The sequence below is a fragment of the Cydia amplana genome, chromosome 27 (genome assembly GCF_948474715.1).
Source record: "Cydia amplana chromosome 27, ilCydAmpl1.1, whole genome shotgun sequence".
NCBI classification, from domain to species: domain Eukaryota; kingdom Metazoa; phylum Arthropoda; class Insecta; order Lepidoptera; family Tortricidae; genus Cydia; species Cydia amplana.
The window spans coordinates 7,751,322-7,895,500 of record NC_086095.1 but is presented as its reverse complement, the minus strand read 5'-3'; the positions used below and the strand labels follow the sequence as shown (position 1 = coordinate 7,895,500).

The following is a 144,179-nucleotide window of genomic DNA, read 5'->3' as shown; positions in this document are numbered from 1 at the left end:
AACGGACCGGACCACCTAACACACAACTAAGGTAAACATTTATAGACCGCGGGCCAGGAGCATATATCGTCAGTCATCGCCTCCCGGCTGTTACTTTGTCAGATGATAGTTTAGATTTCATGAACTAAAAAAATAGTCAGCCGGTTATATCGCTGTGGAAAGACCGTCAGTTGATGACATGAACATGTAAAACAATTTTTTTTTATTCATCGCCTCTCGAAATGATATTGTGTCAGATGATAGTTTAGATATTTTAGATAAAATGCTACATGCAAAGTTTCATGACTTTGTTATTACTAATCATAAAAAGGTAATAAAGCGCTTATTTTTTACATGTTCATGCGACCAGCTGACGTTCTTCAAGACTTGCCGTGCTAACGTCTTGTAGCATTTATTCTAGATGGGATGCAGTATAGTATAGGTAGTATGGGAGAACAAAAGTATACCGTCGGCAAAACGCAGGTTTGTAAGCTTAATTACTACTTAAGTATTAATTTTCACAAATTTCTACTAAAGGTATCGCGAGAGGTCTACCTACAGCCACTAGTTTTAAATAAGCATAATATACTTACTGAACTACCTTCGTTTCGTTTTCGGCATTCCGCAAGTGCCCGGTGACCATATATTATACATACCTAGATGTAATAAGCCCTTATCATATTAATTGGACTTACGCGTGTCCATATTACATGGTTCTGTATGCAAAATGGACCAACCTGCAAATAAATAAACAAATCTGTATTGTGAAAATCAGTGGTGGTAGGTAGGTACATATAATTGTAGATTATTGAGGCCGCCACGGGCAACACATGATGCAAACATCCATAATCCAGACAAATCGAGACATATCTCACGGTATCTCACCAGGGGGGTTGGGGGTGTCAAAAAATCCTCAAAAACCCCTAGCGTAGTTCATGGACGCCCCCTGAGGGGGCGTGTGCCGGCCTGGGGGCTTACCAAGATGACAATCGTAATAGAATAGAATAGAATTTAGTTTTTATTCGTAAACACATAAATCAGAAACAGAAAGCGAAACGAAAAGCTATTGTCTTCTCTATCACTCTTCCATTTATAATCCATATTAGTGCTGTAAAGTACCGTATTTACCTCAGTAAATCATACGATATAATGTCATTCCAGCGGTTCGCCAACACAAGCATTACGCGGTACGACTGGCTCTGCTCGCAGTCTGACATCGACTGCCTCTAACTGTCAGTGACCCACCATTGACGTCATCGTGACATAAGCGCTCGAGACGTCTATAAGTACCTACACTACAAGTGCGATAGAGACAGATTCCTCCAGATTCTTCCAGATCCCTTTGTTTGACATAATATTTCATATACTTGGTCAACCAGATCTTGACAGTAGAAAAAGGCAGCAAATTTGAAAAATGTAGGCGCGAAGGGATATCGTCCCATAGAAAATTAGAATTTCGCACCTTTTTTTACTGACAAGATTTGGTTGACCAGCTATATTTCATATTTCTTTATTCATAAAATTACAAACTTTATATGTCAAAAATTAATACTTAGGTATAATTAGTCAATTTCAATTCATTAATATAATATTCATCAGTTACAGTAAAATAAAACACTATTATAATAATCAAGACAATTCAAATAGATAAAAAATTACATTACAATTAAATCATTATTATTATATTCTGACATGTCATAAAAGGCATTTCTAGGGAGCCATTTTTTTAACTGAGAGTAGAATGTCAGGTCATTTTCAATATTTTTAATTAATGAGTCATAATGTAATGAATGTAATGATTGTTAGATACTAATTCTGAAACCGTTAATTTTTCAGGATTTGCATAAGGTTATTTGTATATACAAGATTTTATCCCAATCCTGACAAGTTACGCGTTACTGGGAAAAGCCAAATGAGCACTAACGAAAATACGAACAAACAATACACTATAAAAAAATGGTTGTCTGTAAAGTCGGTTTACGAACGATAATTTTGCGAGATAATCTCATAAGAAAACAATATCTGGGTGACCGAGCTTCGCTCGGAAAACATATAAAAACTCGAAAATGCGCGTTTTCCCAGAGATAAGACCTAGCCAGATCGATTTTTCGCCCCCGAAAACCCCCGTACAGCAAATTTCATCGAAATCGTTAGAGCCGTTTCCGAGATCCCCGAAATATATATATATATAAATAAATAAATAAATAAATAAATAAACATGAATTGCTCGTTTAAAGGTATTAGATTAGATAGATTAGATAGATAGATTTATGAAAAATTGCATACTTTTATACGTTACCATGGAGATCTGTCCACAACGACACTTTTTCGTGCATGCTACCGGTGTTCATCGATTTATAAGACGTTATCTTGTCAAAAAAAAAATGTATTCATAGAAACAGCATTTTTTCACATCGGCACAACCTCCGCCAAACTGCTGTATAACAGTTCAAATCGTATAACTTAAAACTTTATAGGAAAGAATAGAGACACAGATAGGTAGCGTTTCGTTTATCTGCTACCGTTTGTCACCTTGTCTAGGCCCCCAGTCCAGTCCATACACAGACAACAGGTTCAATGTACTTACTGTCGCCTGGAAAAAGGAAAACATTCATAAATTAACATAGAAAACATAATACATAACTAACTGCGACTTGTTTGTCGACAAACATCATACACTTTCACTTTATAAACATATTTAACGTTTTTATGAATCAACATAGTCGATCATCATCACTATATATATAGCGTAATTATTGTCATATTCGTCATATACTTAGTTTTATTACTTTAGCTTTACTATAACATAAAGTGTCATTCTATGGAACTTGCTAATTTATGTAAACAAACCGCCATAAGTATTAAAATTGTCTCTGAACTGAATGTCAATTTACTAGTGACTTTTGTTTACATAGTTAGGTCACAGACCTAGAATCCGCGCTCGCGCTTGACAGACAGCTTAAGTGTGCGAAAGGGAAGCCATCACGTATATGAACATCCCATGAGTGCGAAAGAGTCAGACTACCAATGAGAAAACGTAACCACTTTTGAGTTTGACGACGGCCGCTGACGGCCAAGAGCGTATTACGGTAATTTTCAAATTGAAAAATATACACGGATTAGGACGAAAAGTATTAAATAAAGTAATTCAGTGAAGATGGTGTCTTGTAGTGTGCCGGGTTGCAGTGTCACAGGGCCAAATAATGCAAGCAAATACTCATTTCAGAGGATTTATGATATTCCGAGCGAAATTTTCATAACGATATTTTGTCAAATTAACAGCGTAAAAAGTGTAAGAAGCCGGTTTATACAGTTAATTATAAGTTTTTCTTCCTTTGTGTGCTAATATTTTATCATATTAGTCTATAATTTAAAATATTTTATGTAAAAACATAATCTGTTACTTTACGCTAGGGCTTGACAAAATATTCATATGACAGTATCGATAACTTGTCGGTATATTAGTAGCTATGTAATTATTTCTTCACAAGACATCATTAAGATATTAGCTTTTATAACCGACTTGAAATAATAACAAATGTTATACCTTTTTGAAGGTGCTCATGTTTAGCAATAAATTTAATCTTCACTTTTCAACATAGTAAGAGTTACATTAAGATAAATCTGCAAGGATTTTGATAGCACACGCAGTGCAAGTGTTATTTACTTATACGTCTTAATGTCGTAGAATATTAACGTTTAAATAAACACATTTGAACAAGTAGTCGATAAAGCAATCAAACATCGACAGATTATTAATATGTTGTAACTTGACATCACTATTTTTGATCTCACATAGACAATTTACGCACACACTTGCATTTCATTTTTGGTCACACTTTTGAAGATTGACAGTTGTTCTTGTTCATCTAATTCTATGAGTTAGGTAGCAAGTTGTATAGAATGACACTTTATTTAATTTTACAGCGCATCTGCGCGCCTAGCTGTAATGCCGTAATATTATGAATAAATATCAATATCAATAATATATAGGTACCTACCAAGCAAGTCTAAATTCATATCCGGTCTGAATTCGATACCAAACGAAGGTAGAAGAAAAATGAGGATGAGGAGGATGGGGATGAGGGGGGGGGGAAGGGGAGACTCCATCAAGCTGTGAGGGCTCCGGGAGATGGAGGCCGATGGAGATAGATCACCCGAGCTGCAGAACCAAGTGGTCACGATCCTCGGTCATGAGACTTGTGGCGTCTCCTCCAGCTGTCACTGTCGACGACTTGCCACATAATCCTAACAGATGGCGTTAGTGAGGTAGAAACCTCAGAGACTTGTAATTGTGGCATTCTATTTCTATGAGAAACCTACATCGCACTTACGGAGTTTCAAATGTCACTTCTATATATACTCCTTCTGACTATCTCTCAGTGGACTTCGGTCCCCAGGCATAACACCCGCCTGGAGAGAGTACTCTCTATTGTCCCTCTCTCCCTACCTTCCCATAAGACTCATGAGGGACCGACAAAGACGAGAGAGGGTAGAAGTTGCGAAAAGTTTCCAAAAATTCGCAAATGTTCTCGGAAAATTTTTTCGTAATTTCAGTATTTTGGAAACTGTCAGACTAGACGGGACATGAGTAAATAGGGGAGTAGAAATTATCTTCATATCCCACTCTGAAAATACTGAAAATGGCTCATTGTCCGTCTTTTTCTTAACACCACGTTGGTGGCCAACAAGCATACGGCCTGCCTGATGGTAAGCGGTCACTGTAGTCTATGAACGCTTGCAAGTTACTTAAAAGTAAATTCCATCCAAACAACATGAGGAAACATTTCAAAATTTGCATCAAATCAAATTGCCACTCTTGTGGATAAAATGCAACTTTCTCATCAGTTATTGGAGAATAAGGAGAGCCTTTAGAAGCTAGTGCCATGAAAACTTTTAAAATTCTTTTTAAAGGTCTCTCTCTCGAAAATTGGTCAATGTTCTTTGGATCAAATTGAGCGTTGCGAAGGTTCCAATAGATTTTGCCACCGAGTACTTAAACACAACATTTTTCACCAACGCGAGGAAAATACTAACTGTCAAACAAACCTCAAATAAAATCCAAATGAACGTTATTAAATATTAACAAGCTTTATGTAACTATGTAATGGAATCTTGCAAGTTTTTGATCCACTTCCCGGTTTCCGATTGAGCTGAAATTTTTCATACACATGTAAGTCGGGTGACAATGCAATATTATGGTACCATCGAGCTGATCTGATGATGGAGACAGGAGGTGGCCATAGGAACTCTGTGATGAACTGATGAAAACAACGCAACCTAATTGTGTTAGGGGTTTTTAGAATTGTCTCGATGAGTATTAGTTGTCTGTCGTAAGAAAAGTACAGTCAGCGATAAAAGCTTGTACCAAAAATGAAATTTTTGACAAAAACTTATTTATCATTCAAAATCATAATTTAAAAGTCAATTCTACGAGCCAACGTAAGGAAACAATAAAAAATTTGCAAAACAAATTCTTTTGCGACTTGCGGATATGCAACTCTCTCGTCCGTTTTTGAACAATCAAGAGAGCCTTTACGAGCTTGTGTATGGAAAAGCAATATGTATTCTTAATGGGTGTCATTCTGAATCCCTAACAACGTTTGTCCTAAAGTCACTTGCCCTAACTGGTTTGTCCTAATGGGCACATGCCCTAACGATCAATTGTCATAACGATTATTTTCCATAATGTAAGGTTCTGAAAAATGGTTAGGTTTTAGAACTTGCTGCCACAAAAGTGGGTTAGGTTAGGGTTAGAACTGCGACCCTCGCAAAAAAGAAAATTAACTTAATAACATTAGGATAAGCAATCAATAATTAGGGAAACCAAAATTAGGGATTTTAGTGTTAGGACAATTGATCATATGACAAACAATATTAGGGAATGCAAAGATAGGAGAAAAGACTTTAGGGATTCAGATATAGATCCTTCTTAATTTATATGTAAAACCCGACTTGGAATTTAAAATAGCAATGCTAGCTAATAAAAGTAATAAACCTCCATACTACAAATATTATCGACCCATTATGAAATTGGTGGAATAATAAGCCCTTCAGGGTTCATACATACGCTCCCAATTCCTATAGTTTTCTAGTTCCATCTGGCACCATGTGTCGAACGTCTTAAACTTGTATTCCCACGTCTTCTGGTCCAAATGGTACCCACACACTTGTCTATTATTGATTCTGAAACACAGTGACATATGTAATACCCACTTACATAACAACACAATGTGTGGATGTGTATTGTGTACACTGTACACACAACACATATCCACACACATTTCTCCCCATTCATAACCCACCTCTCCCCGCGAAACCTACTCACCCCGTTTTACGGTAGTGACATATCTTTTTCGGATTATTCTCACTATACTCCGGTTTTGTTATGATTTGAATTTTTCTAACCTCTAAAGTAGTGGTAAATATTTTTTTCTTCCCAAGTGCTCAGAAATTATTAAAGAAATTAGGTTAGTAGAAGTTCTAAATAGATACAAATACTAATAGAAAATAGTCGAACCTGCTTGGTAACCTAATCTTACCGACCACATCAAAGTTTAGGCGACCGCTGGGATCCAGTCACTCGTCTGTACTGTAGTGGCAGCTAACTGAGCTAGCCCACTGGTTTATTGCATACGAGGTCGCAAGGAGGGTTGTATAGGCCCGGTATACCTTTTTTGTACTACTACGTCGGTGGCAAACGAGCACACGGCCCGCCTGATGGTAAGCGGTCACCGTAGCCTATGGATGCCTGCGAATGCAGAGGTGTTACATGCGCGTAGCGTAGCCGACCCTAACACCCCGCACCCTCGTTGAGCTCTCGCAACAGTGCTTGTGGCATAGACTAGGAATCCTCTAGACTGAGTTTAGAGCAATTATTTCATGAAACCGATGCTGCCAAAAATACGGGGGTGCGGGGGGACGAGGTGAGCGAATCCCGTGCCGTGATTGGTCCGTTCAAAGACACGGACCAATTACGGCACGGGATTGACTCGAAGATGGAGTAAAACTACCGTATGAGTGGCAGAGGGGGTAGCGTTACTATGCTCAGTCTAGAGGATGTCTTGTCTGTGGCTTGTGGCAACCTTACTCACAGGCAGGAACACGTAGCAGGGAGGGTGTAGTGTTGTTTGGCTGCACTAACCTAATTCTTACCTATTTTCGTGGTAGGTATTGCACCATTTATGGAAGGTGTCGGGAGGCTCGTGGGAATAGGTCCCCCACTCCTTCATAGTCGACCAGATAGCTGCTTGATAGTAGCTGTTTCACAGAACAAACATACAATTTAACATTATACAAACGCTTAAAACCTTAACTGTAGTAATGGCTTAGAAATAAAAGAAAAGTGGAAAACCTCGCCTTCTCGGGCGAGACTTGAACTCGCGACTTTGGATCAGCAGCCCAATGCTCTGCCATCCGAGCAACCGAGACCCATCCGATTATATCGAATAATTCCTGATGATGATGATTAATAACAACTACCGTGTATAAGTTCTTCCCCGGGAGTCCAATCTCTATGCCCAACTTAATCGGTTCATATAGTTTATCCCACCAAAAACATTTTCATGTAAAATGTTGCCAAGACGAAACCATAAGGCTCGCACTGACAAAAAGTTATCAGATCTCTTGTAGAGCCAAGCTTCTAACTCTACAAGCCCTAACTTCACAAACTCTACACCTTAGTCAAAACATGTGGCTTGACCGTTTCGCTACTGTCACATGGACGTAAGGTGAAAAATGTATTCACTATTCATTATTTTTTATAATACAATAGTTCTTGGAGTAACGAAACGGCCAAGCCACATTTTGACTAAGGTGTAGAGTTTGTGAAGTTAGGGCTTGTAGAGTTAGAAGCTTGGCTCTACAAGAGATCTGATAATTTTTTGTCAGTGCGAGCCTTATGGTTTCGTCTTGGCAACATTTTACATGAAAATGTTTTTGGTGGGATTTCACTTCTTTTTGTAAGTTGCTTCCATCCCCTAATTTAAAGGGTAGCGCGTGTGATTTAAGGACCTACTATTAAAAATCCTGAAATACGTACCTGGGGTCATCTTTTATACAATCTGCTTTTCATTGATTCCCCATACAAATTTCAACCCTCTTTTTCTCCTAACGCCCTTTTCCACCCCCTTTTTTGGGGTTGAAAACTATTCTATGCCATTCCCCATTACAAAAACTATCTACATAAGTACCAAATTTCAACGAAATCGGTTCAGCGGTTATTGATTTCCCATACAAAATTCCACCCCCTTTTCCCCCCCTTAGGTGCAAAAAATTTCAAGTTTTTGAATTTTTTTGTTGTTTGTGTACTAATACTATCTTACTTACCAAATTTCAGCTTCCTAGGACTTCAGGAAGTACCCTAGAGGTTTTGATGATCAACAGTGAGTGAGTGAGTGAGTGAGTCAGTGACGAAATCGGGGTTTTTTAGATATGAATAAAATCTTAATTAAGTATAAGAGCTATGCAACTGAATTTTTAGGGTTCCGTAGCCAAATGGCAAAAAACGGAACCCTTATAGATTCGTCATGTCTGTCTGTCTGTCTGTCCGTCTGTCCGTCTGTCCGTCTGTCTGTCCGTCCGTATGTCACAGCCACTTTTCTCCGAAACTATAAGAACTATACTGTTGAAACTTGGTACGTAGATGTATTCTGTGAACCGCATTAAGATTTTCACACAAAAATAGAAAAAAATCAATAAATTTTTGGGGTTCCCCATACTTTGAACTGAAACTCAAAAATTTTTTTTTCATAAACCCATACGTGTGGGGTATCTATGGATAGGTCTTCAAAAATGATATTGAGGTTTCTAATATCATTTTTTTCTAAACTGAATAGTTTGCGCGAGAGACACTTCCAAAGTGGTAAAATGTGTGTCCCCCCCCCCTGTAACTTCTAAAATAAGAGAATGATAAAACTAAAAAAAATATATGATGTACATTACCATGTAAACTTCCACCGAAAATTGGTTTGAACGAGATCTAGTAAGTAGTTTTTTTTAATACGTCATAAATCGCCTAAATACGGAACCCTTCATGGGCGAGTCCGACTCGCACTTGGCCGCTTTTTTTTAGTTTAATAAGTCCACTATTGACATCATATCCCGAGAATTTTGTTTATCGTATAATCCAAACCCAAGTTATGAGGGTTAAAAAAAACGACGAAGCACTTCGAGAAAAGGTAGGTAGTGCCCTTGCGCTTCGCTTTGCTCGTCTTGGCGGGGGCAGATTAAGCGTGAAAGATAACAGATAGGCAGACAGACACACTTTCGCATTTATAATGTTAGTATGGATCGGATCTAATATGTCAGAGTCTCACAAAAGTCTTGTTATTAGAATTATAAAAACATAAATATAAATTACTGACTGACTGCCGCTGACCAGTGCCGGCCCGAGCCCTTGATCAGGGTAGAGCGAAATCAGGTTTTGGGCTTTGGCGCCCTTTGTTTACACCCCCCCCCCTCGCCACACTCTCGCGCCTTTTAAAACTTTTTTTTTCATTTGCTATTTTGGCGCCCCCCTTGCCATCCGGCGCCTAGAGCGGCCGCTCCACTCGCTCTACCCTAGATCCGGCCCTGCCGCTGACTATATGCTAACAGAGGTACTTAATAAGGTATAAGTGTCTTGGCATACGTAGCTGTAAACTTATACTTGTGTTTGCCTGAATAAACAATAAAGAATAAATAGCAATGTGCCAAAGAGAAATTTCAAAAACTGCAAAGTTCCCATGAAAATATGTTCTCGCATTTTTTTTTATTCAACGTTTATTGCCAAACCTTTTTACAGTTAGTTTCGATTTCTAGACGCCAATGAGTGACGTAAAGGGGCCCACTGATTAACAGTCCGCCATGAGTCCGCCGGACGATATCGGCCTGTCAGTTAGAACAAAAAGTTGACAGTTCCGAACAACTGACAGGCTGATATCGTCCGGCGGACTGGTAATCAGTGGACTCCTTTAAATGATAAAGCCGTAACAGTCTACCGCGCCGCAGCGCGCTGCGGTGCGGCGCACGTATCGATAGGTACTTAGTGTGTCAGCTGCTCCACCGCACATAATTATTATCAAGTGGAAACTTGTATGAGAACTTTCTCATGAAAGTTTCCAGTAATGATTAGTCGAATGTTCTGCATCTTGCACATCGCAACTCACGCTACATGTAGCGGAGATGGCTCCATTAGTCGAATGTTCTGCATCTTGCACATCGCTACTCACGCTACATGTAGCAGTAATGATTACTCGAATGTTCTGCATCTTGCACATCGCTACTCACGCTACATGTAGCGGAGATGGCTCCATTAGTCGAATGTTCTGCATCTTGCACATCGCTACTCACGCTACATGTAGCAGTAATGATTACTCGGATGTTCTGCATCTTGCACATCGCTACTCACGCTACATGTAGCGGAGATGGCTCCATTAGTCGAATGTTCTGCATCTTGCACATCGCTACTCACGCTACATGTAGCGGAGATGTCTCCATTAGTCGAATGTTCTGCATCTTGCACATCGCTACTCACGCTACATGTAGCGGAGATGGCTCCATTAGTCGAATGTTCTGCATCTTGCACATCGCTACTCACGCTACATGTAGCGGAGATGTCTCCATTTTCCAGCACTAACAGTGCATGAATACTGACTAAGGGCCAGTTGCACCAACAACATTTGACAGACTGATCAACGTCAGCCGGCGCGCCCCGGCGCTTTACTATGAAACTTTCCATACATAAAAATTTAGCGAACTCTTTAACGATACGAACAGTTTGATTCAACCGACCCTCAGTAAATAGTGGTCGCGATAGCCGGACGTACAGTCGCCATCAGATAAGTAGAAGTAGGTACTTAGGTAGGTACATCAGAGCGGACGAGATGCTCAAAAATATCGGAACTCGCAGCTTGACAATCGCCTCTATGTTCAGATATTTGTGAGCGTCTTGGCCGCTCTGATATATCTGATAAGAATATAAGTACGTGAGTTAAACCGTAAAATTAGCTTACCTAAATAGGACTCAAGACAGTTTAAATTCGCATATCCAAATACATACGTTTTTTCTTTCAAAACCCAGTCGCCCGGACTGGACCCCTTGGAGGCTCCCATGTATGGTAGGAAAAAGTCATCGACAATCTAAAAAAATAACCTTAGGTAAGTACCCATTCAGAGTTTTACTAAGGATATAATATATGTACTCTCTATAACGTTCGGCAGCGAAAACGTTATTGAAAGCGAGGACCTACAACTATAATAATAGTAAAAAAAAAACCTTGCCCTAACCAGGATTTGAACTCGGGATAGGCAAGGTCACCCAATAGGCCAGATAAAATAAAAAGTGTTAAAAAAAGTGTGTTTAGATGAGGAGTATTACTTATCTGTGTTGTGCGCGACTCCATGTATGGTGTTCTTCTCATAGGCGGGTTCATCTGGTGAGATACTGGCCAGGTCCCCACCGTATACCATGCTACCTGTTTAAGATGAGGAATATTACCTGTGTTGTGCGCGACTCCATGTATGGTGTGCTTCTCATAGGCGGGTTCATCTGGTGCGATACTGGCCGGGTCCCCACCGTATACCATGCTACCTGTTTAAGATGAGGAATATTACCTGTGTTGTGCGCGACTCCATGTATGGTGTGCTTCTCGTAGGCGGGTTCGTCTGGTGCGATACTGGCCGGGTCCCCACCGTATACCATGCTACCTGTTTAAGATGAGGAGTATTACCTGTGTTGTGCGCGACTCCATGTATGGTGTGTTTCTCGTAGGCGGGTTCGTCTGGTGCGATACTGGCCGGGTCCCCACCGTATACCATGCTACCTGTTTAAGATGAGGAATATTACCTGTGTTGTGCGCGACTCCATGTATGGTGTGCTTCTCGTAGGCGGGTTCGTCTGGTGCGATACTGGCCAGGTCCCCACCGTATACCATGCTACCTGTTTTTAAGATGAGGAATATTACCTGTGTTGTGCGCGACTCCATGTATGGTGTGCTTCTCGTAGGCGGGTTCGTCTGGTGCGATACTGGCCGGGTCCCCACCGTATACCATGCTACCTGTTTAAGATGGGGAGTATTACCTGTGTTGTGCGCGACTCCATGTATGGTGTGCTTCTCGTAGGCGGGTTGGTCTGGTGAGATACTGGCCAGGTCAATATTAATAACTCGTTTCGTCGGCTGTTAAAAAAAACAGATTTCACACTTCTTGCGACTCTCGAAGTACATTGAAAATTAACATCAAACAAAATAATTTTGGCAATAATTAAATTTTTGGTATAAGCTTTTATCGCTGACTGTACTTTTTTTCCACGGGCAATCGACAACTCATCGAGACAATTCTATCAACCACAAACACAATTAGTTTGCGTTGTTTTATCACAGAGGTCCCACGGCCACCTTCTGTCTCCGTCATCAGATCAGCTCCATGTCGTCATAATATTGCATTATAATTCGATTTACATATTAATGTATGTATGCATTTCAGCCCAATCGGAAAACGGGAAGTGGGTCAAATTTACCTTCCAAGATTTGACCCACACTAACATCAATACTACCAGAGCAAGTTTAATAAACGCTTGCAAAAAGTATTTGACGACCTGTCTGGCCTAGTGGAGTGGGTAGTTGAGATGCTTCGCTTTATTTATAATAATGTGAAACATAAATAAAAAAATACCGTTGAATCTTTGCAACGGACACAAATTCCGTCATGTTCGTATTGTCTGTGCTATTAGTATTGTTTGTGCTACTAGTATTGTTTGTGCTACTAGTATTGTCTGTGCTACTAGTATTGTTTGTGCTACTAGTATTGTTTGTGCTACTAGTATTGTCTGTGCTACTAGTATTGTTTGTGCTACTAGTATTGTCTGTGCTACTAGTATTGTCTGTGCTACTAGTATTGTCTGTGCTACTAGTATTGTCTGTGCTACTAGTATTGTCTGTGCTACTAGTATTGTCTGTGCTACTAGTATTGTCTGTGCTACTAGTACTGTTTGTGCTACTAGTATTTTCCCGCTGCGTTTGACTCTTATACTCGCCGGTTGCGGACGACCTTTAAAGTACAAAAACACAAATATTATTTTTAGTTTTGAACTTAATCTACTTAATCTAAATTAATTAATAGTTAAGCTATTTTAATGATTATAAAACGCACCGTGATGTCGTAAACACATGTTTGGCCATGTTTATCAACTGAACAACTGACCGTTCATCCGGCGCTCTTGACTCTACGAAAAGAAAAAGTCTAATAAAATCATTGATTGGTTTCACGTGGGTGCGTAACGATGGCTATACATTTTTTTGGCTGTAAGTCGCAATAATGCCCATTTGAAATAATTATTGGATCATAAATATTATTGTTATTATTATATCCCAACACTTAATAAACAGGTTATTTTTGGGTCAGTGAGGGCAGCTACCAGATCCCGTTCTGCTACGCGAAAATGGTCTTAGAACTTAAAAGTCAATTTTTTTATTCGGTAGACTGAAATGACAGTTAATAGTATGAAATGACATTTCATGTTCATACTATTAACTGTCATTTCAGTCTACGGAATAAAAAAATAGACTTTAGAAGTCCGTCCCTCGATTTAAAATTAATGATGATTAGTTTTTACATCATCATCATCTTCCTCGCGTTGTCCCGGCATTTTGCCACGGCTCATGGGAGCCTGGAGTCCGCTTGGCAACCAATCCCAGTAATTGGCGTAGGCACTAGTTTTTACGAAAGCGACTGCCATCTGACCTTCCAACCCAGAGGGCAAACTACGAGGGGCGTTCAAAATATTCTCGGTATTGATATCTTACGACCTCTTCTAAAATTTCTTTCGTTACTGGCCGCTAAGGTTTATTCATTGACATTAAAAAAAAGTATAATTCGAACAGAGATGGTCTTTTGTTTTTCTGCAATTGCTGAACAAACATGAACATCATGTGCGAATTGACAATGTTAACTAAATTAGAACATCGATGCGTGATAAAATTCTTGACAAAACAGGGTAAAAATCAAAAAACCATAAAAGAGGAAATGGATTGTGTTTACCGTGAGTCTGCTCCTTCTTTATCTACCATTCAAAAGTGGTCAAGCGAGTTTAAACGCGGAAGGGAGAGTATTGAAGATGACCCTAGACCTGGCCGGCCTGTAGTAGCTACTTCACAAGAAAATATTGATAAAGTGGAAAAACTTATATTGGAAGATGGTCGAGTGAAGGTAAAATCTATAGCACAAGTAACCAATCTCTCTATTGGTACCGTACATGATATTATACATGACCATCTTAATATGTCAAAAGTAAGTGCAAGATGGGTTCCGCGAATGCTGACTCGGCTTCAAAAAGACATGCGTGTAGCTTGTTGTTCCGATTTTATTGACCTGTGCGGTGAAAATCCTGATGAGGTGCTGCAAAGAATAGTTACTGGAGATGAAACCTGGGTTCATCATTATGACCCAGAGGGTAAACAAGAGTCCATGCAGTGGCACATTAAGGGTTCAGCTCATCCCAAGAAGTTCAAGGTCATCCCTTCAGCTGGCAAGGTCATGGCCACGATATTTTGGGATTGTGAAGGAGTATTACTAATCGATTATAAAGAAAAAGGTGTAAATATCACAGGACAGTACTACGCTAACATTCTACGTCAATTAAAGGATGTAATTAAAGAAAAGAGGCGAGGAAAGTTAACCAAAGGTATTCTGCTTCTGCATGACAACGCCCCCGTCCATACTGCTCATATTGCCAAGGCAGCTATTGTTGAATGTGGGTTTAAAACTGTTACTCACCCACCGTATAGTCCGGACTTAGCCCTCAGCGACTTCTTTTTGCTCCCCAATCTTAAAAAGGATCTGCGTGGAAATAAATTTTCTGACGATGAAGCATTGAAGGCGGCAGTGGAGGATCATTTTTACACGAAAGATAAAAAATATTTTTACGAGGGATTAAAAAAAATAATTGATCGATCTTTTAAGTGTATGAACATAGGGGGGGAGTATATTGAAAAATAAAAATATCAAACTTTTCGTACTTGTTTGTTTTCATTCTCATACCGAGAATATTTTGAATACCCCTCGTAAGCCCGTATTGGGATTAGTCCGGTTTCCTCACGATGTTTTCCTTCACCGAAAAGCGACTGATATTTCGTACATAAGTTCCGAAAAACTCATTGGTACGAGCCGGGGTTCGAACCTGCGACCTCCGGATTGCAAGTCACACGCTCTTACCGCTAGGCCACCAGCGCTGAGATATATGGGACCCAGGAACTAATTAAAAAAGCCAATTGTTCGTATTCAAAGATGTATTTCGAAGAAAATTACAAAACTACCACCAAAATATGACATTTAATTATTTATGAAATCTTAACCTGCCCGCGAGTTCACTGAGCCGAGTCAGCTGTGATACGTGTATGTATAATAGGTATACAATGCATGTACATATATCAAAGTTGCGAGAAAAAGGTCATTTTTGAAACTTAATAATGTATGCAAATAGTCACGTGACTTTTCGTACCATGTACCATCTGAAATCTCGACACAATTTTCTTTTCGTTTGGCTTTTATCGACCGATGTATGAATCAGGGATGTTGCGAACATCCGCATCCGCATCCGCAACCGCGGAACTTCCGCATTATTTTCAACATCCGCATCCGCATCCGCATCCGCATGAAATCGATGCGGAGCTTATGCGGATGCGGATGTCGAACAAGTCGGCCCAGGAACGTCTTAGCGGCGGCGTAAGTGCTAGGTAATTTCGTCATTACCTATAACGAAATCGTCTAGATCCAGAAAAGTCGGCCAAGTTACTGTTTATTAAATATGACGCACCTATATTCTTGCTCAAATACTAAACGTTACGTTTTTTTTTTAATAAAAAAAATACTAAAAATGTAATATTTGACGTTTTCTAAGTACCTATTCTTGACATCCGCATCCGCATCCGCATCCGCGGATGTGAGCCTTTAAATATCCGCATCCGCATCCGCATCCGCGGATGTCAAAAAATCTGCATCCGCAACATCCCTGGTATGAATGTCATATTGACTAGGCTCACTTGATTGATAATCCCTTTTCTTCTGTTCCAGGTCCTCAATATTAAGGTACCTACTTAAGTTTGTTTGTTATTTTCGCCGTTTTAACCTAATCTAACACCTTTCTGGTAGGAGTTCCTTTTGTATAGGGATCGCAGTTCTAACCTAACCTAACCTAATTTTCTGGTAGCGGTTCGTTTTGTGTAGGGTTTGCAGTTCTAATCTAACCTAACCTACATTTCTAGTAGTTTGTTTTGTGTAGGGCCTTATGTATACATAGGTAAACACCCATGACGCAGGATCAAATATTTGTGTTCATCACACAAATAAATGCCCTTACCGGGATTCGAACCCAGGACCATCGGCTTCAGTCAGGGTCACTACCCACTACTGGGCCAGACCGGTCGTCTAGCTTAGGTATTAATATTTATACTCACCCGCAGAGTAGATGAGCACGACCACCAGCAGTGAACGAAACATCTTGAATGTAATGAAATTATTACATCAATAACCTTTTTATTATGATTAAACTCAAAATTAAATTATAAATCTAATAACTTGATCAACTTTAACGGAATAATGTTCACCAGCGGAAAATGCATAAGGTGCGTTGGGGTACGATTGAAAGGGTTTCTCATGAGGGGTGAGACAGAAAATTGTCCGTATCCGTTCAAGCATTACGGGTTACGCCGACTTCTCATCTTACCCCTCATGAAAACCCTTTCAATCTTATCCCAACGCACCTTACGACTCTTACGAGATCATTGAAATGCAAGCACGTGGAAACCTTTGCTTAAATTCTTATTTGGCTCTTATTTATAAATGAATCGTTAAGACGGTTATGTAGCATAATTTCGAAAATCAAAAATCCTAAGTACGAAATTCCTAAAGACAGAACATCGAAAAACAAATTGTCTAATGTACGAAATTCCTAAAGATGCATGTCCTACGGTTAATCAACCTATGTTTTGAATGTCTAAACTCTAAAGTACAATACTGCTAGTGCACGAAAATACTAACGACCTTTTTTTCTACGTCCAGTTGACCTAAGTTTAAAATGTATAAATTGCGAAATTTCTAACGACATGTGTCCTACGTTTAGCTGACCTAAGTTAAGTTTAGTCTAATAGGCCAATTCGAGTTTTAGTTATTGGATCTGTTTCCGATATGATACTGATCTGTCAGATACGGAAAAAGATCGAATAATTAAAACTCGAATTGGCCTACTACCGCTAAACTGATTAAAGTGATTAACCTTAGACTTTGGTTTCCTCCGAAAGCGGTGCCGTCATATAGCGGCCGTCTCCATTATCTCCATACAAATACTACGACATCCATATTTAGCCGTATTATTTAGTATGGAGACGGCCGCTATATTACGGCACCGCTATCCTAGGAAAACCGATCTTTAGCTTCATATAAATAAAGGTCCATTCATAAGTGTCAAAATTCATTTATTTTCACAAATTTGGAATGGCTCTTATAGCCGTAACACATTACTGCACCGTTTAAGGTCACGGTGCGGTGCGGTGCGGTAGTGTGTAATAACCGTTAGGTAATAAAATTGAAGTGTGCAAAAGGGAAGCCATCAGGTGTCCATAATTAAGCAAATATAGTCCGTCAACCAAATCTTGTCAGTAGCAATGTAAAGCAAACTAAAGTAGGGCAACACTCAAAGAGCAGCATTGCGCTAAGAAAAGCAGCAATGTACATCGAACCAACAGATTTTTTTTTTCCGCTGAGCGCGCCCTGCGTACGTCAATTCAAATTGTCACTCGCGGTTTATTGAAAAAAATTGAAACATGGACGGACAATTTAAAAGCGATGTCAAAACAATGTTAATCAAAATGATGAACAAATTTGAAGATATCAAAAACAACTCGCTATCGTAGTGCTTATATTCTCTTTGTTCCCTATCTATTTCTTCTAAGTTTACTAAAATAAAATCATATCAAAATGCAGATAATTAGATAGTGCATATATTTGTTATTTACAATATAATATGCCACTTGTTAATGTAAATTAGTGTACTGTTCTGGATGAATATGACATACCTGTGTAATTTTTTTGATTGGTATATATTGTACAATATACATATTAAAAATAAAACAACTGATATTTGGGTGTTTATTTAATTTAAAGGTAAATAAGATAAGGGTCACTTTTCGACTTGGTTGCATTGTACACGTACATAAACCGCCATAGGTAAGTATTGTCTTAGGAGATACTACCTACTACGAACGCCTTATATTGGGCAAGATTTAATCCTGCAACAAACATGTATGGATTACGTAGATATTGAGAAAGAACGGCGATATAATCAAGGCTCTTAATACTGTTTAAAAGGTTTACCTTTGTAAATAGTCACAACTGATTGCTGAAAATATTAGACATGTGGGCCTATGGACAGTTTCCAGGAGACAATTTATGGTCTTGTTGGATAGATTTAGGCCTACGTTTTAATTTTATTTATGCCTTTTAACCCTAAAACAAAAAAACTGAACATAATCTTAAAAGTTCGAAAGAGTTCTTCCAGTACTTGTCATAACCTAAATTTTTAGTAATGTTTACCATCAACGAGCATGATTGTACATTGTAGGCCCCTTAGCTTTGCTTATTCTTATTTAATGTATTGGTATTTAATTTAATGGTGACAGCACAAATATCTCTTGAAACAGAAACGATTCAGAATGAAAACCAAATGAAAACAAATAAGGTGACGGCTGTCATTCATGATCCACATTCCACAGATAAAACACAGATGACACGCGTTTTGGAATTATTTGAACACAGTGTTGCTAACCCGCGATTTTTCAAATTTGCCGCCTTTTACTACTGACAAGATTTGGTTGACGGACTTTATGAATCAGATTTAATTATTACAAGCTTTTATTCAACTTGCCTTGTTAGTATATATCCCCAATGACCAATTAAATATAAAATTGGTAAATAAATTGGAGATTGAGGCCAATATCTTTTTCTGATCTAATCGGTCGGTTGGTCATCCCATCTGGACTTGCCTTAAAATAATTCTGAGTGAGTCTGTGGCACGGAACACATACGCGAAACGAAATGTCAAAAAAATTAAAATGTTATAACAGAATTTTGTTTTAATTAAAATCATATCAGAAATGGAACAAGCAACTATTAAGATAGAATACGATCTATATCCTGAAGTCGAGGTACACTATGCCGAAAGTCAAACACAAGGAATCATCAGTAATGACGATATAAAAGAAGAACGACTTGAGAATGTTTGCGATAATATTAATAAACAGAAAGAAGTTTACGATAATCAGAATACAGGACAAACAACGAGTAGCAATGGTAAATATATATATACGTTTTTAAGCTATGCATTAGGCCTTTGGGCATTGATATCCTTTGTTTGGGAAGAAACAATTTGAGGACTAAGAAACATCAAGATTGCTGCCATTAGTCATTGAGGCCAGTTAGTAATCATATATCATCTTGTTAATTTATAATTCTGACGACTGGTCTGGCTTATTGGCTATTGATCCTGCCTGTGAAATCATGGTCCTGGGTTCTAATCCTGGTATGGACATTTATTTGTGTGATGAGCACAATCAGATATTTGTTCCTGAGTCTTGGGTGTTTTCTATGTATTTGTATATCATATACATCATTGTCTGTGTACCCACAACACAAGCCTTCTTGAGCTTACTGTGGGACTTAGTGGATCTGTGTAAGAATGTCCAGTAATATTTATTTATTTAATATTAAATTTTAATAGGTACAAACACCTGCAATGATATATTACACAACGAAGGCCGCAATAATATCTGATACGATCTTATTTGTAGAGCCATTAAGAACGTGTCATATGTTGCGAAGAGTAACATATTATTGCAGACGACTGTACTACTGTTTCGCGTATAATAGAAGTGAGATCTAACTGGAATCAAGTTCTGTCAAAGCCGCACCACCTGCCCACAGCTCCTTTTGTCTGTAACATTTTTCAATTGCTTAAAATTATTTGTTATGTTTACTACTCAATAGTCCGACTCGGCAAGTTTTTACTCACTGATTTAAACTTTCATGATTATTGTGTAATAACACACAACACAACTAAGTTTAGAAGTAATTTTGCCTATTATACATATGTAGAGAAAGAATCAAGTATAAGAGGTTTGCAAAATCTAAAAAGCTTCTTTAGCACGAAAATATGTCCCAATATGTGTTCATGTTACCACTTTTAAAAACTTTCAGTGTCTGTACTTTCAGCAACAAGTACTGCCTCAGAAGCTCCCGGGCACTTCCCATGCCACATATGCGGTGCAGTCTTCGATCAGCTCTTCCAAGTCACCCGACATCTCAACGAGCATGTTCGGCGAACCTTCCCGTGCGAGCACTGTAGCTGCATATTCAACTATGAGTCCGACTTGGACACTCATCTGCTTATACATAATACACTCGGAGGACAATTATTCAACTGCGATATCTGTCAGAAGAAATTCCCTAGCCAAGAATTGCTAGAAGCACATAAAGATGACCATAAAGACAACACCGAAGGCATCCCATGTCAAATCTGCGGACTGAAATTAAAAGCGAAGTACAGTTTAAAAATTCATATGAGCGCTAAACATCTCTCAGTTAAACCATTTTCTTGTGAAGTCTGCGGGAAGCTTTTCCCAGCGCAATGGAGGTTGACGGAACACATGAAACTGCATACCGGAGACAGCTTGCCTTGTACATTCTGCGATAAACATTTCATTTCACAAAGCAAGCTCGACATGCACCTCAAGTCGCACACTGGTGAGAAGCCGTTTGAGTGCAAAGTTTGCTACAAGTGTTTCTCGAGAGACGCCAACTTAAAAATACACATGCGTTTACATACGGGACAGAAAAACTTTGTTTGTGATATATGCGAGAAGGCTTTCTACACTAAGTCAGATTTAACGTCTCACAGGAAAATACATGATAAGAATAAGCCGAGGCCTTTTAAATGTCCGGATTGCGAATCGGCGTTCGCTTTAAAAACTCAACTCAAGAACCATTATATGGCCGTCCACAGTACAGAGACACCATACTCATGCGATAGCTGCAACGTTAAGTTTAAGACGAAAAAGGCTTGGAAGTATCATATGATGCGACACTCGGACGAGAGGCCGCACAAGTGCAGTGTTTGTGACAAAGGGTTCCTCATCAGGCATCTGCTGGTGAAGCACGCGAGAACACATACCGGAGAACGACCGTACGCCTGCCAGTATTGCGACAAAACCTTTAAATCTAGATCTAATCTAAATACTCATATGGGTAATGTTCATAATGATGTTAAGAAAGCTCAAAAAGCAGAAACAGTGTAAAATATTACGTATTATTTTAAGCTAATGTTATTTTATGCAATTATGAATACCATTTTGAATTTAAGCATGAAAAGGGTGATTCTGTTTTGCGAGAGAGCGTTTTCATATTATCCGATCCGATATAGAATCCTTCATTAACAATGTGGGGCCGTGGGGTACACTTGCTTCGGCGCCGCGCCGCACACTACAGCAAACGTTATGCCCATAAAATTATACGCACACACAAACATTATCGTGCTGTTAGAGCAGGGGTCACCAAATAGATTCTTCAGGGGACCGGTTCTAAAAATAAAATGACGATCGCGGTCCGTTTCTACTTGAGTTTATTAAATGTGACGTTATCTATGAGCGCCATCGACAATAAGGTTCCTTACCATATTGTCGATGGCGCTTACGCTATTATTAACGATGCGCCGATATAAATACAATGCCGCGCGACGCTGTGCGGCGTAAGCGCCATCGACAATAAGGCCCCTTTTCATAGATAATGCCCCAAATAAGCAAAAACATAAAATAGGTTGGCGGTCGAGATCCGTCCAGACCGCGATTTTGTGACCCCTGTGTCAGAGAGTATCTTACAGGGACCGATCAACCCTTTCCGCGAGAAAAGCCTTTCAATGGGCGTCCCTTACACACGGCTAACACATTATAAGACTCTCCCTTTTGAACTGCAAGCCCATTCATTTGACGTACCCTTACCGAAAAGCTCAGCCAAAAATAAGGCTAGCCCTTTGCAATTGCTTACCGCTAGCCTATACGCCTTGCAATCCCTTAATAAGGGTTACCCTTATCATTAAGCGCTTTTTATAAAGCTTTCCCTTTAGTATTGTCGTAGTTTAGCCTTGCGTGAAAGAGACAGGATTAGTATATATCTACGCTAGTGTATGAAAAGGAAAGAAAATGGAATGGAATGATTGCATAGGTTATCGACGTGGTTTAAGGTTTAAGTAACAATTAATGCGAGAGTGAGTGATGTTAACTTGTAAAAGAATAAAAATACAACATCCTTACCTTCAGCTTGTTGCCGCATAATTTACATTGGCTTTTGTTCGTTTCCACATCTATCTATATATATATATATATAAACTAGCTGTTGCCCGCGACTTCGTACGCGTGGATTTGTATATTGGTAGTTATTTATATTCTACAGAGTAGCTTAGAACATTATGCAGCAAAAGATAGCAGTAGGGACGGTTAATCATTTGTTAATTTAATTATTATACAACGCATGAGATTTGTCTTTGCCCCCCACCCAGCCCCTAACCCAGCGGTCGCATGCGGCCCGTGAACCCGTCACTTGCGGCCCGCGAGCCTCCCTGGCTATTTTTAACCGACTTCAAAAAAAAAGGAGGTTCTCAGTTTGAGCCGTATGTATGTATATGTATTTGTTCGCGATTATCTCGCGTTTGGCTGAACTGATTTTGATGCGGTTTTCAGAAAAGTTTTTCTTACTTCCTGGAGAAGGTTTTAGTATACCTAGATCCGAGCTGATGCTGAACCCTGGCTGTACCTAGTGGAACTCAGGTTTGGTGCAACATAGGCACACGCTGTTTTGGTCATCCGACACGTCTTGATGAGCACTTGGGAGAGCAGTACCCAAGATAGAGCTGATGCTGAACCCTGGCTGTACCTAGTGGAACTCAGGTTTGGTGCAACATACGCACACGCTGTTTTGGTCATCCCATGCGTATTGATGAGCACTTGGGAGAGCAGTACCCTAGATAGAGCTGATGCTGAACCCTGAATGTACCTATTGGAACTCAGGTTTGGTGCAATATATGCCCACGCTATTTTGGTCATTTGATGAGCACTTGGAAGAGCAGTACCCAAGATAGAGCTGATGCTGAACCCTGGCTGTACCTAGTGGATCTCAGGTTTGGTGCAACATAGGCACACTCTGATTTGGTCATCCGACTCGTCTTGATGAGTACTTGGGAGAGCAGTACCCAAGATAGAGCTGTTACTGTACCCTTGCTGAACCTAGTGGAACTCAGGTTTGTTGCAACATAGGCCCACGCTATGTTGGTCATCCGTCATATCTTGATGAGCACTTGGGAGAGCAGTACCCAAGATAGAGCTGGTGCTGAACCGTGGCTGTACCTAGTGGAACTGAGGTTTGGTGCAACATAGGCACACTCTGTTTTGGTCATCCGAATCGTCTTGATGAGTACTTGGGAGAGCAGTACCCAAGATAGAACTGATGCTTAACCCTGGATGTACCTAGTGGAACTCAAGTTTGGTAAAACCTACTATTTTGGTATTAATTACTTTTTGGCAGAAATTTGGTTTACGACAGGTTAGGGACTGGACACGTATAGGGGTGCCATATAAAAATTATTTTGTGCTTTTCGGTGGGTTGGTTTTTTGAAGGCTTTTTTTTAAAGAAATTATATTACGTTATTTTGATTTTTGTTTTTTTTTTGTTTATTTTATTTACTTATTTTATTTTTTACTTTTTAGTGATAAGTACTTCAGGTATTTTAGGTTTTGGACTAAAATAATGTTAATGTTAGCCTCTCCACTTAGTTTTAGTGTAATTCAGTAGGTATCTATTAAGTTATTTTGTTTTGGTTTTCTTTTTGTTTATTTTTAATTTTTTATTCTTTATTATTTATTTTATTTTATTTTTTACTTTTTAGTGATAGGTACTTCATTTACTTCAGGTTTTGGGCTAAAATAATAGTTTGTAAAGCTCTCCATTTAGTTTTGGGCTAGTAAGTAACTACCTACTAATGTTGGTGATGGTCTAACTCGATGATAATCGCGACAAAACACAATATGACATTTCGGTGCCAAACGATTTGTATGTACATATATTGCTCCCACTCCCACTGCCACTCCCACTTCCAGTCCCACTCCCACTCCCATTCCCAGTCCCAGTCCGAGTCCGACTCCCACTATTTTATCTAAATTCGTTGGTTTTCAGCAACTTAAATTTGTTGGTAGTTATACCGATAGCATCGCCACCTACCGGGTCCGATTGGTTTTTCAAACCTTCACCAGACTGTAACAAACACTTTTCTGGAAACCGCAGGCGGTTTGAAAAAAGTTGATCGACCCACCTAGTGGAACTCTGCAACATAGGCACACGACGACAAGTCGGTTAACCAAAACAAAGTGTGCCTATGTTGCACCAAACCTGAGTTCCACTATGTATAGCCAGGGTTCAGCATCAGCTCTATCTTAGGTACTGCTCTCCCAAGTGCTCATCAAGATGTGACGGATGACCAAAATAGCGTGGGCCTATGTTGCACCAAACCTGAGTTCCATTAGGTAAAGCTAGGGTTCAGCATCAGCTTTATCTTGGGTACTGCTCTCCCAAGTACTCATCAAGATGTGACGGATGACCAAAATAACGTGGGCCTATGTTGCATCAAACCTGAGTTCCACTAGGTACAGCCAGGGTTCAGCATCAGCTCTATCTTGGGTACTGCTCTCCCAAGTGCTCATCAAGATGCGACGAATGCCCAAAATAGCGTGGGCCTATGTTATACCAAACCTGAGTTCCACTAGGTACAGCCAGGGTTCAGCATCAGCACTATCTTGGGTACTGCTCTCTCAAGTGCTCATCAAGATGTGACGGATGACCAAAATAGCGTGGGCCTATGTTGCAACAAACCTGAGTTCCACTAGGTACTGCCAGGGTTCAGCATCAGCTCTTTTTCGGGTACTGCTCTCCCAAGTGCTCATCAAGATATGACGGATGATCAAAATAGCGTTGGCCTATTTTGCACCAAACCTGAGTTCCACTAGGTACAGCCAGGGTTCAGCATCAGCTCTATAATGGGTATTGCTCTCCCAAGTGCTCATCAAGATGCGACGAATGCCCAAAATAGCGTGGGCCTATGTTGTACCAAACCTGAGTTCCACTAGGTACAGCCAGGGTTCAGCATCAGCTCTATCTTCGGTACTGCTCTCTCAAGTGCTTATCAAGATGTGACGGATGACCAAAATAGCGTGGGCCTATGTTGCAACAAACCTGAGTTCCACTAGGTACAGCCAGGGTACAGGATCAGCTCTATCTTGGGTACTGCTCTCCCAAGTGTTCATCAAGAGGTGACGGATAACCAAAATAGCGTGGGCCTATGGTGCACCAAACCTGAGTTCCACTAGGTACATCCAGGGTTCAGCATCAGCTCTATCTTGGGTACTGCTCTCTCAAGTGCTCATCAAGATGTGACGGATGACCAAAATAGCGTGGGCCTGTGTTGCAATAAACCTGAGTTAGGCGGCTAGAACCGTAGCCGAGAAGACCGGTCCGGCAGTTCCTGAGCGGCCCCAGCTGACGTCCCTCAGCTCGTCCGTCTCCGTCTCCCAACCCGCAGTGGCTCCGGCAGCTTCAGGGGAGTACTTGCGTGGTGGAACTGTCCTCGGAGCAAAATCAGTACCGGCCTAGAACGTACCCTACCCTACGACGTATTCGTGTGCTTGCGGCGGAAGTTAAGGGAGAATAAATTTAGTTCGTTATTTTAAAAACTACAGTTTCATTTATTCTTACCGCCAACCCGTAGCACTGGCGCCCAACGTGCAGCCAGGGTTCAGCATCAGCTCTATCTTGGGAACTGCTCTCCCAAGTGCTCATCAAGATGTGACGGATGACCAAAATAGCTTGGGCCTATCTTGCACCAAACCTGAGTTCGACTAGGTACAGCCAGGGTTCAGCATCAGCTCTATCTTGGGTACTGCTCTCTCAAGTGCTCATCAAGATGTGACGGATGACCAAAACAGCCTGCCTATGTTGCACCAAACCTGAGTTCCACTAGGTACAGCCAGGGTACAGGATCAGCTCTATCTTGGGTACTGCTCTCCCAAGTGTTCATCAAGAGGTGACGGATGACCAAAATAGCGTGGGCCTATGTTGCATCAAACCTGAGTTCGACTAGGTACAGCCAGGGTTCAGCATCAGCTCTATCTTGGGTACTGCTCTCTCAAGTGCTCATCAAGATGTGACGGATGACCAAAATAGCGTGGGCCTGTGTTGCAATAAACCTGAGTTCCACTAGGTACAGCCAGGGTTCAGCATCAGCTCTATCTTGGGAACTGCTCTCCCAAGTGCTCATCAAGATGTGACGGATGACCAAAATAGCTTGGGCCTATCTTGCACCAAACCTGAGTTCCACTAGGTACAGCCAGGGTACAGGATCAGCTCTATCTTGGGTACTGCTCTCCCAAGTGTTCATCAAGAGGTGACGGATAACCAAAATAGCGTGTGCCTATGTTGCACCAAACCTGAGTTCCACTAGGTACATCCAGGGTTCAGCATCAGCTCTATCTTGGGTAGGTACTGCTCTCCCAAGTTCTCATCAAGGCGTGTCGGATGACCAAAACAGCCTGCCTATGTTGCACCAAACCTGAGTTCCACTAGGAACAGCCAGGGTTCAGCATCAGCTCAGATCTATGTATACTAAAACCTTCTCCAAAATGTAACAAACACTTTTCTGAAAACCGCATCAAAATCGGTTCAGTCAAACACGAGATAATTGCGAACAAATAAATATACATACATACGGGTCAAACTGAGAACCTCCTTTTTTTTAAAGCGGTTAATGAGTAGTTAGTAGGATTTATTAAATAGTGGTCTTGAAAATCTTCTGGGGGTTGAGAGGGATTATATCGAGAACAATTTTATTCAGTTTGTGGCTTGAAACATCGTAGCCAGGTTGTGAAAGACAAATCTCATGCGTTGAAGAATACCTAATTAACAAATGATTAACCGTCCCTACTGCTATCTTTTGTTTGCTGCATAATGTTCTTAGCTAATGTAGAATATAATTATAACCACCAATATACAAATCCACGCGTAAGAAGTCGCGGGCAACAGCTAGTCATATATAAAATACCGGTGAACGGCGTCAACTTTCGGTTTTGGCATCGTAGGTTTTTTTTTTCTAAGTTTGATTCGTAATCAGTAACAAGGTATATTATTTGCAACGGGAGTTATTGATAACATCGGCACGTGTCTAAGACTAAAGCACCGTGACGATGCGCTCGACCCGAGAAAAGCAACAACCAATCACAACTCTTTGCCATTGAAAATTGAACCGTATTTCAACAAGAGCGGCTTCGATCATTTGGAAGCGCGCGAAAGCCGCTCACATCAAACCGCCGTCGCCGACGATCGCTCGGATTCGAAGTAATGTGTGTTTTATGAACAAGGTAGACGGTTTAAATTAGCACGCTTATATGCTGAAAGGGCTTCCCTTATATAAGGGTATAAGGGTAGCCCTTATAAGCCATATGCGGAGCGGATGATAAGGGTTTTGTAAGGGTATTGGGCTACCGATTACTCAAATGGGCTAGCTTTATATAAGGGTTTTAAAGGCTTAATGAAAGGGTATCGTCTGGCAAAGGGTATGGTGAGTTAAGCCTTATGCAATACCCTTACAAAACCCTCTATAAGGGATAGCGGGCGGGTCCCTGGTATCTTATAGCATGATGGCCACCTTTTCTGGGTTATCATTTCAGATCTCTCTCTGTTACCTGAATATAAAAAAAAAGTTATACATTTTACTTATATCAATATCTCACAATTTGAAAACGCTCTTATTCCGCTGATATTACGAGTATGTCACAATTAGGTATTAATTAATCTATAAAAAAATATTATTTTGTATTTACATATAAGCATGCTTTTGAGATGTAAATTAATAATGATAATTTGTAATAAAACTAGCTGGATAGTTAACTATATCATTTATTTCACACTCAACGACTATCAGATCCACTCAATGACGTCATACATAGACAAAATAAATATTTCCAAATATATTGTTGACGACCGGTTTGGCGTAGTGCCTACCCTGCCTATGAAGGTGATTGTCCTGGGTTCGAATCCTGGTATTTGTGTGACGATCACAGATATTTACTCCAGAGTCATGGGCAGGGGTCAACACCCAGGACTCTGGACTCTGGAACAAATATCTGTGCTCATCACGTGCGTAAGCGTCTTCATACTAACTAGCGATTTCACAAACTTTATCTAAAACAAATCTTCAAGTGGCCATAGCGTTAACAGCAAAAGCGTCCTTATGCCGACCGAACTTAGAACCCACTTTTCTGTGCTTATATTTTGTGTGTAACCGGTTATGCTGCACCAGATGTCGTTTCTGGGTGAACGCTTTTTCACACAACTGACATTTGAAGGGTCTGATTCCAGAATGGATTCTCTTGTGACGTTCCAAGCTGATGCGCCTTAAGAACTGCTTATTGCACATACCGCATGGATATGGTTTTATTTTCGAATGACCTTGGGCATGGTACTGCAGACTGGCCAGTTGAGAGAACCTTTTACTGCATGTTTTGCATCCGTACGGTTTCTCTCCCGTGTGTACACGTAAATGGACTCTAACGTCTCTTTTATGTGCAAATGCTTTGTGACAAATGTCACAAATATAGTCTTTTGACACTGGTTTGTCATCTGTATGGATTTTCATGTGACGGTTGACTGTTGATCGGTTGCAGAACTCCTTCTGGCAGTATAGACAGATGAATAACTGTTCTTTCTTGGCTTGCTCGAGTCGTAGTTTCTCTTCTTGGAGTTTGAGGGCTAGGTCTTTGAATTCTGGGTGTCTTTGGCGGTGGGCGGTCATGTAGCGTTTTTGGGCGAACTGTTTGGTGCAGATTTCGCACGTGTATGTTTTTGGAGAGTCTGGCGGTGGGTTCGAGTCTGTTGAGAAAAAAGTTAAAAATGTATATACATAAAACCTAAGACCTAAGATTGCTATCTATTCGTTTTATACTTGAGGGATTTGGGTAACTGAATGATTTGAGTGATTTAATATGTAGAGTATTGTAGAGACAGAAGTTATTTCTTCTTGCATATTGATTGAAATATCATCGGCTAAGAGTGTAAACCTGCTAAATCCATTTTTGAAATTGATTTATATTTAACTTTTATGTAAATACAAGGATTTAGCAGGTTTACACTCTTAGCTAACAATATTCTTAATTTGTTAGATGATCAACGTAGTAATTAATTTAAATCCATAATGATATTAATAGCGCAACCACCTAAAAGTAACAGTACGTAATTATTGTAATCAACAATGTGACCGCAGCCGGCAAAACGTCCCACATTGTCGCTTGCCATACAAGGACGCCGTGACAGGTTATTCGTATAAAGATACAAGCAAATCTCGTCCTTATGGCAAGCGTATATTATAAAATTATCATACTCACCAAGAGAAGTTGGTTCCCCGTCTTCATCGTCCACAAAATAATCCCTTTCGATCTTTATGTCATATTCATTTAAAGTTTGTACCGCCTCCAAACCCTCCCTTTGCTCCTCTTTTATAAAAACGGCGCAAACATCGAGAGGTTCCTGACCTACCGGCACATATTCTTCCATGATTTAATTCATGAAAATTGATTGCAATATTCATCCAAAATAAGAATAGTACACATACTCTATTGCCGTTATAGGTGTATATAACTAAAATGATTGCATCTTTAGTGATAATTGTAATGTATTTCGAGTGAAACTTCTTGAATGATTGAATTTTTTGGAAAAATTATACCCAGACGGTGACTTCGATCGGATCGCCCACTCCACTTTGTTTAGCAGCTCAAAGCTGTCACTGTCAAAACGTTTTTTTTAAACGTAACATGCAAGACCGGCTATAATATTGGCTCGAACAAGCCGAAGGATTTCTTTGGTTATCGTTATAGCCATTTAGACTCGCGGCTCGCGGCGCGTCTCGTGGCTCGCCTCGACACACTCGCGTTCGGCTTGTCATTCGGTTATAAACCTTATGCCGTGCCGTTAGTGTTTAAATTATATTAGCTCGACGAGCTTAGGAGCCCACCGTTTACACTCACGTCTCGTGGCGCGGCTCGGCTCGTGGCTCGCGCGAGAATATAAACCGCTTGTTATAGTGATAGCACACTATCGCACCGCACCGCGACCTTGGTGCGTCGCACCCATAAGTGAGAGCAAGAAACAGATATCTCTTTCTCGGTCTCACTTATGAGTGCGACGCACCAAGGTCGCGGTGCGGTGCGATAGTGTGTTATCACTTTTATGTTGGTTAAACTGTAAAATTGTCCTATCATTTGAAAGCGCGATTAATGATTTAAGCCCCTCCACACATTCGCGACTTAGCTCCGTGATTCGCGCACGAGTGTGGAGGGGGCTTTATGCGCAGTAGATTGTATAGGTATCTATATATAGCACTGAATTAATAATAGTACTACCTTGGAGGATACAACTAAACGGAGTAGCCATTAACAGGCTTTCCCCTCTGTCGAAAATAGGCGGCCAACGGTCATACACAATGTATGGACTGACGTTTATCTGACATGGCTATTTTTACGTTACGCATACATTTGACGTTCCCCTCCCCCGCAAAAATCGGCAGACTGTTTTGTACAGAAAATTACAGACATGGCGTCTCCGTTTGATTATATCCTCCAAGAGTACTACCGTACAGAAAGGACATTTCCTACAAAACCGAACTTTGACAGCGATTCAGGGACGAATCATGCTGCCCCTTTCTAATATATGGCACTATCTTTTTCGGTTTCGGCTATTTAGGGTTGTCAAAATTCATTATTTGTTATCTGTGGTCGTGCACGTAAAGGATAATATATAGCTGGTCAACCAAATCTTGTCAGTAAAAAAAGGCACGAAATTCAAATTTTCTATGGGACGATATCCCTTCGCGCCTACATTATTCAAATTTGCCGCCTTTTTCTACTGTCAAGATCTGGTTGACCAAGTACAGTGCCAACCACTTAAATAGCCTCACCTATATATTGTGAGTATTATAATTATACGTGATTATTTTTATCAATATATCTTAAATTTGAATTGTACGCCCTGACGTTTATCGAACGACACATTAACAAGTCCGAATTTGTCTGCGCGCGAAACGTCTTGGACGCAAGAGCTAATACCTACGGGCCGTCCACATGAATAGCCTCAGTGTAACATAATCGTCCAAACCGTGCATTTAAGTTTCGCTTTCAAATTTATTTTATTATGATTAGATAATACAGATGGCATTCTATTAAGTACCTGCAGTAACGCGATAAACACAGTGTTTTTGTGACTATGGGACGTGGAAAAAACTTACAAGTTTAGAAATTGAAAAGGTTAATTTTTATTTAACTCTAAAATTATCCCATCGTGAGATAGCTCAAAAAATAGGTCGCAGCCCTAAAGTTATTAATAATTATGTTAAAAATAAGGAAAATTACGGCCACCAGTATAAAGGACGCACAAAATTTGCCACTACGGATCGTGAACGTCGACTTATTTTACGCACTGCTTCAAATTCCACCAAGACCGCCAGGCAAATAGCTAGTGAAATAAATACTAGAGCACCTCTCTCTACAGTTCGACGGATTATTAGAACATCATCCCACCTCAAACGAAAAAAAATCATGAGTAAACCTCCTTTGCGCGAACAACATGTGGCGGGTCGACTGTCTTTGGCTAAAAAGTACATGTGCTGGAAAACCGAGTGGCGAAATGTGATTTTTAGTGATGAGAAAAAGTTTAATCTAGATGGTCCAGATGGATTTAAATATTATTTTCATGACCTAAGGAAAGAACCGAAAGTACTATCACGTCATCATTCAACTCTCGGATCGGTGATGGTTTGGGGAGCAATTTCTTACTATGGTACTGTTGATTTAATTGTGGTAGACGGAAGACTAAATTCTGAAAAGTATTTAAATTTATTAAAAGAAACAAAAAGTAAGATCAGAAAAGTAATAGGTAGAAAAAAAGTGTTTTTTTAGCATGATAATGCTCCCATACACAAGTCAGCCATAGTTACAAAGTGGTTTGAAGAAAACCAGATTGAAGTTCTAGATTGGCCATCCTTGTCCCCTGATCTGAACATCATGGAAAATGCCTGGGGTTGGCTTTCTCGGCAAGTATATTACAACGGAAGACAGTTTAGTAATAAAGAAGAACTCATTCAAGCTATTTACATTGTTTGGGATTCTGTGGACGTTAATTACATACATTCTTTATATGAATCACTACCTAAACGTATTTTCGAATTAATAAGGTCTAATGGAAGGTATACGAAATATTAAACGAGAGTTTTAATAACTAAACAGTATCTTTTAGCATGTGAGGCTATTCAAGTGGAAGGGTCAATTTATTTGTTTGACGTTATTTCTTAAAACTTTGATTAGATAACAATAAATATTGTATTTACTATTACAAGGCTTCTTGTTTTATTTCATATTTAATGTTTAATATATATCTCCTTTTTATATTACTATGAGAAATATTAATTTTGTTGAGTGAGGCTATTCAAGTGGCTGGCACTGTATATTGGAGGGATATCGTCCCATAGAAAATTTGAATTTCGCGCCTTTTTTTACTGACAAGATTTGGTTGACCAGCTATATGTAAAGGGTCGTCAAGTTGTGTCAACCCTTGCTCGGAGCAATGAGTCGAACGGAGCCGGGGGAAAGGAGAGTCGCCTTGGTGTCGCCCCACTGCTTATAGATAAAATCTGCGAATCGGAGAATAGAGACTAACTGATGTAACGACTAACGATAAATTAATAATTTAGTTTATTGTTGTTGTAATAGAGCGTTTTCCAAAAAAAGTGTACATTTCATTCATGTCTTCAAAATATTGACTTCTTGGGCTCATTTTACTCAGAATCATTTGTACATTCACGCCTCATACATGAAAAAATGTCCCAAAATTTTGTATGAAAAATGATTTTTCCAGTGCGTCACGTTCATACAAATAAAAAAAAATATTTCATACAATAATGTGACGATCAGGAAAGAAAATTTTTGGACACATTTTTTTATGTATGAGGCGTGAATGTACAAATGATTCTGAGTAAAATGAGCCCAAGAAGTCAATATTTTGAAGACATGAATGAAATGTACACTTATTTTTTTGGAAAACGCTCAATTACATTAATAATTAAAAAATATATGAGCGAAATAACACTACACACGTTTATTACTTTTTAGGCATAGGCAATAAGTAAAATAGGGGCAATGAAACAATGTGAATGATTAGGTATCCTTATTCTTTCTTAGTACCTTCAATTTTTTTTACAGATCCATATATATACAAATAATTTATGAATAGCCCCTATTCATAAATAACGTCATTTGAAATTTGAAGGGGGGGGGCCTGGACATCGGATGATGGTAGCATGACGTAGGAGGAAACGGTGTCATTAGAAGCATGATTTTTGGATGATTTTAGGGGGGGGGGGGTCAAAAAATAGATGACGTAATTTACGAACAGCCCCTTACAGAATATTTTTTTGGATATTTTATTTATTTAATCTTTATTGCACAAAAGAAAAGTAGTACAAAAGGCGGACTTAATGCCATAAGGCATTCTCTACCAGAATCTCTCTAATATTGATACTAAATAACATTATTATAGGACATTCTTACACAGATTGACTAAGTCCAACAGTAAGCTCAAGAAGGCTTGTGTTGAGGGTACTTAGACAACGATGTATATAATATACAAATACATACAAACACACACACATAAAAAGGTCGGCGGTACAACTGTTGTTATCTGTGTTTGTAAACTATTGCTAACATAAACATATATTTTGTTTATAGTGTAGTTGACGTGGGTCTAATAGATGTTTCATGTAACTTCTGATGGTGCTTCAAAGTGCCGCTCCTAGTGAACTGTTTGTTGCATATATCGCAGGTGTAGGGTTTCTCCCCGCTGTGCGACCGCCGATGCCTGTTCAGGTCGCCGCTGAGCGCGAACCTATACGAGTATAACAGGAATATTTTAATTCATCTTATTACAGTTGGTACAGGTCTAAAATATAATGTTTTTGGCAAAAATTTAATTTTTGGTATACAAGCTTTTATCGCTGACTGTACTTTTCTTACGACAGACAACTAATACTCATCGACACAATTCTAAAAACCCCTAACTCAATTAGGTTGCGTTGTTTTATCACAGAGTTCTTATGGCCACCTCCTGTCTCCATCATCACATCAGCTCGATGGTACCATAATATTGCATTGTCACCCGACTTACATGTGTATGCAAAATTTCAGCTCAATCGGAAACCGGGAAGTGGATCAAATTTAACTTGCAAGATTTGATTAGGTACAGACAGACAACGGGACAGGACAACTAAAAAAAATAAAAGCTTGTAATGATCAAAATCATCCGCTTTTGAGTCGAAATCACACAAAAATATCGAAATAAAAATAAAGTTGAGTGTACACTGTAAGATTTCAAACAAAATCGCCCTGTTACGGCGGTTACACTTTAGAGTTTAGAGATTCGTCGTCTGCATATGGGTCTATTTTTTTGTTCGAGTTTTTTTTCGTTAGAATTCATTTTAATTTGGTAAATTTAGAGTTCCAGATTCTGGACAATATAAGCGCATTTTACGGTACATCTCTTAAAATCTACCTGTACTTAGACTAAAAAAACCAGCCAAGTGCGAGTCGGACTCGCGTTCCAAGGGTTTCGTATATTAAGTCCGACTCACACTTGACTGCACATTTCTAATAGGTTTTCCTGTCATCTATAGGTAAAGAGCTATTTTGTCCTCGTCGCCACTGGGATGTATCGAAGTAAAACGACCGTGTAATGCTGTTGCTGATTTAATACTGAATAAGAGTGGTTTGACAAGGTTTCGGCGCAAGCGCATCAGTCTATGCATCTATACATACGATGTAGGTACATGTATACACTTCAGTATTTTTTTTAAAATTTATACCCAGTATTCGGAGATAAAGGGGGGGGGGGGGGATGGTCGGACAGACAGATGCACGAGTGATCCTATAAGGGTCCTATAAGAGTAATTTTCCGTTATGTTACGAAAACACCATACGCTTTCTTATAACGGGAAATTTCAATTTTACCCAAACTTTTCAAACTTACCAATTTTTATCAAAATCTGGCATAAAAAATACTACAACAAATAAAAATTAGGCCATATATTGCATGTAATATTTGTACACCAGTCATGGCAAAACAAGAATCATCCTATAATGAAACATTGAACACCTATGTATAGATACACGCTTGTTTCAATTCAATTACGATCATTAATGTAATGTAATTATTTGTATGGATCTTGTTATCCGAAATAAATATACAGGGTGGATTTTCTTTTTGGGTCAGTGAGGGCAGCTACCAGATCCCGTGCTGCTACGAGAAAACGGTCTTAGAAGACCTTCCCTCGATTTCAAATTAATGAAGATTGGCTTTTACAGATTTTGGAAAAAACATACAGGGTGCGAGAAAAAGGTAATTTTTGACAAACTTTTTTTTGATGCCAATCGATCCCATTCCTATTGAGGATCAAAAGCTTGTATGGAAGCAAAAAAAAATTCCGGCTAGAAAAGCCACAAATCGAGGAAAACTTTTCCCATACAATTTGTATGAAAGTGAAAACTTTATATTTTTCACATGCTATTTTTGTATGCCAATCGATTCCATTCTTATCATCAGTATCAATAGTTTCCTAGGGGTCAACTTACGGTAATGTACCAAAAAGCCACAAATTAATAAAAACTTTCTCCATACATTTACTATGGAGAAAATGTGAAATTTTATTCACAATTTTCTACCTCACCCATCAGTCCTACAGCAATGTCTTCATACAGTATTATGGTTCTTAAATGTAACATGACTGATTGGCCAGATAGAAAAATGTGAATTAAATTTAATAAACAGAGTAAACACATACTTGTTATGACACTGATCGCACTCGTACGGCTTCTCCCCGCTGTGGCCGCGGGCGTGCCGCTCCAACAGGTACACGCTAGCGAAGCCCCGCCGACACATCTTGCAGGCGTAGGGTTTGCTCGGGTCTTCAAAATACATCTTAATAATAAACAGATTGTACACATACTTGTTATGACACTCGTCGCACTCGTACGGTTTCTCCCCGCTGTGACCGCGCGCGTGGCGCTCCAACAGGTACACGCTAGCGAAGCGCCGCCGACACATCTTGCAGGCGTAGGGCTTGCTCGGGTCTTCTGGTATCACTTCCACTTTACATACCTGATAAAATAATAGCTTAGTTAAAATAGCGGTCTTTAAATAAAAAAAGCGGTGGTGGCCGAGTGGATATGACGTCCGACTTTCAATCCGGAGGTCGCGGGTTCAAATCCTGGCTCGTACCAATGAGTTTATCGGAACTTAAGTACAATATATCATTTGATATTTACCACTAGCTTTTCGGTGAAGGAGAACATCGTGAGGAAACCTGCATACATCTGCGAAGAAATTCAAAAGGTGCATGTGAAGTCCCCAATCCATCTGCATTGGCCTAGCGTGGGGACTATAGCCCGAGCCCTCTCGCGCATGAGAGGAGGCCTGTGCACAGCAGTGGGACGTATGTAGGCTCTAATTATTATTATTATAAATTAGTAAAGAAAAAAGTAAGTAAGTGTCAATTGTCGCGAAAAGTGCCACCTAACCCTGCAGCACTGGTATTAATCATCAAATCAATGTTAAAATGTATGTTTTATACTGCATGTGCATAAGCATGCTGTGTGTGTGTGTGTGTGCTCCATGTCCAAGTGCATATATATGTATATATATTAGTCTGTAAGGTATATGTAATATGGGCCTTGTTTCCTGGTTTAAATTTCTTAATAAATAATAAGAACCCTACTCTGTTGTAAAGCCACATATATAACTACTAACCTTATTAGTATGAACCCGCTTATGCTTCGTTAAACTGCTATTAGTGTAAAACTTCTTCTGGCACACTCCGCAGGTATGCCTCTTATCGCCTCTGTGTATTCTCATATGGCTATAGAAATTACTGCTACTAGTAAATTGTTTATTACAAATCTCACACAAAAACGGTTTGATGCCATTATGAATTTTATTATGATTTGTCAAAGTGCTGTTACTAGTAAACTGTTTGTTGCAGATTTTACAGGAGAAAGGTTTTTCTCCAGTGTGATTTCTTTCATGGATCATCATAGCGCTTCGCTGAGTAAATGTTTTAGGGCAATATTGGCAGGAGTACGGTTTTACTGCGCTGTGGACTTTCTTATGGTTTAGTAGAGTGTAGCTTCTGGCGAATTTTTTGCCGCAAATATCGCAGGCATAGGGCATCTCTCCCGTGTGTATTCTTTGGTGCTTAATTAAAACACTCTTTTGAGTGAATCTCTTCTTACAGAACTCGCACTGGAATGGCTTCTCGCCAGAATGTATCACCATATGTCTGATTAGATTACCGTTGCTATTAAAATGCTTTTTACATATTTCGCAGTAATCTTTAGCGTCGTAAGCTTTTAAATGCTTTCGGTATTGCGTTTGTTTCTTAAATGTTTTTTTACAAAGCTTGCACGTCCATTTTTTGCGAACTTTTGCTATTTTTCCATTGCTTTCTGTTGGTTGGTTATTTTCGTTGTCTATCAAAATATCTGTATCAGTATTTATTGTTGAATTGTTTTCTTCTATACTGTTTGTTGGTAAAGTATCTAAACGATTTTCATGTTTAAATTGATCACTTGTATTATTGGGTTTTGTCTGTTTTATGTTGACTTCTTCTTTTATATCTAAAAATTGACTTTTACTGCTTTCATTATCTTCGCGATCGCTATAGTCAATTTCTGGCACAGTATCTTCACAAACATCACTCATTTCCAATTTATTTATTTGTACACATTCATGTATATAGAATTCTTTATTATTGTACCAATTATCACAGTTTACACACCAAAATGGCTTCATATCACACTCCGACGTCTTAGGTTGAGACTTTTTCTTTTCACTTTCAGAATTTTCTTTTTTAGGCTCAGCAGTTTCTTTCTTAGACGAGGTAATTCCATTTTCAATCTTCTCAACTTTTTCCTTCTCATGAATGCGCTTCAAATGATTCTCCAAAGTAAAACTTCTAGAAAACTTCTTCGAACACATTTCACATTCGTACGGCTTCTCACCCGTGTGTATCCTCTCATGTTTAATCAATACAGACTTTTGCGTAAATCTTTTACTACAAGAACTACACGGGAACGGTCGCTCCCCTGTGTGCACTAACATATGCCTCGCTAAATTAGCTTGAGTTTTCAATTCTTTCTCGCAAACACTACACTGAACCTGATTATGTATTCTCAGATGTTTTTCTAAACTACTTTCACTTACAAAGTTTTTCTTGCAAACATTACATTGAAATTCTTTAGTCCTTGTATGTATTAGCATGTGTGCATGTTTATAAGATTTGTTTTTAAACGTTTTATGGCAGATATCACATGTCCATTTATCTGCAGGTGGTGGTAGTTGTGCTACAGGGGGTTCTTCCTTAACGTCCCCGTGGACGCGACGGTGGCAAGCGAGAGTGAAGCTACGGGAGAACTGTTTGTGGCAGATATTGCAGGAATATGGAGTCTCTCCTGTGTGGATACGAACGTGCTTGATTAGCACAGACTTTTGGGTGAACCTGAAAGGGAAAATAACTTTGAAATCATAAACTGAAATACATGTCATACATTAAAGAAAAAGTGGCGAAGCCCTCTAGTGTCTGAACTTTGAAATCTTTGAATGAAAAGCATATATATGTATACATGGTCTGATCAATAATTGAGTTTGCTGGTTTAAAACTATTAATCAGACCAGGCTATGTGTACATTTTCGGGCATTTATAGCTAGATACCAGCATGTGTAACGGTTAAGTAATTAAAGTTGGGTTAGTTTTATTTATTATCTCCAATTAAGGTGCTCCCAGTGGAATTAATTCTGTGTAACGTGTAACGCAAGCGAGCAGATGGCTTGCTCGATTTTTGACAGTACGGAGGTCACAGGTGTCTCTCACTGTGGAACTACATTCTAGCCCACCTCCAGTTACAGTTGGTGACATCTGTGATATTTACCTTCTGCTACAGTGCTCGCAGGCGAAAGGCTTCTCTCCGGTGTGAGCTCTCAGATGGCGCGCCAAGTTGCCGTGTGTACGGAACCGTGCGCCGCAAACGTGGCAGCATGCGGGCCGCTCGCCGGTGTGGACGCGCATGTGGATGCGGAGGTGGGCCGGCGACCAGGAGACCTTGCCGCATTCCGGGCAGGCCCATCTGTGGTAACCATCGTTTTTACAACTCATACGCGTAAATGTTTTTGTCAACTTATTTATACAGTGGGAGAATTGGCATGTCAGTTTCGTTACTGCAATGTTTTGCTGCTAGAGTGCAGTGTACTAGAGACTTAAGTATACCATAGAGTAACTTATACAAACTGTTTTTTTTTCACAGATAATCAAATATGCTTACAAAGGGCATACCGGGAAACGAGAAATCGAAACTCAGCTATCTGCCTCTTTATCGCTCGAACACGTACGAGTGATAGAGAGAGGTTAGATGACAAAATTTCGACTCTCTCGTTTGCTGTAGACCTATTCGACTGTGACTTATTGTGGGAGTCGCGCCCCCTACGCAGAGTTTCGCGACTTTCGCGTAATATTCCCTATTCGGAAAAGATTGAATTCGGCAAGGCCGTGTCGATGTCGTACAGCTGCGATTGTGGCCCACAAATGGTCGCGCCTGACTCTCGGGTCCGCAATCAGCATTATGCTGAGGCGAGCCCATTTCGTGGTGAACAATATGTTTATATAAATAAATAAATAAAATCATTTATTTACCAATAAACTATGGTTTACATATTTACCAGGGGCCCCCGCACTAGGTGAGACCTGTATCGCGGGGAACCAGTTAGATTTGTACAGTATCTGGATTTAGTTACTTAATAGGTAGATATACTTAGCATGCAAGTTATAAAATTACTAAAAATTACACTTAAGTTTTTGCGTACATTATTATAAAATATTACTTAGTATAGCTTCTGTCTCCAAGTAGTTGAGTGATTGAAGAAGAGTGTAGGTAAGCTTTTTGGCCTCAATAACTGATTTGCCTTTGAGATGACAATGCTTTAGCATGGCATTGTAGGTTGAAACCTTAAGGTGGTCCCCAAATCGTTTACCGAAGGCGGAGAAGACTTTCGGAACAGGTAGGTTAAAGATTCGCTTTTTGAGAAGTGAGACGTAACAAGTCATGAGTGTAGACGATTTGTGTGTAAGCAAAAGGATTCTGTGCAAAAATAACTGCCGAACGGTCAGGACCTTAGCTTCGGCGTAGAGTTTAGAAGTTGGAAATCGAAAGGGTCTCTTCAACATAACTTTTAAAACAGAGCAGAGCAATGATTCACATTTCTTTGGTAATACATTACTTCTGAGTGAAATTTAAAATCACGAAAATAAATGATTTACCTTTGAAGCACGAATTTATCTTATTACTATCATCTAAACTGGGGAATGAACTGTACATTCAAGGAAAAAGCGTACTCCTATCTTAAAGGCCGGCAGCGCAACAACCCCTCTGGAGTTGCGGGTGTCCATAGGCGACGGTAATCACTTACCATCAGGCGATTCATCTACTCGTTTGCCTCCAACATCATAATAAAAAAACAACCAATGAATATTTGCTTATGCCATACAGTCATACTCATCAAGTTGCATGGTTTGTTGATGAAATTATATGGCACGAATACCGGAATTTCGGATTACCGAAATATAGTACCGATTTGTACCGGAATTAAAGAGGATTAATCGAATATCGGAATTCCAGTATTGGAGTTTTTTAGTTTCGTTTTATAAATTATGACGAAAACTATAGAAATTTTACAACAGAAGACGGTTGTTGGCACTTAAAATGTATAAATTTTGTTAATAAATTGTATGTGTAATTAAATATTAATAACAATAATAATATATTCGCTCTTTAGCGATAAGACCGCCTGTTGTCTGCCTCTACATTTAACCAATTGTTCCTTTTCTTTTGTATCTTTTTACTGAGGTGTGCCAATAAAGAGTATTATGTATATCTATCTATCTAACTATCTACATTCATTGACAATTTGACTGATATACCGTTAAAAATATTTTTAAATGGTAATTTGACTTGACTGATTTACCGTTAATAAGATTATTAATTCCGGAATTCCGGTATTGAGAATTGTCGGATATTGGAAGCTTACATTGAGGTTTATACTGACTAAATTGCCTAAATACTGTTGGCGTGTGCGTGATTTTCGATATGACTAATGACAGGTAAACGGTGAATTATGCTGGTTTCACTTTGGAAAACACAAAAAAAAGACAGAGAACTTTGTTAAAATTTAATGTTTATTTTGTTTTTCCAATAAGCTAATTTCTAATTCCAATTTTCTCTTCTTCAATTCATAAATGTCTCTATCCTCTCTCCTCTTCTCTTCTAAATGCTGTAGTTTAGTCTCGAATAATATCCTGTCGTATTCTCTCGTACAGTGTATCGCTTCTAATTTTGTTTGTCGTAATGTTTGATTTCTTGCATATTCTGTGTCTGGTGATGGCTTGGCTCGTTTTCTAAAACCTGAAATAAATATACATATCGTACTATTGTTAAAGGATCTAAATGTATGTTTTTCTACTCCAGCACTTCAGAACCCGTACCATGAGTCACTGACAGTATCAAAACTGACATGTACGCTAACGTCTACGTAATTTACTTTCTATACATCTCGCTCGCACTAATATCCGAGTACGAGCGGGATGTATAGAAAGTAAGTTACGTTATCGATGGCGTTTATCTCTGGTGGTATAGCCACACAGGTTGTCATTAAGAATAAGAGTATTGTGTTACCTACTAAAGAATATATAAGTTACTAAGCGGGCGAGGTGTTCAAAATTACCTTGAGACGCTCTTATTCTCTTAACAATAAAGTCGCGTCAAGATAATTTTGGACACCTCGCCCGCTTAGCAACTTCTGCTGCTGACTGTACAATGTAGTACAACTGTTTTTTTTTTAAATGCTAACTTCTAGGCCAAGATCTACAAACCAAAATGATTTACTCTTGTAAAGGTATTTCAGTTATCATCATAATGATATTGCGTAACGTAATCATAATGATACGGCAGCCATTTTGATAGCCCAGACCAGACTGTGCCAGTGTTATTTGAACGCCATAATTTCATAGAAGTTTGATGCTCAAAGCTCAAAAAGTTGATTGCTCAAAGGTTGACTGGAAGAGATCCCTTATAGGGATAAGTTCGCCTTTGTACATTGTATACTTTCTATTAATTGTATCTTAACCTGTCTTATGTAGGTACAATAAAGTGTTTACATACATACATACTTGCTATCTGGGGCCCGTTTCTCAAAAGCTTGTAACTTGTAATACAAGCGGATGCTACTTTTTTGACAACTCTTGTTAGAAAGGGACTTCCACGTCTTCCACTTGTATTACAAGTTACAAGCTTTTGAGAAACGGGCCCCAGGGCCACCAAAATCGCTGCCGACTTGGCTTGGTCCATAGACTAGGAATCCTCTAGACGGAGTTTAGAGCAATTATTTCATGAAACCGATGCTGCCAAAAATACTGGGGTGCGGGCACAGACAAGACATCCTCTAGACTGAGCATAGTAACGCTACCCCCTCTGCCACTTATACGGTAGTTTTACTCCATCTTCAAGTCAATCCCGTGCCGTGATTGGTCCGTGTCTTTGAACGGACCAATCACGGCACGGGATTCGCTCACCTCGTCCCCCGCACCCCCGTATTTTTGGCAGCATCGGTTTCATGAAGTAATTGCTCTAAACTCAGTCTAGAGGATTCCTAGTCTATGGGTGCGGGGGACGAGGTGAGCGAGTCCCGTGCCGTGATTGGTCCGTTCAAAGACACGGACGTCACACAAAGACACTTTGACTCGAAAATGGAGTAAAACTACCGTATATTTGTGGCAGAGGGGGTAGCGCTACTATGCTCAGTCTGGAGGATGTCTTGTCTGTGGCTTGGTCTAACCGTGGTACTTACGAGGCTGTGAGGCTGCGTGCCGCGCCGCTCGCGGGACACGAGTCCCGGGCAGACATGGCGGGATACTCGGGACTAGGTGGATCTGATGACACAATAGTACATTGTGTATGAAGGTCGGTAAAAAAGAATTTATGAACGAGTGGGACTTGAAGCCCGAAGCAGAAGGCGAGGGATTAATTAACAAGAGTTCGTCATTCCTGTACCAATTGTTTAAAAACTTGACCACTAAATGCATAGGTACCCAACTAGCAAAAAAGTCTCAGAATCCGCACTTTATAAGAGTAGTGAGCTTATAGCGCTCTTATTTTTGTTTTGAACATATCATCGCTCTTATATTAGTCTTAGACAAGCTAATACGCACTTTAGTAAGTTTAGTCTTATTACCTAGTCTTATATATGTATATAAGAGCATTTTATAATACTATTATAAGCCTGTCGCTCTTACAATAACATTTACTAAGTCTCATTGAACTTGAGAGTACCTGGTTTTATATCCACATTCTCTAAGTTCATTTGATCTTATATTACACTTTCTAAATGCTATTATAAGAATGTAAGACTAATATCAACATGGCATAATACTAATATGAGCCTCTCGCTCTTACAATAACATTTACTAAGTCTCAGTGAACTTGAGAGTAGGTACCTGGTCTTATATCCACATTCTCTAAGTTCATTTGATCTTATATTAGACTTTCTAAATGCTATTATTAGAATGTAAGACTAATATCAACATGGCAAAATACTATTATGAGCCTCTCGCTCTTACAATAACATTTCCTAAGTCTCATTGAACTTAAGAGTAGGTCTGGTCTTATATCCACATTCTCAAAGTTCATTTGATCTTATATTAGACTTTCTAAATGCTATTATAAGAATGTAACATTAATATCAACATGGCATAATACTATTATGAGCCTCTCGCTCTTACAATAACATTTACTAAGTCTCATTGAACTTGAGAGTACCTGGTCTTATATCCACATTCTCTAAGCTAGTTCATTTGATCTTATATTAGACTTTCTAAATGATATTATAAGAATGTAAGAGTAATATCAGCATGTCATAATACTATTATGAGCCTCTCGCTCTTACAATAACATTTACTCAGTCTCATTGAACTTGAGAGTACCTGGTCTTATATCCACATTCTCTAAGTTCATTTGATTTTATATTTAGACTTTCTAAATGATATTATAAGAATGTAAGACTAATATCAGCATGGCATAATACTATTATGAGCCTCTTGCTCTTATAATAACATTTACGAAGTCTCATTGAACTTGAGAGTACCTGGTCTTATATCCCCATTCTCTAAGTTCATTTCATCTTATATTAGACTTTCTAAATGCTATTGTAAGAATGTAACACTAATATCAACATGGCATAATACTATTTTAAGCCTCTTGCTCTTACAACAACATTTACGAAGTCTCATTAAACTTGAGAGTACCTGGTCTTATATCCCCATTCTCTAAGTTCATTTAATTTTATATTAGATTTCTAAATGCTATTGTAAGAATGTAAGACTAATATCGGCATAGCATAAGAACACTGTAAGTACGTACATTTCTGATCTTATTCAAAGCTATAATAAGATCAACAGCAGCACTTTAGTAAGATATTGGAGTGATATATGATCAAGACAGTTATATCACAAAAGTGAAGATCAATATAAGATGGTTTGATCTTAAATCGTTTTTTTATTTTTTATTTTACTTTATTAGGTACACTAAACAGACATCGTACAATATCATGGGTAATACAATTGTACATTATGGCTTAAATCTAGCACGAGATCCAAAACAAGTGTACACAGCATGTTTTACAATTTAGCGGAAATATTACAAACTAATTAACACCATATTATAGCTACAGTGAAAAATATCAGAGAAGAAAAAACTATCTAAAAAACTATCTTTTTGGGAACACTATTGTTTTTTTTTTTTTTTATACCACATAGGTGGCAAACAAGCATACGGGCCGCCTGATGGTAAGCAGTCACCGTAGCCTATGGACGCCTGCAACTCCAGAGGTGTTACATGCGCGTTGCCGACCTTTTTTTAAAAACCTGTACACTCCTTTTTTGAAGAACCCCATATCGTAGACCCTCGGGAAAACCTCGGAAGGGAGGGACTATTGTAAGTATAAGTAAAGCAAGGAACCCTAATTTATTCAACATGGCCATATCATTTGTATTCAGAATGCTTATAAGACTCTAATAGTGCGCTTGAAAAATACAGCTACAGCAATGGCTGACTATCAATACAAAATAAAGAAATAAAATAATTATAAAAATATTCAAATACCATATTTGATTAGGCGCATGAAGTTTGAAGTGTAAAACAGGGTCTACTTTACAGTAAATAATATTTTACCATGTGAATACTTACCATAACATAAACACACAATGATAAACAGCAGGTTATTATAGTTAACATAATTCATAAACACTTACACTAATATATTTTTGTCACGTTGCAGTTAATTTCACCCGTATATTTTATACATCACAAATAGAATGATTCAAATCTCTGTGTGAGACTGTGTGACCTTACAACCAAATCAATATAAGCCTATGTAGACTTACAAGATACTTACGTTCGACCAACTTAAGCCTATGTAGGCTTACAAGATACTTACGTTCGACCAATATAAGCCTACATATGTAGGCTTACAAGATACTTACGTTCGACCAATATAAGCCTATGTATATAAGTATCTTGTAAGCCTACAACTGGCTTACAAGATACTTACGTAAAAGCGATATTAGCCTAAGGCAGCTTAATTTAGTTTTGAAAAAGATTACTGTGAGTGCAAACAGCATTCAATTAGACTGCTATTAGAACGATATTAAAATAAATACTCTTATAAGTTGTGCCCAAATCCGGGCTTAGACGATGATATAAAATCAATATAAGAGCGAAAAATTGTAGTCTAGAGACTGTTGTTAGAGCGCTTTTTGCTAGTTGGGTAGGTACCTACTATAGGATACAGCTTTTACTTAGACTAACCTAGGTAGACAGATACAGATACATACTTACGACGTAAAATTGTATACAAAATTATAACAAAAATAATAGATCTTACAAACTTTTCTCTCTTACAGATTTCTATGAGGTGATATGTTTAAATTAATTTTATTTGTGACGTTCCACGACGAAAGGTACCTTACGGCGGTCAGCGCTTACGTCAAGTAGTAGTATTAGAATTGGGGCGCCGCTAATAATGGCGTAAGCGCCGACCGCCATAGGGTACCATTCGTCGTGAAAAGTCACATTTAACTCTAATACGTTAAAGGCGAGTATTTTTTTATTGAAACAGAGTCCCATTTTCATTGTATTTAAGTGTATAATTACCTCAGAACACTCCACTGGTATTGGATCACTCACGGAGGCTGTTGAATGCGGTTCCTGAAGTTTTAATAAATAATAAATATTATAGGACATCATTACACAAATAGACTTAGTCCCACAGTAAGCTCAATTTATGGCTCGTGGTATGAATAGAATAGAAATATTTTTTTCACCTCAGCAGCTCGAACAAGGGTACTTTGATTCTTAAAAACAGTGAGCAAAATGCGATTTTGCTCACTGAGTGAGACAAAATGACATTCAAGTGACCTTTATAGTCAAATGTCATTTCAACATGCGGGGTCTAATAAAACTTCGAAATACTTGGGTTCTATTATCTCTGTCCCTTTCACACTGTTAGCAAAAAGAAACAGACAAAAAAAAGTTAAAACGACATTCAACAGTATATTCACGGTTTATAATAGACCACCGAAAAACTTCAGACCGCATCGTTCCAAACCACGTACGAGTATGAATTCTTAATAATTAATAAATAAAAATAAAGTTTAAGATTTGATAAAAACTGATAAAATACTATATTTTAGGTATTCTATTGTACAATTAAAATAACGAACTCAAAAAATACACAGATCATCACGCAATATTAATTATTTTACTTTTAAGAATTTCTACCATAGTTGACAAATAGTACGTATCCGCAATTCGGACCGTATCTTACAAAGATTTTTTTTACAAAAAAAAGTTTGAAGTGTCAGTTAATGTTTGTTATTTCTATATTATTTTAATGGAATTTATTATTACGTTTTGTTTTTGTGTTCCATTGCGGTAATTAAACTTAATTGTTTGTATATCTTAAGAAAACATGAGTGCAGGTATTAAGTGATGAACAAGGATTACATTTTTCAAGTTGTCTAATAGGTATGTTCTCACTGTGCTGAGGTGAAAAATGTTGTGTACTACACGAGATCAAAGTTATTTACATCTCGTGCGCTTTTGAGTCCCTTACTACGCTCAAGATTCTAAATTAGATTCACTCGCTACGCTCGTGAATCTATTATAGAATCTTTCGCTTGCACGGGACTCAAAATAAGCACTCGAAGAAATATCAAACTTTGATCACTTGTTGTACAAATAACTATATTCGTGAACACAAACACAAAAAAGAAAATTACACAAGCAGAGAAACATAAAAAAGGAGAAGGTGCCACGAAATGGTCTCACCTCAGCATGTTGCTGGCGACTTCCAGCGCTGGATACTATAAGTCACAGACAAGACACCCTCCAGACTGAGCATAGTAGCGCTACCCCCTCTGCCACAAATATACGGTAGTTTTACTCCATTCTCGAGTCAAAGTGTCTTTGTGTGTCGTCCGTGTGTTTGAACGGACCAATCACGGCACGGGACTCGCTCACCTCGTCCCCCGCACCCCAGTATTTTTGCCAGCATCGGTTTCATGAAATAATTGCTCTAAACTCCGTCTAGAGCAGTGGTGGGCAACTGCGGGCCAGCTCCGGCCCGCGCAAGAATTTTATCCGGCCCGCAGCCGGTCCTGCGAAATAATTAGTATGTGTACCTAAGGCTCGCGACGTCAATGTTTCAAATCAAAATGTATTTTTTCTGCAGTTTCGGCCCTCCGCGGATTTTTTGTAATTTTCTGGCCCCCCTTGAAAAAAGTTTGCCCACCACTGGTCTAGAGGATTTCTAGTCTATGCTATAAGTATATAATATTATATAGAAAACGTCCATAACTCACGAATAAAATAAATATTTGTCATAAACTGATAAACACACAAAAAATGCCCGCACCAGGATTCGAACCCGGGACCTCCTGCTTCGTCGGCAAGTGCAAGTACCGACTAGGCTAGGAGGGGGTAAAATAAACTTTCACTTTATGTTTTTTCTCCCTTATCTATTTAACTAGATACCTACCTGTTTGAATTTCTAATTAAGTATTTGTGGATTTCCATAGAGAAGGGTCCTAATTTGTGTTGGAATTTCAGATAAAATGGTCCTTATTGCACTTAAAGCATAAGGACCCTTCTGTAATGGAAAGCCACATTTTAATAAAACTTACCTGAGCAGACGGTTCCAGTACTTCAGCAATCTGAACTTCCTGAAATAAATATGTGAAAATTTAGCTTAATACTGAATTACTGACCCATTGATTAATATATAATGTGTAAAACCTAATAGTAGGTCACATTATAAAGTATCTCATCTGTTATTTATTTGTGATAAGAAATAAATTATAGATAATATTTACAATATTCACATTGACACACTGCAAATAGGTTGCCCAGTAAAATTGCGTACGGACAGATTTTTTTACTTTTTTTTGTTATTTAATCGTATATTAAATCGAGCGAGCTTGGGCGATAATGGTATCATTTTTAGTGCCCGTAAGGCGCGTGTTTTTTTGATTTCCGTTAATTTCAAGGATGCATTCCTGAGCTTAAATCAAGTAACTTTCTCAAAGACACCGGTATTCTAATTAACTCAATTTCGGAGATAATCAATAATTTATTTTTTTCCTATAAAGCCTCTACAAGCGTGTACACTTGCCTTAGGGCCGGTTTACATATTGATTAGTGTTTAGAATGAGTTCATACATTTGCTACTAACCTTAGGTACAATCTCGGTCGATCGATGTTCGAAATGACATTGATATGTCACAGATTTCAATTGTTTGGTTGAGTTAAATGTAATGCCCGTGTTACAACAACGCTATATGCTACATTTAATTACTTTTTAAACTTATTTAATTTTTTTCTTTAATTAACTAGATGCCATTTAGTTCTCTTTGTTGCTAGTTTGCGTTTAACTATCTATTCTAACATCCTCCCTTTAAGCGCAAACCCATGGCACTGGAACATTTTTGAATTTTCACTTGTGAAGTGGATTTGGTCAGGACATCAGCCACCATATCCTCGGTTCCAAGGTAGATGACTTCTATTTCCTTTTTAGCTACTTTCTCTCGAACAAAGTGGTATCTGATGTCTATATGTTTGCTGCGGGCACAATAGGATTCTGTACCTGCAAATTTAATGGCGCTTTGATTATCACAATATATAACAGTCGATGATGTTCCAACATCATAATGTAATTCAGACTCCAAGTGTCGGAGCCACATCGCTTCTTGTATGGCAGCAGCAAGCGACATAAATTCTGCTTCCATGGTTGAAAGCGCAATGGTGTTTTGACGTTTAGAACGCCATGATATTGCTGCACCCTGAAACAAAAAAGTGTAGCCGGAGCAAGATCTTCGGCTGTTAATGTCTGAAGCCCAGTCAGAGTCACAGTAGCCAGACGTTCTTTTTTCTTCAGTATTTTGGCTATATATTAATTTCATTTCCTTAGTACCTTTAATATATCGCAGCACTCTTTTCAAAGCAAGCCAGTGCTGCTGTTCTGGCTTGTTATTAAAGCTACTTAATTTGTTTACTATAAAACATATATCCGGCCTGGTCCCTTGGGATAAATACAACAGGCTTCCAATTGCTTCTTGGTAAGGTATGTTTGTAAGTATATTTTTTTCATCTTCTGTGCTGATCAATTTAATGCTAGGGTCACATGGTGAATGCACCGGATTACAATCTGTCATCTTGAATCTTTGCAGAATTTTCTCTATGTAAGCGGTCTGATCAATATAAATTTCACTTCTAGACGAATTTTGTTCAATTCTCCAACCGACAAAATGATGTATGTAACCAAGCTCCTTCATGTCGAATTTGCTTTTTAATTGTTTTTTTATTTCTTGACCCATGTGTTCATTGTTATAAAATATCAATATGTCATCAACATAAATGAGTACAATTAGAATATTTCCTTCAAATGTTTTGTGAAATATGCAAGGGTCCACTGATGAACTTTTCAGTCCCAATTCCTTTAACACAGATGTAAGCTTCAAGTTCCACTGTCGACTCGCCTGCTTCAGGCCATAAATTGATTTATTCAACTTGCATACTTCTTCTCCATGTTCATAAGACGGTGGTTGGTACATGTATATTTCTGTATCTATATCCCCTTGTAAGAAGGCCGTAACCGCATCCATTTGTTCAATGAATAAATTGTACTTGACTGCCAATGCTAATAAATATCTGATTGAAGTATGACGAACAACCGAGCAAATATTTCATTATATTCCATTCCTTTTCTCTGAATGAAACCTTTAATGACCAGTCTTGCTTTGTATCGTACAATCTCGCCCTTGGCATCAGTCTTTATTTTATAGACCCATTTACACGGAATGGCTCTCTTGCCTTCTGGTAAGGGTACTAACGTCCATGTATTATTTTGCAGGAGTGACTCATATTCATTACTCATGGCATTTTTCCATTCTTTTGCGTTTGGACCTGAAAGAGCTTCCTTCAGTGTTTCTGGCTCTTTTGCAAAAAAAGCTACTGCTTGGTTTGAACCACTCGTGCTTTCTTGACATAAGTAGGTGACAGGCTTATTATTTCTTGGCCTTAGCGTCATTTTACGAGATAATTCATCACTTAGTGTTTCATCTGGTAAGTACTCCTCATCGGCATTATCAGTAAAGTAAGTATCCTCATCTTCAGATAATTCTTTTTTAAGGCTCCCATTTAGAGTCGTATCGGCTGAATTTTGAGGCTCAGATGTGTCAGAAGGTTCACTAGAAGTATCAACTGTTTGAAACAAGTCTTCGGTCTCCTCTTCCTGCAGTTCTGATAATGGTACAATAACGCTATTATTTTGAACTTTGTGCTCAAGAAAAACAGCATCCCTGCTTTTGTATATTCTTCTCTGCTTTAAATCATAAAATCTGTATCCCTTGGTGTATTCACAGTATCCAACAAATAACATTTCGACCGCCTTGGGGTCCCATTTTTGTCTTTTTTCTTTAGGCACATGAACCATGGCTTGACAACCAAATATTCTTAAATTATCAATATTAGGCTTCTTACCAGACCACATTTCATATGGTGTTTTGTAGTCCAGAGCTTTGGTTGGTGACCGATTAATTATGTAAGCAGCCGTGGATACTGCCTCGGCCCAAAATGCTTTTTCTAACCTGGAATTCAGAATCAAACATTTAGCTTTTTGCACCAGATTTTGGTGCATCCTCTCGGCCATCCCATTCTGTTCACTGCAGTAAGGATTAGTTGTTTGATGTTGTATGCCGAATTTATTCAAAAATAATTTAAATTCCTTATTAACATATTCTGTTCCATTGTCAGAACGGATCATTTTTATTCTTTTTCCAGTCTCATTTTCCACTAGATTCTTAAAATCCTTAAAGCTCTGTAAAGTTTCAGACTTGTTTTTCATAAAATAAACATAAACTTTCCTACTATAATCGTCAATAAAATTGACATAATATTTGGAACCTCCTATAGAGCTAGTTTCCATCGGTCCACAAACATCTGTATGAATTAGTTGCAAAGGTTCAGTAGCCCTGGTTCCAATATTTTTAAATGGTTGTCGTTTCATCTTACCTGCCATACAGGTTGTACAGACTTGGCTGCCTTTCTTTGATAATTTAACACCCTCTGTACAATCAACTATTTTCTGTAAGTCTGTGAAGTTCAGATGAGCCATTCGAAGATGCCAAATATTTATATCTTGTTCTTCAACGGTTGATAAAAATGCCGGAGCTACAGAAATTTCTTTTAAAAGATACATGTTATTGCACTTATAAGCTGTCATGATCAGTCTTTTATTTTGATAGACTCTACAGACATTTTTTTCAAATTGAAGCACACAGCCATTATTTGTCATCTCACTCACAGAAAGTAAGTTAGTAGCCAGAGTAGGTACATATAACACATTTCTAACCTGAATTGTCTGAGGTTTGCCTTCGGAGTCTTTTATTTGTAAGTTCACGTTACCACATCCTTCCACTTTTAAAGTCTCCTTATCTGCCACCTTAATGCTACTTACTGTTGACGAAGTAACATTGTACATCCAGTTTCTGTCCCTACACATGTGGTAAGCACAGCCGGAATCGATATACCAGCGGTTCTCATCCAAATTGTCTGCAACAGAAAAAGCGGCAAAATAACCATTATTTTGGGTATTTGTTTTATTTTTCTTCTGGAAGTGACAGTTACTGCTAAAATGGCCGTACTTATTGCAATTATAGCATCTCGGCCCCTTCTTTTGTTGATTTCCATGTGAACTTTTCTGAGACTTAGGTATATTTTTAGTTTTATTATGGTTTACATATAACGCTGCAGAATCTGAAGTTTTCACCTCCTGGAGCAGCTTTGTTTTTACAAAATCAGCTGTAATGGACACACCTGAGCTCTCAATAGCCATAATCATCGGTTTGTAGACATCAGGAAGGCCAGCGAGCAGCAAAGTACCAAGCCACTCATCTTCGACTACAAATTTAATATTTCTAAGCTTATGAGCTGTTGTCATTACTTTATTTACATACTCTTCAATACCAGAGCTGTCCTCCAACTTGGCTGATATCAGATCTCTTAATAAACCTACTTTTCTACTGAGCCCGGAGTCGTCAAACACTTGTCCTAATTTAGTCCATACCTGTTTCGCCGTGGTCGCCTCCTGTACATGGACGTAGTTAATTGGATCAATCAGAAGTATTATCTTCGACTTTGCTTTAGTATCCTTCTTGACGTTTGCCACATAACCGGCACTTGGTTCGATAGTGTCCCACAAGTCTTCATGTTCCAAGTAATTTTGGACCGCAAATTTCCATGTCGGGTAATTTTCCCTGCCAATTAACTTCTCAATTGTGCCCATTGATATTTGCGCAGCCATGATTTAATGATAATTTAGGCTGAAATTGCTGAAAAGATAAAAACTTGCCACACAGCGCGTGGGCACTTTGAGGTTAAGTTAACTTGTTTGACAACTGAGCCGCGAAACTTATCGGTAAAACACTAATTTTAATTATTTGAGGTAAAAATAGCCCATAACCTCTTAGAAACCTCTTATATTAAGCAGATTAATGTTTTAATTAATATTTAAGGGCTTAGGAAAATGCAAAATGAAACCATCGGATGTAAGAGAAAGTTTTATTTTTTTAAAATAAAGATGTGACACATACATGTCAAAACTGTGTTGCTAGTTTGCGTTTAACTATCTATTCTAACACTCTTAAACGTACTTAAGCATACCCCGAAGTTAACGGAATTCAATAAAAACACGTTGTATACGTCAATGCTCTCTACTCACCACGTTTATAAGAGGCTGTTCATCTACATCAGCGAACTCATCTGGCGAGACAGAGTCGTTAGTCGTCGTGTTCAGCGAGATACGGCATTCGCTGGCGACACCGAGCGAGCTTGGGCGATAATGGTATCATGGTTGACTATCTACAATATAAACCCTCTCTACTCACCACGTTTATAAGAGGCTGTTCATCTACATCAGCGAACTCATCTGGCGAGACAGAGTCGTTAGTCGTCGTGTTCAGCGAGACGCGGTTCTCGCTGTCGTTCGTAGGCGTCGCTAAGCGAGGTATAACGATGACTTTGGACAGGCTGTTTTTTTCTGATCGCTCTTTCTGTAATTGTGAACATCGTGTTAGGTATTTCGTATTTCGCAGTCAATTGGTTAAATTAGCCAGCAAACTGGATGCCTGGGCCGTTGATTCAGCGCAGGCATCAATTTGAATGGCTGAAGAAGAAGCAGCTAAGTTATGATAATAGCCCAACGTTTAACCAGATGGCGGAACGTCGTGTAGTTTAGTTAAATTGGATATTGATGTTTGGTTACGTCAGGTTAGGTTTAATTTTCACTTAGCATTATTTCATTTTATTTAAGTCACTTGGCTTACAAGGAAGGGTACCCAACTGGCCGGCTCCGATTTGATTAATTTTTATATATGTTATAGAGTAGTCTAAAATAACGGACACGTATTTTTTTTTAGCTGCCCATACTCAACTACAACTTCCTGGGAGAAATTGGCCTCCAAAGTACTGAAAAGTGACAAAACGCTCTAAATTCTATAGAGAGTTTTGTTCAAGAAAACCGATGCTTTCCTCGCGACATTAAGGCCCAAGCTCTGACCCACTTGCAAGATGCCTGGAACCAGGGATCGGATACCGGTATTTTTTGTATGGGAACGGAAACGGTATTTTTTCGTTCTTTGCTAATTACTTCATTTCTAATTGGGCAATCTAATAATACGAAGTCGTAACCTAAAAACACAACTGAGTCCTACATTTCGAGTATAAAATAATTCGAAAAATATGGTTATTTCTAAGTTTTTGCAAGAAACCGGTTCCGATCCCTGCCTGGAACACCCGATAGCAAACTACCCAACTACAGATTGCTAAACATTTTCGCAGTATCCAACCAAATATTCTCCATAAACCGTGGTTCTCTGGTGCACGGAAGTCAATGCCGAAGAACATTACATCAACGATCATTCGCCTTCGACTGGGCCACGTTTGCACCCCCGTTCGCTTAAAAAAGATGCGTGTTCGAGACCACTCTCTATGTGAATGTGGTCTGGCGGAGGGTACTCTCGAACACGTATTTTGGGATTGTAATCGTCTCGTTACCCCCTTATATGACATCCTCCCCCCTAAAATTCCCCGTCCGGTTAACATTAATTTCCTCCTTACATTAGTTACCTCCCCTTTTGTGAACCTCTTAGCTAAACACATAAAAAACAATAACTTGTATTTGTAGTAGTTAGTTTTAATAATGTATGTTTGTTTTGTCCTGGTTGTAGGTAGATCTACATTCGATTCTCATCTGAGTGAACTGCGTCGTGGATATTCACCGGCCAATTGTTTTCATAAAGCACGTGCCTTCCTAAACCTTGACGTTGGCGGAATCATCGACAATATCGATGGAGCCATAACACCCAAAGATTGATTGATTGTTCAAGAAAATTGTTACTTAATTACTGGTTTGAATATATGTTGGAGAACATGAAAAAATAATGGACACGTGTTTTTCTATTTCGAAATAAATTATATTTTTGAAATAACTCTAATCGGAGCCGGCCAGTTGGGTACCCTTCCTCGTTAGTGAATTAGTCCTTTTCTAAGAGCTGACTTTCAAGTTGTTAAACGTAGAGTGCTTCTATTTCAATTATCTGCCGGCCTAATCATCATACCGACGTTTAATTAACGGCGTATGCGTTCAATTAGTTGGCTAATTTAACCATATGACTAGGACAACTATACTATATCGCTCCTGATTCTTATAATAATCAATATCTAGAAATTTCTTTTCGATAATGCAATATGCAGAGAGGAAAACGGGGACTACGTTTGTGTGGAGAAGCAGTCGTCGACTATCGTCGTCTTAAATCGTCTTGGATGTTTTCTATGTATTTAAGTATATGTATATTATGTATATCGTTGTCTGAGTACCCAAAACACATGCCTTCTTGAGCTTACTGTGGGACTTAGTCAATCTGTGTAAGAATGTCCTATATATTTTTATTAAAAAGCTTGTAATAATCACTTAAGTGTCATTCTATGGAACTTGCTATGTAAACAAAAGTCACTAGTAAATTGACATTCTGAGACAATTTTAATATGGCGCTTTGTTTACATAGTTAGCAAGTTCCATAGAATGACACTTTAACTAACCTTTCTTCTATTCCTTTTCATATTATCCAGCTTCGCCTGTAATTGCCTCAATGTCCTCTTATTCGAGGACACCGCATTGAACTCTGCCTCGATCTTCACCCAGATTGCTTTTTTCTTCAAATTGGTCGCCGTGTCCGTCTTCTTGTCGAACAATATTTCACTGTATTTGTCGACTATGCCGCGTAATAGTTCACACTCTTGTTGGGAATAATTGCTCGATCGCTCTTTAGTGTACCAGTTGGGCCTTAAATAGGTAATTCATTTCATTTTGAAAAATATTAACTATTGTGGATATTAAGCTTTCGTGAGACATATTTTAAACTGTTTAGACGACAACGGTTTCACTCACTTGAATTCACAGACAATCCAACCTCTAGACATAGCATAGTCGCGCTACCCCCTCTGCTACACATACGGTAGCGTTACTCCATCTTCGAGTCAATCCCGTGCCGTGATTGGTCCGTGTCTTTGAACGGACCAATCACGGCACGGGATTCGCTCACCTCGTCCCCCCGCACCCCCGTATTTTTGGCAGCATCGGTTTCATGAAAGAATTGGCCTAAGCTCAGTCTAGAGGTTGGATTGTCAGTGCTTGAATTGCAAGAGTTGCAGCCGCCGCGAGCACTCGAGCCTGAGGAAGGACCCCCGAAGGGCCCGAAACATGTCGCCAATAGCGACTAAAAATTCAAGTGAGTGAAACCGTTGTCGTCTTAACAGATAAACTATTGTGCTTAATGTAATCTGTGTTATCGTATACTTAAATAACATTTACATTATCGCCTACTTTATTCAAATGATTTCTCATTTTAGTACAAATTAGTAAAAAAGCAGAGTCGCGTAAAGTGTGGACGCTAAGTACGGAGAATTTCGTTCATTGATACGCCTGTTTCTATCTGTATCGCACGCACATAATTATATTGCTGTCCCGTTCACAGTGTCATTGACCGCCGCCATCATCATGGAACCTTTCACACGACTGCACACCAGTACTCTCCAATTGTCCGTTCCCGGACACTCCTCAATATTTTTTTATCTTTTGCACCTGACTGCGACTTGTTTGCCGACCAAAGTCATAAACTTTTTAAAGATTTTAACGTTTTTGCGAATCAACATAGGTAGCTTATTAATTTCTGTCATAATTATCTTATATTTTTATTACCTATAGTCTTATTATTACTTACTTAATTTTACAGCGCATTGGCGATAACTGTAATGCTGTAACATTTTATTTCAATAAATATCAGTATCAATATCATGGGCGGGACAGCAATATAATTACGCACGTGCGATAGAGATAGGAACAGGCGGATCAATGAACGAAATTCTCCGTGCTTAGCATCCTTACTTTAGTAAAGTGGTCGATCAAGTAGTGATTTTGGTAACTGGCATATAAAACACAGTTAAGTTAACTTGTTTGACAACTGAGCCGCGAAACTTATCGGTAAAACACTAATTTTAATTATTTGAGGTAAAAATAGCCCATAACCTCTTAGAAACCTCTTATATTAAGCAGATTAATGTTTTAATTAATATTTAAGGGCTTAGGAAAATGCAAAATGAAACCATCGGATGTAAGAGAAAGTTTTATTTTTTTAAAATAAAGATGTGACACATACATGTCAAAACTGTGTTGCTAGTTTGCGTTTAACTATCTATTCTAACACTCTTAAACGTACTTAAGCATACCCCGAAGTTAACGGAATTCAATAAAAACACGTTGTATACGTCAATGCTCTCTACTCACCACGTTTATAAGAGGCTGTTCATCTACATCAGCGAACTCATCTGGCGAGACAGAGTCGTTAGTCGTCGTGTTCAGCGAGATACGGCATTCGCTGGCGACACCGAGCGAGCTTGGGCGATAATGGTATCATGGTTGACTATCTACAATATAAACCCTCTCTACTCACCACGTTTATAAGAGGCTGTTCATCTACATCAGCGAACTCATCTGGCGAGACAGAGTCGTTAGTCGTCGTGTTCAGCGAGACGCGGTTCTCGCTGTCGTTCGTAGGCGTCGCTAAGCGAGGTATAACGATGACTTTGGACAGGCTGTTTTTTTCTGATCGCTCTTTCTGTAATTGTGAACATCGTGTTAGGTATTTCGTATTTCGCAGTCAATTGGTTAAATTAGCCAGCAAACTGGATGCCTGGGCCGTTGATTCAGCGCAGGCATCAATTTGAATGGCTGAAGAAGAAGCAGCTAAGTTATGATAATAGCCCAACGTTTAACCAGATGGCGGAACGTCGTGTAGTTTAGTTAAATTGGATATTGATGTTTGGTTACGTCAGGTTAGGTTTAATTTTCACTTAGCATTATTTCATTTTATTTAAGTCACTTGGCTTACAAGGAAGGGTACCCAACTGGCCGGCTCCGATTTGATTAATTTTTATATATGTTATAGAGTAGTCTAAAATAACGGACACGTATTTTTTTTTAGCTGCCCATACTCAACTACAACTTCCTGGGAGAAATTGGCCTCCAAAGTACTGAAAAGTGACAAAACGCTCTAAATTCTATAGAGAGTTTTGTTCAAGAAAACCGATGCTTTCCTCGCGACATTAAGGCCCAAGCTCTGACCCACTTGCAAGATGCCTGGAACCAGGGATCGGATACCGGTATTTTTTGTATGGGAACGGAAACGGTATTTTTTCGTTCTTTGCTAATTACTTCATTTCTAATTGGGCAATCTAATAATACGAAGTCGTAACCTAAAAACACAACTGAGTCCTACATTTCGAGTATAAAATAATTCGAAAAATATGGTTATTTCTAAGTTTTTGCAAGAAACCGGTTCCGATCCCTGCCTGGAACACCCGATAGCAAACTACCCAACTACAGATTGCTAAACATTTTCGCAGTATCCAACCAAATATTCTCCATAAACCGTGGTTCTCTGGTGCACGGAAGTCAATGCCGAAGAACATTACATCAACGATCATTCGCCTTCGACTGGGCCACGTTTGCACCCCCGTTCGCTTAAAAAAGATGCGTGTTCGAGACCACTCTCTATGTGAATGTGGTCTGGCGGAGGGTACTCTCGAACACGTATTTTGGGATTGTAATCGTCTCGTTACCCCCTTATATGACATCCTCCCCCCTAAAATTCCCCGTCCGGTTAACATTAATTTCCTCCTTACATTAGTTACCTCCCCTTTTGTGAACCTCTTAGCTAAACACATAAAAAACAATAACTTGTATTTGTAGTAGTTAGTTTTAATAATGTATGTTTGTTTTGTCCTGGTTGTAGGTAGATCTACATTCGATTCTCATCTGAGTGAACTGCGTCGTGGATATTCACCGGCCAATTGTTTTCATAAAGCACGTGCCTTCCTAAACCTTGACGTTGGCGGAATCATCGACAATATCGATGGAGCCATAACACCCAAAGATTGATTGATTGTTCAAGAAAATTGTTACTTAATTACTGGTTTGAATATATGTTGGAGAACATGAAAAAATAATGGACACGTGTTTTTCTATTTCGAAATAAATTATATTTTTGAAATAACTCTAATCGGAGCCGGCCAGTTGGGTACCCTTCCTCGTTAGTGAATTAGTCCTTTTCTAAGAGCTGACTTTCAAGTTGTTAAACGTAGAGTGCTTCTATTTCAATTATCTGCCGGCCTAATCATCATACCGACGTTTAATTAACGGCGTATGCGTTCAATTAGTTGGCTAATTTAACCATATGACTAGGACAACTATACTATATCGCTCCTGATTCTTATAATAATCAATATCTAGAAATTTCTTTTCGATAATGCAATATGCAGAGAGGAAAACGGGGACTACGTTTGTGTGGAGAAGCAGTCGTCGACTATCGTCGTCTTAAATCGTCTTGGATGTTTTCTATGTATTTAAGTATATGTATATTATGTATATCGTTGTCTGAGTACCCAAAACACATGCCTTCTTGAGCTTACTGTGGGACTTAGTCAATCTGTGTAAGAATGTCCTATATATTTTTATTAAAAAGCTTGTAATAATCACTTAAGTGTCATTCTATGGAACTTGCTATGTAAACAAAAGTCACTAGTAAATTGACATTCTGAGACAATTTTAATATGGCGCTTTGTTTACATAGTTAGCAAGTTCCATAGAATGACACTTTAACTAACCTTTCTTCTATTCCTTTTCATATTATCCAGCTTCGCCTGTAATTGCCTCAATGTCCTCTTATTCGAGGACACCGCATTGAACTCTGCCTCGATCTTCACCCAGATTGCTTTTTTCTTCAAATTGGTCGCCGTGTCCGTCTTCTTGTCGAACAATATTTCACTGTATTTGTCGACTATGCCGCGTAATAGTTCACACTCTTGTTGGGAATAATTGCTCGATCGCTCTTTAGTGTACCAGTTGGGCCTTAAATAGGTAATTCATTTCATTTTGAAAAATATTAACTATTGTGGATATTAAGCTTTCGTGAGACATATTTTAAACTGTTTAGACGACAACGGTTTCACTCACTTGAATTCACAGACAATCCAACCTCTAGACATAGCATAGTCGCGCTACCCCCTCTGCTACACATACGGTAGCGTTACTCCATCTTCGAGTCAATCCCGTGCCGTGATTGGTCCGTGTCTTTGAACGGACCAATCACGGCACGGGATTCGCTCACCTCGTCCCCCCGCACCCCCGTATTTTTGGCAGCATCGGTTTCATGAAAGAATTGGCCTAAGCTCAGTCTAGAGGTTGGATTGTCAGTGCTTGAATTGCAAGAGTTGCAGCCGCCGCGAGCACTCGAGCCTGAGGAAGGACCCCCGAAGGGCCCGAAACATGTCGCCAATAGCGACTAAAAATTCAAGTGAGTGAAACCGTTGTCGTCTTAACAGATAAACTATTGTGCTTAATGTAATCTGTGTTATCGTATACTTAAATAACATTTACATTATCGCCTACTTTATTCAAATGATTTCTCATTTTAGTACAAATTAGTAAAAAAGCAGAGTCGCGTAAAGTGTGGACGCTAAGTACGGAGAATTTCGTTCATTGATACGCCTGTTTCTATCTGTATCGCACGCACATAATTATATTGCTGTCCCGTTCACAGTGTCATTGACCGCCGCCATCATCATGGAACCTTTCACACGACTGCACACCAGTACTCTCCAATTGTCCGTTCCCGGACACTCCTCAATATTTTTTTATCTTTTGCACCTGACTGCGACTTGTTTGCCGACCAAAGTCATAAACTTTTTAAAGATTTTAACGTTTTTGCGAATCAACATAGGTAGCTTATTAATTTCTGTCATAATTATCTTATATTTTTATTACCTATAGTCTTATTATTACTTACTTAATTTTACAGCGCATTGGCGATAACTGTAATGCTGTAACATTTTATTTCAATAAATATCAGTATCAATATCATGGGCGGGACAGCAATATAATTACGCACGTGCGATAGAGATAGGAACAGGCGGATCAATGAACGAAATTCTCCGTGCTTAGCATCCTTACTTTAGTAAAGTGGTCGATCAAGTAGTGATTTTGGTAACTGGCATATAAAACACAGATTAGAAAACAGATAAACAACATATGTACAGTCAAAGAATTTAATGTCCGTACTAGAATAGAATAGAATAGAATACTTTATTGCATATCACATACTACTACTTCGTACCTTGTCGCAATGACAAATTTACAATCAATATGAAAGTCGCTAGGGATAGCGCTGGTGGCCTAGCGATAGCGCTGGTGGCCTAGCGGTAAGAGCGTGCGACTTGCAATCCGGAGGTCGCGGGTTCGAACCCCGGCTCGTACCAATGTGTTTTTCGGAACTTATGTACTTACGAAATATCATTTGATATTTACCAGTCGCTTTTCGGTGAAGGAAAACATCGTGAGGAAACCGGACTAATCCCAATGCGGGCCTAGTTTACCCTCTGGGTTGGAAGGTCAGATGGCAGTCGCTTTCATAAAAACTAGTGCCCACGCCAATTACTGGGATTCGTTGCCAAGCGGACCCCAGGCTCCCATGAGCCGTGGCAAAAATGCCGGGACAACGCGAGGAATATGATGATGAAAGTCGCTAGGGACCTCATACTATTGTCACTGTGACGAGGTACGAAATGGTACTGAAATTAAAATCCGTGACCGTACTTGTAGGTTCAAATTCAAAAAAATAAAAAATAAAGTAGTACGAGGGGTAAGGATGTTGTGAAATGAAATTATTTGTTTATTTATTAAAATCACAAATATATGGCTGTTTCACTTATCTTGATATGAAGTTTCCTTATTTTTTTAAACACTTTTTAACACATTTTTAGTAAAAATTATGAAACAATTGTATTTCCAGCGTTGAAATTAGGTTACAAAACCACCTTGGCATTTATTTCGTCAATGATACGAGTATATATATTTTATTAATCTAAAGAAGTCTTTAATATCTAAAGAAGGTTTTTAAGGTCATGAATAGTAATAAAAAAATTTAATAGAATTGTTTGCTTAGTGTCTGTCTAAAGTGTAAGCTAAGTTTGCACAAACTTTAATATAAGAAAGTGAGTGTCACATTATCACAGAAATTTGACATGCCACAATATGACATTGCAAATGAAATACAGAATTAGCTCGGACCAATTCTAACAGTTAAATTTTTATTTAAAAACGTACAGCATTATTCATAAACGCCTGCTAAGTTAATCAGCTGATGATCGCCGTTTGTGCCTCTCTATGGCATAATGAGAGATAGGGACAAATGATGATGATTAAGATAGCTGCCATTTTTGAATAACTCCAATAGTATGTACAACATGCTCCATAAAAAGGCAGAATGTTGTAACAAACACCATTATCTACTAAATTGCATAAACTATGACTTGTGTTCTGGTTGAGTACTAAGTATTTTTATTTAATTATATTTATGTATGTATTCATATTAATATGTATTATATATGTGTATTTATATTATAATGTAGGCTAAAGGTTTTATTTCTTTACTTGGGTGTTAATTGAACCATAATTTACTTTTCTGTACATGTGTTCGTTTGTCTGTCATTTTCATTGTCTACTCTCAATTGCTCAAAGGTTGACTGGAAGAAATCCCTTATAGGGATAAGTTCGCCTTTGTACATTGTATACATTCTTTTAATTGTATCTTAACCTGTCTTATGTACAATAAAGTGTTTACATACATACATACATACATTATCTGTGAAACTAAAATAATAAATAGAATGTTACATACCTGCGGTGATAGCCGGGTGTGGCTACTCGGAGCGGCTCTCGAGGCACTTTGGCTGCCATGGGCTCTAAACCAGAATATTGCATTTTTAAATAAAGTACACTAACTATGAAGAATTTCTTACATTGACCCCCATTTCCTGTCTCTATCACATATTGCTGTCTTGCACAGTGGCGTCGACCACCGGCATCATATCATCGGTAGGACAGTAATATAATTATATTTAGCTAGTTTTTCTTTTAAATGTTCATAATAAGATAGGTGCTAGACAGGAAGCATATTTTTGTTTTATTTTATTTATAAATACGTTTACACAACATTACAGAACATTACAAAATTAGTCTTTACATCAAGTGATAAAACTTGAAAATTTACTTACTGCCTAGTTGATTAGGGTTTGGAAGAACTCAAATAACAATTACTTGTCTGACCGAAACATGTTTTATGCCGAAACCGAAGGTTTGGCTTTGGCTTTAGTTTCGGCCGAAAACGAAACCGAAACTTTTTTAGACTTGTTGAAAAATGACATAAAACCGATTTTTTTTCTGATCCACAACTTTGGTCTTTGTCAGTTTTGTCACATCAGTTTAGTTTCATAGTACGAAGTACTATTTCGTAAGTTTCGGCCGTTTTTGGCCGAAACCGAAACTACGGCCGAAACACAATTTTTGGCCGAAACTGGCCAAAACCGAATCTTCGGTCAGACACTACTTATCTTATGTTAGAGTCTGTTCGGGAAGAGAACCGCACAGACTAACAGGAAAAACATTGAATGCTGCAATAACTCCCATTCTAACAATGTTTAGGCTCTTATTACTCATATCTACTAACCATTTGAACTGCACTCTCCGTCCGCTAGCTTCATATCAACATTGACGGAGTTTTCATTTTCTTTTTTAATTCTTTGGTCAGAATCATGGGAGCTACCATCTATACTGTGCTGGCTTTCATTTTGGTCCACATTATTACCTCCTATAGCCCAATCAGGCTCTGCTTTTACAGATATATGATATAGCGACATCGTTGGATTTATTCAGACATAGAAAGGTGGCAACTTGCTCTGCGCGGTATTGTAAATATGACGTTACACAGTTTGTAAGATATAGTTTGGTATCAAGAATGGTTTTGAAAGTAGTGTCGTCAGAATTTAGGAGTTTTAGACGCCGCAATGAAAATAAAACGAATGGCGAAAGATCACGACACGCTCAATCAACATCCAACATAACGCCACTATTGACAGTTGCTAACATGACATTGACATTTGAATTGTACTCCGTTACACGCTTGAGACCAGGGATCGGAACCGGTTTTTTGCAAAAACTTAGAAATAACCATATTTTTTTAATTATTTTATACTTGAAATGTAGGACTCAATTGTGTTTTTAGGTTACGACTTCGTATTATTAGATTGCCCAATTAGAAATGAAGTAATTAGCAAAGAACGAAAAAATACCGTTTCCGTTCCCATACAAAAAATACCGGTATCCGATCCCTGCTTGAGACATCGTGGATGTTTTTTACTTGTTTTATATTTTTTTACAAATGAGTTACTTATGTCTAAATGAAAACCAAAAATAATAATAAAAGAAAGTAATTTCGACTAAACAATCTTAAAAAATATGTAAAAAATCATAGCTTTATGAAAATGAATTATTAAAGAACGTATTTACATACTGCAATAACTAAACGCATCCATCAACATCAATTTGACAGTTCTACCGCCTATCACTTCCTATCGTGTATTGTGATTGTGCTTGCAAATATATTAAAAACCCTATAAAATACACTGAGTTACGTGCCTAATTGATCATTTACTTGAAGTTTCAGTGTTAATATAATTATATTCTCCGGCAGCAATTTAATGTATTTGTCGTCAAACTGGCGGGCAATGTTAGAATGTTTTCATCTAACTTCGATTTACACATGGATGGAATTGGTAAATGCATGTTGTTATTTCCGGCAACTTTATCTGTTTATGGTTAGCTTTATATTTAGCGCCGCTGAATGTTTTATTGAAATTAGTAGTTTTGTAGCACAAATGATATAATGCAGCTGTTATAATGTTGGTTTTTACAAATGAAAAAAAATACTCTAAGAATACATTAGAATGTAACTTATTAGTTAAGTAGCTTCTACCCGTGACTTCGGCCGCCTAAAAGTACATTAACATATTTGTCCTGATCCTATTAATACTAAAATAATAACTTTATCCCCTCTTAGGGTATGATTCTTGGACTAAAAAGTATCACATATCCTAATACTGGTTTAGTCAATTTCAGCAAAAAAGTTTTGTCACTGTAAGAACAAACATCTAAACTTTCATATTTATATCCTCTAGTTGCCCAGAGGCCTATAAAAAGGTCTTATTTCATTCTAATTTTGATCTTAATTTTGACAAATCAAAATTGTTGGCAAGTTATAATGTTTTGGCAAATTAGGTGGCTAGAGAATATAAGGATTTGGCCAAATGGCAGGTTGCGGTCACTGGGGATAAAAGAGCTGGCAGCTTCCTTGCTCAACGAATAAGCATTGTGATGCAATTATGATATATCAAGTTAACACATTCATGGCCCCCAGCCAAACAAGACATTCGCGCCAGGCCACAAAAATTTCTTCACATCCTGATCCACCTGAGGCCACCACGATCCTGACTATCGGGTCGTCCGGCCTGGGAATGGAATCATAAAATACCCTTTAGTTAGTCGGTTTTTTGGCACTGAATGTGTTAAAATCCAAATTCAATCCAAAACCCCGATCACTGATCATACTTGTGAACGGGTGGCACAGATTTAAAGATGCTGTCATATATTATGTTCTTTAGATGACAACATGGCGGAGCAACCTAGGAGTGACACGGAGATAAAGCTGAGCTGCCGGACCATCTCCATCGGATCCTACTGCTACAAGCCACACAGCAAGGTTCTATTATACATTTTACTAGTTTTTAACCCAACGCAAAAAGAGGGGTTATATGTTCGACACCAATGTCTATGTCTGTCTGTCTGCCTGTGGCATTGTAGCTCTCCAACGGATGGATCGATTTTGATGCGGTTTTTTACGTGTAAGCGAGTTTCCTTGCGGTGGTTCTTAGCTATGAATGACAGAAATCAATCCTGCAGGATTTTTTTTTCTCTTTTTATCTGCAATCGACTGTTTTAGCCATAATCAGATGTTATGTCTTTTTTGAGGGTTTTGAGAGGTATTCCATTAAATACTCTCTCTTGACTTTGATAGAATTTATCTTCTAGTGCCTCTGGTCTAGCCGCAGTATTTGCCACCTTTTCAGCAGGATGAAGAGTATTACCTCTTCCAAAATGATGTCAACTAACTAATGATGTAACTCTCTCTCTCTCTCTCTCTTTAGCCCTTTTCTACCCTTCGGGTGTAGGCCTCCTTCATTCTTCTCCATTCGTCCCGGTTCTGTGCAACCTGGAGCCATCTCATCCCCGCAGCCCTTTTGATGTCGTCTTCCCAACGCATATAGGGTCTACTTGGAGGACGTTCTTCTCCCCATGGTCGCCACTCGAGTATTCTTTTACTCCACGAGTCGGTCTTTCGTGCCATATGACCAGCCCATTCCCCCTTGAAACTGGCTACGCGTTTTACAACATCCGTGACCTTGCTCTGCTGTCTCAGCCACTCATTCGTTTTACGGTCTCTCAATGTGATCCCCACCAGTTTTCTCTCTAGCGCCCGCTAGATGATGTAACTAATGATGACTAAGGCATTTTTGGCATAATGCGTAGGGGTTTTTTTAATTTAATAGTTCATATTATCTCAACACTTTTCTGACACGTGCATTTTATGTTACATTTTATGTTCATATTATCTTAAACGGAAAGGCCCTCGCAGATGTGACATAACATATAACTAATCTTTGGATGCGACTTTCCCCAAGGCTAGATAGTTCACTCTACCTACACCACTGTATAGAGAGACAATAGTAGTTATCGTATTGTCAGGTCCGCATTTCATCGGAAGGCGTGACCATAGTGGCGCCGGGGCTCCGGCGGCGCGCGAACGACGACATCATCCTGCACCTCCCGCTGAAGAGCTTCGTACACGTCCTGGCCAGGGCCGAGGAGCGGCCGGCCATACTGCTGTACACCGAGGCCAAGACTGGGGACTATGTCAGAAGCGCTCTCGACATGCATTTAGAGTCAGGTAAGTTATATAACTATAGGTAAGTTATATAAAATATATAACCAATTCAGGTAGGATTAGTTACTGAATTTTCCGATAGATGGTGCTGTGCTTATTCTATATATTTTAGAGTCAGGCAGGTTACCGAATCAACCTATTGTAGTATTTTTCAAACAGCTTGGGCGCCGTGACAGATGTCATCTCCATACATTGCATAACCTCAAACGCAATGATGGACGCGCCGGATGTGCGTTGTTGATCAAACACGGTTACCCTTTCTCCCAAATTTCTATCCCCCCTCATTCGGATGGGATTAATGCCGTAGCTGCCAAGGTTATGGGCATTAATTTCATCTCTATATATATTCCCCATACTGAAGTAGTTGATATAAATGAATTAAATTCTATTCTCAAATCGGCTCCACCTCCTCTTATAATTTTAGGGGACTTTAATTGTCACAATATGTCATGGGGGTCATACCATTCGGATGCGTTTTCATCAGCCCTGTTGGATTTATTCGATGAAATCAATGTAGGAGTTATTAATGACGGTACTCCCACGCATCGGGTATACCCAGGTCAGAACCCCCAGTCAGTTCTCGATCTATCTGTTTGTTCTCCTAGTTTGTCTTCTTTATTATCCTGGAGGGTATTACGCCAGTCGTTTGGCAGTGACCATTTCCCAATTATTATCACGAAGCCTTCTTCTATTCTCCCAACTCCCTCCCCTGAACCTCTTTTAAAACACAAAATTCAATCAGCAGACTGGCCCAATTATGCATTATTTATAGAGGAAAATATAAAAGAATGGGACACGAGCGAAATGGGTCAAGTTGAAAAATATTTAAAATTTAAAAATGTGTTAATAGAGTCCGCCGATAAATTTATACCAAAAAGCGGCCAAGTGCGAGTCGGACTCGCCCATGAAGGGTTCCGTATTTAGGCGATTTATGACGTATAAAAAAAAACTACTTACTAGATCTCGTTCAAACCAATTTTCGGTGGAAGTTTACATGGTAATGTACATCATATATTTTTTTTAGTTTTATCATTCTCTTATTTTAGAAGTTACAGGGGGGGGGACACACATTTTACCACTTTGGAAGTGTCTCTCGCGCAAACTATTCAGTTTAGAAAAAAATGATATTAGGAACCTCAATATCATTTTTGAAGACCTATCCATAGATACCCCACACGTATGGGTTTGATGAAAAAAAAATTTTTGAGTTTCAGTTCGAAGTATGGGGAACCCCAAAAATTTATTGTTTTTTTTCTATTTTTGTGTGAAAATCTTAATGCGGTTCACAGAATACATCTACTTACCAAGTTTCAACAGTATAGTTCTTATAGTTTCGGAGAAAAGTGGCTGTGACATACGGACGGACAGACAGACGGACAGACGGACAGACAGACAGACAGACATGACGAATCTATAAGGGTTCCGTTTTTTGCCATTTGGCTACGGAACCCTAAAAAGAAACCTGCTAGACTTAAAATCCCATCTCCCCCGTGGTGGAACGCGGACTGTACGGTAGCCGTTAAGGAAAGAGATGCCGCTGAAAAGGCTTTCAACAATTCCGGAAATTTGGATGACTACATTTCTTTTAAAAAAATCTCGGCACGTACAAAGCGCTTCCTAGCAAAGGCTAAAAAGAGGGGATGGAAGGGATTCTGCGAGAGCTTATCTCCTAGAACCCCTCCATCACTGATATGGCGGAACATAAAGAGGTTCAGGGGTTCGTTTCATCCAGAGTCTATGCCCACCACAGATGCTCCTTGGCTGTCAGACTTTGCAGATAGACTTGCCCCGCCAACTGCTCCTGAAGCATCCTGCTTGTTACTTCCCCCGCTGTCAGGCACCTTGAGCTCCCTGGACATGCCTTTCTCATATTCAGAGCTCAGTCTAGTGCTTAGTGGATTGAGAAATACTACACCTGGAGAGGATGGCATACCATACTGTTTCCTGTCTAAGCTAAATTCATATTCACAAGAGTATCTGCTTGGTATTCTAAACCACGCCTTTGACACGGGAGAGATTCCAGTTGACTGGAAGACCCAAGTTATTATCCCAATCCTAAAACCGTCTAAAAACCCAGACGAGGCTAGCTCATATCGCCCGATTGCTCTTTCCGCGACAATGGGAAAGATATTAGAGCATCTGGTTAAAAATAGATTGGAGTGGTTTGTGGAAAACAAAGGTATCCTGGCTGACACGCAGTTTGGCTTCCGAAAGGGCCGTAGTACAATGGACAGTTTAAATATTTTAGCAACTGATATCCGACTTACCCTTTCAAAAAACGAATATCTGCTGGGATGTTTTCTAGATATCTCTGCGGCCTACGACAATGTCCTTCTTCCGGTGCTCAGGGCAAAAATGCTACATCTGAGCATTCCCGCGAAGATTGTACATATTGTCACCAAATTGTTCATGGGTAGGTCAATTAAAATTAGGAATGGTAATTCTTATTACCCTCCTCGAACTCTGTGGCGTGGTCTTCCGCAAGGATCGGTGCTCAGCCCCCTACTTTACAGTATCTACACCTACGACTTGGGGCAATCTGTCCTATCCTTCTGTAATATCTTGCAGTATGCTGATGATCTAGTCTTATACACCTCAGCAAAGTCAATGGACAAAGCCACTGCTAGTCTAAATACAGCTTTGGGTTACCTCAAGGATTGGCTTGATGAACATGGTTTGACCCTATCACCAACAAAAAGTTGTGTAGTGACTTTCAGTCGCAGAAGGATCATGCCTGCCGCAGATGTCCGTTATGGTGGTGTTGTGATTCCAAGTAAAGAGTCAGTAAAATTTCTAGGTGTTATATTAGACCACAAAATGTCTGGCACCTCACACCACAAATATGTACTGGGTAAATGTGAGAAAAATATTAATATTCTGCGAGCGTTGTCAGGTGTCTGGTGGGGCTCCCATCCTTATTGCCAGAAGCTACTATATAATGCCATCATACGCAGCCATATGGACTATGGGTCATTTTTAATGGAACCCTGTAATAAGGATGGCCTAGATAAATTAGACCTTATACAGGCTAAATGTTTAAGGATCATACTAGGTGCTATGCTTCCTTCTCCCAAAAATGGCATGCAGGTGGAAGGTGTTGAACCGCCGTTATCTCTACGCAGACAATACCTCGCCGACAGGTTCTTGATTAAAGCCAGCTCTTATAACAACCACTTGCTGCTTCCACGCTTGCGAGCACTGGCACTGGAGGTCACTGAAAACCGATATTGGACATATAAAGCCTTTCCCAGAATAGTAATTTCTTTTTCAAAATTAATTAATATTCACCCCAGTGTATACCAATCTGGTACTAACCCTTTATTTGAAGTGGCGTTTGAGACCTTAATATACTCACCAAAAGTTATATTAGATATAGGAATTTTCAAAAATGATACAGGGGCAAACAACAAACTCAATAAATTTTTGGAAAAATGGCAAGAATACTTACCGGTTTTTACTGATGCATCTAAGGTGGATCCTGCAAGATGCGTGGGAGCAGCGGTGTGGATTCCTCGGTACAATATTGCCCTCCCATTTAAATGTCCTCCTCAAGCATCCATTTTCACCGGTGAGGCAGTTGCTATTCTTGAGGCGGTAAAATATGCAGACACACATAACATTAAAAAAACAATTATCTTCTCTGACAGCAGGAGTTGCCTGCAGGCAATTGTAGGCAATCAATTCAAATTTAAAGCAAAATTTCCATTGATCCTTGAAATTAAGGCTGTGCTACGTAGGTGTGAACTGAGGGGCCTACATATTGTTCTCGGATGGGTTCCAAGCCACTGTGGTATTAGAGGTAATGAGATGGCTGATATATGGGCAAAACAGGCGATTGAGATTGGATCAATAAAACAGGAAATTTACAGTACTGACCTGTTGAGTTGTGCGCTATCTGATATGTTTGATTCATGGCAGGAACAATGGGATACCTCTAGATTAGAGACCGGTAAACATTATGGCTGTATACAACCTCGAATTACTCGAAAACCGTGGTTCTATCGATTCCGTACTTCTCCGAAATGGGTAATATCCACCATTTGTCGCTTACGCTTAGGCAAAGTATGTACCCCGTTATTTCTGGCTATGATTGGTGTCCGTGCGAATTCAATGTGTGAATGTGGGTTGGATGAGGGCAACTTGGACCACATCTTCTTTGCTTGTTCAAAATGTAGCTACTCGCTGTACGATGTATTACCCGAAAATGTTCCACGACCTATATGCTTTAGCTCGCTACTTTGTCACATGGATACTAAGCTAACTTCTATCCTAATTAAATATCTACAAACGAATAACATTAAACTCTAAATAACGTCTTATCCTTTCTAATTTTACTCGTTTAATTCATGTCAATTTATACTCTATATCTCTATCTATATTATATATATAAAGTATTCTTCTCTTCCACTTCCTTCATGTTGGCACTACTAACGTTCTGTCACCCGCTTCCCGCTTTTTTGCTAATTTTTGTATTCGTCATGTGTTTGTTTGTGATGTTCATAACAATTATTTGTTTTTAGGGTTTCCCAACTACATCCTTCCAAAAACACAAAATTATTATACCGAACATTCTCCTCACGTGTGAAAGTCAACACCGACATTGGCAAATTCACCCTGGGCAAAATTGCAGGGAGTAAGCCAGGAGTAAAAAAAAAAAAAAAACAAAAAAAAAAAACGCAAAATCTCCCAAAATAGTGCGCAAAATTGTATCGGGACGACACCTGTCACTGTAGTCTGTACCATCGCCCACACTCAACTGTCCATCGGCCTTTTGTAAAAACAAATAAATGCCCTGACCGGGATTTGAACCCGATACGTCCCGCTTCGTAGTTAAGGTCACTACCGACTACATTAGGAGGTGTTTGTGAATAAATGAAACAACATCCTAACTGTTTCAGGCACATACTTCGAACCATCGTCAGCGGTCGACGAACACAAGAGAATAACCCTCGTGCCGCGCGCGTTGACGCGGCGCTCCGTGGCGGCGCTGCGGTCGCTGTTCGGCATGGTGCTGGACGAGCTGGACGCGCTGGACGCCCGGCGGGTGGGGGGGTTGAGGAGTAGCAGTGACCGCGACAGGTCAGTGAACTCTGGCGCTCCGTGGCGGCGCTGCGGTCGCTGGTCGGCATGGTGCTGGACGAGCTGGACGCGCTGGACGCCCGGCGGGTGGGGGGGTTGAGGAGTAGCAGTGACCGCGACAGGTCAGTGAACTCTGGCGCTCCGTGGCGGCGCTGCGGTCGCTGGTCGGCATGGTGCTGGACGAGCTGGACGCGCTGGACGCCCGGCGGGTGGGGGGGTTGAGGAGTAGCAGTGACCGCGACAGGTCAGTGAACTCTGGCGCTCCGTGGCGGCGCTGCGGTCGCTGGTCGGCATGGTGCTGGACGAGCTGGACGCGCTGGACGCCCGGCGGGTGGGGGGGTTGAGGAGTAGCAGTGACCGCGACAGGTCAGTGAACTCTGGCGCTCCGTGGCGGCGCTGCGGTCGCTGGTCGGCATGGTGCTGGACGAGCTGGACGCGCTGGACGCCCGGCGGGTGGGGGGGTTGAGGAGTAGCAGTGACCGCGACAGGTCAGTGAACTCTGGCGCTCCGTGGCGGCGCTGCGGTCGCTGGTCGGCATGGTGCTGGACGAGCTGGACGCGCTGGACGCCCGGCGGGTGGGGGGGTTGAGGAGTAGCAGTGACCGCGACAGGTCAGTGAACTCTGGCGCTCCGTGGCGGCGCTGCGGTCGCTGGTCGGCATGGTGCTGGACGAGCTGGACGCGCTGGACGCCCGGCGGGTGGGGGGGTTGAGGAGTAGCAGTGACCGCGACAGGTCAGTGAACTCTGGCGCTCCGTGGCGGCGCTGCGGTCGCTGGTCGGCATGGTGCTGGACGAGCTGGACGCGCTGGACGCCCGGCGGGTGGGGGGGTTGAGGAGTAGCAGTGACCGCGACAGGTCAGTGAACTCTGGCGCTCCGTGGCGGCGCTGCGGTCGCTGGTCGGCATGGTGCTGGACGAGCTGGACGCGCTGGACGCCCGGCGGGTGGGGGGGTTGAGGAGTAGCAGTGACCGCGACAGGTCAGTGAACTCTGGCGCTCCGTGGCGGCGCTGCGGTCGCTGGTCGGCATGGTGCTGGACGAGCTGGACGCGCTGGACGCCCGGCGGGTGGGGGGGTTGAGGAGTAGCAGTGACCGCGACAGGTCAGTGAACTCTGGCGCTCCGTGGCGGCGCTGCGGTCGCTGGTCGGCATGGTGCTGGACGAGCTGGACGCGCTGGACGCCCGGCGGGTGGGGGGGTTGAGGAGTAGCAGTGACCGCGACAGGTCAGTGAACTCTGGCGCTCCGTGGCGGCGCTGCGGTCGCTGGTCGGCATGGTGCTGGACGAGCTGGACGCGCTGGACGCCCGGCGGGTGGGGGGGTTGAGGAGTAGCAGTGACCGCGACAGGTCAGTGAACTCTGGCGCTCCGTGGCGGCGCTGCGGTCGCTGGTCGGCATGGTGCTGGACGAGCTGGACGCGCTGGACGCCCGGCGGGTGGGGGGGTTGAGGAGTAGCAGTGACCGCGACAGGTCAGTGAACTCTGGCGCTCCGTGGCGGCGCTGCGGTCGCTGGTCGGCATGGTGCTGGACGAGCTGGACGCGCTGGACGCCCGGCGGGTGGGGGGGTTGAGGAGTAGCAGTGACCGCGACAGGTCAGTGAACTCTGGCGCTCCGTGGCGGCGCTGCGGTCGCTGGTCGGCATGGTGCTGGACGAGCTGGACGCGCTGGACGCCCGGCGGGTGGGGGGGTTGAGGAGTAGCAGTGACCGCGACAGGTCAGTGAACTCTGGCGCTCCGTGGCGGCGCTGCGGTCGCTGGTCGGCATGGTGCTGGACGAGCTGGACGCGCTGGACGCCCGGCGGGTGGGGGGGTTGAGGAGTAGCAGTGACCGCGACAGGTCAGTGAACTCTGGCGCTCCGTGGCGGCGCTGCGGTCGCTGGTCGGCATGGTGCTGGACGAGCTGGACGCGCTGGACGCCCGGCGGGTGGGGGGGTTGAGGAGTAGCAGTGACCGCGACAGGTCAGTGAACTCTGGCGCTCCGTGGCGGCGCTGCGGTCGCTGGTCGGCATGGTGCTGGACGAGCTGGACGCGCTGGACGCCCGGCGGGTGGGGGGGTTGAGGAGTAGCAGTGACCGCGACAGGTCAGTGAACTCTGGCGCTCCGTGGCGGCGCTGCGGTCGCTGGTCGGCATGGTGCTGGACGAGCTGGACGCGCTGGACGCCCGGCGGGTGGGGGGGTTGAGGAGTAGCAGTGACCGCGACAGGTCAGTGAACTCTGGCGCTCCGTGGCGGCGCTGCGGTCGCTGGTCGGCATGGTGCTGGACGAGCTGGACGCGCTGGACGCCCGGCGGGTGGGGGGGTTGAGGAGTAGCAGTGAACTCAGGCGCTCCGTGGCGGCGCTGCGGTCGCTGGTCGGCATGGTGCTGGACGAGCTGGACGCGCTGGACGCCCGGCGGGTGGGGGGGTTGAGGAGTAGCAGTGAACTCAGGCGCTCCGTGGCGGCGCTGCGGTCGCTGGTCGGCATGGTGCTGGACGAGCTGGACGCGCTGGACGCCCGGCGGGTGGGGGGGTTGAGGAGTAGCAGTGACCGCGACAGGTCAGTGAACTCTGGCGCTCCGTGGCGGCGCTGCGGTCGCTGGTCGGCATGGTGCTGGACGAGCTGGACGCGCTGGACGCCCGGCGGGTGGGGGGGTTGAGGAGTAGCAGTGACCGCGACAGGTCAGTGAACTCTGGCGCTCCGTGGCGGCGCTGCGGTCGCTGGTCGGCATGGTGCTGGACGCGCTGGACGCGCTGGACGCCCGGCGGGTGGGCGGGTTGACAATTTAAATTAATATAATATTCATGCAATTACATACAATAGGAACTTTAATTTAAAAATATATATTGTACATCAAATCCGAAATGTATCCTAATACACAGCTCGGTAGGTGTGCATGTGATACATGTAATACCTTTAAACGAGCAATTCTTGTTTATTTATTTATTTATATATATATATATATTTCGGGGATCTCGGAAACGGCTCTAACGATTTCGATGAAATTTGGTATATAGGGGTTTTCGGGGGCGAAAAATCGATCTAGCTAGGTCTTATCTCTGGGAAAACGCGCATTTCCGAGTTATTATAAATGTTTTCCGAGCGAAGCTCGGTCACCCAGATATTAATATAAATATGACGTGTTGTTGCAGTGACGCTACACATCCCGACCACTTGTCGCCTAAACCGGCCACACGCACGGACCCGGCCTCGAGATCAGGTAACTACTATTGTGGACCTTATGTACTCTACAATAAAGCTTACCAATGGGGCAATGCAAATTTTTGTATAGATGGCGCCAGCATAGGCTTTTGACACCTGAAAAGTGTGTGCAGATACTTTTGGACACGTCGCCCGCTTTACCGGCATCACATCAGCCGGAATGTATCATCCAAACTATTTTTCGCCATTGGTCCTATAATAAAAGTAGTTCAGTATAAACATAAAGTAACTACGCAGAGTATGGTTAGTGACAGGCGTGGCTCACTCCGCGTCACTAGAAGTTGGTGTCTAGCCATAGTAGTTGCCGGGGGGTCCCGTTGTTTCCCATAAAGTTCTAAGTCATAATGTATTGTTCGTAATGTTCGTCATATTATCATTAGTCATAAAACTGAAACCGTTAACATTTCAAGATTTTCGTTAGGTTATCCTAACGAAAATCTTGAAACCTCTGTCACATCTGTCGTAATAGACGCGTTTTGTTAGACTGAACCTTCTGTACCTAGTAGGTACTATTATTTATTCTGTGCTACCTAGAGAAAAAAATACATAGAGTGCTCACTCCATACATCAGTTCAGACTATTAATTTCAGTGTCTACATCTAGCATCGAGTAGCGGAACTATCAGTACTGCTACTTGACAATAGATGTAGCACCGACCGGAAAGTCTTATCTCAACAGCATAAGACTTTCCGGTCGGTGGCGACATCTATTGTCAAGTAGCAGTACTGATAGTTCCGCTACTCGATGCTAGATGCTAATAGTCTTTTTGGTACTAAAACTGATGTATGGAGTGAGCACTCTATGTATTTTTTTCTCTATGGTGCTACTGATAATTTCTCCCTGTATTAGTTACTTTGCTATTTAATTTAAAAATAATTTCCAGTAACACCGGTCAACGTGAAAAACGCGTCGACATCGGAGGATGACGTGATATTCCCCCCCTCCCCCACCCCCATCTCCATCTCCTCCCCCTCCTCCTCCCCCACCTCCCCCAAGTCCTCCCCCTCCTCCAAAAAGAGGAAAAACCGTAAAAAGAATAAGAGTAACAAGAAAATGAAGTACGTTTTGGTAAAAAACCCGGAGCCTCACGCCGTAGACGCGTTTCTGTCGGGCGTGGCGCCCATTTTAAAAAGTTTGACGCCAGTTTTTTTAAATTTGGCGAAGAGTGAGATTATTTCTGCCGCGTTGAAGTATGAGAGGAAGATGTTGACTGAGAATTGTAATGGCGTTAGTGAAAAATAGAGCTTTTTGTGTAAATTTGGAGTACCGTTAAAGCTTAAGTTTAATAAGGCCATAGAGAAATATAGTAAGACAAGAGTGCTCACTTCATATATCAGTTTTGGTACCAAAAAGACTATTATTTTCATAGTCGACATCTAGCATCGAGTAGCGGAACTATCAGTACTGCTATTTGACAATAGATGTAGCACCGACCGGAAAATCTTATGCTCAACATAAGACTTTCCGGTCGGTGCTACATCTATTGTCAAGTAGCAGTACTGATAGTTCCGCTACTCGATGCTAGATGTAAGACACTGAAATTAATAGTCTTTTCGATTCAAGGGTCTGCTAGGTTTCCTGGTAGAGCTGGGTTGGCAGGAATAGTGCCGCCAACCCATCACGCAAAATAGGCGCAATAATATGACGTCGAGTTTCGGAAACCAAGCCCGCGAATATATATAACATATATATATATATATAGTCTTTTCGATATTAAATTTTTGTGAGACATATTATAAACTGTTTAGACGACAACTTTTTGGTACCAAAACTGATGTATGGAGTGAGCAATCTATGTATTTTTTTCTCTATGATATAAGGCTCAAGTTCTTAGAGCTCTGAAGACATTTAACACATTCATTGCCACCAGCCAAACAAGACATCCGCGCCAGGCCACAACAATTTCGTCATATAAAGCTGTAGTACCACGATCCCGACTATCGGGTCGTCCGGCCTGGGAACAAAATTATAAAATACGGGAAGTCGGGTTTTCGGCACTGAATGTGTTAAGGCTCAAACTCAAATCACGTTGCGGGAGCAGTAATGTTGAGGCTTCAGCCTATGGAGTTTGAAGCCTTGAATAATAAGAATTAACGCATTCACTGACAGCAAGTCCAGCAACCCGCCAGGCGGGTGTACTATACGTAGTCGCTTTTCGCTACATACGGGTTTTCCCATGTTATCGGCTACGGTCGTAGCGTGTAGCAAGCGCTGGCACTGAATGTGTTAATCAAAACAAATGTTAATAATGTTTTGTTTTAAGATAGATCAATTGTATAATAGTTGCCTTAAAGACTTTAAATCAAAGAGATCAAATTTGTTTAACCCTTCGACCGCTACGCTTGATCGTAAGTTCCTGTGTAATGTTGTGACGGTAAAAAAGATTTTATTCAATTAGGCATATTACAATGCGCTTATGAACGTTAAATAAAGCTACACCGGCTCCAACCCTACACCTCTGCCCCGAGAAGATTTAAGGCTTCGTGTGGGCTTCGTCACACAGGCGCGTTTTCCGGGCGGGACGTGAGCGGGGCGTGAGCGTTTTATATGTAAAAGTGGCGCGCCCCGCTTTCGCCCCGCCCGGAAAACGCGCCTGTGTGACGAAGCCTTTAAAGTAAAAGGTAGTCACATGAATAGGTCCGCCAGGTTGCTTCAGATGTCAAACTGTCCAGATATAGGAGCTCCGTCGATTCAAGCAGAGAGAAAATGATTTTCACGATTCACGATATGCCTAGGAATTTCATGATCTCCCTGATTTTACGATCGGCCGCCGACACACACGCGGAGAGCAATGTTTATTGTTTGCAAATAAAAAACTTTTAACCTTTTTTTTAACTACAAAGTTCATAAAATCCCTCAAGAAGTAAAGGACCGTATCTTCTTAAGTACCTATATAACTCTGCATATATGTGACGTTCTCAACTAAAAGGGCCCACATTGTCGATTGTCAATAAGGTTGATTTCAAATTGGAGCTGTATGGAAATAACGCCTCATTGACAAACGACAAAAAGCATGTACCTTTTTAGTTGGAAACTCACATATGTTTGAATCATTTTAATATAGCTATCTCCTTTATCTAATTTTAAGCATTATCTTAGTTTTTAAAAACTCAATCGAATATCAGATATTTTTTCGAATTTTGGTGGTTTGTGTGGCGGTCAAAGGGTCGGATAAAAAACCTGTGGAATATGCATGAACCTATAATATTACGGACAGAGTTTCGCTTACAACACAACTGTGATTCCAACATCCACCAGTTTCATAGTATTTACGCGTGACACACACACATTGACAGCCCACATCCACCAGTTTGCCGTCAGACGAATCGAAACGTCATTGAAGTAAACATGTCGAAGAAAAATATAAAATATCGTGGCATGCGTAGTTAAATCCTGCTAGAATTGTACCGATCGAAAGAAAAAAAGTCACGGAATAACTTTTCATACTTAAGTTTATCAATTAGTACGTAAAATCACGATAATTTGTTGTTTATAAATTATCAAACTGCAAAACAGGAGTGTGACCAGGAACATGAATAGGGTAATTTCCCGAAAGTAGGGTAATTGATACCCTTCTTATTAAATCATTATGTATTAAGAGATCATTTAGGTAAATGGTTAAATTATTGATTGTGCATTTCAAACTAGGTTGGTATGGTAATTTCCCGATACTAAGGAGATTAGACGCTTACATGCATGTTTGATAGTTAACGTTTGTTTGTTATGTATTATATTTCTTTTGTTGAAAACCATATATGTTTCAAGTTAAATGTATAAATTAAAAAAACATGACGAACTGATTTCATTACGATGCTAACTATCATTATTCATTAGGTATTGAAAATAATGTTTGCACAAAGTAATTGTGCAATATTGCGCATTTTCAAGACCTATAAAATCAGATACGTACACACCTTTTTTATTGTCTAACGTAAAACTGTCGTCACCGAAGGACGTTATTCCGTATCAGTCACCTGGCGTTTACAAAATTGATTGCAGTTGTGGTAGTTCCTATATCGGAGAAACAAAGCGCACAATAGCAGAAAGAGTTAAGGAACATATTGCAGCTGTCAAAAATCGTCAGGTGAACAAGTCTGCCGTGGCTGAGCATTTACTGGAGTCAGGACCAAACCACTGGATTGAGCTGCATAACCCTAAAATCCTGTCCACGGATCGTCATTTCTACAGCAGGAAAGTACGGGAAGCCATTGAAATCAAAAAACATAGTAATTTCAATCGGGACGAGGGTTTCAAGATCTCATCCACATGGAATCCAGTCATTAGTAAATGTAAGCGTAAACGAATATCGACAGTCGATAAATCGAATATCGTTAGTGTTGTGTGTCGACAGAGTGACATCCCTAGTGCGCAAAACGTTCAAGCGGATAAACAAGACCAAGTGCGGGTAGTTCGAAAAACTCGCGCGGTTAGACGATGCTGATGTCAACTTAAGCCAGTCTTCTCCGAGACCACGGGGACAACGCCGTCCTCGAAACGTCGGAGGTAAATCTTAAAACTTAGATACGCGATTAAGTCCCGTTGTATAATTTAATGATATTAAAAATTGTTTCACCATTAGGGGAGAATTTGTGTTACATGGTAACACTCGTCTACACGCACACATTCAAACCGTCCGCCATTGCAGTGTCACAGTTTGTCTTAGGTGACAGTCCGTCCGTAATATTCTAGGTCCATGGGAATATGTTTTCATATGTAGGTTTACCTAATATTAATATACCTAGTACAAATGCAATTGTTGACCATTTCTAGTTTGATTTCTAAGACCGTACCATGAGTCACTGACAATGTCAAAACTGACATTTAATACGCTATCGAGAACGTAATTTACTTTCTATACATCTCGTTTGCACTAATATGCGAGTACGAGCGAGATGTATAGAAAGTAATGTACGTTCTCGACGGCGTTTATGTCAGTGCCAAACTGATGGTAGCCGTACTAGTAACTAGACCAGACAAACAGAAATAATTGAAATAATTATTTTACTACATTAAGAGATGGGCCGAATATGGACTTTGCCGAATACGAATATCCGGTTGGGCTAAAACTGCCTAAAACGCTGAAAACAAGTTAATTCAGGTCCGCGGTCTGAGGGGCTACCGCGAAAATCGAAGTTCGCAAATTGCGGGCATTTTTCTCTGTCACTCTAATTACGCCTTTCCTTTGTTGGAGTAAAAGAGAAAGATCCCCGCAATTTGCGAATTTCGGTTTTCGCGGTAGCCCCTCTGATCGCGAAGTTCCTCCGCGCGAACTAGCGGACGCCCTTAAAAAATGTTTATTCGGAAAATATTCGTCAGTTCGAACCGAACTATTCGGCCGAATACGAACATTACCGAATATTCGGCCCATCTCTAATATTTTAGGTACATATCTATTTATTTACTATTTTGTTCGCTTTACCATTTTGGTTAACCCTAAAAATACTTGACAATGATACGATACGATACATATTTTTATTTTAATAACTGTAAATCATGTGAATATATTAATAGTATATATTTCCAGTGAATTGACAAACTGCAAATAAAGTTGATTAAATAGTATATGTATAAGAATAATGTAAATAGGTAGGTACGTGTTAATTTAGATGTACCTAATTATCATATTAGGGTTGTTCCATATCAAATCAAAAATTAATAATTTTTTACCACATCAGCTCGTAACAATTGTTCAAAAACTGATAGCAAAGTTGCATTTTATTCACATGTGTGGCAAAATGCAACTTTCTTATCAGGTTTGTAATGGAATAATTCTATAATGTTATTAATGTTTCTCCAAAGTTGTATAGATTATTATGAACGGTAAGGAAAGTATTTTTATAAATTTAGTTTGAAGTGGCCCACTGATTACCAGTCCGCCGGACGATATGGGCCTGTCAGTTCGGAAATGTCAACTTTTTGTTCTAACTGACAGCCCGATATCGTCCGGCGGACTGGTAATCAGTGGTTTAGTACTACACAAAGCTTTGTATTTCCGGATTCTTTGTAAAAATACTTATTTGATCTAAACAACATCACACGCCAAGGAAAAAAACCGGCCAAGTGCGAGTCGGACTCGCGCACGAAGGGTTCCGTGTCATTGCGTAAAAAACGGCAAATAAATCACGTTTGTTATTGTTTTTAGGGTTCCGTAGCCAAATGGCAAAAAACGGAACCCTTATAGATTCGTCTTGTCTGTCTGTCTGTCCGTATGTCACAGCCACTTTTCTCCGAAACTATAAGAACTATACTGTTGAAACTTGGTAAGTAGATGTATTCTGTGAACCGCATTAAGATTTTCACACAAATATAGAAAAAAAAACAATAAATTTTTGGGGTTCCCTATACTTCGAACTGAAACTCAAAAATTTTTTTTTTCATAAAACCCATACGTTTGGGGTATCTATGGATAGGTCTTCAAAAATGATATTGAGGTTTCTAATATCATTTTTTTCTAAACTGAATAGTTTGCGCGAGAGACACTTCCAAAGTGGTAAAATGTGTGTCCCCCCCCTGTAACCTCTAAAATAAGAGAATGATAAAACTAAAAAAAAATATATGATGTACATTACCATGTAAACTTCCACCGAAAATTGGTTTGAACGAGATCTAGTAAGTAGTTTTTTTTATACGTCATAAATCGCCTAAATACGGAACCCTTCATGGGCGAGTCCGACTCGCACTTGGCCGCTTTTTAGTATTTATTGTTGTAGCGGCAGACAGACAGACGGACAATGAAATATTAGTAATAGGGTCCCGTTTTTACCCTTTGGGTACGGAACCCTAAAAAGGAATTGACTCTGTACTGTGACAACTTTAGTAAACATACGCATTTTATAATAAAATCAGTAAGTTTATTTATTTGGAAAAGAGATCTTTTGCAAGTAATTATATTTTTACAATGTGTAAAAACAGTAAATGTTATTAGACATTTTAGTTTCATTTTCTATCCTAAATCGTTTCCTGTTTTCTTTTCAGATATTTCTGCAAAAAAGGGCTTACCTCTGATAACTGATTCGAATACATGCGTACAGTCACCTGCAATAATATGTTACTCTTCGAAGGCCGCAAAAATATCTGACACGCTCTTATGGCTCTACAAATAAGGTCGTGTCAGATATTTTTGCGGCCTTCTTTGTGTAACATATTATTGCACGTGACTGTACTAGTTGCTCTGTGAGCTGTAGACCGTAGAGAGCATTGCTAAAGCTAAATAAATGAATGGCTCCGTCTTTTGAAAACATTCCAAAAAATGAAACGACAAAAAAAAATTTAACTTCACAAAATTTTACGAATCAGCTGTAGATGTCGCTAGCGGGCGTTCAAAATTACAATGAAACGCTCTTATTGTCTTAACAATAAAGTCGCGTCAAGATCTTTTTGAACACCTGGCCCGCTTAGCAACTTCTGCTGCCGACTGTACGAAGGCATTTTTGCCCAAGCTAAAACGGATACCTTCGCTAACGCTCGGTCAGTCGGAATAGGTACACGGCGCTGAAAACCATAGACATGTGCATTTTAGCAGGTTTGGCTGTAGTATGTATGTATGAGCAGAGTACAGAGGTGAGAAATCATATACATGCGAAACCTGTTCGTCGGTGGCTTTCAATGTAGAATGCGTGACGAAAGCAGAATAGGACTAATTTAAGAACTTGACGAAAAACGAATGGGACGACCCAAGACGATACCTTCAAAATAACAGAAGACGATACCCTAAATACGGACCCTTCATGGGCGCGGACTCACCCATGAAGGGTTCCGTAATATTTAGGGGATTTATGACGTATTAAAAAGAAACACACTTGGCCGTTTTTTTTTTATTTCTTATAGTAATACCACTGTATATATCTTGTTTGTAAATAAATTAATTATTTTCATCCAAATGCCTCACAAAATTTCACAAGGATCAGTTAAAAAATGCGATCTGTAGAAGATAACATTCTGACATTAAAATTCAACAGCATTTTTGCCCAAGCTGAAACGGAGACCTTCGGCTCGCTCCGTCAATTAAAGGTGAGGTACCTATAAATACTTTGACAAGGAAACACCTAGTAATCTCTGCATTTATTTACAATAAAGAAAACCGTACATTTCTAATAATTTATTTACTTAAAACGTAAAAATTATCTATTTCAAAGACAGGTTTCTCTTAAGAGCTAATGGGGACCACATTTATGGAAAATAGCCCATTTATTTCGGAAAAATTAAGTCGATAGACAAAGTTACAAGTGAAAAATCGAGATAATTATACATATTTTGATTTTATTGATGACATAATTATTTCACTGATTTTTATTTTATTTTGAGGGTAGTTACAACTTATTTTCCCTAGTTCTTACGTATTATGACTGCCATATTTAGTGTTTTACTCTTATTAGTGTAAGCAAAGAAATCTATCAAAATAAGTATCTTAATCTACCATTAAGTTTTGTACGTGTACAATCTTCTGGTATAGATGCTATTTTAAGTATATCTGCAAATATGTCACGGCTTGCCACTAAACAATTAAAACACTAAATATCATGTTCTTTATATTGCCAACTCGAAATTATAAGATGCCAAGCGCAGCAATTTGCTAAAAAACGTTGCCATTTTAGCACATTTTCCTAGAACAGTTGCTAATTCAGCACATTTCCCGAGAACTATTGCCAATTTAGCATTTTCCCTAGAATAGTTGCTAATTCTGCACATTTCCCTTGAAAATATGTCAATTCAGCACATTCCCCGAGAACAGTTTCTAATTCAGCACATTTCCCTAGAAAAGTGGCCAGTATAGCACATTTTCCTTGAAAAGTGTCCAGTTTAGCACATTTCCTTAGAAAAAGTGGCCATTTTAGCACACTTCTGTAGAAAAGTTGCCAATATAGCCCATAAGCAAGTTGTCAACGTTAGCACCTGTCACCCCCGCGCCCTCTACCGGTCGATCTCGCCGAACACGACGTCGAGCGTGCCGATGATGGCCACGATGTCGGCCAGCATGGAGTTGCGGCCGACCTTCTCGAGCGCGGCCAGGTGCGCGAACCCGGGCGCCTTGATCTTGCATCTGGGACAAATAACATTGTCGAAATTAAACTTTCGCGAGAAGCAGTGCACGAAGTGCAGCCGCCGCGAGCACTCGAGCCTGAGGAAGGACCCCCGAAGGGCCCGAAACATGTCGCCGATAGCGACTAAAAATCTAAGTGAGTGAAACCGTTGTCGTCTAAACAGTTTAAATAACATTATTATTATGACTATGGTATCTTCCAAAACTATTAATTCAAAAAATAAATCGGCGCCATCTAGCGAATAAATCGCAAGAACCACCTCGACGGACAACTCGGTTAAGATCGGTTTTCCTAGGATAGCGGTGCCGTCATATAGCGGCCGTCTCCATACTAAATAATACGGCTAAATATGGATGTCGTAGTATTTGTATAGAGACGGCCGCTATATGACGGCACCGCTATCGGAGGAAACCAAAGCTTTAGAGAAAGCGCACTCAAATCGGTACCGTTTGGGAGCTACGCTACGCTACGGACTCGATAAACTAGGCCAAATATCATCACATGATTTCTGGAAGACCCCTTTGACGACCGGTCTGGCCTAGTGGGTAGTGACCCTGCCTGCTAAGCCGATGGTCCTGGGTTCGAATCCCGGTAAGGGCATTTATTTGTGTGATGAACACTAATATTTGTTCCGGAGTCATGAATGTTTTCTATTTATATAAGTATGTATTTATCTATATATGTATGTATATCGTCGCCTAGTACCCATAGTACAAGCTTTGCTTAGTTTGGGGCTAGGTTGATCTGTGTAAGATGTCCCCCAATATTTATTTATTTATTTATTATTTATTTAAGGCTGTATAATTACTACCTAATGGGCTATATTACCTGAAAGGCTTGAAGTTCCTATAAGGCTACATTACCTGTAGTAAGGCTTGAAGTTCCTATAAGGCTACATATGTCCTGTAAGGCTTGAAGTTCCTATAAGTATACATATTTCCTGTAAGGCCTGAAGTTCCTATAAGGATACATTACCTGTAAGGCTTGAAGTTTCTATAAGGCTACATATTACTTGTAAGGCTTAAAGTTCCTATAAGGCTATATTACCTGTAAGGCCTGAAGTTCCTATAAGGATACATTACCTGTAAGGCTTGAAGTTTCTATAAGGCTACATATTACCTGTAAGGCTTAAAGTTCCTATAAGGCTATATTACCTGTAAGGCTTGAAGTTCCTATAAAGCTACATTACCTGTAAGGCTTGAAGTTCCTATAAGGCTACATATTACCTGTAAGGCCTGAAGTTCCTATAAAGCTACATTACCTGTAAGGCTTGAAGTTCCTATAAGGCTACATATTACCTGTAAGGCCTGAAGTTCCTATAAGGCTACATGTTACCTGTAAGGCTTGAAGTTCCTATAAGGCTACCTACATATTACCTGTAAGGCTTGAAGTTCCTATAAGGCTACATATTACCTGTAAGGCTTGAAGTTTCTATAAGGCTACATATTACCTGTAAGGCTTGAAGTTCCTATAAGGCTATATTACCTGTAAGGCTTGAAGTTCCTATAAGGCTACATATTACCTGTAAGGCCTGAAGTTCCTATAAGGCTACATGTTACCGGTAGGGCTTGAAGTTCCTATAAGGCTATATTACCTGTAAGGCTTGGATCCGCCGTCGGACACGAGGTAGACTCCGAACTCGCCCTTGGGGGCCTCGATGGCGGTGTAGGTGGCCCCCGGGGGCACCTGGTAGCCCTGCGTGAACAGCTTGAAGTGGTGGATCAGGGCTTCCATGGAGGTCTGCGAATTAAAAAAAAATATCCTCATTATAAGCGTCCTCGGTACTTGCCGCAGAGGCCATTTTTTCCGGTTCCGTACCCAAAGGGTAAAAACGGGACCCTATTACTAAGACTCCGCTGTCCGTCCGTCTGTCACCAGGCTGTATCTCACGAACCGTGATAGCTAGACAGTTGAAATTTTCACAGATGATGTATTTCTGTTGCCGCTATAACAACAAATACTAAAAAAAGAATAAAATAAAGATTGAAGTGGGGCTCCCGTACAACAAACGTGATTTTTGACCGAAGTTAAGCAACGTCGGGCGGGGTCAGTACTTGGATGGGTGACCGTTTTTTTGCTTGTTTTGCTCTATTTTTTGTTGATGGTGCGGAACCCTCTGTGCGCGAGTCCGACTCGCACTCGGCCGGTTTTAGTTTTATTTTAAATGTAATTTGGATATATTTTAGTTTCGATTTTAATTCTTAACCTCCTAACGCCCAAGGTCCTAGAGTACTTCTTCAGTGCGATGAAATTTAAACCGTATTCAATTGGAACAGAGTCGCTTTTGCTTTGTGTCGTTAAATGTTTAAACAACGCAAAATCAACTTTTTATTTCCTACACTATAGGTTCAAATTTCAGTGGCAAATTTTAGATTTTTAATTTGTACGGCTGGGCTTTAGGAGGATATTACAATCATGTTATTTAATATAGCTCGAAATGGTTCGTGTAATATTACACACGGTTGCTGCGTCGCAAGTTCCTTTTTCTTTGAACTTGGCTGGACACGCTACCGCGTGTCTAGATATTTATGTTTAATTTTTAGTTGATTGATGAATATTGATGTATTTATACAGTATAATGATTGACAGTATTGAAGCGCTGCTGGCCTAGCGGTAAGAGCGTGCGACTTGCAATCCGGAGGTCGCGGGTTCTAACCCCGGCTCGTACAAATGAGTTTTTCGGAACTTACGTACGAAATATCATCTGATATTTACCAGTCGCTTTTCGGTGAAGGAAAACATCGTGAGGAAACCGGACTAGTCCCAATACGGGCCTAGTTTACCCTCCGGGTTGGAAGGTCAGATGGCAGTCGCTTTCGTAAAAACTGGTGCCCACTCCAATTACTGGGATTAGTTGCCAAGCGGACCCCAAGCTCCCATGAGCCGTGGCAAAATGCCGGGACAACGCGAGGAAGAAGAAGACACAAAATAGTTCTTTACCTATAGATGTCAGGAAAACCTATTAGAAATGTGCAGTCAAGCGTGAGTCGGACTTAATGTACGGAACCCTTGGAACGCGAGTCCGACTCGCACTTGGCCGGTTTTTTTATTCTTAATTGTAGTACAATCATATTTATGTTTACTTTATAGTTGATTGATGAATATTGATGTATTTATACAGTATAATGATAGACAGTATTACCTTCATTTCCTCTCTGGAGGGGGGCGTGAGTTTAGCGTCGTCGGTTTTGATCTCGCCGGGCGGCATCTGGTTCAGGCACTGGTCGATGATGCGGAGGGACTGGCGCATCTCCTCCACGCGGCACAGGTAACTGGACAAGAGTTATAGTCTTATAGTAATAATAAATAAATAAAACTAGTTGTTTCAGTGAACGGTCTAATCGCGAAGACTCTCGATCATCTTGTTAGGTTTTTTTATAATATGTTTATAAGTATTTTGTATTGTTTTTGTAAGTGTTTTTGTATTTTATTTTTATATCCATATTATAAAATAACCTAACTTAAGACCAAAAATAAATAAAGAGAATAATAATATTATTTATTGTGCACAATGAAAACATGATTAAATACAGCAAATTAACATAAAACTAAGCAACAACAGGCGGTCTTATCGCTAAAAAGCGATCTCTAGTATAATTAGTTTTAATTAATTTATTTGTTTTAATTTTACTGCCTGTTACACCTACTAACAACTATGAAGTCTGTTCTTCGTAATAAAGATATTTTATTTATTTATTTTATAGTCTGTCAAGCTGGATTTGTCAGTAGCAGGGATGTTGCGAACATCCGCAACTGCGGAACTTCCGCATTATGTTGCCAGATCGGAAGGCACTATTATCGGGAAAAAATATCAATTTTTCGGGATTTTGGGCCTTAAGTCGGGAAAATGAACCATTCAAATTAAATTAATTGTATTAAAAACAACGATATTTTACGCACTACGTCACTACGTCAGCTGCTCTGCCCAATCTCGCCACGCGCGCGCTGACGGGCTCGACGCGGGTCGCTTGCTCGCTCGACGACAGTTCAGAACTTGAAATTATTGTTTTATAACGTGATGCTGTTTTTCGGGACAATTTTCACTTTGTTGGGAATCGGGAACACGTGCTAAAAATCGGGAGAATCCCGCCGAATCCCGACCCGCATAAAATCGATGCGGAGCTTATGCGGATGCGGATGTCGAACAAGTCGGTACAGGAACGTCTTAGCGGCGGCGTAAGTGCTAGGTAATTTCGTCATTCATTACCTATAACGAAATCGTCTAGATCCAGAAAAGTCGGCCAAGTTACTGTTTATTAAATATAACGCACCTATATTCTTGCTCAAATACTAAACGTTTCGTTTTTTTTTAAATAAAAAAATACTAAAAATGTAACATTTGACGTTTTCTTAGTACCTAATCTTGACATCCGCATCCGCGGATGTGAGCCTTTAAATATCCGCATCCACATCCGTGGATGTCAAAAAATCTGCATCCGCAACATCCCTGGTCAGTAGCAATGTAAAGCATACTAAAGTATGGTGTCCCTAGGAAACGAGCAAAAAGCAGCAATGTACATCGAACAACGATGAAATGTAAACAAAACAGTTCCACAGATAAGATATATATATAACACGCGATTTTCGAACATGTAAAAGTGTTGCTAACCCGCGATTTTTCAAATTTGCCGCCTTTTTCTACTGACAAGATTTGCTTGACCAAGTATAACTGATAATAAGTGTTTTGATAAATATTAAATTTTTGAGACAAGCTTTTATTGCTGACTGTATTTTTCTTTCATCAGACAAACTTTTAACCCAACTAACATTATGTATGTGAAGTTTCAGCTCAATTGAACAATGGGAATTGCTACACCCACGTTATACACCTAGTGATAAAAGTCACAAGCGACTGTATGTTACGGCGTTTGCTTACCATCAGATGGCCCGTATGTTTGTTTAAGATAAAGATAGATAAAGATAAAAGATAATTTATTCAAGTAGGCATAATTACAATGCGCTTATGAACGTCAAATAAAGCTACACCGGCTCCAACCCTACACCTCTGCCCCGAGAAGATTTAAAACCCCCCTCAATTGGAGGAGGGTATCCCAACATGGGATCGGCAACAAACTCGGCGGGACACATCTTTTCAAAAAAATTACATCTTATAATTAACACGCATTACGAGAAAATAAGGAAAATATTTGCTATGTAAAATACTTACCGATCGTAGCAGTCGCCGTTGGTGCCGAGCGGCACGTCGAAGTCGAGCAGGTGGTAGGCGTCGTACGGCTGCGACTTGCGCAGGTCCCACTTGATGCCCGACCCGCGGAGCATCACACCGCTGGAATCCAAACTAAACATGTGACGTCCCACGGCTAAAGGTACCTTATGGCCGTTGGCGCTTACGCTATTATTAACGCCGCTCCGCCGCCGCGCGCTATTATTATTGCGGCGCTATGCGACGTAAGCGCCAAGTGCCATAAGGTACCTTTTGCCGTGGAACGTCACATATTAGCAATCACGTTCAAACGGATTTTGAATTGTCGCGAATCAAACTATTCATACAAACATTAATTTTGCACACAGCCAAGAGTCAGATGTAAAATGTCAGCATACTGTAAAATTTTTGTGAAAATATGACGTGTACAATGACGCCTCCACACTTTGTTCTGTCAAAATCGGTGCAGAGTAAGCTTATAGAGTCTATTTCATTCGTCGCGAGCGCGAGTTCGCGGGTTGTCAATGTCAAACGGTTCTCTAGAACTTATTTGATCCCTAGGATCTCCGACTCCGACGTTCTCGTCGGAGAGACCAGACCACTGAGACCACCCTCGTCAAAGGCCCGGCGGAGACCCATCTCTATCTGTCTAATTATCTCAGTGTATCACTTACCAACAAATATATATAGATCTTGTTTAATATCCTGGTCATAGGCACCAACTGTAAATCCTAGTCACCTGAATCCGTAGTTGAGCGCGTCCTGAGCGCTCACGATCCCGATGTCATAGGCACCAACTATAAAACCCCAAGTTACCTGAATCCATAGTTGAGCGCGTCCTGAGCGCTCACGATGCCGATGTCCTTGGTGCGCTGCACCCAAATACTATTGGCGGTGAGGACGTTTTCCACCTCATCCATGTCTATCTCTCTCTATCTTATGAACAAATATATTTTGCTTCCATACGAAGTATCCTGGTCATAGGCACCAACTGTAAAACCCTAAGTTACCTGAATCCGTAGTTGAGCGCGTCCTGAGCGCTCACGATGCCGATGTCCTTGGTGCGCTGCACCCAGATACTATTGGCGGTGAGGACGTTTTCCACCTCATCCACGTCTATCTCTCTCTATCTTATGAACAAATATATTTTGCTTCCATACGAAGTATCCTGGTCATAGGCACCAACTGTAAACCCTAAGTTACCTGAATCCGTAGTTGAGCGCGTCCTGAGCGCTCACGATGCCAATGTCCTTGGTGCGCTGCACCCAGATCCTGTTGGTGGTGAGCACGTCTTCCACCTCGTCGAGACGCTCGGCGAACTTGGTCGCGAACTCATAGATATCGTCCATGAGGCCGAGGGGCATGTCCTGAAATTAAGTTAATTCATGACATAATAGGGAGTATTACTGCAATGTTTTGCCGCCAGAGTGCAGCACTAGCGACTTAAGTATACCATAGAGTAACTTATACACATTGTACCGTAAACTGTTATTTGACAAGTTTTCACAGACAATCAAATATGACATTGATACATCAAGGCGGTTTGTTTACAAAGGGCCTACCGGGAAACGCGAAATCGAAACTCAGCTCGAATATGCAAGAGTGATAGAGAGGTTAGCTAACAAAATGAGTATAGTTTTTTGTTCTTGTTTACTGACAATTTTGGTTTGACGGACTATATAGACAAAAATTCTTTGAACAAAGTCCTCACCAAAGATACTTCCCCTATAAGCCGCGTTTATTTTCGCCCCGCTCGCCATCTCGTAAAACTCCATCTCCCTCTCCTCGAACAGGGAGAAGGGGTGAGTGCGCCCACGTCCAGCGCGTGTGTGCCTACCACCATTATATAATCTTACCAAAGCAACTCCCCCCGGTCTAATATAAGCCGCGTGCATTCTCGCCCCGCTCGCCCTCTCGTAGAACTCCATCATCTTCTCCCTCTCCTCGAACAGCCAGAAGAAGGGGGTGAGTGCGCCCACGTCCAGCGCGTGCGTTATATAATCTTACCAAAGCAACTCCCCCCGGTCTAATATAAGCCGCGTGCATTCTCGCCCCGCTCGCCCTCTCGTAGAACTCCATCATCTTCTCCCTCTCCTCGAACAGCCAGAAGAAGGGGGTGAGTGCGCCCACGTCCAGCGCGTGCGTTATATAATCTTACCAAAGCAACTCCCCCCGGTCTAATATAAGCCGCGTGCATTCTAGCCCCGCTTGCCCTCTCGTAGAACTCCATCATCTTCTCTCTCTCCTCGAACAGCCAGAAGAAGGGGGTGAGTGCGCCCACGTCCAGCGCGTGCGTGCCCACCGCCATTATGTGGTTCAGGATGCGAGTGATTTCGGCGAACAGCGCTGGAACAAACATTCAATTGTATTCTGGACTTGATAGAAAGCAGATATGTACTTGACGAACCACGTCATTGACGAACTAAGACTTGGATGAATGCCTGTCAGGGTCGCCATGTGAGGTGAGACGTTGAAATGATATTACTTGCTCGGAGTAGATCTATATTGACTAAAATAACATAACTAGCAGCTTATATAGTGAAGCGGTATACACGTGTGAGGATAAGGCGTAGCTCACACTACAAATCGTGATATGGACGATTTACGATACGGACGAAACGTGTTATAGACGATCTGCGTTAAGGATAATATGGACGCACCACGTAATGGACGAACTGCGACTTGGACGAGTCACGTGTTGGACCAACAGATATTACAGATATCAAATCGTCGAGAGACGGTCAGAGTTAGGTAACGCCTGCGTGAAGGTCTTGTATTTGATCTAGTCTCTGCCGGAGACATGTGCATAAGTTGTTTATCTAACCCCCAGTAAATCAAGCCATTCATTCAATTCAATCATTCATTCATTTCATATATGGAATTCATTCATTCGTAAGATTTTAGTACTTACTGCGTATATACTTGGCGCGGATGGGTATATCGATGTTGAGTAGTTTCTCGACGGCTAGCGAGTAGCATTGCTCGTTGCACATCATGGAGACATAGTCTAGACGGTCGAAGTAGGGCAGCGCCTGCGTGTACGTCTTGTACTCGATGACTAGCTCTGCCTGCAAGTTGTTGATCTAATCCCCCAGTAATGTACGTCATTCATTCATTCGTTCACTCTATTTCATTCATTCAGTCGTTCACACGTTCATTTCAATCATTCGTTCAATTATTGATTCATTATTTTCATACTTTCATTCATACATTACATTCATCCAACCATTCATGTCATTCATTAATTCGTAGATCACATTCATCCATTCATTCAATCATTCATGTCATTCATTCATTCATTCGGTCATCACATTCATCCATTCATTCAATCATCCATGTCATTCATTCGTAAGATTTTAGTACTTACTGCGTATATACTTGGCGCGGATGGGTATATCGATGTTGAGTAGTTTCTCGACGGCTAGCGAGTAGCATTGCTCGTTGCACATCATGGAGACATAGTCTAGACGGTCGAAGTAGGGCAGCGCCTGCGTGTACGTCTTGTACTCGATGACTAGCTCTGCCTGCAAGTTGTTGATCTAACCCCCCAGTAATGTACGTCATTCATTCATTCGTTCACTCTATTTCATTCATTCAGTCGTTCACACGTTCATTTCAATCATTCGTTCAATTATTGATTCATTATTTTCATACTTTCATTCATACATTACATTCATCCAACCATTCATGTCATTCATTAATTCGTAGATCACATTCATCCATTCATTCAATCATTCATGTCATTCATTCATTCATTCGGTCATCACATTCATCCATTCATTCAATCATCCATGTCATTCATTCGTAAGATTTTAGTACTTACTGCGTATATACTTGGCGCGGATGGGTATATCGATGTTGAGTAGTTTCTCGACGGCTAGCGAGTAGCATTGCTCGTTGCACATCATGGAGACATAGTCTAGACGGTCGAAGTAGGGCAGCGCCTGCGTGTACGTCTTGTACTCGATGAGCTTCTCCGTGCCGCGGTGCAGGAGCCCTATGTGCGGGTCGGCGGCGCGGACGGTCTGGAAATAGTAGGCTGTGTCACAAGGGAGCAAAATGACTTGTTCTGCATTTTACGTGTAAGTTTCTGGACTTTTAGAATGCTAATTTAATTTTTAACAAGCAGAAACGTCTGCGAGCGATTAAGCTTAGAATAAATTTAAAAGAGGAAAAAATACTTTCTTGGGTGAGACTTGAACTCACGGCCTCTGGATCGATACTCCAGCGCTCTGCCATCTGAGCCACCAAGACCTCATCCATAGCCAGCAAATCTTTCCACCATATTATGGGTCTAGGGGACCCTGGCGCCATCTACCGTAATTATAATGCTACGTGCAGTGTGCTACTACTTCTTATTGTGACAAAAAAGTCTTAATTTAATTTTCACCTCAGCAGCTCGAACAAGGGTACTTTGCTACTTAAAAACAGTGAGCAAAATCGCATTTTGCTCACTGAAAGGACAAAATGAGCAAAATGCGATTTTGCTCACTCAGTGAGCAAAATGCGATTTTGCTCACTGTTTTTAAGTAGCAAAGTACCCTTGTTCGAGCTGCTGAGGTGAAAATTTAATTGTTGGTATATCTTAAGAAAACATGAGTGAATAGAGGTAAGTGATGAAGAAGGAATACATTTTTCGGGTTCTCTAATATGTTCTCACTGCTGAGGTGAAAAATGTTGTGTACTACACGAGATCAAAGTTATTTACATCTCGTGCGCTTTTGAGTCCCTTACTACGCTCAAGATTCTAAATTAGATTCACTCGCTACGCTCGTGAATCTATTATAGAATCTTTCGCTTGCACGGGACTCAAAATAAGCACTCGAAGAAATATCAAACTTTGATCTCTTGTTGTACAAATAACTATTGTTATTGCTTTTGGTTTTTGTATAACTTACGATGCTCACTGATTTACTTTTATTTTAGTATGAAGTGAAATGTACAATTTCTTTTGAGAAAATAAAGTTCTTTAAGCATAAAAGGGTGCACTTTGAATCCTGAACGAAGTGAATAAAATAGAGTCCTGAGTGTAGTGAGGGATTCAAGTGTTCACGCCCAAGGTGGAAATAATTGTGCTACCATGTGACTCATACTGCTTTTCACATCACCTATGAGGAAATCATTTTCATTATACAAAAAATATAGTGTCTTAGAACAGAAAAGTGGCACTTTGATCCCTCCTAGCAGGGAAGAAAAATACTTCTAAAGCAGTAAAATATCATTTTTTATAATATTTTTTTTTAAGAACATTATAGTACAGGGACGATGAGCTCACCTCGCCGTCGAGTTCAAGTACGAGTCGCAGTACTCCGTGGGCGGCGGGGTGCTGCGGCCCGAAGTTGAGCACCATGTTGCGGACCTGCTTCTCCGCCGGCGCCACGATACCTGCAGCCACCATCGCAGTAAGTATACACCGTTTTATATTGTGATCTGGCACTTGAATTAATTTGTGTCCGGTCCTCATGGACACCAAACATCATTGTTCACCAAATTACGAATATAAGATGTTTCACTTCGGTATTTGCTGCTCATTGCATTTTTTTTGTTTATATATATTGTAACCCTGATATATTCCATACTTTAATATCTTGTATCCCATACTGTGCTTTGTTATTATAGCGTGTACAGCCCCGTCTCCATATCGCGGCAGCCGCGCGCAATGGATACCGGGCTGCCGCGCGAGCCAACTCGATGCGCCCGGTATCCATTGCGCGAGCCAATGTTCGATGGTTTGCCGCGCGATATGGAGACGGGGCTTACTGTGTAACGTATCATATGATCAGTTTCTATTTGCGAGTTCCTATAATTGGCTCTGTAATGCTATCTAAAAAGTCTAATGTATCATTCATAGCTGTTGAACTACGCGTTACGTAACATTGTTTTTAATAATATTAACGCGATTAAAACAATAACAAAGGTATTTTATCTACACACATGTCATTATTGCTCTATAATGCGTTCAGAAACCGTAGGAAATGACCAGCTTTATTACAACCAATTTTACTATGGGAACTTTCTTATCTGTGGTAGTAGGATAATTTGTACTGTAATGTTATAACGTTACAAATTTATTGTATTGTTATGAGTTTAAATTTAGAACAGCAGTCAACACTCAAGTGGGTCTCTAATTCTAGTATCCATAGATATTAAGACAGTTATCGATACGAAACGTCAATTTAGTATGTTTTTAAATATAAACCGCACGATATTTGATCTCGAGTGACATGAGAATAGGGACTTCATTCTTTTGTCTAGGAATTAAAAAAAACTATGGATGCGTGACGTGCGTGAAAAAAGTTTTCATTCACCGCCATTTGACGTACAGTTTATCTTTTAATTAGGTTTAAGTTGTGTTTAGATAAAGTAGTGTATGTAACTGTACATAATTAGGCATTAAAACACTCGTGTGATCCTATTAAGAAACTCACTAACGTTCGTTTCTTAAACCGACACTCGTATTTTAATGCCATTCATTATGTAGCAGTCACATAAACTACTATTAGCGACTTTCCGGTACTTTACGCCACATAATTGTGGCCTTTAGGTAAAAAAATGGTCACTTGGTGGTTACGTAACATTTTACTAGGAGGAGGGGGGGGTACAGAAAAACGTTATGGCGCGTTACATGGGGGGGAGGGGTTGTCAAAAATGTCCAAAAATTGCGTTACGTAATACTTAAATGCTCCCTTATATTATTAATCAACAATTAAAGTCCAACTCTTAGCTTTGAACAATTCATGTCTTACCTGAGGTGGGTGCTTCAGTAATGATGTGACCTCATCGGGTACATGACACGATTCATGTCTCACCTGAGTAGGGTGGGTGCTTCAGTAATGAGGTGACCTCATCCGGGTACATGACACAATTCATGTCTTACCTGAGTAGGGTGGGTGCTTCAGTAATGATGTGACCTCATCCGGGTACATGACAGCTCCCTCAAACTGCTTCACATATTCCGCGTCGGGGAACCATCGGTGCGCTGCTCGGTTTTGGCTGGAAAAAGAATGGTCAATTTTTTATTCTTAGTGGGTTCATAAGGGGCTGTTCATAAATTACGTCATCTATTTTTGACGATTTTTGACCCCCCCCCTAAAATCATCCAAAATCATGCTTGGAATGACCCCGTTTCCTCCTGTCATGCTACCATCATCCGATGTCCAGACCCCCCCCCTAATTTGAAATAACGTAATTTATGAATAGCCCCTAAGTCTTAACAGATTTTGCTCCCTAATTTCTTGGAACATAAATATAAAACAATAAAATATAATTAATTATTAATTGATAAAAAGTTACCATTCCTAGTGTTATGCTTTAACACAAATTAATCAATGTTTTCATACCAAAATTAGGTTCAATTGAAATGGAACCGTTTGAGTTACAAGCAATGAAAATTGTTTTTACTTTATTACAAATAATAAACAAGTAATAACCTCATGAGGAACCGTAAGAATCGATTCTTGTGACAACTACGGGATACTTCAAAATCTGCAAGATAGTAAGTTGAATATCTCAACCAAAATAAAATAAAAAGACAACATTACTACTCTACTCTCTAACTACTCAATTGTGTGCAGGTATCAACATTATTATGCTCGATTATAGATAGAAAAATACGCGTAGGAAATACAAAAATCTTAACCCCAAAGTTACATAATTTTCTAAAGCCAAAATATAGAAAGTTCAAGCACTTGTGGAGATAATAATAACCGAAACACTTACTTTGCGTTAAGAAGGGCCGGCGCGGCATTCAATAGGGCCTTGGTTGGCCCTAAATTTGCTGATTTTCGCAACAAAACATTCATTATTTGAGCCATTTTGGCTGTCGGACGACACTTGCTCGGCCCTACTGACAGTACTGACAGACGTCACTAATGTGACAGTACATCAAGGCACAGACTATGAAAAATCATAGACAACTATAGAAGTAATTTTAAATAAAGGCTCGATTACTAGCATTCGATTGTAATTATATTTAAAAACAGTTTAGACTCTCGCGCAAGCCACGAGACGAGCCGCGAGCCGAGTAACGAGACGAGAGTGTAAGCGGTGGGCTCGCGGCTCGTCTCGTGGCTCGCAAGCTCATCGAGCTAATATACATAATTTAAACACTAACGGCACGGCATAAGGTTTATAACCGAATGACAAGCCGAACGCGAGTGTAAGCGGTGGACTCGCGTCTCGTGTCGCGGCTCGCGGTTCGTCTCGTGGCTCGCGCGAGAGTCTAAATTGACTATTAGAATCAGAGGGTCTACCGCGAACACAGTTCACAAATTGTGTTCATCTTTCTCTCTTACTCCAATTAAGGCGTAATAAGAGGGACACAGAAAGATGACCGCAATTTGCGAACTGCGGCGTTTTGGTAGGCCCTCAGTTTGTGCTAGGTATATTAATTTTTATAAAAAATACTGTTCAACAAAGTTATAGTTATAGCTGGTCAAGCAGATCTTGTCAGTAGAAAAAGGCGCGAAATTCAAATTTTCTATGGGACGATATCCCTTCGCGCATACATTTTTCAAATTTGCCGCCTTTTTCTACTGTCAAGATCTGGTAGACCAAGTAATATTTTATAGTTTATTCCTCCTAGGTTTATTTAGATTTTTTTGACCACTTTAAAATCGATTGGATGTTCGGTTACTTACAACTCGTCAGTCGATGTAAACGTCATCGCATCGCATCATTATTTATTTACATGGCAACAAGATGTAATGAATGATGGCGAACTATTTTACCGCGCAGCTTTTTCTCGAGTAATCTTCAAATCGATCGCCATAAAAATACTTTAATAATAAGTGAAAATGCCCGACGCAATCATAGATAGCATAGTTACCGGAAAATTGGATACTCAGCTGGTGGTGCGGTGGTTAAATAATGAATCACTTGAGGTACTAACCTACCGTGCTTAAAAACCTTAGTTTTTCGGTGGAATTCACTGTTTTTAGAAGATTTCGTGTTGTTTCAGGATGTGCCTGAAGACTGTGCGTTACTATGCAACAGTAGGAGCGAATTCGTGGCTTGTTTTCTTTCGTATTTACGGATTCAAACTGACAGGTGAGTCGTAAACATTAACATTGATCGAAACTTCAACGTTCGAATGATCAGTTTTGACCCAGATTTTTGCTTTCAGCATATTGCAGACGAATAACAGTGCCTTGCAAATACGTCAGCGGACGCCAGATAAAGTGCTTAATTCAAGACGAAAGCATCGAAGGTCGATAAGCGATCCAACGAGTGATGATCGGACAGATTCACTGAGTGTCAAACCTGATCGTCGCAGCCATGAATCTCCAAGTAAAGATCGGAGACGAGGCCGGAAAGTCAAGACTAAACTGTTTAATGAAGATCGTAAGGAAGCATCAGTATCTTCAGATGAATCTAGGTTGAGTTTAGGCATGGAACGAATGGTAGTGTCAAGCACACCTATGAAGAACGGTTTAAGGCTGTCCGAGTCTCCTGTGACTACTGCAAGCCCGGTGACCCCGCAGCGGTTTACTTATGACCGTTGTGATACTCCTCGCCTAGCCCATAGGAAGGATAAGTCTGTAAGCTTAGGAGATTTTATTACGTCCGCTCAAAAAACTAAGAAACGTAAAAGCAGAAATGCGTCTGAAGAGAATGAGAGTAAAGTAGACTTAGATATCAGTAACACTGAAGTGTTTCCAGAGATTTCTAGAAAAGCTAGCTCGCTACGATCTGAGAAACGGAGGATAAAACCTACAAATCTAGACGGTTCTATGTCTCAAAAGAGCTTCTCATTGAACAGTTTTAATTCCGAGTGCTTTCAGCAGCCGTCTCCGCTAGCGTTGGAAGAGAACAATGTATTTAAAAACCAGAAGCTACAACCGAAAGAATTAGCAAATTCATTTGAAGCGGAACGCAATATCCTGAAGCTGGAGAGACAAAAATTGATGGAGAAATTTAATTTAAACGCATCATCAACTACGTCAATCCCTGTCACACCACAAATAAAAATAATCAAAAAAGACTGCATCGAACGAACACCGAGTTACGTCAACGCTGAATCATCCAAGGTTGTTTTTAAGGACAAACTCGACTTATTGATCGAATTATACGATGTTCTATTAAAAAATAACTTAATCTTAAGTGTAAATTCGGAAATCTATTTCCTAATATCTATTTTACTGTCAAAACAAATCGAGGAAGATTATTTGGAGATCGAAACAAAATTAACAGAGAAAAACCTAACCAATTACCTGCTTAAATCTATACATAATTCCACATATTTCGCAATAAAATCCCTCTGGAACTTACGGTCAATACTTGAAGTTATTCTGGACAAGAATTCATTGAAAATACTTGGCGAGAACAAGAAAGTTCGCAGTTATTCCGCAGACTTGGCTAAGTTTCTCCTGAACTGCTACGGGTTGAAGTGCGAAGCGGAAAGCCAGGAGAAGCCCCGCTCCGTAGACAAGAGGACATCTAACGGGATCGTGTGCTTTAATTTAGAGACGGATAATGCGGAGAACTTTCCGTCTTTACTCAGCTTTCAGAATTTTAAGAAACAAAGGGATATGTTTTATGAGATATTGAGGTAAGTGTTTTTTGTATCCTATATTCAAAGATATAATTGTCACTAGATTTAAAAAAAATTAACATTAATCATTAAAAAAAAAAACAAGTGCAGTGATATACACGATACATGCATCAGCTTTCAGGAATATTTTTATTTAGCTGTTACATAGGTCAATGTACAATTTTTTGCTAGATCTGTATTTAAATGTCTTTAGATTAGTAAGTCTAGTACTAAAAAGTTCTTCTCACTCCAACTTGTCAGCAGAAAAAGGCGCGAAATTAAAATTTTCTATTAGTAAAGTCAACTCATTGCGCCTACATTTTTTAAAGTTGCCGTCTTTTTCTACTGACAAGGTGGCCGTGCCAGATTATAGTCCATTACTCATCATTCTATAGTCGGTCAAACCGACCTGCCAGTAACAACCAGGAAAACTGTACTCTTTTGGGTACTATAGTACTTGAGTAAGGCCCTGGTCTCCTATTTTAGGCTGTACGCGGCGTCTGGCGTCAGTGTCAACGTTTTTGAACAAAAAAGACGCTGACGTCGACGTCTAAAACAGACCACAACAGTACATCTCTATAGTAAGCATCGTGACGCAGACGCTGTAAGCGGCCGATGGCGTTTATAGGAGACCAGGGCCTAAGACAATGATAGTGTGATGTTCTCTGTCTATGTTTGAAATGAGACAGTCCTTTGACAAATTATAATAACTATGCCATTCCAGATGGTATACGGAGAGCGCGGCGGCGGGCGTGCCGCGCTCCACGCTGCGCGCGCGCGTCAAGACGTTAGTGGGCGCCGGACACGCCTGTGCCAACCACCACCACCTGGCCGCGCTGCTGGTCGCTCACATGCTGGCCGAGTGTCTGCATACTGAACAGGTTAGTGCCAACCACCACCACCTGGCCGCGCTGCTGGTCGCTCACATGCTGGCCGAGTGTCTGCATACTGAACAGGTTAGTGCCAACCACCACCACCTGGCCGCGCTGCTGGTCGCTCACATGCTGGCCGAGTGTCTGCATACTGAACAGGTTAGTGCCAACCACCACCACCTGGCCGCGCTGCTGGTCGCTCACATGCTGGCCGAGTGTCTGCATACTGAACAGGTTAGTGCCAACCACCACCACCTGGCCGCGCTGCTGGTCGCTCACATGCTGGCCGAGTGTCTGCATACTGAACAGGTTAGTGCCAACCACCACCACCTGGCCGCGCTGCTGGTCGCTCACATGCTGGCCGAGTGTCTGCATACTGAACAGGTTAGTGCCAACCACCACCACCTGGCCGCGCTGCTGGTCGCTCACATGCTGGCCGAGTGTCTGCATACTGAACAGGTTAGTGCCAACCACCACCACCTGGCCGCGCTGCTGGTCGCTCACATGCTGGCCGAGTGTCTGCATACTGAACAGGTTAGTGCCAACCACCACCACCTGGCCGCGCTGCTGGTCGCTCACATGCTGGCCGAGTGTCTGCATACTGAACAGGTTAGTGCCAACCACCACCACCTGGCCGCGCTGCTGGTCGCTCACATGCTGGCCGAGTGTCTGCATACTGAACAGGTTAGTGCCAACCACCACCACCTGGCCGCGCTGCTGGTCGCTCACATGCTGGCCGAGTGTCTGCATACTGAACAGGTTAGTGCCAACCACCACCACCTGGCCGCGCTGCTGGTCGCTCACATGCTGGCCGAGTGTCTGCATACTGAACAGGTTAGTGCCAACCACCACCACCTGGCCGCGCTGCTGGTCGCTCACATGCTGGCCGAGTGTCTGCATACTGAACAGGTTAGTGCCAACCACCACCACCTGGCCGCGCTGCTGGTCGCTCACATGCTGGCCGAGTGTCTGCATACTGAACAGGTTAGTGCCAACCACCACCACCTGGCCGCGCTGCTGGTCGCTCACATGCTGGCCGAGTGTCTGCATACTGAACAGGTTAGTGCCAACCACCACCACCTGGCCGCGCTGCTGGTCGCTCACATGCTGGCCGAGTGTCTGCATACTGAACAGGTTAGTGCCAACCACCACCACCTGGCCGCGCTGCTGGTCGCTCACATGCTGGCCGAGTGTCTGCATACTGAACAGGTTAGTGCCAACCACCACCACCTGGCCGCGCTGCTGGTCGCTCACATGCTGGCCGAGTGTCTGCATACTGAACAGGTTAGTGCCAACCACCACCACCTGGCCGCGCTGCTGGTCGCTCACATGCTGGCCGAGTGTCTGCATACTGAACAGGTTAGTGCCAACCACCACCACCTGGCCGCGCTGCTGGTCGCTCACATGCTGGCCGAGTGTCTGCATACTGAACAGGTTAGTGCCAACCACCACCACCTGGCCGCGCTGCTGGTCGCTCACATGCTGGCCGAGTGTCTGCATACTGAACAGGTTAGTGCCAACCACCACCACCTGGCCGCGCTGCTGGTCGCTCACATGCTGGCCGAGTGTCTGCATACTGAACAGGTTAGTGCCAACCACCACCACCTGGCCGCGCTGCTGGTCGCTCACATGCTGGCCGAGTGTCTGCATACTGAACAGGTTAGTGCCAACCACCACCACCTGGCCGCGCTGCTGGTCGCTCACATGCTGGCCGAGTGTCTGCATACTGAACAGGTTAGTGCCAACCACCACCACCTGGCCGCGCTGCTGGTCGCTCACATGCTGGCCGAGTGTCTGCATACTGAACAGGTTAGTGCCAACCACCACCACCTGGCCGCGCTGCTGGTCGCTCACATGCTGGCCGAGTGTCTGCATACTGAACAGGTTAGTGCCAACCACCACCACCTGGCCGCGCTGCTGGTCGCTCACATGCTGGCCGAGTGTCTGCATACTGAACAGGTTAGTGCCAACCACCACCACCTGGCCGCGCTGCTGGTCGCTCACATGCTGGCCGAGTGTCTGCATACTGAACAGGTTAGTGCCAACCACCACCACCTGGCCGCGCTGCTGGTCGCTCACATGCTGGCCGAGTGTCTGCATACTGAACAGGTTAGTGCCAACCACCACCACCTGGCCGCGCTGCTGGTCGCTCACATGCTGGCCGAGTGTCTGCATACTGAACAGGTTAGTGCCAACCACCACCACCTGGCCGCGCTGCTGGTCGCTCACATGCTGGCCGAGTGTCTGCATACTGAACAGGTTAGTGCCAACCACCACCACCTGGCCGCGCTGCTGGTCGCTCACATGCTGGCCGAGTGTCTGCATACTGAACAGGTTAGTGCCAACCACCACCACCTGGCCGCGCTGCTGGTCGCTCACATGCTGGCCGAGTGTCTGCATACTGAACAGGTTAGTGCCAACCACCACCACCTGGCCGCGCTGCTGGTCGCTCACATGCTGGCCGAGTGTCTGCATACTGAACAGGTTAGTGCCAACCACCACCACCTGGCCGCGCTGCTGGTCGCTCACATGCTGGCCGAGTGTCTGCATACTGAACAGGTTAGTGCCAACCACCACCACCTGGCCGCGCTGCTGGTCGCTCACATGCTGGCCGAGTGTCTGCATACTGAACAGGTTAGTGCCAACCACCACCACCTGGCCGCGCTGCTGGTCGCTCACATGCTGGCCGAGTGTCTGCATACTGAACAGGTTAGTGCCAACCACCACCACCTGGCCGCGCTGCTGGTCGCTCACATGCTGGCCGAGTGTCTGCATACTGAACAGGTTAGTGCCAACCACCACCACCTGGCCGCGCTGCTGGTCGCTCACATGCTGGCCGAGTGTCTGCATACTGAACAGGTTAGTGCCAACCACCACCACCTGGCCGCGCTGCTGGTCGCTCACATGCTGGCCGAGTGTCTGCATACTGAACAGGTTAGTGCCAACCACCACCACCTGGCCGCGCTGCTGGTCGCTCACATGCTGGCCGAGTGTCTGCATACTGAACAGGTTAGTGCCAACCACCACCACCTGGCCGCGCTGCTGGTCGCTCACATGCTGGCCGAGTGTCTGCATACTGAACAGGTTAGTGCCAACCACCACCACCTGGCCGCGCTGCTGGTCGCTCACATGCTGGCCGAGTGTCTGCATACTGAACAGGTTAGTGCCAACCACCACCACCTGGCCGCGCTGCTGGTCGCTCACATGCTGGCCGAGTGTCTGCATACTGAACAGGTTAGTGCCAACCACCACCACCTGGCCGCGCTGCTGGTCGCTCACATGCTGGCCGAGTGTCTGCATACTGAACAGGTTAGTGCCAACCACCACCACCTGGCCGCGCTGCTGGTCGCTCACATGCTGGCCGAGTGTCTGCATACTGAACAGGTTAGTGCCAACCACCACCACCTGGCCGCGCTGCTGGTCGCTCACATGCTGGCCGAGTGTCTGCATACTGAACAGGTTAGTGCCAACCACCACCACCTGGCCGCGCTGCTGGTCGCTCACATGCTGGCCGAGTGTCTGCATACTGAACAGGTTAGTGCCAACCACCACCACCTGGCCGCGCTGCTGGTCGCTCACATGCTGGCCGAGTGTCTGCATACTGAACAGGTTAGTGCCAACCACCACCACCTGGCCGCGCTGCTGGTCGCTCACATGCTGGCCGAGTGTCTGCATACTGAACAGGTTAGTGCCAACCACCACCACCTGGCCGCGCTGCTGGTCGCTCACATGCTGGCCGAGTGTCTGCATACTGAACAGGTTAGTGCCAACCACCACCACCTGGCCGCGCTGCTGGTCGCTCACATGCTGGCCGAGTGTCTGCATACTGAACAGGTTAGTGCCAACCACCACCACCTGGCCGCGCTGCTGGTCGCTCACATGCTGGCCGAGTGTCTGCATACTGAACAGGTTAGTGCCAACCACCACCACCTGGCCGCGCTGCTGGTCGCTCACATGCTGGCCGAGTGTCTGCATACTGAACAGGTTAGTGCCAACCACCACCACCTGGCCGCGCTGCTGGTCGCTCACATGCTGGCCGAGTGTCTGCATACTGAACAGGTTAGTGCCAACCACCACCACCTGGCCGCGCTGCTGGTCGCTCACATGCTGGCCGAGTGTCTGCATACTGAACAGGTTAGTGCCAACCACCACCACCTGGCCGCGCTGCTGGTCGCTCACATGCTGGCCGAGTGTCTGCATACTGAACAGGTTAGTGCCAACCACCACCACCTGGCCGCGCTGCTGGTCGCTCACATGCTGGCCGAGTGTCTGCATACTGAACAGGTTAGTGCCAACCACCACCACCTGGCCGCGCTGCTGGTCGCTCACATGCTGGCCGAGTGTCTGCATACTGAACAGGTTAGTGCCAACCACCACCACCTGGCCGCGCTGCTGGTCGCTCACATGCTGGCCGAGTGTCTGCATACTGAACAGGTTAGTGCCAACCACCACCACCTGGCCGCGCTGCTGGTCGCTCACATGCTGGCCGAGTGTCTGCATACTGAACAGGTTAGTGCCAACCACCACCACCTGGCCGCGCTGCTGGTCGCTCACATGCTGGCCGAGTGTCTGCATACTGAACAGGTTAGTGCCAACCACCACCACCTGGCCGCGCTGCTGGTCGCTCACATGCTGGCCGAGTGTCTGCATACTGAACAGGTTAGTGCCAACCACCACCACCTGGCCGCGCTGCTGGTCGCTCACATGCTGGCCGAGTGTCTGCATACTGAACAGGTTAGTGCCAACCACCACCACCTGGCCGCGCTGCTGGTCGCTCACATGCTGGCCGAGTGTCTGCATACTGAACAGGTTAGTGCCAACCACCACCACCTGGCCGCGCTGCTGGTCGCTCACATGCTGGCCGAGTGTCTGCATACTGAACAGGTTAGTGCCAACCACCACCACCTGGCCGCGCTGCTGGTCGCTCACATGCTGGCCGAGTGTCTGCATACTGAACAGGTTAGTGCCAACCACCACCACCTGGCCGCGCTGCTGGTCGCTCACATGCTGGCCGAGTGTCTGCATACTGAACAGGTTAGTGCCAACCACCACCACCTGGCCGCGCTGCTGGTCGCTCACATGCTGGCCGAGTGTCTGCATACTGAACAGGTTAGTGCCAACCACCACCACCTGGCCGCGCTGCTGGTCGCTCACATGCTGGCCGAGTGTCTGCATACTGAACAGGTTAGTGCCAACCACCACCACCTGGCCGCGCTGCTGGTCGCTCACATGCTGGCCGAGTGTCTGCATACTGAACAGGTTAGTGCCAACCACCACCACCTGGCCGCGCTGCTGGTCGCTCACATGCTGGCCGAGTGTCTGCATACTGAACAGGTTAGTGCCAACCACCACCACCTGGCCGCGCTGCTGGTCGCTCACATGCTGGCCGAGTGTCTGCATACTGAACAGGTTAGTGCCAACCACCACCACCTGGCCGCGCTGCTGGTCGCTCACATGCTGGCCGAGTGTCTGCATACTGAACAGGTTAGTGCCAACCACCACCACCTGGCCGCGCTGCTGGTCGCTCACATGCTGGCCGAGTGTCTGCATACTGAACAGGTGACACTACTTGTTTAATATATCACGTCGGTGGCCAACGAGCATAAGGCCCGCATGGTAAGCGGTCGCCGTAGCCTAGTATAGACGCCTGCGACTGTAGGCGGTCTAGCCGAGGTGACAATCGCTTGTGCTTCGCCACCGAATCGATTTGTGTCTCTATCGCTTTTCCATATTAGTGTGACAGTGACAGTTACGTTTCGTTCGCTCCGGAGCGTTAGCGATTGGCATGTTGACTACGGGGCCAGGGCCAGGGGTGTTACATGCGCGTCACCGATCCTTTAAACCGTGTACACTTCTTTTTAGGGTTCCGTACCCAAAGGGTAAAAACGGGACCCTATTACTAAGACTCCGCTGTCCGTCCGTCCGTCCGTCTGTCACCAGGCTGTATCTCACGAACCGTGATAGCTAGACAGTTGAAATTTTCACAGATGATGTATTTCTGTTGCCGCTATAACAACAAATACTAAAAACAGAATAAAATAAAGTTTTAAGTGGGGCTCCCATACAACAAACGTGATTTTTGACCGAAGTTAAGCAACGTCGGGCGGGGTCAGTACTTGGATGGGTGACCGTTTTTTTGCTTGTTTTGCTCTATTTTTTGTTGATGGTGCGGAACCCTCCGTGCGCGAGTCCGACTCGCACTTGGCCGGTTTTTTTGAAGAACCCCATACTGTAGCCCCTCGGGAAAACCTCGGCGGGGGAGCCCATTCTCATTCCACAGCCTCCGGCCGCGAGAGGAAATTCCACTTCAACCGCACAGTGAACGACTTTTTAGGTTATAGGATGTGATGATGAATACTAGAGATGCAACGGATAGTTGTTTGGCCGGATACCGGATATCCGGCCTGGACACTGGCCGAATATCCGGTATCCGGCCGCCGGATATTCGGCCGGCGGAACTATACCTATATTTTGAGTTTTGCAGGTAGTGAACGTTCGCGCGAACACATTTCTAGGATCGTAACGAGTTTTAAGTTTTATCATGTCATTACGTAGTAAGTTCGTTTATAGTTACAAGTGCGCGCGCGTATTTTTGTGTAAACAAATAAGTGTATTGTGTGACATTGGTTACGTATTCATTTCTATCTACTGTGTCGCTAGCATTATGACCGTGACAGTTTTTTAGATTCCATTTTTTACCCCAATATGTGTTAATTTTACTATCCGGTATCCGGCCGGATAGTAAGTTACTATCCGGTATCCGACCGGATACTAAAATAACGGCCGGATAGGCCGGATACCGGATAGTAACCGGATATCCGGTGCATCTCTAATGAATACAATACAAGATAAATCCTCTCTATTGCACAACCTCAGAATGTGTACATGGAGACACTGTATAATACTCTATAAGTGTGGCATTGTCGAGCACGGAAGCAGAGTATATGTCGTGAGTTTTGATGTGATACATTGTGTTTGATCAATCGATTGAAATGTCATTGTCAGGAATCGAAGCTGAGTAAGCTGCAGCGCCGCCTCACCTGCCCCGCCGGCGACTCCCGGCTCCCACACTTCACAGAGAAGGAGACCTTTTACAAGTCAGTATCACTACACAGTATAAAACAAAGTCGCTTCCCGCTGACTGTCCCTATGTATGCTTAGATCTTTAAAACTATGCAACGGATTTTAATGCGTTTTTTTTTGATAGATAGGGTGATTCAAGAGGAAGGTTTATGTATAATTTGTTAACCCATGCGAAGCCGGGGCGGGTCGCTAGTTATACATATTTATATATATTTCAGGGATGTGCTCGTGAACGCGGGGAGCGAGTCGTTCCGCGCGCACGTGCGGGACGCGCTGGCCTCCGAACTGATCGCGCTTGACAGCACGCCCTTACAGAATGGTAACTATATCTAATTTATTAAATTATTAATTATTTAATTTCTTTTAGTAATACACTGTATATATCTTGTTTGTAAATAAATGATTTATATAAAAAAAAAAAATTAAACAGGATTAAAGGTTTAAAAACTAGTCCGAGTGTTGGCGAAGGTCTCCGTTTCGGTTTGGAAAAAAATGCTTTCTTATTTTTGATGTCGCATTTCTTGACCGATTCTCGTGAAATATTGTGAGCAGATTTAATAAAGTTTTGGCGCTTCTGTTTTTGGAAATTTATCAAAATGGCGGAGCCATACGTTTATCCAGTTTTAAGTTATGCTTGTAGGGTCTACAGCTCACAGAGCCACTAGTTTTGGAATGTCGTTTTAAAATGAGAGCTTAACGTAACTTAGATTGTGTGGAAGCGGCTTTTTGGCTCCTTATTAAGCTTACTAAAATATCTTCCTCGCGTTGTAACGGCATTTTGCCACGGCTCATGGGAGCCTGGGGTCGGCTTGGCAACTAATCCCAGTAATTGGCGTGGGCACTAGTTTTACGAAAGCGACTGCCATCTGACCTTTCAACCCAGAGGGTAAACTAGGCCCGTATTGGGATTAGTCCGGTTTCCTCAAGATGTTTTCCTTCACCGACAAGCGACTGATATATGATAAATATCAAATCATATTTCGTACATAAGTTCCGAAAAACTCATTGGTACGAGCCGGGGTTCGAACCCGCGACCTCCGGATTGCAAGTCGCACGCTCTTACCGCTAGGCCACCAGCGCTTCTCTTATTGAGCTTACTATGAGACCGAATTCATTTGTGTAAAATAATTGTATTTATATATTTTCATTTTTCTTTATATTTCAGCTAATAGCAGCGACATATCCCGCGAGTACCTCCAGCTCCAACGCAAGCTAGGCCTCCTGGCCAAGTTCCTGGGGTTCCTGGCGTCGCTGCCGTACGTGACGCTGCCGGCGGACTGCAAGTCTGTCAGTCAGCCCTGCGAGCCGAGGGAGAGGGTGCTGCAGGCCAGCCTGCAAGCCAGGAGCTATGTGAGTTGTATATCTCTCTCACAGATACAACACACAAGCTAGGCCTCCTGGCCAAGTTCCTGGGGTTCCTGGCGTCGCTGCCGTACGTGACGCTGCCGGCGGACTGCAAGTCTGTCAGTCAGCCCTGCGAGCCGAGGGAGAGGGTGCTGCAGGCCAGCCTGCAAGCCAGGAGCTATGTGAGTTGTATATCTCTCTCACAGATACAACACACAAGCTAGGCCTCCTGGCCAAGTTCCTGGGGTTCCTGGCGTCGCTGCCGTACGTGACGCTGCCGGCGGACTGCAAGTCTGTCAGTCAGCCCTGCGAGCCGAGGGAGAGGGTGCTGCAGGCCAGCCTGCAAGCCAGGAGCTATGTGAGTTGTATATCTCTCTCACAGATACAACACACAAGCTAGGCCTCCTGGCCAAGTTCCTGGGGTTCCTGGCGTCGCTGCCGTACGTGACGCTGCCGGCGGACTGCAAGTCTGTCAGTCAGCCCTGCGAGCCGAGGGAGAGGGTGCTGCAGGCCAGCCTGCAAGCCAGGAGCTATGTGAGTTGTATATCTCTCTCACAGATACAACACACAAGCTAGGCCTCCTGGCCAAGTTCCTGGGGTTCCTGGCGTCGCTGCCGTACGTGACGCTGCCGGCGGACTGCAAGTCTGTCAGTCAGCCCTGCGAGCCGAGGGAGAGGGTGCTGCAGGCCAGCCTGCAAGCCAGGAGCTATGTGAGTTGTATATCTCTCTCACAGATACAACACACAAGCTAGGCCTCCTGGCCAAGTTCCTGGGGTTCCTGGCGTCGCTGCCGTACGTGACGCTGCCGGCGGACTGCAAGTCTGTCAGTCAGCCCTGCGAGCCGAGGGAGAGGGTGCTGCAGGCCAGCCTGCAAGCCAGGAGCTATGTGAGTTGTATATCTCTCTCACAGATACAACACACAAGCTAGGCCTCCTGGCCAAGTTCCTGGGGTTCCTGGCGTCGCTGCCGTACGTGACGCTGCCGGCGGACTGCAAGTCTGTCAGTCAGCCCTGCGAGCCGAGGGAGAGGGTGCTGCAGGCCAGCCTGCAAGCCAGGAGCTATGTGAGTTGTATATCTCTCTCACAGATACAACACACAAGCTAGGCCTCCTGGCCAAGTTCCTGGGGTTCCTGGCGTCGCTGCCGTACGTGACGCTGCCGGCGGACTGCAAGTCTGTCAGTCAGCCCTGCGAGCCGAGGGAGAGGGTGCTGCAGGCCAGCCTGCAAGCCAGGAGCTATGTGAGTTGTATATCTCTCTCACAGATACAACACACAAGCTAGGCCTCCTGGCCAAGTTCCTGGGGTTCCTGGCGTCGCTGCCGTACGTGACGCTGCCGGCGGACTGCAAGTCTGTCAGTCAGCCCTGCGAGCCGAGGGAGAGGGTGCTGCAGGCCAGCCTGCAAGCCAGGAGCTATGTGAGTTGTATATCTCTCTCACAGATACAACACACAAGCTAGGCCTCCTGGCCAAGTTCCTGGGGTTCCTGGCGTCGCTGCCGTACGTGACGCTGCCGGCGGACTGCAAGTCTGTCAGTCAGCCCTGCGAGCCGAGGGAGAGGGTGCTGCAGGCCAGCCTGCAAGCCAGGAGCTATGTGAGTTGTATATCTCTCTCACAGATACAACACACAAGCTAGGCCTCCTGGCCAAGTTCCTGGGGTTCCTGGCGTCGCTGCCGTACGTGACGCTGCCGGCGGACTGCAAGTCTGTCAGTCAGCCCTGCGAGCCGAGGGAGAGGGTGCTGCAGGCCAGCCTGCAAGCCAGGAGCTATGTGAGTTGTATATCTCTCTCACAGATACAACACACAAGCTAGGCCTCCTGGCCAAGTTCCTGGGGTTCCTGGCGTCGCTGCCGTACGTGACGCTGCCGGCGGACTGCAAGTCTGTCAGTCAGCCCTGCGAGCCGAGGGAGAGGGTGCTGCAGGCCAGCCTGCAAGCCAGGAGCTATGTGAGTTGTATATCTCTCTCACAGATACAACACACAAGCTAGGCCTCCTGGCCAAGTTCCTGGGGTTCCTGGCGTCGCTGCCGTACGTGACGCTGCCGGCGGACTGCAAGTCTGTCAGTCAGCCCTGCGAGCCGAGGGAGAGGGTGCTGCAGGCCAGCCTGCAAGCCAGGAGCTATGTGAGTTGTATATCTCTCTCACAGATACAACACACAAGCTAGGCCTCCTGGCCAAGTTCCTGGGGTTCCTGGCGTCGCTGCCGTACGTGACGCTGCCGGCGGACTGCAAGTCTGTCAGTCAGCCCTGCGAGCCGAGGGAGAGGGTGCTGCAGGCCAGCCTGCAAGCCAGGAGCTATGTGAGTTGTATATCTCTCTCACAGATACAACACACAAGCTAGGCCTCCTGGCCAAGTTCCTGGGGTTCCTGGCGTCGCTGCCGTACGTGACGCTGCCGGCGGACTGCAAGTCTGTCAGTCAGCCCTGCGAGCCGAGGGAGAGGGTGCTGCAGGCCAGCCTGCAAGCCAGGAGCTATGTGAGTTGTATATCTCTCTCACAGATACAACACACAAGCTAGGCCTCCTGGCCAAGTTCCTGGGGTTCCTGGCGTCGCTGCCGTACGTGACGCTGCCGGCGGACTGCAAGTCTGTCAGTCAGCCCTGCGAGCCGAGGGAGAGGGTGCTGCAGGCCAGCCTGCATGCCAGGAGCTATGTGAGTTACGTATCTCTCTCACGGATACAACACACACACACACACACCAGGGCACTCGCACGCACAACACACATTATTATACACAAGCGTCACACGCAGACGCACACACACACACATAATCGTATTTACTACACTACTGATTCAAAATTCTACTGCCGTTTTTTAGGAGGGTAAAAAAAAAGTTAAGAATCCAGGAATCCACATATTATAACAACTTTAATTGTCTTGGAACCAATCAAAAGTCTTCAGTCATGTTTTTTTCGATTTCAGCGCCATTTATAGTCGGTCAAACCGATTCGTTCGTTAGTAAATAATAACCAAAAAAACTATATTCATTCTTTTCTTTTGGGTGCTAGTACAAGTGTAAGACAAAGATAGTATGATTATCTCTGTCTATGTTTGAAATGAGACAGTCCTTTGACAAACTATACGTTAAATATCCTCGTTTCTTTTTTTAGAGCCAGCCAGCGCTCGACCTGCAAGGCCTCCTCTCGGCCGCCATAGCCGCCGGCCGCACCACCATCACCGTGCCCTGGCTCGCGCACTACCTGTCCACGCTCGACCACGTCAGCTGCCGCCTGCCGTACTACCGCCGGCTGCTGGCCGCCGTGGCCGCAGTGCGGCGGCCGACCTGCAAGCGGGCAGGGATACTCGTGGACGCGGTCAAGGGTGAGTGGTATATAGCAGGGATGTACTACTGCCATAGCCGCCGGCCGCACCACCATCACCGTGCCCTGGCTCGCGCACTACCTGTCCACGCTCGACCACGTCAGCTGCCGCCTGCCGTACTACCGCCGGCTGCTGGCCGCCGTGGCCGCAGTGCGGCGGCCGACCTGCAAGCGGGCAGGGATACTCGTGGACGCGGTCAAGGGTGAGTGGTATATAGCAGGGATGTACTACTGCCATAGCCGCCGGCCGCACCACCATCACCGTGCCCTGGCTCGCGCACTACCTGTCCACGCTCGACCACGTCAGCTGCCGCCTGCCGTACTACCGCCGGCTGCTGGCCGCCGTGGCCGCAGTGCGGCGGCCGACCTGCAAGCGGGCAGGGATACTCGTGGACGCGGTCAAGGGTGAGTGGTATATAGCAGGGATGTACTACTGCCATAGCCGCCGGCCGCACCACCATCACCGTGCCCTGGCTCGCGCACTACCTGTCCACGCTCGACCACGTCAGCTGCCGCCTGCCGTACTACCGCCGGCTGCTGGCCGCCGTGGCCGCAGTGCGGCGGCCGACCTGCAAGCGGGCAGGGATACTCGTGGACGCGGTCAAGGGTGAGTGGTATATAGCAGGGATGTACTACTGCCATAGCCGCCGGCCGCACCACCATCACCGTGCCCTGGCTCGCGCACTACCTGTCCACGCTCGACCACGTCAGCTGCCGCCTGCCGTACTACCGCCGGCTGCTGGCCGCCGTGGCCGCAGTGCGGCGGCCGACCTGCAAGCGGGCAGGGATACTCGTGGACGCGGTCAAGGGTGAGTGGTATATAGCAGGGATGTACTACTGCCATAGCCGCCGGCCGCACCACCATCACCGTGCCCTGGCTCGCGCACTACCTGTCCACGCTCGACCACGTCAGCTGCCGCCTGCCGTACTACCGCCGGCTGCTGGCCGCCGTGGCCGCAGTGCGGCGGCCGACCTGCAAGCGGGCAGGGATACTCGTGGACGCGGTCAAGGGTGAGTGGTATATAGCAGGGATGTACTACTGCCATAGCCGCCGGCCGCACCACCATCACCGTGCCCTGGCTCGCGCACTACCTGTCCACGCTCGACCACGTCAGCTGCCGCCTGCCGTACTACCGCCGGCTGCTGGCCGCCGTGGCCGCAGTGCGGCGGCCGACCTGCAAGCGGGCAGGGATACTCGTGGACGCGGTCAAGGGTGAGTGGTATATAGCAGGGATGTACTACTGCCATAGCCGCCGGCCGCACCACCATCACCGTGCCCTGGCTCGCGCACTACCTGTCCACGCTCGACCACGTCAGCTGCCGCCTGCCGTACTACCGCCGGCTGCTGGCCGCCGTGGCCGCAGTGCGGCGGCCGACCTGCAAGCGGGCAGGGATACTCGTGGACGCGGTCAAGGGTGAGTGGTATATAGCAGGGATGTACTACTGCCATAGCCGCCGGCCGCACCACCATCACCGTGCCCTGGCTCGCGCACTACCTGTCCACGCTCGACCACGTCAGCTGCCGCCTGCCGTACTACCGCCGGCTGCTGGCCGCCGTGGCCGCAGTGCGGCGGCCGACCTGCAAGCGGGCAGGGATACTCGTGGACGCGGTCAAGGGTGAGTGGTATATAGCAGGGATGTACTACTGCCATAGCCGCCGGCCGCACCACCATCACCGTGCCCTGGCTCGCGCACTACCTGTCCACGCTCGACCACGTCAGCTGCCGCCTGCCGTACTACCGCCGGCTGCTGGCCGCCGTGGCCGCAGTGCGGCGGCCGACCTGCAAGCGGGCAGGGATACTCGTGGACGCGGTCAAGGGTGAGTGGTATATAGCAGGGATGTACTACTGCCATAGCCGCCGGCCGCACCACCATCACCGTGCCCTGGCTCGCGCACTACCTGTCCACGCTCGACCACGTCAGCTGCCGCCTGCCGTACTACCGCCGGCTGCTGGCCGCCGTGGCCGCAGTGCGGCGGCCGACCTGCAAGCGGGCAGGGATACTCGTGGACGCGGTCAAGGGTGAGTGGTATATAGCAGGGATGTACTACTGCCATAGCCGCCGGCCGCACCACCATCACCGTGCCCTGGCTCGCGCACTACCTGTCCACGCTCGACCACGTCAGCTGCCGCCTGCCGTACTACCGCCGGCTGCTGGCCGCCGTGGCCGCAGTGCGGCGGCCGACCTGCAAGCGGGCAGGGATACTCGTGGACGCGGTCAAGGGTGAGTGGTATATAGCAGGGATGTACTACTGCCATAGCCGCCGGCCGCACCACCATCACCGTGCCCTGGCTCGCGCACTACCTGTCCACGCTCGACCACGTCAGCTGCCGCCTGCCGTACTACCGCCGGCTGCTGGCCGCCGTGGCCGCAGTGCGGCGGCCGACCTGCAAGCGGGCAGGGATACTCGTGGACGCGGTCAAGGGTGAGTGGTATATAGCAGGGATGTACTACTGCCATAGCCGCCGGCCGCACCACCATCACCGTGCCCTGGCTCGCGCACTACCTGTCCACGCTCGACCACGTCAGCTGCCGCCTGCCGTACTACCGCCGGCTGCTGGCCGCCGTGGCCGCAGTGCGGCGGCCGACCTGCAAGCGGGCAGGGATACTCGTGGACGCGGTCAAGGGTGAGTGGTATATAGCAGGGATGTACTACTGCCATAGCCGCCGGCCGCACCACCATCACCGTGCCCTGGCTCGCGCACTACCTGTCCACGCTCGACCACGTCAGCTGCCGCCTGCCGTACTACCGCCGGCTGCTGGCCGCCGTGGCCGCAGTGCGGCGGCCGACCTGCAAGCGGGCAGGGATACTCGTGGACGCGGTCAAGGGTGAGTGGTATATAGCAGGGATGTACTACTGCCATAGCCGCCGGCCGCACCACCATCACCGTGCCCTGGCTCGCGCACTACCTGTCCACGCTCGACCACGTCAGCTGCCGCCTGCCGTACTACCGCCGGCTGCTGGCCGCCGTGGCCGCAGTGCGGCGGCCGACCTGCAAGCGGGCAGGGATACTCGTGGACGCGGTCAAGGGTGAGTGGTATATAGCAGGGATGTACTACTGCCATAGCCGCCGGCCGCACCACCATCACCGTGCCCTGGCTCGCGCACTACCTGTCCACGCTCGACCACGTCAGCTGCCGCCTGCCGTACTACCGCCGGCTGCTGGCCGCCGTGGCCGCAGTGCGGCGGCCGACCTGCAAGCGGGCAGGGATACTCGTGGACGCGGTCAAGGGTGAGTGGTATATAGCAGGGATGTACTACTGCCATAGCCGCCGGCCGCACCACCATCACCGTGCCCTGGCTCGCGCACTACCTGTCCACGCTCGACCACGTCAGCTGCCGCCTGCCGTACTACCGCCGGCTGCTGGCCGCCGTGGCCGCAGTGCGGCGGCCGACCTGCAAGCGGGCAGGGATACTCGTGGACGCGGTCAAGGGTGAGTGGTATATAGCAGGGATGTACTACTGCCATAGCCGCCGGCCGCACCACCATCACCGTGCCCTGGCTCGCGCACTACCTGTCCACGCTCGACCACGTCAGCTGCCGCCTGCCGTACTACCGCCGGCTGCTGGCCGCCGTGGCCGCAGTGCGGCGGCCGACCTGCAAGCGGGCAGGGATACTCGTGGACGCGGTCAAGGGTGAGTGGTATATAGCAGGGATGTACTACTGTAAGGTGTGGCGTCAATGATACGACTGTTGGTGTCTAAATACGAATATATTCTGTTAAACTGACGCGTACATGCTATTATATACTACCACTACGTACGTGTGTGGGTGAGGCATACTTAGTACACATACTACACCTCCCCCCTTGAAGAAAAAAAAATGATTAAAATATAAAACTTAATCTATTTTTTTTTACGTAAGCATTGAATACATTGTAGTAAAACAATTATTACAAAAAAAAAAGGATTGTACATGAAAACAATCAAAGCAGTAGATAAATTCAAATTTAAAAGAAAATTAGACACAGATGAAATTAATGTGCTTATTAAATCAAAACAATTTAACTTACAATCAAAACATACAATTGATATCAAAATTATGGCATAAAAATTTATAATATAAGAAAATATTTATGAATGCCTTGATGACGAATCGAACCAATTTATTTTAATTACCATTATATAACTTACTCTATGAAATATACCTACTTAAATACACAAAAATAACTTCATTTACTTATTTATAAAATATATATTAAAATTAATGATAAACAAAATTTATTAAAAAAAAACTACTAATATGTATGTTAACTCTAATAAAAATAAAAACACAAAAAAAAAGATAAACACTTAAAAACTACACTAGACATATTTTATGAACTAAATTCAAAAATTACAAGAACTATTTCCAAATTTGGTAGTGTATTCGTCAATACAATTCGTTTCTTCGTCCTTTTAAGTCTTACTTAGTTACAAACATAGGTTTGTTACTCGTCATTGGTACCTTATAATATCATTTCTAATTTTTGATTGTACATTATCAGTTCCTTGCAAGTTATTTTATTATGACGTCATTCATTTAAATATATTTTCTTTGTTTTATTTTATGTAATTTATTCATTTATAGTGGCATCTTTTATGCTTCACTGAAATCAAAGATCAAGGGTACGCAACGCTTTTACATACGTGGTCGGCCGACCTTACTATAATTATTTATTTATTTGCTCAGGATACAAGGATATTTATTTTTAAGCGCGCACACATACTATTTATTTATTCATACAGGCAGTTCTTTTAACACATCCATACATAATATCATTCCGTGTGTCCAAGGAGTCTCCACGATTGATACTCGACCGAATCATGGTCAGACCTCCAAGGATTCCGTGCCTGCCTTGTATCCTGGCGTACCCTTGCTAACCTAATCGCTCAAGGCCGCCTCTCGGGCCACCGAAGATGCGATAGGTACATAATTATTTATTTTTCAATGACTTTCTTTCATTTCCCACTCAAAATAAACCATCACTCAAAATGCAACCACATAATAACTCAAACACCATGAAAACTTTAACATATAAGAATTTCAGCAACTCTTAGTTGATCAGGCTAATCGTTCTTTGAAAAACTTACGTGTTTAAGTTTTCCCATACATCAATATTTTATCACTTTTCCAATAACATACAAATTCCATTTTACTAATAATACAATCGACAACCATGCTAACCATTATTTCACATTCCTTACCTTTCTTAAACTTACCACAAACATTCATTTACTAACATTTATACGAAACTTGCGCTCTTTTAAAAACCAACGTTAAATCTTTTCTTAAACAAGCCCATATCTACAATACCACAGATCTTCTTTGCAAAACCACTATTTACTTTAAAAGTCATAATATCCATAATTATAATACTTCGTCTTTATTTTCTTTGTTAAATATGTCAGATCCGTGAATTAAAAAAAAAAGTCTTGTCCGATACAATTGTAACTCGCTATCATAAAAAAAAAAACACAATTCGAATTCTAATTAAAAATAAAGTACTTATGGTTAAAAGTCGGTACTGACATACTTCTATATTTTAAGATCTGAGATTTGAAATATTTTAATTATTACTTACTACTTATTCTTTCAATTTAATATCATTACAATAATGTTTAAGTAATCTAAATCAGTGCACGAACTATGAAATTAGAGATGAAATAACAGACGCCGCATACCGATCCCTTTAAGGAGTGCACGCGCCGCCGTTATGTTATGTGCCATATTTGTAAGTTATAAGGAATAAAAGCATGTCATTTTACTAAGTATAATATATATGAAATTTAATAAAACGAAACTATCACATGTATGTATTTTAGACCACCCATATATTATGGTTTTGTCATCAAGGGGCATAGTTATACTTACTAAAATAGGATTTTATTCAATAGTCACATTAAAAAACTAACATACGGACCTTTAATATAAAGTCCAACAAAAACGTTAAAATGTAGGTATCTATTATTAAAAAAAATTGAACTATGGAGCTAACATAAAAAATAAACAATTAAAATAATTAAATGTCCCTTTTTGCACGGCATAGCACTAAACTACACTTATCACTTTATCGTTTTTCCACACACCAACCTACTCTTTCCTTGTAGTCCCTGGACCTCCAGACGCCACACTCGACCAAGGACACCAACAACTCCCTGCTGCAAACCATCATTATTAGCTTTGCCCCCGTCAGCATTTTACGAGTTTTTATTGGAGTCTTTCTGTTGAAGTATCAAAACTGTCCACTTTTACCGTTTTTATGATACTAATCCGCAATAAAGTCATCCACCAATGTTTTACAACAACCTCCCGCGTGTAAAGTTCGTTTTAAATAATATGTATCTAGTCCTGGCAATTACTGTCCAATTATGCACGATTTTAATATATTCACTTATCCCATTTTCACTTTGCTCTGATTTAATCACAAATGTCCGACACAATTTTGTTTAACATAGTCCTTCAGCTTAAAATTTTGATTTTTCTCCACGTCCTTGACTGGCAAGCGCAGCGCGCTGCCAGTGCAGCGCGAGGCCGCACTGGCAGGATCGCCATGTAAGGTGTGGCGTCAATGATACGACTGTTGGTGTCTAAATACGAATATATTCTGTTAAACTGACGCGTACATGCTATTATATACTACCACTACGTACGTGTGTGGGTGAGGCATACTTAGTACACATACTACACTACTGCCATAGCCGCCGGCCGCACCACCATCACCGTGCCCTGGCTCGCGCACTACCTGTCCACGCTCGACCACGTCAGCTGCCGCCTGCCGTACTACCGCCGGCTGCTGGCCGCCGTGGCCGCAGTGCGGCGGCCGACCTGCAAGCGGGCAGGGATACTCGTGGACGCGGTCAAGGGTGAGTGGTATATAGCAGGGATGTACTACTGCCATAGCCGCCGGCCGCACCACCATCACCGTGCCCTGGCTCGCGCACTACCTGTCCACGCTCGACCACGTCAGCTGCCGCCTGCCGTACTACCGCCGGCTGCTGGCCGCCGTGGCCGCAGTGCGGCGGCCGACCTGCAAGCGGGCAGGGATACTCGTGGACGCGGTCAAGGGTGAGTGGTATATAGCAGGGATGTACTACTGCCATAGCCGCCGGCCGCACCACCATCACCGTGCCCTGGCTCGCGCACTACCTGTCCACGCTCGACCACGTCAGCTGCCGCCTGCCGTACTACCGCCGGCTGCTGGCCGCCGTGGCCGCAGTGCGGCGGCCGACCTGCAAGCGGGCAGGGATACTCGTGGACGCGGTCAAGGGTGAGTGGTATATAGCAGGGATGTACTACTGCCATAGCCGCCGGCCGCACCACCATCACCGTGCCCTGGCTCGCGCACTACCTGTCCACGCTCGACCACGTCAGCTGCCGCCTGCCGTACTACCGCCGGCTGCTGGCCGCCGTGGCCGCAGTGCGGCGGCCGACCTGCAAGCGGGCAGGGATACTCGTGGACGCGGTCAAGGGTGAGTGGTATATAGCAGGGATGTACTACTGCCATAGCCGCCGGCCGCACCACCATCACCGTGCCCTGGCTCGCGCACTACCTGTCCACGCTCGACCACGTCAGCTGCCGCCTGCCGTACTACCGCCGGCTGCTGGCCGCCGTGGCCGCAGTGCGGCGGCCGACCTGCAAGCGGGCAGGGATACTCGTGGACGCGGTCAAGGGTGAGTGGTATATAGCAGGGATGTACTACTGCCATAGCCGCCGGCCGCACCACCATCACCGTGCCCTGGCTCGCGCACTACCTGTCCACGCTCGACCACGTCAGCTGCCGCCTGCCGTACTACCGCCGGCTGCTGGCCGCCGTGGCCGCAGTGCGGCGGCCGACCTGCAAGCGGGCAGGGATACTCGTGGACGCGGTCAAGGGTGAGTGGTATATAGCAGGGATGTACTACTGCCATAGCCGCCGGCCGCACCACCATCACCGTGCCCTGGCTCGCGCACTACCTGTCCACGCTCGACCACGTCAGCTGCCGCCTGCCGTACTACCGCCGGCTGCTGGCCGCCGTGGCCGCAGTGCGGCGGCCGACCTGCAAGCGGGCAGGGATACTCGTGGACGCGGTCAAGGGTGAGTGGTATATAGCAGGGATGTACTACTGCCATAGCCGCCGGCCGCACCACCATCACCGTGCCCTGGCTCGCGCACTACCTGTCCACGCTCGACCACGTCAGCTGCCGCCTGCCGTACTACCGCCGGCTGCTGGCCGCCGTGGCCGCAGTGCGGCGGCCGACCTGCAAGCGGGCAGGGATACTCGTGGACGCGGTCAAGGGTGAGTGGTATATAGCAGGGATGTACTACTGCCATAGCCGCCGGCCGCACCACCATCACCGTGCCCTGGCTCGCGCACTACCTGTCCACGCTCGACCACGTCAGCTGCCGCCTGCCGTACTACCGCCGGCTGCTGGCCGCCGTGGCCGCAGTGCGGCGGCCGACCTGCAAGCGGGCAGGGATACTCGTGGACGCGGTCAAGGGTGAGTGGTATATAGCAGGGATGTACTACTGCCATAGCCGCCGGCCGCACCACCATCACCGTGCCCTGGCTCGCGCACTACCTGTCCACGCTCGACCACGTCAGCTGCCGCCTGCCGTACTACCGCCGGCTGCTGGCCGCCGTGGCCGCAGTGCGGCGGCCGACCTGCAAGCGGGCAGGGATACTCGTGGACGCGGTCAAGGGTGAGTGGTATATAGCAGGGATGTACTACTGCCATAGCCGCCGGCCGCACCACCATCACCGTGCCCTGGCTCGCGCACTACCTGTCCACGCTCGACCACGTCAGCTGCCGCCTGCCGTACTACCGCCGGCTGCTGGCCGCCGTGGCCGCAGTGCGGCGGCCGACCTGCAAGCGGGCAGGGATACTCGTGGACGCGGTCAAGGGTGAGTGGTATATAGCAGGGATGTACTACTGCCATAGCCGCCGGCCGCACCACCATCACCGTGCCCTGGCTCGCGCACTACCTGTCCACGCTCGACCACGTCAGCTGCCGCCTGCCGTACTACCGCCGGCTGCTGGCCGCCGTGGCCGCAGTGCGGCGGCCGACCTGCAAGCGGGCAGGGATACTCGTGGACGCGGTCAAGGGTGAGTGGTATATAGCAGGGATGTACTACTGCCATAGCCGCCGGCCGCACCACCATCACCGTGCCCTGGCTCGCGCACTACCTGTCCACGCTCGACCACGTCAGCTGCCGCCTGCCGTACTACCGCCGGCTGCTGGCCGCCGTGGCCGCAGTGCGGCGGCCGACCTGCAAGCGGGCAGGGATACTCGTGGACGCGGTCAAGGGTGAGTGGTATATAGCAGGGATGTACTACTGCCATAGCCGCCGGCCGCACCACCATCACCGTGCCCTGGCTCGCGCACTACCTGTCCACGCTCGACCACGTCAGCTGCCGCCTGCCGTACTACCGCCGGCTGCTGGCCGCCGTGGCCGCAGTGCGGCGGCCGACCTGCAAGCGGGCAGGGATACTCGTGGACGCGGTCAAGGGTGAGTGGTATATAGCAGGGATGTACTACTGCCATAGCCGCCGGCCGCACCACCATCACCGTGCCCTGGCTCGCGCACTACCTGTCCACGCTCGACCACGTCAGCTGCCGCCTGCCGTACTACCGCCGGCTGCTGGCCGCCGTGGCCGCAGTGCGGCGGCCGACCTGCAAGCGGGCAGGGATACTCGTGGACGCGGTCAAGGGTGAGTGGTATATAGCAGGGATGTACTACTGCCATAGCCGCCGGCCGCACCACCATCACCGTGCCCTGGCTCGCGCACTACCTGTCCACGCTCGACCACGTCAGCTGCCGCCTGCCGTACTACCGCCGGCTGCTGGCCGCCGTGGCCGCAGTGCGGCGGCCGACCTGCAAGCGGGCAGGGATACTCGTGGACGCGGTCAAGGGTGAGTGGTATATAGCAGGGATGTACTACTGCCATAGCCGCCGGCCGCACCACCATCACCGTGCCCTGGCTCGCGCACTACCTGTCCACGCTCGACCACGTCAGCTGCCGCCTGCCGTACTACCGCCGGCTGCTGGCCGCCGTGGCCGCAGTGCGGCGGCCGACCTGCAAGCGGGCAGGGATACTCGTGGACGCGGTCAAGGGTGAGTGGTATATAGCAGGGATGTACTACTGCCATAGCCGCCGGCCGCACCACCATCACCGTGCCCTGGCTCGCGCACTACCTGTCCACGCTCGACCACGTCAGCTGCCGCCTGCCGTACTACCGCCGGCTGCTGGCCGCCGTGGCCGCAGTGCGGCGGCCGACCTGCAAGCGGGCAGGGATACTCGTGGACGCGGTCAAGGGTGAGTGGTATATAGCAGGGATGTACTACTGCCATAGCCGCCGGCCGCACCACCATCACCGTGCCCTGGCTCGCGCACTACCTGTCCACGCTCGACCACGTCAGCTGCCGCCTGCCGTACTACCGCCGGCTGCTGGCCGCCGTGGCCGCAGTGCGGCGGCCGACCTGCAAGCGGGCAGGGATACTCGTGGACGCGGTCAAGGGTGAGTGGTATATAGCAGGGATGTACTACTGCCATAGCCGCCGGCCGCACCACCATCACCGTGCCCTGGCTCGCGCACTACCTGTCCACGCTCGACCACGTCAGCTGCCGCCTGCCGTACTACCGCCGGCTGCTGGCCGCCGTGGCCGCAGTGCGGCGGCCGACCTGCAAGCGGGCAGGGATACTCGTGGACGCGGTCAAGGGTGAGTGGTATATAGCAGGGATGTACTACTGCCATAGCCGCCGGCCGCACCACCATCACCGTGCCCTGGCTCGCGCACTACCTGTCCACGCTCGACCACGTCAGCTGCCGCCTGCCGTACTACCGCCGGCTGCTGGCCGCCGTGGCCGCAGTGCGGCGGCCGACCTGCAAGCGGGCAGGGATACTCGTGGACGCGGTCAAGGGTGAGTGGTATATAGCAGGGATGTACTACTGCCATAGCCGCCGGCCGCACCACCATCACCGTGCCCTGGCTCGCGCACTACCTGTCCACGCTCGACCACGTCAGCTGCCGCCTGCCGTACTACCGCCGGCTGCTGGCCGCCGTGGCCGCAGTGCGGCGGCCGACCTGCAAGCGGGCAGGGATACTCGTGGACGCGGTCAAGGGTGAGTGGTATATAGCAGGGATGTACTACTGCCATAGCCGCCGGCCGCACCACCATCACCGTGCCCTGGCTCGCGCACTACCTGTCCACGCTCGACCACGTCAGCTGCCGCCTGCCGTACTACCGCCGGCTGCTGGCCGCCGTGGCCGCAGTGCGGCGGCCGACCTGCAAGCGGGCAGGGATACTCGTGGACGCGGTCAAGGGTGAGTGGTATATAGCAGGGATGTACTACTGCCATAGCCGCCGGCCGCACCACCATCACCGTGCCCTGGCTCGCGCACTACCTGTCCACGCTCGACCACGTCAGCTGCCGCCTGCCGTACTACCGCCGGCTGCTGGCCGCCGTGGCCGCAGTGCGGCGGCCGACCTGCAAGCGGGCAGGGATACTCGTGGACGCGGTCAAGGGTGAGTGGTATATAGCAGGGATGTACTACTGCCATAGCCGCCGGCCGCACCACCATCACCGTGCCCTGGCTCGCGCACTACCTGTCCACGCTCGACCACGTCAGCTGCCGCCTGCCGTACTACCGCCGGCTGCTGGCCGCCGTGGCCGCAGTGCGGCGGCCGACCTGCAAGCGGGCAGGGATACTCGTGGACGCGGTCAAGGGTGAGTGGTATATAGCAGGGATGTACTACTGCCATAGCCGCCGGCCGCACCACCATCACCGTGCCCTGGCTCGCGCACTACCTGTCCACGCTCGACCACGTCAGCTGCCGCCTGCCGTACTACCGCCGGCTGCTGGCCGCCGTGGCCGCAGTGCGGCGGCCGACCTGCAAGCGGGCAGGGATACTCGTGGACGCGGTCAAGGGTGAGTGGTATATAGCAGGGATGTACTACTGCCATAGCCGCCGGCCGCACCACCATCACCGTGCCCTGGCTCGCGCACTACCTGTCCACGCTCGACCACGTCAGCTGCCGCCTGCCGTACTACCGCCGGCTGCTGGCCGCCGTGGCCGCAGTGCGGCGGCCGACCTGCAAGCGGGCAGGGATACTCGTGGACGCGGTCAAGGGTGAGTGGTATATAGCAGGGATGTACTACTGCCATAGCCGCCGGCCGCACCACCATCACCGTGCCCTGGCTCGCGCACTACCTGTCCACGCTCGACCACGTCAGCTGCCGCCTGCCGTACTACCGCCGGCTGCTGGCCGCCGTGGCCGCAGTGCGGCGGCCGACCTGCAAGCGGGCAGGGATACTCGTGGACGCGGTCAAGGGTGAGTGGTATATAGCAGGGATGTACTACTGCCATAGCCGCCGGCCGCACCACCATCACCGTGCCCTGGCTCGCGCACTACCTGTCCACGCTCGACCACGTCAGCTGCCGCCTGCCGTACTACCGCCGGCTGCTGGCCGCCGTGGCCGCAGTGCGGCGGCCGACCTGCAAGCGGGCAGGGATACTCGTGGACGCGGTCAAGGGTGAGTGGTATATAGCAGGGATGTACTACTGCCATAGCCGCCGGCCGCACCACCATCACCGTGCCCTGGCTCGCGCACTACCTGTCCACGCTCGACCACGTCAGCTGCCGCCTGCCGTACTACCGCCGGCTGCTGGCCGCCGTGGCCGCAGTGCGGCGGCCGACCTGCAAGCGGGCAGGGATACTCGTGGACGCGGTCAAGGGTGAGTGGTATATAGCAGGGATGTACTACTGCCATAGCCGCCGGCCGCACCACCATCACCGTGCCCTGGCTCGCGCACTACCTGTCCACGCTCGACCACGTCAGCTGCCGCCTGCCGTACTACCGCCGGCTGCTGGCCGCCGTGGCCGCAGTGCGGCGGCCGACCTGCAAGCGGGCAGGGATACTCGTGGACGCGGTCAAGGGTGAGTGGTATATAGCAGGGATGTACTACTGCCATAGCCGCCGGCCGCACCACCATCACCGTGCCCTGGCTCGCGCACTACCTGTCCACGCTCGACCACGTCAGCTGCCGCCTGCCGTACTACCGCCGGCTGCTGGCCGCCGTGGCCGCAGTGCGGCGGCCGACCTGCAAGCGGGCAGGGATACTCGTGGACGCGGTCAAGGGTGAGTGGTATATAGCAGGGATGTACTACTGCCATAGCCGCCGGCCGCACCACCATCACCGTGCCCTGGCTCGCGCACTACCTGTCCACGCTCGACCACGTCAGCTGCCGCCTGCCGTACTACCGCCGGCTGCTGGCCGCCGTGGCCGCAGTGCGGCGGCCGACCTGCAAGCGGGCAGGGATACTCGTGGACGCGGTCAAGGGTGAGTGGTATATAGCAGGGATGTACTACTGCCATAGCCGCCGGCCGCACCACCATCACCGTGCCCTGGCTCGCGCACTACCTGTCCACGCTCGACCACGTCAGCTGCCGCCTGCCGTACTACCGCCGGCTGCTGGCCGCCGTGGCCGCAGTGCGGCGGCCGACCTGCAAGCGGGCAGGGATACTCGTGGACGCGGTCAAGGGTGAGTGGTATATAGCAGGGATGTACTACTGCCATAGCCGCCGGCCGCACCACCATCACCGTGCCCTGGCTCGCGCACTACCTGTCCACGCTCGACCACGTCAGCTGCCGCCTGCCGTACTACCGCCGGCTGCTGGCCGCCGTGGCCGCAGTGCGGCGGCCGACCTGCAAGCGGGCAGGGATACTCGTGGACGCGGTCAAGGGTGAGTGGTATATAGCAGGGATGTACTACTGCCATAGCCGCCGGCCGCACCACCATCACCGTGCCCTGGCTCGCGCACTACCTGTCCACGCTCGACCACGTCAGCTGCCGCCTGCCGTACTACCGCCGGCTGCTGGCCGCCGTGGCCGCAGTGCGGCGGCCGACCTGCAAGCGGGCAGGGATACTCGTGGACGCGGTCAAGGGTGAGTGGTATATAGCAGGGATGTAACGGATGTGGTTTTATCGGAACTGAAAACGGAAACAGATGTTTTTAGTTCAGTTTATCGGAATCGGAAACGGAATCGGAACCAATAACGGAACCGAAAACGGAACCGGAACCAGAAACGAACCTGTGATAGGTGTGGATGTGTGTGATAGGTGGACGAGATGTTATAGTTTATAGTCCGTAGTGTTCACGACAAAAAAGTGCGATTTACGGGAAATGATGATGGTGGAATTTCCTTTTGCACAGTTGTTTTTGATGTACGCTGCTCATGTCCCGCCCCCGCCGCCGCGCTAAGCATTTACATCCGATATACCTACTTCCGTTTCAAAAGTAACGGAACCGGAACAGAAACGGATGTGTAATACCAAAACGGAGCTCTGTAACATCCCTGGTATATAGTTGGTCAAACCAATTGGTCAGTCAGTAAAAACCAGGAAAACTATACTCATCCTTTTCTTTTGGGTGCTAGTACTAGTGTAAGACAAAGATAGTATGTTTCTCACTGTCTATGTTGCTGTTTGTATCCCATTTTTAGGGTTCCGTACCCAAAGGGTAAAAACGGGACCCTATTACTAAGACTCCGCTGTCCGTCCATCTGTCACCAGGCTGTATCTCACGAACCGTGATAGCTAGACAGTTGAAATTTTCACAGATGATGTATTTCTGTTGCCGCTGTAACAACAAATACTAAAAACAGAATAAAATAAAGATTTAACTGGGGCTCCCGTACAACAAACGTTTTTGACCGAAGTTAAGCAACGTCGGGCGGGGTCAGTACTTGGATGGGTGACGGTTTTTTTGCTCGTTTTGCTCTATTTTTTGTTGATGGTGCGGAACCCTCCGTGCGCGAGTCCGACTCGCACTTGGCCGCTTTTTTTTTACTCATTTCATACGATTTGTTTCAGGCTGGTTGTTCGACCTGCCCCACCTCCCCCCGGCCGTGTACGACGCCCCCCCCGCGGCCCCCCCCGCCCCCGCCGTGTACAACGCCCCCCCCGCGGCCCCCCCCACCCCCGCCGACGGCGTCGACAGCCTCGACCTCATAACCGACGCGATGCTGTTCGAGCTCTGTCCCTACCTCCGCGAGGTCAACGTCCTCTTGTCCACGTGTAAGGTTGACAGGAAAGAGACCTACCGCCACATCACGCCGGTCAGCCTGAGTGTGAATAGCGAGGATCGTGTGAGGAGCAAGGAAAAGGAACTGCAGGTAATTTTACAAGCTTTTATTTAACTTTGTATGTAAGTATGTTAGGGTAAAATCTTGCAAGGTAAATTAGACCCAATTGTAACTGGACTGGGGTGACAATGCAATGTTATGGTACCTAAGGTCTTCTAATACTTCTTCTTCTTCTTCTTGTTAGGGGCTATATAAGGCTCCAAAGCCTATGTATCACTGCGACCATCGCTGATCTATTGTGATCGCCACCTACTACAACTCTCGATCCAAACATGCAACTTCAAATAGCTGCAGGATCTTTTTGAACTCGAGAGACTTTACCTCCTCCGGGCGCAATATGTGCCCGCCCAGGATTAAGTCACGAGTACGCATTAGGCAAGGGCACTCTGTGAGGATGTGCAAGGGCGTCTCCTCTGCCTCCATACAGAGTCTGCACCGCCCCATGTCACGTTTCCCCATGGTGTGCATGTGCTTATTTAGGCAACAGTGCCCAGTAAGCACCCTTACCAAGTTGCGCAGTTGGTTCCTAGACAGCGCTAAGGCGTTCGAGGACGCCTTTTTGCTGAAGGCCTTGATAAGCGCTTTGGAATGGTTCAAACCTGTTGTTTCCCTCCAGAGTTGAATTGTTGTGTATTGACAGTAGGTCTTTAGGGTGAGCCGCGTTAGGCTTTTGGGGATACCACAAAACGGCTCAGGACTGTAGTTTATCCCTTTAGCCCCTGCTCGCGCGAGCTCGTCGGCCTTTTCATTTCCTACGATACCCGCATGCCCTGGGACCCAACGTAGAACAACTTTGTTCCTGGCTCCAAGGTTGTTCAATAGTTGCCTGCAGTTCTCAACCAGCCTCGATGTGGTGACATCAGAGGTTAGGGCTAAGAGTGCCGCCTGGCTATCCGAATGGATATAGATTGTGTGATTACCGTAGTTGCTTTGCAGATTGATTGACGCACATTCTAGGATGGCGTATACCTCCGCCTGGAATATAGAGCAAAAACGTCCTAGGTTTAAGCTGATGCTTTTCCTAGGCGCTTCACCGTATACTCCGCAGCCTACTTCAGATCCGGATTTGGAGCCATCAGTGTACCACCTTAGGCTTCCTTCTTTCCACTTAATTTGACTGTTTGACCAGTCCTCCCTTTTGGGGAGTTCCACTGAGTAATGTTTGAGTGGACAAAATTTGGGTGCCATAGTGTCGGATGGCATCCCAAGAACAGGGATATCATACACTGATTCCTTAAACAGTCTCAGAGTTTTCGATAACCAATTACCTCTCCTCGCGCCCGCTATTCTAAGCATACTAGATTTCGCCTCCAACTCCAGATGCAGGTGAAGGGGCGGTAGATTTAGTATGGCCTCTAGGGCTGCCGTCGGGGAGGATGACATGGCTCCAGTGACGATGACACAGGCAGTTCTTTGCAGTCTGCCAAGCTTCGTCACTGTTACCTTCTGCGTCGTTTTCCTGTACCATGCTACAGAGGCGTAAGACACTATCGGCCTCACTATAGATGTGTACAGCCATAAGGCAATTTTGGGTTTTAGACCCCATCGGTTGCCTGCTAAACGACAGCATATTGCCAAGGCTGATCTAGCCTTTTGTATAATTCCGTCCACATGCTTGTTCCAGGTCAGTTTCTGGTCCAGTGTTACCCCCAGATATTTGACCTCTGTTGAGAACGGAATACTTTTACCATTCATGACAAGCGGTTTGAGTTTGTCTATTTTCCGCTTGTTCGTGAATGGAACTATAATTGTCTTATCTGCGTTGATAGACAATTCATTCTCTCCACACCATGTATTTATGGTGTTGAGAGCCCTCTGCATAAGGTCTAATAAAGTACTTTGGCAGTTGCCCCTCACCGTCACAACAAGGTCGTCAGCGTACCCCTGTGTGTCGATTCGAAGCTCCGCCATCTTGTGCAGAAGTCCATCCACCGCAAGAGTCCAGAGCAGGGGAGATAAGACACCCCCCTGCGGGCAGCCTCTCACAGTGGCCACTTCGAGTGTGGTGTTAAGCAAGTCCAGCCTAACCATTCTGCTTGAGAGCATGCTTTGCACCCAGCGGATAGTGGTGGAGTCCACCTCTTTGGCCCTAAGCCCTTCCACCAGTGTCCGAATGGGTGTATTATCAAAAGCGCCCTCAATATCTAAGAAGGCCGATAGGGCTATTTCCCTGTCTTCCAAAGCCCTTTCCACTCTGTCAACCAGCTCCAGCAAGGCAGTCTCTGTAGATCTGCCCCTACGGTAAGCATGTTGGCTGTCGTGTATGGGTTTACTCAGAAGACAGCTCTCCCTGATGTACCTATCAATTACCTTTTCCAAGGTCTTAAGGAGGAACGAGGAGAGGCTGATGGGTCTGAAGGACTTGGCTAACGCGTAATCCTTCCTCCCAGCCTTCGGTATAAATAATACCTTGACCTTGTTCCACTGTTCTGGTAGATGTCCCCAGGCATAGCTAGCTCTGAAGATTCTAACCAAATGCGGGATTAGGACTTCAGCTCCTCGCTGCATTAGCACAGGGCTTACTCCGTCCAGGCCGCACGTCTTGTAGGGTTTAAACGAGCTTATGGCCCACCTCACTATCCCGGGTCTTATGACGAGGGCAGCCTGCCTCCAGTCCTCCGGGCAGGGCCTATGCAGGCCTCTGACCACCTGGGGCTCGTGTGACTGTCCTGCCCCTGGAAAGTGAGTTTCAGCTAAGAGCTCCAGAGTCTCCGTCTCACTAGCAGTGAAGGAGCCATCATGCCTCCTGAGAAGGCCCACTTGATTACTTCTAGCTTTGGAGAGTATCCTGTGAAGTCTCGCTCCTTGAGGCGTATTTTCAATGTCCTCGCAGAACCTCCTCCATGACGCTCTCTTAGCTTTCCTAATCTCTTTACTGTATTCATTTAGGGCTTTCCGATAGACCTCCCACTCATCTGTCCTCTTAGCCCTATTGAATAACTTGCGTGCTTTGGCCCTGAGCCTCCTGAGGTTGGAGTTCCACCATGGGACCACACGTTTAGTTGATTTGACCTTGGGAGCACAGTTTTCTTCAAAGGCACTTACAATGCCATTTGAGACCACCTCTACCGCAAGTTCTAAACTCTCCCTCGTTTTTATCACCTTCGCTGCGGATTCCAGATTACGTTCTAGGCTGCTCCTGTAGCCCTCCCAGTCCGTCCTCCGGGGATCCCTGAAGGTGACCGTTTGAACACTGAGAGAAAAACATATATTAAAACAGATGTGCTTATGATCTGACAGCGATTCCACATCACTTACCCTCCAGTTCTGTATATGCCTGGCTAGATTTGAGGATGCAAAAGTCAAGTCTAAAACCTCCTTCCTAACCCTAGTGACAAAGGTGGGTGTACATCCTATGTTTAGAATTTGGAAGTTATTGAATAGAAGAAAGTCATGTAGTAACTCACCCCTATCATTGATGTCAGTGCTTCCCCAGTTGGTGTGGTGGGCGTTAGCGTCGCATCCCACCAGAATTTCTGCGTTGTGTCTGCGGGCATAGTCGGCCACGGCTGTGAGTTCCGCAGAGGGGTCATTCCTGTCTCCAGGGAGGTATGCCGAGCAAAGTATAATCCTCTGCCCGCTCCATCCCTTGAGATTTACATACGCTGCTACCAGGTCGTCTGTGCATAACTCTGGAACAGGTAGAAAGTCAATGTTCTTGCCAAAAGCAATGCAAGCCCTAGGCTTAATTCCGTTAGTATTGTATAAAACTTTACCAACCGAGTTCAGTCCTAGTATGGTTGAGTTTCGCACCCAAGGTTCTTGAAGTAATGCGAGGTCGACGTGTCCTGCAAGCCGGCTTTCAACAATGGCCGTGGCAGCTGCTGCATGATGGATGTTCGCTTGCAGGACCCTCGCGGGTGCCATAGGGCCAACGCCTTTTATTTGGCCCTTTTGGTGACCCGTTGTGGCCCTCCCCTGCCTCTCGCACTAGGAGTCCCTTGAGGTCCTCCTGTTGCTGAGGTTGTGGGTCTGGCCCGTCCGGGTACCATGCCCCTCGTCGCGCCCCTTGTGCCTCTGGCTGCCGGTTGCCCGCCCCCACGGCCACGGGAGCCCTGGGGTATAGGGTTTCGGCTGTCAGGTACCATGGTACTTGGCCCAGGAGTAGGTTCAGCGAGGGGCTGAGGTTGCTGCTTCGTCTGCTGTGCTGGGGGAGCATTTGGCCCCCCTTTTAGCCGGAACAGCACCTTCTTAAAGCCAATGGCTACTTCTCCACCATTGGCCTTAAGGGTCTCGGCAGAAGGCTCATCCAGAGCGAAAGTGACCACCCTGCCACCCTGCTCAGCCTTCTCCCCGAGAACTTTCCAGAGTTCTGTGTTCAGGCCAAAGTTCTGGACCCTGAACAGCGCTAAGGCTTCCTCCACAGAGGCCGCCTCGGACTCCGGAATGAAGGTGATAGCCGTGGCTGGTTTGGGCAATTCACCCTCAGGGATGACCGAGAGTTTCGCCTCCGGCCACGGCTTAAGGTTCGGGACTTCCTTCACAAGCCAGTCCCTGCTAACCTGGTTGACACAGGTCACAAGTATCCAGCCTGTCTTGTGAATGAAGCCCAGAAACTGCGGTGCACCGCCCTTCGCATTCGCCCATTGCTTAACCATGGCGAGATTTAGGTGCCGGTGGACCGACTTCATTTGATCCTCACTCATAGGGTCCGAATTACGGATCCCTACTCGTGAGGACCCCGCTACCTCCCGGAAGCTAGGATGCCGAAGCTCCCCTGAGGTATCAGCGCGGATTTTCGGGACCTTTTTCGCTGATCCCTGTGGAGAATCGTCCTCAGAGCGGACCCTTTTTACAGGGCCTTTCTCCGTGGCCGGCTTCTCCACAGGGATGTCCGCCCTAGGCTTACGGGCCATTGACAGGGCTTGCTCTTTGGCTACCCCGTCGCCCATAAGCCTGCGGAACCTCTTGCGAGCAGCACCCGACAAGCGTTTGTGTTTACGCGGCTCTTTGGCAGAGGAGCTGTCGCCGGGCGTGCCAGAGACGACGACGTCTCTATCGACCACAGCTTCACTCTCCCCTCCCTGGGAGCAAACCTCGGGCGTACTGGAGGCTTCTACAGCCTCCTTCGCTCCGACACGATCATCGGCCAGGATCGACTCCAGAGCCGAGGAAATGGCGTCTAAACTATCTTCTTCTTTTTCTTTTAAATTATCCATAAACGTCCCACGAGTAGCTAGGGAAAAGAGGTCTTCTAATACTTACCATCGAGCTGATCTGATGATGGACACAGATGATGTCTTTGATAAAACAACGCAACCTAATTGTGTTTGGGTTTGTTAGAACTGTCTCGATGAGTATTAGTTGCCTATTAAAAAAAGTATGTACAGACAGCGACAAAAAACGTATTGATTTGACGCTATTCTGCGTCAAGTTTTGCGAGTTTATCCTCATTAAGGGCATACTAGGGAATATTACTGCAACGTTTTGCCGCATTAGTGCGCCTTTCGTAAACCATAGAGTAACTTATACATACTGTGTCTTAAACTGTTTTTTGACAAATTTTCACAGACGATAAAATATGACATTGATACATCAAGGCGGTTTGTTTACAAAGGGCCTACCGGGAAACGCGAGATCGAAACTAAGCTATCTGCCTCTCTATCGCTCGAATATGCAAGAGTGATAGAGAGGTTAGATAACAAAATTAGATTGTGACAGGTTGTGGAAGTGGCGCCCCGCAGAGTTTCGCGTAATATTCCCTATTCTATTTGTGTCATAGATGTATTTTACTTCTAGATGCGTCTAGAGGAAGAGCTGATCAAATCCCAGCCGTCATCGACCCGCCGAGTCCTAGAACTGACCATAGAGCGTGTGACGGCGGCCTGCGTGCGCGACCTGACGGCCTCCGTCAACGCGGCCCGGGCCATGGCCAGGGACGGCGCCAGGAAGGCCGTGGCGGAGCGGGGAGACGATCTGGTGAGAGTGGGCAGAAGTGGGCAGAGTGGGCAAGTGTGGGAATGACTTGGAACAGTGAGAGATAGCGTGAGAAAGGTTTAGGATGAAAGAATTGGTAAGAGTGGGCCAATTTGGTCAGATTGGGCAAGTGTGGGAATGACTTGGAACAGATTCAGATTCAGAGTTTTATTTGCTTAAACATGGTATATACAGGTCTTAAATACTAATACAATAGAGCTACATGTTTGGTCATAGAGACATGCAAATATTGTGTGATGTCATGTGTGTCGCATGCATCATATTTAAATGAAATTAATTAATATCTAAGTACTTATTAACTAGTTCTTATAACTATGAATATATGTCATTAAGATATTCCTGAATGGTGTAGTAGGCTTTGGATGTCAAAAAATTATATAATGCAATTTTAAATTCATTAATGTTTTCTAGGTTTAAAATATTAATTGGCAATTTATTAAATATTCGTGGTGCCATACCAAATATACTTTTTGATACAAAAGCGGTTCTAGAAAATTTATAATTAATTTTGTTGTCGCAAACTATTGAATGTCGTAAACTGGTTCATATTACATTTGACATACATTGAAATTTCATACACATACAAACATGGTAGAGTCAAAATTTTGAATTTTATAAATAATTCTTTGCATGATTCCAAGGTTCGAATACCGCATACTGATCTTATGCGAGATAACAGTGAGAGATAGCGTAAGAAGGGTTTAGGATGAAAGAATTGGTAAGAGTGGGCCAATTTGGTCAGATTGGGCAAGTGTGGGAGTGCCATAGAAACTATATATGGAGTGTTTGGGATGTAGGGGTGGATTGTGGACATTATTGGGACTCTTTTTTGTGAAAGTGGGCAGAGTGGGATTAATAATTAACTATTTTGGCTCAGTGATCCAAAATATCAGTGAGAGGGGGATTAATACAGAATGATATTAATGCAGTATTTTATGGTATCTAACTGTAGATAGAAGGATTGTTTATGTACGAGGGGCGTTCAAAATATTCTCGGTATTGATATCTTACAACCTCTTCTAAAATTTCTTTCGTTACTGGCCGCTAAGGTTTATTCATTGACATTAAAAAAAAGTATAATTCGAAGCGAGATGTTCTTTTGTTTTTCTGCAATTGCTGAACAAACATGAACATCATGTGGGAATTGACAATGTTAACTAAATTAGAACATCGATGCGTGATAAAATTCTTGACAAAACAGGGTAAAAATCAAAAAACCATAAAAGAGGAAATGGATTGTGTTTACCGTGAGTCTGCTCCTTCTTTATCTACCATTCAAAAGTGGTCAAGCGAGTTTAAACGTGGAAGGGAGAGTGTTGAAGACGACCCTAGACCTGGCCGGCCTGTAGTAGCTACTTCACAAGAAAATATTGATAAAGTGGAAAAACTTATATTGGAAGATGGTCGAGTGAAGGTAAAATCTATAGCACAAGTAACCAATCTCTCTATTGGTACCGTACATGATATTATTATCCATGACCATCTTAATATGTCAAAAGTAAGTGCAAGATGGGTTCCGCGAATGCTGACTCGGCTTCAAAAAGACATGCGTGTAGCTTGTTGTTCCGATTTTATTGACCTGTGCGGTGAAAATCCTGATGAGGTGCTGCAAAGAATAGTTACTGGAGATGAAACCTGGGTTCATCATTATGACCCAGAGAGTAAACAAGAGTCCATGCAGTGGCACATTAAGGGTTCAGCTCATCCCAAGAAGTTCAAGGTCATCCCTTCAGCTGGCAAGGTCATGGCCACGATATTTTGGGATTGTGAAGGAGTATTACTGATCGATTATAAAGAAAAAGGTGTAAATATCACAGGACAGTACTACGCTAACATTCTACGTCAATTAAAGGATGCAATCAAAGAAAAGAGGCGAGGAAAGTTAACCAAAGGTGTTATGCTTCTGCATGACAACGCCCCCGTCCATACTGCTCATATTGCCAAGGCAGCTATTGTTGAATGTGGGTTTGAAACTGTTACTCACCCACCGTATAGTCCGGACTTAGCCCCCAGCGACTTCTTTTTGTTCCCCAATCTTAAAAAGGATCTGCGTGGAAATAAATTTTCGGATGATGAAGCATTGAAGACGGCAGTGGAGGAGCATTTTTACACCAAAGATAAAAAATATTTTTATGCAGGATTAAAAAAAATAATTGATCGATCTTTTAAGTGTATGAACATAGGGGGGGAGTATATTGAAAAATAAAAATATCAAACTTTTCGTACTTGTTTGTTTTCATTCTCATACCGAGAATATTTTGAACACCCCTCGTAATGTGGGGTTATGACAGGTTTATAAAACCCTAGTCTGCTCAACACACAATAAATTCGAACCTTATACAACAGATACCAGACAAGCGTAATGTTTTTCGTTCGTTCAAAAAATGGAAATTAACCTTAACCGTCTTTGTCGATAGCAAGCTCTCCTCAAAACCCTACAAGCCATCTACACGTCCCACCTCACCCAACTACGGGAGTCCGCCCAAAACATCGACACATTGTCCCGTGTTAGCGGCGCCCTGACGTCGTTACTGCCACTCGCGCCCAAAGCGTTGCAGCACGCGGCCGCCCGGGCCAGCAAGGCGGCCGTGCTGCGGTGGGCGAGGGACCACTGGACTAGCACGGGTGAGTGGGCACATTTAAAATGGTCTAGGAAAAAAAGTGGGCAATTAGTGATGATGCGGAGCACTAGTCGTTGCTGTATTGAAAAAGTGGGCAGATTTAAAAGAGGACAGGCAAAAAAGTGGGCAATTAGAGATGATGTGGAGTACTAGTCGTTACTGTGATGATGTGGAGTGAAGTGGGCAAAAGTGGGCAGATTTAAAAGAGGACAGGCCAAAAAGTGGGCAATTAGAGATGATGTGGAGTACTAGTCGTTACTGTGATGATGTGGAGTAAAGAAGTGGGCAAAAGTGGGCAGATTTAAAAGAGGACAGGCCAAAAAGTGGGCATCTAAAGGTGATATAAGTAATTATTTAGTGTTATATTAAAGAAGTGGGCAAAAGTGGGCAGATTTAAAAGAGAACAGGCCAAAAAGTGGGCATCTAACGGTGATATAAGTAATTATTTAGTGTTATATTAAAGAAGTGGGCAAACGTGGGCAGATTTAAAAGAGGACAGGCCAAAAAGTGGGCATCTAAAGGTCATTTAGGTCATTATTTAGAGTTATATTAACGAAGTGGGCAGATTTAATTCAGTAAAACAAAGAGTGGGCATTATAATATAAACGTGGGTGTACCGTAACATCGTCATAACGTTAAATGTATGTATATCTTCCCCAGCCGTCTTATGCAAAGACATAGAAGCGGAAATGCACAACCTCATAACCCTCGGCGACGCGGTAAAGCCGGAGCCAAAAACGGAACCCAAGCCGAGCGAGGCGCTCGACAACTTCACCTCGGCCGTCAGCGTGGCGTCCGCCATCATTCATCTTAAGGTACTCATACTCATGTAATCTAGCAATATATAAAAATAGCCCCCACGTAAGATCAATCAAAATATTCAACAAGCTCCCTCATAATATATCTACTGAGACGAAAGACAAAATATTTAAAAGAAAACTCATTAACTTACTTACCGAAAAATGTTACTATAGCATCGATGATTTCCTAAATGATGATAACCTTAATTAATTAACTAATCTGACCTACTTTTCTAGATGTAAGGAAAAAACGGTATTTTATTCGAATTAACTATATATTATAAATATAATTAAATTAAGATATTAGAGAATTAAGTAAAAATTTCGTATTGCTATATAAGTTAGTGATTAAGTAAATGTAAGACAGCTACAATCATATTGTAACACCCTCACAGGGTAACATGTACGCTTCCTAACATTAAGTATAACATCATGTATTTCTATGCATCAATGTACATGTATGCAATAAATGACAATAAACAATAAACATACTCATACTCATCACTACATAGTATAAAACAAAGTCGCTTCCCGCTGTCTGTCTGTCTGTATGTATGTATCTTTAAAACTACGCAACGGATTTTGATGCGGTATTTTTGACATAGAGTGATTCAAGAGGAAGGTTTATGTATAATTTGTAAACCCGTACGTTTCAATATTTAACAAATTAACACATAACAGTGGAAAAATAAGGATCAAAATCAAATGGCGCTCTAACAGTTTTAATCTTCTGTCGAAAGATGGCAGTAAATTGACTGTGGCTACAAAATTTACTTTGACAATACGCCTCTATTTTAAATTCTCTTTGGTTTAACTATTAGTATTTTAGAAGATGACAGTCCAAAGAAAAGTACAATCGGCGATAAAAACCTATGTAAATTTTCACGAGATTTAAACTTTTTTTTCTCAGGAGCAAGTATGCCTTCTGCTAGACTACGAGGAGCCCACGGGTTTGAGCGGCGCGCTCGCGACATGCTCGCGAGCATGCTCGCGAGCATGCTCGCCGAACAACATGTTCGGGCGCGGCGCGCGAGCCATCTTGCAGCTCAGTGTGGACGCGTGCGTCGTGTATGGTAAGTGTCACTTGTTGTATGTATGTATAGTTTGTAGCTTTCTAATAGACCCCGAAGGCTAATCCTATTGTCTATTGTTCAGTAAAACCGCACGTGCTACTTACCTGCAAAAAAGGGTCCTAATTATTCTATTTGGCACCTGAGCGCGGGCTAGTCCAACGCTCAAAAAACCAGTGTAGGTGCGCTCTCCGATAACGCGCCTTTGTTACGCATCTCGATGACACATTTTAGACTGGTTCTGTAGCGTTCGACTCGCCGGCACTCAGTAACCGAAGTACCGATTTTTTATGCAGGTGTTTGTGGCACGTGGCACGAGCGGTTTTTCTTAACAATAGACAATAGGATTAGCCTTTGGGGTTTATTAGAAAGCTACAAACTATACACAAAACAGATACAGTACAGAAATCAATGTACATACAAAGTGCGCTCGAGCAACGCACACATAGACACTGCTCACGGACACGATATCTCGGACCGGTTGGGACCAGTGCGAGCGCGAGTGCCATCCGCTTGAGACACGCGTCTGTCAACTTTTTTGTGCAATAATGGAGAAACTAAAAAAAAGTTATTATAACTGTTCAGTGGACGGTTGTTTAAATTCAACATTAAACGGTGAATTGACGTTTTTTAAGCCAGTGGCTTCATAGAGGTAAGTAGGTATCTGCTTGTATCTCGATGGTTCGTTTTAACGTTAAACAGAACAGTTAGGTAGGTAGGTAAGCACCCCGCCCCGGCCACTACTACGATAGTTTTTTGTGCATAAATCATAGTTGACAACCCTAGAGCGACCGCCGAGCGTAGGTATGAAAAGAGAAGTACATACATGTGATTGACTTCTGTACTGTATCTATTTTGTGGTATGTATGTATAAACTCTTTATTGTACAAAACACAAATTTATGGCACAGGATGGGTAGTGTTGTCATAGTCAGGCGTGGCTCACTCCGCAATTTCGTCGCGTCGCTACAAGTACATGCGGTCCACACCAATTTTGGTGTATAGCCATAGTGGTTGCCGCGCGCCGCTACGGAACGGACGCCTCGCGCTTGCGCCACCTAGCGGTCATATCTGTCGTAATAGACTCGCTTTGTTAGAGAGTGAACTTTCTGCACCTAGTACTATATTTTGTGCCATAGTTACGATTAGTTGTCCAGGGGACAAAAGACTCTTGAAATCCTGATTTTATGGTATTTAAATGTATAAAACATGTATTTTTGTGGTAGTTATAACCAACTTCCATAATGGGCCATCTACTAAGCATGTTAATAGAACGGCATACAACATATATTCAAACAAAGTGTGCCAGTATTGTCCCTTGGACGACGGGACAGGATAACAACACAAAAATGTTGGTTGTGGTACAATTTTTTTTGTCAGTTAGGACAGGAGGAGGAAAAAGGACAATTTTTTTCCGAAGTTAAAATTTATTAAAAAATTATGTTATTAAATCGTTAGTGATAACACAGAATAACTAATAGTACTACCGTACAGAAAATTCCGCCGCCTGCAAGCAAAATTGAAACTTATAACCGCGCACGAACCGTGAATCTCCTTTGCGCGCCGCAGTTTTATGACCGAGCTGTGAGTGTCGGCACGGGGTTATCACTTGCAAGTTTTTATACCTATAGCCACTGATTTATTATTTTTAAGACTAGTAGTTCGCCCCGAACTGAGAACTCACGGTTCGCCAAAAATATCAATTAAATGCAGTCGTCAAAGGATCGAAAACCGCGTACGATTTATTGCAAGGTCTGTGGAGCCCTTAACTGATACTGTATCTGTGGTAAGCCGAAATATTTCCTGTCAAATGTCAAATGCCTATATTATGTTAATTTTATTTTATTTTTAGCTTGCTAATTATTTCAAAATGGTAAATTTAAAAACGATATTATAAAAGTGTAAGCCGAGCACTTTCATTTGATACCAAACTCGACCATACTTTCTTGCAAATAAAATGACCAGAATAGCAAGACACCTCACAAACAGCTTTTTGGCCTTCTAAGCTCTTCTAGCTCAATAACCTCTTGATCGAGCCTGCTCATAATTTAATGACTAAAATATAATGCCCTCGACTACACGTTTACCCAATTTCATTTAAATTAGAACAAATTTACTTAAGTTATTGTGTATCAAACTATCTTCTGACAGTTCAGCTTAAAAACATCGAAATGCCGGGACGTGCCGCTAGCCAGCCGCGTGTTCAAAGTTGAATGTAAGAACTTCGCTTCGCTTCGCTCGCTCGTTCGATAAATATGTAGGAATTACAAACGTTGATTATGTAAACATACATTTTTTATCCGGAGATAGTATGTCTGATTCTCACGGAAGTAAGTTTCGAAGCCATTGTGTATTTTCAATTTAGCGCGAGCGCCACGTGACACGACTATCGTGCGCGCCGAGCGGCAGCCTACTGCCGTACGCCTGTCAGATGGGTGCGCCGGCCAAATGTACCTAAACTGCGGAGTGACACCCCCCTGGTGATAATTATCGACATAATTATCGATTCCCGTTTGTCCCCAGTGAGCCGCAAGCCTAGAGACGTGACCGAGTCGTTCCTGAACCAACTGCACGCGGTGTGGAGCGTGTGCTGTCCCGACAGGAACAACGAGCCGCAGGAACCAGATCTGCCGGAGAGACGGGACCTGTCTCCAGAACTAAGGTATGGCTATTATTTCATCTTAGGTATACAGGGTTATTTTTGGACCGTTAGCCATATTGTGCGAGGCCATTACTGCCATATTAGGTAGTAGGCCATACTGAACAACTTTTTCTATGGGACCAACTCCGAAATCCCAAAAATTTTTTTGGCCGTTTCACACATTTTGGTCGAGGGCCGAGGCCCATTTGGACGATGCGAGAACTCGCATGCGAGTTTCTTTACATTGCGGATTTTGTTCGGTCGGTTGAATTGGACGTAACCAACAGTCCGCAATGTAATTAAAATCGCATGCGAGTTCGTGCGCCGTCTAAATCAGCCCTAAGGGTGTCGTACGAGGCGACAAACGAAGCAAGAAGCTATTTCGTGACAGGGGAGATGGACCTCTTAGCATTGGCTTGCAATCCATCAAGGAGAAGGATACTCCAAAATAAAACCCGGAATGGATTTTCCGTGAGGCGCGAGTAGGGTCCAACCTGAAATAAGCGGCAGATTCCTGCAGCCGACCTGCCTCCACACGTATTGGCTCGCCTTTCCTGTGGGTTAAGACAGTGAAGCCGAGAGGGTAATGCAGGTGCTGGGCATCCCTGCGTTTCCTTAATTCCGTCCCAGGCGGTATAATGTCTTACACCATAAAGCGTCTGCAATAAACGCTAAGGCTAATGATGATGATGTATGTGTTGTGTAGATAAAGCCGTGTATGTAACTGTACATAATTATTCCTAAAAACACTCGTGTGATGTATTATTTATATATTTCTTTCCATTTATCCTATCTGTCGAATCCACCAGACTACTAAAACTAGAAAATTTAAATCAAACTTATTTTTACAGGAACTTTGAAGACGACAGAGCCCCGACACCCATCACAAGCGACGAGGAAGACGCACCAATCACTAAAACCAATCGCAACGTCAAAAACCTCATCATTGCCCCGAACACTAACAGCATTAGCATCAAAATCCCAAGCCCGACTCTCAGCCCGATCAGTCCTATGAGTCTCAAGAGTCCGCTAAGTCCAAACTTGAAAAGTCCAACTAGCCCGAACGTAAAAAGTCCAAATTCATTAAAAAGTCCAAAATGTCCTAACGTCCGGAGTCCAAGAGCTTTAAGTCCGAAGCCAAAAGCGAATTCGAGTGTGAAATCGATAAATAATAGCTCAATTTTAAGCGTAGTTGATACAGAATATACAGAAGTGTTGGAATTTTTTGATAGAATATTGTGTCCGAGGAACATAGTGCTGCTAAATACGTCGAAGTGTAAGAGTGGTGAAGTTTGGGAAGCGCTGGCGACTGTGCTGGTGTTTCTGCTGAAGTTTGACTATCTCAGTGAGGATTCGCTGACAGAGCAATGCTTGGCTGTTTACAGGCAGGATTGGCCTCAGGTTTGTTTATGTTTATATCTATACCATACCTAAAATTATTTTAAGATATATTTGGGTAAATCAACTTTTTATTGTCACTCGTGGTTACGATTAGTTGTCCAGGGGACAAAATACTCTTGAAATCCTGATTTTATCGTATTTAAATGTGTCAAACATGCATTTTTGTGTTAGTTATAACCAATTTAATGGGCCATGTACTAAGCATGTTAATATGAGCGGCATACAATATCTCTCCGAACAAAACGGTCCGCTTCTATTTGGGACATTTAACTTTTTTCCCACCATTGTCATAGGGATTTGATGTCCACTGGGTCACTTTATTGTTTGTCTCCTGGGTCACAACACAGACCAACTAGAATGCTGGATAGTATTAAGTCCTGAAATAGTCCTGATGTTGTACATTCAGTTTTTATTGTTGTACTTACAGTAAAAAATGAAATTAATTATCAATAAAAAGTTTTGTGACGAATTCGAACTACTAGTTGATAGTACAACATATTTTTCTTTAAATTATTCTTAAAGGTATAATGTTGCAGTGACCGTAACCACTATGAAACTTAAACTATGTGAAACTAGGAAACAATTCTATTAGGAGTTTTGTCAAGAATCGTTAGTCCATAACGTCTACTCAGGCAACTATAACGAAAAATTCACTTAATTTACATTTGTATCTCGAAAATTAATCAGATTTTCTTTCCAGAGCGTCCTGGAGAGCCTCTCAACGTGTCTGAAGTCAGTATCGTCTCGCTGGACCCGCTCCAGCGGCAAATTCACCCTGTTCCTGGACTTCTTGGCCGAATTCTGCGGGGATTTAGACCTGGAACCCATCGAGTGAGCGAGACAGCGCTATACGCGTATATAGTGGTGTCCCTTTCGCACACCGCCTCTAGCGGCAAGTTTACATTGTTCCTGGACTTCTTGGCCGAATACTGCGGGGATTTAGAGCTGGAATCCATCGATTGAGCGAGACAGCGCTATATGCGTATATAGTGATGTCCCTATCGCACACCGCCTCTAGCGGCAAGTTTACATTGTTCCTGGACTTCTTGGCCGAATACTGCGGGGATTTAGAATTGTAACCCATCGAGTAAGGCCTTTATTCATGCTGCTCGAGTATGTTACATAAAGTATGTAAAATTACTGTCGTGTCTTTTCTAATTACCTTAAAGCTAAAACCTAATACAATCTAACTTAGGTACAACCTTAAATCCCTTATGACTCTTAAATTTAGCCTTGAATTTTAAATATACATATTTTCATGGTGAATGAAATAATGTGTGTGAACTGTGACTCAACTCAATCAACTTTATGTATAATTTTGGCTCGTAACCCAGGAGAAAAGTGACCCATATGTAATAAAAAAACAAATAATAAGTTTTTTCGTGGCATATGCTTCTTATATAACATTTCCTGAGTTCACTCAAGTATCGTGACTCGGGGGACATCCAATTAGTTAAATTATACGTAATATTTAATTGTATCGTATTTAGGGTGGTTTTTGAGCCGGTGTCATGAAAGCGCTATCTACTTCAGCTGCAATAATTTGCACTATATTATGCGTCTTTTACATTACTTTGTCTATAATTTAAAGGGAAACTTGCTGCAAACTTGGACTATGAAGTTTACTTAATTGTCTAACCGAAAATGTTAAGTCTGTTCTACATTACCTACACATGTTAATGT

The 144,179-nt window shown here is 44.0% G+C and overlaps 6 protein-coding genes and 1 long non-coding RNA gene across 7 annotated transcripts; 2 read left to right on the top strand and 5 right to left on the bottom strand.

Moving 5' to 3' along the window:
- The first annotated feature begins 19,086 nt into the window (after positions 1-19,086).
- LOC134660578 (zinc finger protein OZF-like) lies at positions 19,087-21,312 on the top strand. The gene is made up of 2 exons (XM_063516355.1): positions 19,087-19,302; positions 20,221-21,312. Exons 1-2 carry the CDS (start codon positions 19,107-19,109, stop codon positions 21,300-21,302), a joined length of 1,278 nt encoding a protein of 425 aa, XP_063372425.1. The 5' UTR covers positions 19,087-19,106; the 3' UTR covers positions 21,303-21,312.
- Positions 21,313-28,260: 6,948 nt separating this feature from the next.
- On the bottom strand, positions 28,261-29,700 carry LOC134660582 (gastrula zinc finger protein XlCGF7.1-like). Its single transcript, XM_063516359.1, has 2 exons — positions 29,481-29,700; positions 28,261-28,968 (listed from the first exon to the last, which is right to left on the bottom strand). Exons 1-2 carry the CDS (start codon positions 29,647-29,649, stop codon positions 28,295-28,297), a joined length of 843 nt encoding a protein of 280 aa, XP_063372429.1. The 5' UTR covers positions 29,650-29,700; the 3' UTR covers positions 28,261-28,294.
- Positions 29,701-33,859: 4,159 nt separating this feature from the next.
- Positions 33,860-64,328, bottom strand: LOC134660561 (zinc finger protein 345-like). Its single transcript, XM_063516333.1, has 6 exons — positions 63,962-64,328; positions 63,134-63,197; positions 39,117-39,311; positions 36,940-38,686; positions 36,140-36,291; positions 33,860-34,026 (listed from the first exon to the last, which is right to left on the bottom strand). The coding sequence occupies exons 1-6, from the start codon at positions 64,149-64,151 to the stop codon at positions 33,864-33,866; spliced, it is 2,511 nt and encodes an 836-aa protein (XP_063372403.1). The 5' UTR covers positions 64,152-64,328; the 3' UTR covers positions 33,860-33,863.
- A 5,232-nt stretch (positions 64,329-69,560) lies between these two features.
- LOC134660555 (uncharacterized) lies at positions 69,561-71,596 on the bottom strand. The gene is made up of 2 exons (XR_010097888.1): positions 70,740-71,596; positions 69,561-70,505 (listed from the first exon to the last, which is right to left on the bottom strand). It is a non-coding gene; the product is annotated as an uncharacterized LOC134660555 (long non-coding RNA).
- A 12,869-nt stretch (positions 71,597-84,465) lies between these two features.
- LOC134660560 (NADH-ubiquinone oxidoreductase 49 kDa subunit) lies at positions 84,466-97,629 on the bottom strand. The gene is made up of 10 exons (XM_063516331.1): positions 97,486-97,629; positions 96,644-96,759; positions 95,042-95,151; positions 93,590-93,791; positions 91,925-92,112; positions 90,970-91,133; positions 89,770-89,889; positions 87,745-87,874; positions 86,197-86,342; positions 84,466-84,601 (listed from the first exon to the last, which is right to left on the bottom strand). The coding sequence occupies exons 1-10, from the start codon at positions 97,578-97,580 to the stop codon at positions 84,472-84,474; spliced, it is 1,401 nt and encodes a 466-aa protein (XP_063372401.1). The 5' UTR covers positions 97,581-97,629; the 3' UTR covers positions 84,466-84,471.
- An 851-nt stretch (positions 97,630-98,480) lies between these two features.
- Positions 98,481-143,438, top strand: LOC134660569 (codanin-1). The gene is made up of 17 exons (XM_063516345.1): positions 98,481-98,648; positions 98,726-98,814; positions 98,891-100,315; positions 101,022-101,178; positions 108,175-108,266; positions 108,471-108,571; positions 109,418-109,602; positions 112,701-112,856; positions 116,979-117,015; positions 127,714-128,057; positions 133,767-133,946; positions 136,382-136,589; positions 137,246-137,400; positions 138,296-138,458; positions 140,978-141,116; positions 141,947-142,496; positions 143,197-143,438. The coding sequence occupies exons 1-17, from the start codon at positions 98,562-98,564 to the stop codon at positions 143,329-143,331; spliced, it is 4,203 nt and encodes a 1,400-aa protein (XP_063372415.1). The 5' UTR covers positions 98,481-98,561; the 3' UTR covers positions 143,332-143,438.
- Positions 130,210-133,055, bottom strand: LOC134660568 (uncharacterized). Its single transcript, XM_063516344.1, has one exon. It carries the CDS (start codon positions 132,917-132,919, stop codon positions 131,909-131,911), a length of 1,011 nt encoding a protein of 336 aa, XP_063372414.1. The 5' UTR covers positions 132,920-133,055; the 3' UTR covers positions 130,210-131,908.
- Positions 143,439-144,179: the final 741 nt, after the last annotated feature.

Excerpts from the sequence above, each read along its gene's own strand:
- LOC134660578 (XM_063516355.1), top strand. The coding sequence starts at position 19,107 with ATGGAACAAGCAACTATTAAGATAGAATACGATCTATATCCTGAAGTC. Across the intron at positions 19,303-20,220 it reads ACAAACAACGAGTAGCAATG|CAACAAGTACTGCCTCAGAA; the intron begins GTAAATATATAT and ends CTGTACTTTCAG.
- LOC134660560 (XM_063516331.1), bottom strand. The coding sequence starts at position 97,580 with ATGGCTCAAATAATGAATGTTTTGTTGCGAAAATCAGCAAATTTAGGG. Across the intron at positions 95,152-96,643 it reads GAAGCACCCACCCTACTCAG|GTATCGTGGCGCCGGCGGAG; the intron begins GTAAGACATGAA and ends TGGTGGCTGCAG. Across the intron at positions 93,792-95,041 it reads TACTTGAACTCGACGGCGAG|ACCGTCCGCGCCGCCGACCC; the intron begins GTGAGCTCATCG and ends TACTATTTCCAG.
- LOC134660582 (XM_063516359.1), bottom strand. The coding sequence starts at position 29,649 with ATGGAAGAATATGTGCCGGTAGGTCAGGAACCTCTCGATGTTTGCGCC. Across the intron at positions 28,969-29,480 it reads CGGGGAACCAACTTCTCTTG|ACTCGAACCCACCGCCAGAC; the intron begins GTGAGTATGATA and ends TTTTCTCAACAG.
- LOC134660561 (XM_063516333.1), bottom strand. The coding sequence starts at position 64,151 with ATGTCGCTATATCATATATCTGTAAAAGCAGAGCCTGATTGGGCTATA. Across the intron at positions 63,198-63,961 it reads CGGAGAGTGCAGTTCAAATG|AGCCCATGGCAGCCAAAGTG; the intron begins GTTAGTAGATAT and ends ATTCTGGTTTAG. Across the intron at positions 39,312-63,133 it reads ACACCCGGCTATCACCGCAG|ATGGGCCTGCCCGGAATGCG; the intron begins GTATGTAACATT and ends TGGTTACCACAG.
- LOC134660569 (XM_063516345.1), top strand. The coding sequence starts at position 98,562 with ATGCCCGACGCAATCATAGATAGCATAGTTACCGGAAAATTGGATACT. Across the intron at positions 108,267-108,470 it reads GAGAAGGAGACCTTTTACAA|GGATGTGCTCGTGAACGCGG; the intron begins GTCAGTATCACT and ends TATATATTTCAG. Across the intron at positions 142,497-143,196 it reads ACAGGCAGGATTGGCCTCAG|AGCGTCCTGGAGAGCCTCTC; the intron begins GTTTGTTTATGT and ends TTTTCTTTCCAG.
- LOC134660568 (XM_063516344.1), bottom strand. The coding sequence starts at position 132,919 with ATGGGCGACGGGGTAGCCAAAGAGCAAGCCCTGTCAATGGCCCGTAAG.